General features: G+C 45.0%; 10 protein-coding genes and 4 long non-coding RNA genes across 23 annotated transcripts; 5 read left to right on the top strand and 9 right to left on the bottom strand.

The window, feature by feature from the left end:
* Positions 1 to 2016: 2016 nt before the first annotated feature.
* Positions 2017 to 5117, top strand: LOC118771502 (polymeric immunoglobulin receptor-like). Its single transcript, XM_036519510.1, has 4 exons — positions 2017 to 2125; positions 3905 to 4240; positions 4623 to 4704; positions 4826 to 5117. Exons 1-4 carry the CDS (start codon positions 2083 to 2085, stop codon positions 5115 to 5117), a joined length of 753 nt encoding a protein of 250 aa, XP_036375403.1. The 5' UTR covers positions 2017 to 2082.
* Positions 5118 to 5577: 460 nt separating this feature from the next.
* On the top strand, positions 5578 to 6736 carry LOC118770896. The gene is made up of 4 exons (XR_005004585.1): positions 5578 to 5642; positions 5926 to 6020; positions 6143 to 6192; positions 6578 to 6736. It is a non-coding gene; the product is annotated as an uncharacterized LOC118770896 (long non-coding RNA).
* A 4417-nt stretch (positions 6737 to 11153) lies between these two features.
* On the bottom strand, positions 11154 to 23184 carry LOC118771501 (polymeric immunoglobulin receptor-like). Its single transcript, XM_036519509.1, has 8 exons — positions 23148 to 23184; positions 21355 to 21678; positions 20857 to 21180; positions 20426 to 20462; positions 12729 to 12756; positions 12433 to 12625; positions 11719 to 12042; positions 11154 to 11218 (listed from the first exon to the last, which is right to left on the bottom strand). The coding sequence occupies exons 1-8, from the start codon at positions 23182 to 23184 to the stop codon at positions 11154 to 11156; spliced, it is 1332 nt and encodes a 443-aa protein (XP_036375402.1).
* Positions 16048 to 16967, bottom strand: LOC118770895. Its single transcript, XR_005004584.1, has 4 exons — positions 16896 to 16967; positions 16632 to 16691; positions 16436 to 16516; positions 16048 to 16199 (listed from the first exon to the last, which is right to left on the bottom strand). It is a non-coding gene; the product is annotated as an uncharacterized LOC118770895 (long non-coding RNA).
* Positions 23185 to 24807: 1623 nt separating the features above from the next.
* On the bottom strand, positions 24808 to 38989 carry lrrc24 (leucine rich repeat containing 24). Of its 2 annotated transcripts, none has more exons than XM_036518617.1 (5): positions 38860 to 38989; positions 28656 to 28836; positions 27690 to 27968; positions 27042 to 27210; positions 24808 to 26396 (listed from the first exon to the last, which is right to left on the bottom strand). In XM_036518617.1, the coding sequence occupies exons 2-5, from the start codon at positions 28815 to 28817 to the stop codon at positions 25252 to 25254; spliced, it is 1755 nt and encodes a 584-aa protein (XP_036374510.1). In that variant the 5' UTR covers positions 28818 to 28836; positions 38860 to 38989; the 3' UTR covers positions 24808 to 25251. The 2 variants fall into 2 exon arrangements, with proteins under 2 accessions (XP_036374510.1, XP_036374509.1); XM_036518616.1 differs by lacking the exon at positions 38860 to 38989 and adding an exon at positions 38172 to 38291.
* A 3860-nt stretch (positions 38990 to 42849) lies between these two features.
* On the top strand, positions 42850 to 49199 carry LOC118770887 (protein THEM6-like). 4 transcript variants are annotated; one of them, XM_036518650.1, is made up of 3 exons: positions 42850 to 42910; positions 48338 to 48842; positions 49065 to 49199. In XM_036518650.1, the coding sequence occupies exons 2-3, from the start codon at positions 48342 to 48344 to the stop codon at positions 49170 to 49172; spliced, it is 609 nt and encodes a 202-aa protein (XP_036374543.1). In that variant the 5' UTR covers positions 42850 to 42910; positions 48338 to 48341; the 3' UTR covers positions 49173 to 49199. The 4 variants fall into 4 exon arrangements, with proteins under 4 accessions (XP_036374543.1, XP_036374544.1, XP_036374541.1 ...); XM_036518651.1 differs by lacking the exon at positions 42850 to 42910 and adding an exon at positions 47596 to 47663 and having other exon boundaries at positions 48341 to 48842; XM_036518648.1 differs by lacking the exon at positions 42850 to 42910 and adding an exon at positions 47596 to 47663.
* Positions 42862 to 45831, top strand: them6 (thioesterase superfamily member 6). Its single transcript, XM_036518655.1, has 3 exons — positions 42862 to 42910; positions 44270 to 44771; positions 45698 to 45831. The coding sequence occupies exons 2-3, from the start codon at positions 44274 to 44276 to the stop codon at positions 45803 to 45805; spliced, it is 606 nt and encodes a 201-aa protein (XP_036374548.1). The 5' UTR covers positions 42862 to 42910; positions 44270 to 44273; the 3' UTR covers positions 45806 to 45831.
* A 3975-nt stretch (positions 49200 to 53174) lies between the features above and the next one.
* On the top strand, positions 53175 to 59815 carry LOC118771500 (tripartite motif-containing protein 65-like). Its single transcript, XM_036519508.1, has 5 exons — positions 53175 to 53469; positions 53704 to 53762; positions 54944 to 55039; positions 55282 to 55515; positions 59774 to 59815. The coding sequence occupies exons 1-5, from the start codon at positions 53175 to 53177 to the stop codon at positions 59813 to 59815; spliced, it is 726 nt and encodes a 241-aa protein (XP_036375401.1).
* Positions 59816 to 62466: 2651 nt separating this feature from the next.
* On the bottom strand, positions 62467 to 74665 carry LOC118770865 (elongation factor 1-delta-like). Of its 6 annotated transcripts, XM_036518618.1 has the most exons (11): positions 74590 to 74656; positions 72929 to 72970; positions 70922 to 71754; positions 69312 to 69429; positions 67266 to 67337; positions 65068 to 65130; positions 64432 to 64516; positions 64114 to 64202; positions 63686 to 63886; positions 63219 to 63413; positions 62467 to 62618 (listed from the first exon to the last, which is right to left on the bottom strand). In XM_036518618.1, exons 3-11 carry the CDS (start codon positions 71752 to 71754, stop codon positions 62580 to 62582), a joined length of 1695 nt encoding a protein of 564 aa, XP_036374511.1. In that variant the 5' UTR covers positions 72929 to 72970; positions 74590 to 74656; the 3' UTR covers positions 62467 to 62579. The 6 variants fall into 6 exon arrangements, with proteins under 6 accessions (XP_036374511.1, XP_036374512.1, XP_036374513.1 ...); XM_036518619.1 differs by lacking the exon at positions 65068 to 65130; XM_036518620.1 differs by lacking the exon at positions 67266 to 67337.
* Positions 74666 to 76582: 1917 nt separating this feature from the next.
* Positions 76583 to 93675, bottom strand: LOC118771499. The gene is made up of 14 exons (XM_036519507.1): positions 93018 to 93675; positions 85820 to 86151; positions 85322 to 85386; positions 84723 to 84937; positions 84086 to 84324; positions 83767 to 83877; positions 83216 to 83363; positions 82746 to 83097; positions 80156 to 80756; positions 79470 to 79565; positions 78993 to 79226; positions 78674 to 78833; positions 78423 to 78482; positions 76583 to 77517 (listed from the first exon to the last, which is right to left on the bottom strand). The coding sequence occupies exons 1-14, from the start codon at positions 93289 to 93291 to the stop codon at positions 76991 to 76993; spliced, it is 3414 nt and encodes a 1137-aa protein (XP_036375400.1). The 5' UTR covers positions 93292 to 93675; the 3' UTR covers positions 76583 to 76990.
* Positions 86727 to 87958, bottom strand: LOC118770892. The gene is made up of 3 exons (XR_005004582.1): positions 87912 to 87958; positions 87317 to 87344; positions 86727 to 86786 (listed from the first exon to the last, which is right to left on the bottom strand). It is a non-coding gene; the product is annotated as an uncharacterized LOC118770892 (long non-coding RNA).
* LOC118770893 lies at positions 88476 to 91353 on the bottom strand. Its single transcript, XR_005004583.1, has 3 exons — positions 91317 to 91353; positions 90922 to 90987; positions 88476 to 88512 (listed from the first exon to the last, which is right to left on the bottom strand). It is a non-coding gene; the product is annotated as an uncharacterized LOC118770893 (long non-coding RNA).
* A 1997-nt stretch (positions 93676 to 95672) lies between the features above and the next one.
* On the bottom strand, positions 95673 to 98232 carry LOC118771497 (E3 ubiquitin/ISG15 ligase TRIM25-like). The gene is made up of 6 exons (XM_036519506.1): positions 97645 to 98232; positions 97172 to 97267; positions 96699 to 96932; positions 96364 to 96523; positions 96066 to 96113; positions 95673 to 95833 (listed from the first exon to the last, which is right to left on the bottom strand). The coding sequence occupies exons 1-6, from the start codon at positions 98230 to 98232 to the stop codon at positions 95673 to 95675; spliced, it is 1287 nt and encodes a 428-aa protein (XP_036375399.1).
* A 2772-nt stretch (positions 98233 to 101004) lies between these two features.
* On the bottom strand, positions 101005 to 110759 carry LOC118771496 (E3 ubiquitin-protein ligase TRIM47-like). The gene is made up of 9 exons (XM_036519505.1): positions 110151 to 110759; positions 109597 to 109692; positions 109228 to 109461; positions 108977 to 109107; positions 103067 to 103281; positions 102425 to 102663; positions 102155 to 102265; positions 101435 to 101579; positions 101005 to 101051 (listed from the first exon to the last, which is right to left on the bottom strand). The coding sequence occupies exons 1-9, from the start codon at positions 110733 to 110735 to the stop codon at positions 101005 to 101007; spliced, it is 1803 nt and encodes a 600-aa protein (XP_036375398.1). The 5' UTR covers positions 110736 to 110759.
* Between the last annotated feature and the right edge of the window lie 7691 nt (positions 110760 to 118450).

The raw sequence follows: 118450 nt of genomic DNA, 5'->3' as shown, positions 1-118450 counted from the left end.
ATTCTGCCACTAGATGGCGCAAAATGCACCTGTCAGGGATTCACCAAAATTGTAATGGTTTACTAGCTCTGACCACAGCCTCCAAATTGTGCCTGTCCCTGTTTATGCTCTGGCTTTCAAAAGCTGGAAAAAGAAAAATGATTTTGTTCTGCACATATGCTTCAGTTTCAGACATTATCTTACTGTTTGTTTTGGATCCCTGTAAGCGCTGCCTGACTCAAGCCCCTCCCTTTGATTTCCTGCTTTTTCCAGGGACTCACAGTGATTTTAGACTGTATAAATGGATGTGGGGGGGGGGGGGGGGGGGGTATTTCACTGAAATCTTCCACAGTAAGAGTAAATAAAATAGGCCACAGAGAGGGTTTACTCTATCCTTCATTCATCAAGCGGACATTTTTATCCACCGTGACAGACTGAAATGTATGTAAATTCATGTGATATAAGCCCGCATGAATACGTTTGAACAGGTTCTCATGGCAGACTCGGAGGCCACTGGGTTGTATAAGGTATTTCTACACACAAGGTGGTTAACGCATGGAAGGACATGGTGGGATTGGTGGTGTAGTCTTCTAAACTCGGTGTGATAGATTTGCTCAAGCTTATGTGCATAGTGACGTGCTGAGGTAGATAGCCTGCTATCATTATTGTACTTCATGCTCATATACTTGTAATAAATGTGCTGTCGTCACTGTTCACTGTCAGTGCCAGTTTTGAACCCGGTGTTGACCGCTTGTTACTCTGGCACAGTAATTATCATTACTGAGAAACGAGCATAGTGTTATTGATCTGTACAGATTGTACTGATATGCTTTGACTGAGACAATGCATAGTGATTTGTGTATCCACAAATCTATCAGTTAAATGCAAATTCAGTTTATCATAAAAAATTTGAAGGAAACATTCATGCACAATAATAGTTATTTTGAAATTAGTGGGTGGTTGATATATGATGGCCAGCCTTCACTTGCAGCAAAGTACAATTGATAATAAAGAGGTACTTAATGCTACTTGAAAAAAGTGCCTTGGAACATTTGGGTGTGTTTAATTTTGATCACAGTTAAATGAAATTACTGGTAAGGGGTTCAAATGTTGTATGCAACAGAAAGGTTGCAGAAAACTTAATCGGATTGTAGAGGCTGGTCTGATCTTAGTGGATCTCCAATGAATTACCCTATGCTTGTAGGCTGGTCCATCTGGGAAGTGTCAGTCTAACAGCAAGTGGTTTAGCCCCATCTGCCAAAGCAGCCTTATTGTTTGCCTTTCCTGTGCATTCATGATTTATCCTGGCCTGGACCAACAAAGAAGTTGTGCAACTTTTATTTTGGGTAGGAAGTGACACAGCATTAAATTCATTTCTGAAAGCATGACATACGTTGTTTTTGTTTTTGCAAGTGATTTTTGTTTTTTTTTTCCTTTTTGCTGATCTCCAATTAACTTCTATTATATTAATGCCATAATGCCACGTGTAAGAACAGCTCCCTCTGATGGCCCAACGTGAAAACGATGTACCATTGACAGCTAGGATGTATAACCTCACGCAGTGGTATGAATAACCAGGATTTACCCGATCACTTTCTCTCTCTCAGTTCCTTCTCACTCTCTTCCCCTTTCTCTCTCTCACTCTCTCTCTCTCTCTCTCTCTCTCTCTCTCGTTCTAATACCAATATTCCTACTGATAACATAGATTGGATTCTGAGATGAGATGATTAGTTTAAAAAAAGTTTAAAGTGTCCTTGAATACTAAATTCCAGTTAAAATCCAATTAGGAAGAGGAGGGAGGAGGAGAGCGCTGGTGGGTTACGGTAATTAAGCCTGGAGCGGCTGATCCGTGCAGCGCCGCATTCGGTCAGTGGCATTCGGAGCATCTGGCCGACACATGGTGGCCGTGAGGAAGCGATGGTGACTGTGGGAGGGGACCCTCCTGGCCCCCCCCCCCCCCCTCTGCCCCCCCCCCCCCCCCCCAAAAAAAACTCCAAAGGAAGCGAGAGTCACAGAGACAAGAGAGCTGGTGCCTCTGCCAACACACGCACATACACACGCTAGCACACACACACTTGCACACACACGTATGCCCACACACTCATGGCTCCTGTTACCTGTATTCTTCTCCTGCTCCTGCTCCCAGGTAAGAGCTGCTCACTTCCCGCTTCTTGAGCGAATCACAGCCGTTCTGACATGTAAATCCTTTTTGGTGTGTGTGTGTGTGTGTTCGCGTGTGCTTTATTGTGTTAAGAATATCAATACGACTGGATGTGACTTGTGGCACACATTCCACTGGAAATGGAGTCAGAGGTAAGGGACTTTCACAAAGCAGTGAGCTCAGTCTGTTCCAGTGTGTGAGAAGTTTGCTTAGCTAAGACCCAATGCCCAGCTCAGATTCAGATTTAACCATGAGAAATGATAATTCTCACATATGAGAACTATTTGCCATTTTTGGTGAATGTATAGGTCTGTGCTATTTTTGTCCAAGTTAAGGCCTTTACTTATGTAGACTTCCCTGCAGTTTTTTTGTTGCTCTGTTAAGTTTTGCAAAAAATGTCACTGCACAAATAATAATGAATTTTGCTTTCATTTTGTAATGCCTGAAATGAAAACATGCTTAAAATTCATTTTCTGGTGTTGTTGCACAATGTCTTAGTGTCGAGTGTTGCAACTTTCTGCCCTGAGCAACTGATCCTGGATCAAATTCTAAATTATTCTTTTAACTCTGTGGGCTGAAAGTGGGCAATCTGGTCTTAGATCTGTCTTCAAGGGCACAAAAAGTATGCGGAACTCTCAGTGACGTGCATTTCAAACAAGCTTAGCCATTACATTTGATGGAGTTCATTTTGTGGCAATGACCCCGTCTCTAAGTTTCAGTTAAACAATTCAGAGGTGTATGTTGAAACATGAAATAAAAACGTGAATCTAATAAACACGATAAGATGTCTTACCGTCTATTTCCAATCCTGCTGCTTTTTTTCTGTCGTAGCACATATTTACATGACATTAAAGTATTGATTTGTATTTATTTTATATTATATTATTGTCTTTTAGGATTTGCGCTTATCCAGAGTAACTTACACACAGTATGTTACAATTTTATACATTTGTACAATGATACAACTGGATATATTTACTGAGGCAATTGTGGGTTAAGTATCCTGCCCAAGGGTACAACAGAAAATCAAACCAGCATCCATCAGGTTGCGAGCCCTAGTACTCCCCTGTATAGCTGCCTGTTTTGTTCAAGAAGGTTCCTGGATTGTTTAGCACAGAGAGTTTACGTCTGACAGGGGTTTGATGTGAAAGGGGTTGTGGTGATTTCTGGTGCTTTTTGACCATACAGTGGTTACCCTTGTAAAGTCCACATAACTCAACAACAACCCCCCGAAGCTAACCTGTCACCCCTCAACAGAATCACATGCAATCATGTTGCGAAAAACAGGACCTCCAAATTAAGAATGAGGAGCCAGGGAGAGAGGGGATGTGAAAGTGCTTCTAAGAAAAGCACACACGTGCAGGGGTTTACTGAGAATAAGAGGAACTTCTGCCAAACTTTGAATTTTCCACAGAGAGGCAAGTTATGGGCATCAATGAATCAAGTAATCCAGCAACCAACCAACCAGTTAATTAAGAAATCAGTCAGTCAGCCGAGCAACCAATTAAAAACGTCATTTCAATCATTCAAAACATATTTTTTGATGCACATTTTTAACAGTAAGCTGTTGCAGGACAGGCATTTTATCAAACCAGAAAACCTGATAACTCAGAAGGCAGGAAAATGGCTCCTTGTTTCCAGGAAAGGGAAACTGAGAGTGGAACAGGAAGCAGTGTGATGGACACATACGAAGGCCAGGGAATATAAAATATAAAAATATGAAAATGTCTGTAATTTCACTGTGTCTGACTCCTCGGGCTGCAGGAGCTCTGGGTGACGTGTCCACAGTGAAGGACCTGGTGGTGCTGGAGGGCCGCTCAGTCACCATTCCCTGCCACTACGACCCGCAGTACACGCGTCACGTCAAGTACTGGTGCCGGGGGACGCTGAAGGACTTCTGTTCCAGCCTGGCCCGCACGGACAGCCCCCCGGGGGCCAGCGGGAAGGTGGCGATCACTGACGACCTCGTGCAGAGAGTGTTCACCGTCACCATGAAGGACCTGCAGGAGGGAGACTCCGGCTGGTACTGGTGCGGGGTGGAGGTCGGAGGGATATGGAGAGCCGACGACACGGCGTCCGTGCACATCACGGTCACACACGGTGAGCGGGCCCGCGCCTGCGCCCGGTGCTCTGTTTTCGGCAATGACATCATCCCTCAGCACCAGTATTCTATTTCCCATTATGACATCAGCTATTGCACCAGCTGACCCGCTGGCATAGTCTACTTCCCATTATGACATCATTCAGGTTTCCAGTGCACCCGCACCAGATTAGATTCGTTTTTAGTTCATTGCTTATCTTATCTTATATCATTATGGCTTCATCTGTTTTCTCACGAGACTTCACCTGCCTGATGTGGAAAGCTAACGCTCCTGCTTCAGTTAGTTGCAAGAATCCACACCTCCACACTCTGTAGTTATAAACCCACAGCCCTCAGTGGTAGAGTGCTCCGTGAGCCCTCGTTTGCTTCCTGTTGCCACAGGGATGTCGGTGCTGAACAGCATGGTGGTGGGTGAGGAAGGGGGCAGCGTCAGCATCCAGTGTCTCTATGGCTACAGGCACAGGTGAGGCGTTCTCCGTCTCCGGAGCGATGACTCCGCGCCCCGTTCTGCCCCCCCCCCGTCTTGTCCCATACCGTCGCTATAAACGCCGTACGGAACTCCGCCCCCCCCCCCCCCCCCGCAGGGACAGCGTGAAGAAGTGGTGCCGCAGCGGGGACTGGGGCTCGTGCGTGTCGACCGATGCTAACGGCACCCTGGAGGGCGGGCCGGTCCGGATCCGGGACGACCGCAGGGGGGCGTTCACCGTGACCGTCCTGGCGCTGGAGACGAGTAACGCCGGCTGGTACTGGTGCGCCGCTGGTCAGCAGCAGGTTGCGGTTCACCTGACCGTCACCCCGCGGTCCACAACGCTGCTCAGCACTACCAGTACGCCTTTCATCTTCACCTTTCACAAAATACACCAGGAAACACAGTAATGGGGTCTTTTAAGCCACGGACACTCTGGGTACTTTCTGCTCTGACAACAGATTAAAGGTCAGCTTCCCCATGTCCAGTCCTAACGTCAATTATGATCCCTGATGAATTATGAAAGGTAAAAATGTACTGAAACAAACAGACGTAGTGGATTGACGTCATCACCAGTAATGAGCACCCCCTGCAGGTTATAAAGTGAACTTCATACAACTGGTGTAGAGGGGAACTGGTCCTTACCTCTTTGGCGGGAATGAAATCAAGTCCTTTTCTCGGGTGATAATCACTCCTTACATGCTTAACAACAGCTAGCAGGGCAAGTGAGAAAACATTCATAACACAATGGCACAGCACTATGAACATTTACAGATGAAAAGTTAAAAAAATGGGATGTCTGTCCTCTGTTGGTCTATTTCAGCAGGGGGAGCACCGATGACATCACTTCCTGCTACAGCTCCATCTAGACCCAAGGCTTCCTTTCTGTCCACTGTGGCTGTGGAACCAGACGAAGGAGGACAGGGCTTCTACAGGTTAGAAGCATTCTCTTCCTCACATGTGTATTTAGTTATCTCTCTGAAACATGAAACTAAAAACGTCCAAAGTGTTTATAAATCGCTATAAGTCTTGACATTAGGTGGGCATCATTTGGCACATCAGGTATTTCATATACACCTTTTTTATACAAGCCTGTTATGAGGAAAAAAAAATCTTTGGAATGTGATTTTCAGTTGAAACATTGTTTTTTTTCAAATTATTTCTACATTTTTAACAGATTAAGTGTGAATGTAACATGCTGTCATGTTTCTCTGTCAGTCACCCTGTATTGGGGTCACCCTTGATGATCTGTGGGACGCTGTTGCTACTGGCGGTTGTTGTCATGGTTCCCTGGAACATGTGGTACCAGTACAGTGAGTGATGTCTGTTTTATTCCTGCAGTCTGTCTGTGTATTCACAGGAATTTTGATCAGCTCCAACAAAACATGTTTCATATTTAGTTATGATTTTTTAAAATATTATTTTGCAATTTCAGAGAGGATCCAGAAAAGGAGGAACATGGATGAGCTCGCCACCTCCCTCAGCGTAAGTCTTACCCAACGACATGGCTGAACCAGCATCCTGCATGTCTCATTGAGTTAGGGCCTGCCAAACATAGTCAGCTTTTCTTATAGTTTATTAGGAGCTGCAAAACAAGCTTCATATCCTATCCATAATCAACTAAATGATATTCTATTTGGAAAGTAAAAAAGAGCGCCATGGTCACTGAAGTGCAGAGACCAATCAGAGTGATACAGGTTTTAGATACAGATCTCTCACTGTTTAAAGGTTGATCTCTCAGTATTTAAATGCAACTCTCACACTATTTGAATGTTAGTATCTGAATGTTGGCTTCTTCCTTGCTCTCACCGTTAAACGCAGATTTAACCCTTTAATCCCCTTAAATGCGGGTCCCTACTCTCTCCCACAGATGTACCCAGGCTGCGAGGGCGACCGGGCCAAAACCTCTGTCCTCTTCCTCAACACCGCCTCTCAGCAGGTGCACGTGCTCTGACTGCAGGTCACCCGCAGCTGAGTGGGCCGTGCCCCCGTACGCAGCGTGAGAGAGCGCACGTGCAACACAGCACACAGATCACACCGCATACTGATCACACAGATCACACAGCACACTGATCACACAGCACACTGATCACACCACACACTGATCACACCGCACACTGATCACACCGCATACAGATTGCACAGATCACACAGCACACTGATCACGCCACACACTGATCACACCGCATACACAACATACAACACGTGAAACACAGTACTCACAACACAACATGTTCTATATTGTGCACAGAACACATAACACACATAGTACATATCCCACATGACTTGATTTTTGATGACATGATTTTTGCTGAATATATATAGGTATATTAACATGTATCATATCAGGAGACCGGCACACCCATCCTTCTGGAGCATGAAACAAACCCATGACAACATGCTTATTGTATGTTTACCACCTATGTCTTACACAGCACACAGTACACAGAGTTTACCTCCGTGTCTCTATGCTGTGACACACTGCAAAGCCGGTATCAGTCGCGAGCTAACGGATGTGAAGCAAATTCAAGTTGTGCTTCCATTTAGATGGATAACGCTTATTAAAACATCACAACTAACATTATTTTTAAGCACTCCGTATTGATATACTGTTTACTGACCAGATGTGTTTATTTGAGGTTTGAGGTCACCGAAATGTGGTGCCCGAGTCGTTTCATTAAAACAAGTATTAAAATGGAAATGTTTCAGCTGTCATCACCGTAATTGCACGCCGCGCTTCTATCCCCGCAAAATGCGCCTGTGCCTGAGACAGTGCGGCTGCAACCTGGCTGCAATTCCAACTTTGTACACAGAGGGGCACTGTGGTGCTGTCAGTAAATGAGCAGGCGCCCCCAGATGCTGGAGACCAACGTGAGAGAGGGAGAGAGCTCACCACAAGGGGGGGGACATGTATAACAGGGCACTGAGATGCAAAAAGCCAGATCAAATTTGCCTGCTCTGTCGTCGCTCTCTTAACCTCAGAAACCTGTCAGTAATGTTAATTATATTAAAATGAAATAAAAGTAACTCATAGTCATCTTAAACCTTTAAATGTGCTTTACAGAATATTTCCAGAAGGATGTCTAATTACAATAATAATTAATGATCATCATCCATCAAGATGTAGGAATTAGGAGGCTCTTTCTAACAAAATTAGCAGCTTTCAAGCTTTATAAACCACATGCAGGTACTCGTCAGCAGGTACTTGACACACACACACACACACACACATACACACACTCACACACTCACACACACACATATCTCATATTCATCCTCTCCTCAGTCTCATTCATCTCATGGAATTAGAAAATTAACTGTTTATTTCGCACATTTTAGCAGCTTTGGAGACTACATTTATACACATATTGCAAGAAATGACAGGCTGATTATGGCATTGGCGATCGATGCAACTTTGTGCCCCATTTATGGCTTCACAGCAATCTGAGTGAAAGAGGAAGAGAGCAAGAGAAATCATTGCAATATTGCAATTCTGCAGTAAGAGTCTCGCTCCGTTCCAGACAAATTCCTGTTTCTCTATAAGTTGGCTTTCATTCAAACTGGTGTGAGAAAGTGAAATCTGTAGGTTGCTCTGGATATAAACATCTGCCGAATAAATAAACACATAAATAATAAAGTTGTTTAACAGGAAACTGTCTTTTCATTTCTGACAGAGCAAGTCAACCACATCGAACGGAGCAGAAGCATCAATATTGAGAAAATAAACATATTAGCATCTAATATGTGTACACTGCCCCACCCCCCCCATATATGTGACATGACATATCAAGCCATTACAATACTAACTTACACATGTCTGCACTGAGTACAAATGCAAGTATTTGAAAATACAATGTCACAAATACAAATTCAAATACAAGGCAATGCAGAGAAAATACAGCACAACTTTCTAATAGTGGCAAAGAGTGAAACGTGAGTTATGGAGCGATATAAGCATGCATATATTTTATCCTCTGTTCTGGACTTCACTCTTAAATGATGCACCAGAATTTGCACACTGTATAAAAAATTGTGAGCAGAGCTGCAATGTACTTTTCTTTTAAGACAGCTGCCCAACTGTCCTTTGGCCTGCAGTTGCCATGGTTACCCGGACGCCGTGGAAAAGACCAAGTAGGAATCATTTCCTGTCTTTTCCTCAGAAATGATATTTAATGAAAAAACACATGAAACGGGTAATGGTGGTGTGGCTGGCGCTGGGAGAAACAACAAATTGTGATGTCCTTTTCATATTATATTTCATCAAGAACTTGAAGCAGGCATTTTCAGATAGGGGGCCTTGTGTGTGTGTATGTTAAGAAGAGAAAGCAGAAGTTGAGTGTGTATGTAGCAGTGTTGCTCAAGGTTTCACCCTCGTTTCTCTTCCTTAGAGGAAACTCAGACTGACAGAGGACAAACCATGCTGGGTACACAGTAAGTGAGTTTCGTACAGTGGATTGCTGTAGAGTTTGCATCTGTTTGGAAGAGTAACAGCAGATGCATTCTACCACAGTTACTGAAGGTAATCAGGGAGATAACCAGTACAAGCAGATCTGTGAGAATACTGAATTACTTTTTACTCCTTCAAAGGCATCAAACTCATTTTAAGTTATGCTATTTTGCAGAACTGCTGATACTGACAGAACACACAGTGTTTCTCAGGAAAGGCCGTTCCTGTCTTTGTGCCGACTTTGTCTTGTGTCAGTAAAGACTCTGCCTCTGTGACAGTACTGATTGTTTCTGTCTCAGTACTGACAGAGCTTCACCACTGGAACTGACTGTATTGCTACCTCGGTACTGACAGAGTTTGTCTCTCAGTACTGACTGTATTCCTGTCTCAGTACTGACAGCGTATATCTCTCTGTCCTGACTGTATTCCTGTCTCAGTACTGACAGCGTATATCTCTCTGTCCTGACTGTATTGCTGTCTCAGTACTGACAGCGTATATCTCTCTGTACTGACTGTATTGCTGTCTAGGTACTGACAGAGTTTGTCTCAGTACTGACTGTATTGCTGTCTCAGTACTGACTGTATTGCTGTCTCAGTACTGACTGTATTCCTGTCTCAGTACTGACAGTGTATATCTCTCAGTACTGACTGTATTGCTGTCTCAGTACTGACAGTGCATATCTCTCAGTACTGACTGTATTGCTGTCTCAGTACTGACTGTATTGCTGTCTCAGTACTAACTGTATTCCTGTCTCAGTACTGACTGTATTGCTGTCTCAGTACTGACTGTATTGCTGTCTTGGTTCTGACAGTGTCTCTGTCTCTCTCCCAGTTTGCTACAGGTCTTGAAGATGAAGTGACATACAGCACAGTGGTGTCCAAGAATAGAACAGCTCAGAATGAAGTGAATCTTTTCGATTCTGTATTTTGAGAGTCATTAACTACTTTCCTTGGGAACGTAAACATTTGAACGTTCCTTTTAAACCACTGCATTAATTCAACAGCAGTGAGTTACATGTGTCTCAAATTGCACCAGAGCCTAAACACAATTCCCTCCATGCCAAGAGTTAAATAAATTGGATTTCTCATGCAAATTATTTCATGCATGGATATTAAAACTTGCAGACTCTGTTTTCAGTATGTTTGGTTACTTGACAATTGCTCTTATCCTCTTTTCCTGGCTTAGAAAGCAAATGATTCATGCATGGAATTTCTGAATGTGGAAATGTTGGAAAATACTGGGCTCTTCTGAAACAGAGTGGTTTTATGACTTCTCATGATACCATCTACTGGTCATGAAGTACATTACACAGTAAAAACATAATTCAGAGGCAATTTTTATTCAATCAGACAGATAAGGCACATTTGCATGATATGAACATCATACATAAAAAAAACCCCTGAAAGTCCTGACAGAGAAAATTAATGCAAATGGATATTGTATAAAGAAAAAGGAAAACGTTTTAATTTCAGTGTGGAAAATAAGGCATATCAGTATCAATATGGCATGGAAACCCTTAGGTAGCATTAGATTGACTAGTAGCTGGATCAGATTTATTCTGCTCCAGATCTTTTTTTAATGATGCCTTCCACCTGCGACTGAATGAAAAACAGAGAGAGAGAGAGAGAGAATTTCAGTAAGGAAAATGGTTGCTCTTTGACACTATGTCAAACTTCTCTGAGTTAATCAGATAAATCAATTAATCAACCTGTAATAATTTAGTCATTCAAGATAAATTTGTGGTGTGAGACATTAAGATGAAACAAAATCTTTATCTGACGAAAATCTTTATCTGTCTCACCGTCGACATTGAAACAGTTTGTTTGTTTAAAAAGCACCTGTGTCTCTTCTCTGCATCCATGTATAAAAATGATTATTTTTGTATTAATCACATCAGTTCTGACCAGGCCCACATTAACCATATTTCATTACTCCACCCAAGAAACTTAGAGAGATTGACTCTGCTGATCATAATATAAACTGTCGTGACTGAAATGCTTACTGGTCTCTGACGATCATGGCAGAGATGATGGTGCATGTGAGGAAGAGCAGGGAAATGGCAGCTTTCAGCAGCACGTCAAGAGTTATTACCCAGCAGGGAGTTTTGGAAGCTGGAGCTTCTGTTGTAAAAGTTTCAGTCAGGATTCATCGCAGATGCTTATTAATTGTGTTATTTTACCAGTGAACTCACTGGCCACAGGCACAAGGCCACTGTACTAAGCTCAGAATGACTCAGTCTACAGGTTTACATCTGAACATTGTTAAAGGTGGGAAATTACACATCAATACAGTGAAATGTTTAACCTCACGTTGCAATTAACTTCATATATCCTGCATAATGATAAACAAGAAACTCCCAGACCAAGGATCTTCCTCACTGGATATACCTTCATATAGAAAGCACAGCTTTTCAAATACACATAGAGAGGTTTGTGTCTTTCTCTCACATTGGCTACAGCAATATCTAACTGTCCAGAGAATGAGCAGCTGAGAGAAAGGAGGTGTCACTCTTCTGCTGCAAATGTACAACAAATCTCAAACTTTCCAAATATTAGCTGCTTACCTGTGGTGACAGTAGGTTTATTTGTAACGCTGATATGAACTGGGATCTGTAGGCCTCCTGCAGAACACCAGTACCAGCCTGTGTCCTTCCTCTCCAGTTCCCTCACTGTCACGGTTAGGAGCCGCTGTGTGTGGTTAACGTGCAGATTGACTCTGTCCTGGGACGTCCCACTCCCCCCTGCTGTCAGACAGGAGATCTGGTCCCCAATCCTGCACCACATTTTCTCTTTATCCTTGAGTCTGTCACCATAGCGACAAAATACTCTCACAATGCCGCCTACCTCACCTGTCACCATGTTCTTCACCACTGACAGGTCTGGGGTACCTGAACACAGACACGGTGTTAATAAGTCTGGGGCACCTGGACACAAACACAGTGTTAATAAGTCTGGGGTACCTGAACACAGACATGGTGTTAATAAGTCTGGGGCACCTGAACACAAACATGGTGTTAATAGGGCTGGGGTACCTGAACACAGACACAGTGTTAATAAATCTGGGGTACCTGAACACAAACACGGTGTTAATAAGTCTGGGGTACCTGAACACAGACACAGTAAATGGTATTGCATTAGATGCTATCAGGTTAGTGAGCTGAATGTGTTGTGTTTAACTGATCCTGTAGAAGGCTGTTAATTAATGTTTGTAAAAGCCATCCTCATGCTGGGCAGTTTGTAGGTTGCCCTAACTGTGGCCTGTAGCAAAGACAGCTCACCTTCAGTGACTGTGAGATGTAGACGCTCTCCATCATCTCGTCCCACATTGATGTCCACACCACACCAATAATAACCAGAGTCTTTAACCTGCAGGTCATTCAGGGTCACAGTGAAGACCTGCTGGGCGGGCCCATCTGTGACTGATACATTCTCTTTCCTCTGTGGAGTGTCAGTGTGCACTATGGTGGTGCACTGGTACCAGTGATACCCCCGACACCAGTATTTGACATGAGCTTTATAGTTCTGATCATAGTAACATGGAATAGTGACAGATGCCCCTTTCTGCACAGTTAACCTGCTCACTGTCCTCAAACCGTCTGCACCTGCAGGGAAAACCAAATACTGTCAGGGAGTGATTTTAGCTCCTTATTAGCAATTGTTTACATATAAACATAAATAACTAATTATTAACCATTATGACTATGTGTCCATTCATCATCTCATTTCAGCAGATATAATCATATAAGCACTCTTTATGAAAACATAATAATCAGTCAGTGCAGACTGCAGAAAAATCACCCTATATCAGAGTACTAATTTAGTTGAAGGATGACACTTCTGACCATATGATCACTGGTCTGTAGATCACTGCCTGAGCTCTTTGCATCATCCTTCTCGCAAACATGCACTGCAATCTGACCACAGTATCTCTCTCAGTGAAGTATCCCTCAGTGTCCCTTTCTGTGAAGTATCTTTCAGTGCTCCTCTCTGTGAAGCATCTCTCAGTGTTCCTCTCTGTGAAGTATCTCTCAGTGTTCCTCTCTGTGAAGTATCTCTCAGTATCCCTCTCTGTGAAGTATCTCTCAGTGTCCCTTTCTGTGAAGTATCTCTCAGTGTACCTCTCTGTGAAGTATCCCTCAGTGTCCCTTTCTGTGAGGCATCTCTCAGTATTACCCTCTGTGTGGTGCTCCTCAAACTGTTCCAACTGCTTGCTCACACCCTCAAAAGGCTTGAACATCATTCTTACGCAAGACTAGAATGACGTCTGACACAACTGTACTGAGAGCAGGTGCAAAAAGCCTCAGAAACTCATAAAGCACCGCAGCCCACTGCATCCCTGCAAATGTCTGTATTTCCAAACAAGTGAGGGTTTATTTCATAAAGCAATTTAAAAGCAGTTCTGAAACAATTCAAATATTGCATAAAATGTATCAGACTTATGTTATCTTCAGGAGACCTGATCCACAGGTCACCAATCCAGATGTTCACATGGGAATAATCATTCTTCCTGTATAGTTTCTTCCTCTTTCTGTTGTGTACATTTTTCTGTGATCACACTGAGCAAATTATAACCTGAGCAATTCAGAGATGGTTCACACCAATCAAGTACATTTGTTTGTATTTGTTTAATGTGCAGACTCACAGAGCACCGAAAGACCCAACATAAATACAACTCATCTTGTAGGCAACCAGTAATTCAGTTTAACTTTAAATATAATTGAAACATAATTGCTGCATTTTAATGCAGTCAGGAGCAGCAGGTGAAGTTCATTTTTTAATCTGCTCTCTGCTCTCTATCCTCTTCCTTTAGAATGATATGCATCTCGATCTCAACATTGATGGCTCATACATATTGCTGCAAAATTTTTCCAGAGATGAGATGAACGAGTCTTACCTGAGAGGAAGAGGATGATGACGATGAGAGGAGCCATGTGTGTATGTGATTGTGTGTGTGTGTGTGTGTGTGTGTGTGTATGTGTGTGAAAGAGAGAGAGAGAGAGAGGGAGAGAGAGAGAGAGAGAGCATGTGAGTGTGGGAGAGTCACAGATCTCTTCATCAGAGTGAGAGGTTGTGCTCTCTGGAAATGGAGCATCACCTCTGTGTAATCATAGCAATAACTGTTTCTCAACCTAGTTCCGCTTGTTATTGACACATTCACACACACGCAGTTGTGGCTACTAGAGGCAAAACAGAGGAGTCTGCTCTTGACCGATCATTCAGTGGGTTCTAAAGGAGTAGCACTTTTTTACTGTATATGCGAGATGTTTTACACATTTATTCAGTAGACAGAAAGTCATGGATCCATTTAAACACTGCCACTTGGACTGCCCTTGACAATGTGTGCACACGCAAACACGCACATCTGAACACGCGCGCACTCACACATGCATGCACACCTTATTTCAATTTCCAAATAAAAGCCACTGAGTCTAGCTGAGCAACGAGGCGAGCTGTTTGGTCCGGACACCTCTGCTCAGCAAGGCTTTACTGTGGTCTTTGTTCTCATGCCGAAGACATTTGATCTGAACACAGCTCTTGTGTCTCGTCACAAAACAGTGTGTCAGCACTTCGGCCCGCTAGCTGTTGTTTTGGTGTTGCTCCCTGCCTGGCAGTGTCGTCCATGTGCTTTTGTTTACAGTTCCCTTGTGTTCCGGCCCCGCCCCGCTCTCCGCCCTGTCCCCACCCACCTGATTTCCTGATCACCTCCACCTGCCTGCCTGCCCACCTGCATCCCATCTCCTCGTCAGCCCAGCGCTTTACCTACCCTGCTTGACTCCGTCTTGTTGCCAGTTTGTCTCGGTGTTTTCTCTGTTACATACCTGCCTTGTTACTTGTGTTATTGATCCTGTGCCGACTTCTGCCTGACCTCCTACCCTGCCTGCCGTCCTGCCCTGGTTGTCTGATCTGCCTGCCTGGTTTTGACCCAGCCTGTTCCTGTCTTTGATCCCTGCTTCTGGTTTGTTTCTGCCTCAGACTGCCTTCCTGGCTTTTGAGCCTGCCTGTTCTGCCAATATGACCTTGCCCTGTGATTTCCTAATAAACCTCTTGGAACCTGTACACGCCTGGTCTGCGTTTGAGTCCGTGCCTGTGCCCTGACACTGTAGTTGAGGAGACTCCATGAACCATTGAATTTATGGTTGCAAAAAAATCCTGAACAAACAAATGCCACAGCAACACACATTTTGTCAGAACAATCCTTTTTTAGTCTAACAACAAAGACACAGTATTTATTTTTCAGAGAGAACTACTTTGGAGACACTATTCACACATCTGTCCATTCTGACAAGGTATATTTACAACCTTTTTCACAATTTTGTGACAATATTTTATCTTGTCAGCAACATTTGAATTACATGTAAAACAATCTAGTTTGGCTATCACTCATGGCGGAAAAAAAATCCTAACAAACAAAATCCTATTAATAACTTTATGATTTACCTTCAAGAACCAACATGATCAAAAATCAGAACCGTTTTCACAGAATGGATTTTAAAATTCTCCATCATATACAGAATAAATGAATACTTCATCTGAGCACCGCCAAGCGGACGTGGGAACCTGTGTATATGATGTCTGGCTAGTACAGTGAATACAGGTGAGTGCAGGAGTTCTTCCAGTGCAAATGTGGTGCTGAAATATTATCAAAGGGAATTCCACCGTCTTGCTCTGGTCCACATTCTGCAGGAGGGCTAAAATGAGATGAAGGCAGTTCTCTGATTCACTCGTACGCAGCCAACAGCTATGCTTCACACTGTGAGTCTCACAGTGCCCAACAGGGAAGTGGGCACTGATTAGTGAATGGCCTCCCACCGCTGGTACACCCACACGCAGCCAGTGGCTTTTTTACTACAAATCCCACAATGCACCATAGTGAGGTGGGTGCCGATTGGAGGATAGGCGATACTCCACTGATGTCATCCTAGCAGCTGGCAGGCGTCTTGCAACTCGCAGCGTCTCTGAGGGCAGTGAGATGAGGAGACCCTCTGATACCCCCACCCGTACCCCCAAAGGCCAGTTCAGGGGGAGTCCTGGAGGGAGCAGGCAGCTAGGCGTGGATCAATAGGAGCGTTATACAGGGTAACACAGAGCTGCTGTTGAAATCACATGCTGGTCAACCAATAACATGTCTTGAAAGCAGTGTTTTACTGTGGCTTGCTTGTTTTAAAAATGCATTTTTAGAATCGTGTAAGTTTAGGCTCTGGTGCGTTTTAAATCTCTTATGTCTCGAGAGCATCATCCAGCTCCATGACACACAGAGACCCGGCAGCATGAGAAACTCACCTGCTAACACTGAGGAGCCATGGAGCTGTAGGTGACCTCATCCCCAGGGTCAAAGCGCCAAGGCTGGGACGGCTCTCCTGCCTGCCAGAGGTCAAAAGTCACAGAGACAATCTGATGCTGGTTTTCAGCAGGAGCCCTGAGATGTAAGGGGATGTTTGTTAGCTCCCCTGAAAAGTGGAATGGGAATCGATCCTACCTCTCTTTGCTGAAATACGATGGAGCTATAGGTGGCATCATCACCTGGGTCTACAGGAGGCTGGAGACACAAACACACACACACACAACACACACACACACACACACACACACACACACACACACACACACACAGCATAATGAGATTGGGTGCATTTGAGATACATGTAACTCACTGCTGTTGAACTAATGCATATGTTCAAATGTTTTCGTTCCCAAGGAAAGTAGTTAATAACTCTCAAAATACAGAATCGAAAAGATTCACTTCATTCTGAGCTGCTCTATTCTTGGACACCACTGTGCTGTATGTCACTTCATCTTCAAGACCTGTAGCAAACTGGGAGAGAGACAGAGACACTGTCAGTACCGAGACAGCAATACAGTCAGTACTGAGACAGCAATACAGTCAGTACTGAGACAGCAATACAGGCAGTACTGAGACAGGAATACAGTCAGTACTGAGGCAGCAATACAGTCAGTACTGAGACAGCAATACAGTCAGTAATGAGACAGGAATACAGTCAGTACTGAGAGATATACACTGTCAGAACCGAGACAGCAATACAGTCAGTACTGAGGCAGCAATACAGACAGTACAGAGAGATATACACTGTCAGTACTGAGACAGCAATACAGCAATACAACTCTGTCAGAACCGAGACAGCAATACAGTCAGTACTGAGACAGCAATACAGGCAGTACTGAGACAGCAATACAGTCAGTACTGAGGCAGCAATACAGTCAGTACTGAGACAGCAATACAGTCAGTACTGAGAGATATACACTGTCAGAACCGAGACAGCAATACAGCAATACAACTCTGTCAGTACTGAGACAGCAATACAGTCAGTACCGACAGATGTACACTGTCAGTACTGAGAGACTAACTACTTCGCACATTGCCCACACTGAAGCATCAACTATGGATCTCGCTTTATGCGTAAATAAGCAGGATGTCCAGCTGGTCTGGCCATCCTAATCTGTTGCAAGGTATGAGGCATGTGTATGAGTACGTCTGCTGGTGACCTAGTATGGTTGTGATGTTGTATGGGTATATGTATGAGTATGTCTCTTCGTCTACTGATAATTCTGTGGTGAAATGCCTTGTGACTGTGCTGCAAACCAATTTCCCCACGGGAACAAATAAAGTTTGTATTCTATTCTAACTCTGTCAGTATTGAGAGAAAAACAGTGTCAGTACTGAGACAGCAATACAATCATCATAATGACAGATATACCCTGTCAGTACTGAGACAAGAATAGTCAGCACTGAGACGGAAAATGTCAGTGCTGTCACAGGAGCAGAGTCAATACTGTGACAAGACAAATTGGCACAGACACAGAAAGAGTTTGTTCTCTGAAAGGCACGCAGCCACTGCTGACAAACAGTGTCAGTCCTGAGACAGCAGGCCCCTGGTGCGCATTACAGACATTCAAACTGAAGTCCACCTGATTTATACACATTTCTGCTGAATGTAAGAAATTAAAGCAGCAAGGAACCGTATACGTTTCCAAAGCAAGAAGAAGAAAGAGATTTACTTTTTTCCGAGCACTTTTTTTCTTGGACACCACTGTGCTGTATGTCACTTCACCTTCAAGACCTGTAGCAAACTGGGAGAGAGACAGAGACACTGTCAGAACCGAGACAGCAATACAGTCAGTACTGAGACAGCAATACAGTCAGTACTGAGAGATATACACTGTCAGAACCGAGACAGCAATACAGTCAGTACTGAGACAGCAATACAGTCAGTACTGAGACAGCAATGCAGTCAGTACTGAGAGATATACACTGTCAGTAGTAAAACAGTCAGTACTGAGGTGGAAACAGTGTCAGTGCCAAGAAGGCAGTAATATTGAACACGCCGAATACAGGAAACCAGGAATGGCTGTCAGCATCACTTGGCTTGCATGACAAAAATGAGTTTTGGTGCCATTCAGTATTCTCACAGATCTGCTTGTACTGGCTATCTCTCTGACTACCTACAGTAACTGTGGTAGAATGCATCTGCTGTTACTCTTCCAAACAGTTGCAGACTCTACAGCAATCCACTGTACGAAACTCGCTTACTGTGGACCCAGCATGGTTTGTGCCTCCTCTCTCAGTCTGAGTTTCCTCTAAGGAAGAGAATTGATTGTGAAACCTTGAGCAGCACTACCAACTTCTGCTTTCTTAAGAGATAGACACAAATAAAGCATGCATTCTGTAAATACCTCTGTCAACTTGCCAGTAAATCATTTAGGAAATTTAATAAAAAGCACAACAAGAACAAGAAGATCTCCTGTCCTTTCTGAAAACAACCACAACCGGACTGCCCATTTCGTGTTGTCATTACATCTTTGTTCAGATTAACTCAAATACATCAAGCATATTATACATTTAATTTATGAAAATCCATAAGCATATTGTGCTTACTGTGTCTTTTCCACAGCTTCCACGTAACCATGGCAACAATCACCAGCAGCAACAGCAGGCCAAAGGTTACCAGTAGGTGAGTTAGGGGAGAGGTACTGCCACAGCAAGAGAAGAACATTAAACCCACACTTATTTGTATATTGTTCTGATTCTGGAAGACCATTAAAGTGCCAAGTCATGGAAAGAAGATGAAAAAATATTATATTAACCACTACTGTAACATGTCTGAGCCTCTGTCTGGCTTCCACCTTGAAATCTGCTGTCACATACAAAGTGGTCTTCATGGTTTGTACCATTTACGTTTGGTTTACGTGTGGTTTTGAAGCCACGCCTGTTCTTCAGCGTGCAGTTTATTCATTTCTGTGTAATGAGGAAGAAAGCACTGCTGTGCTACTACTGGTTTGTGTTGCTGAAGGTCTACAAAGTTCTGCCGGTCTCAAGTAACGACAGCTTTCACTTACAGTCGTGCAAAGTGAGAACTATGCAACATTAGGGAACTCATTGGTGTGTTTTATATAGACTCATATAGCAGACTATAGTAAATAGATTCATATAGAAGAAATATTTTCAAACTTGCATACACTTGGGAAACACTGTATTTTATTTCATAGTTTATTTTTACGCGTTTCGTGTATTTATGTCACTGCTGAAAAAAAGTTATACATGCTCTGGGATGGATAATGTTGGATTGTACTGTATCTGCATTGAATTGTAAATATTTTATAATTTTACTTAAAATTATTTGAGCTGTAATACCCACAGGGTTCATAGTTAACACAAGATATTCAGTTATGACCGGTGCTCCTTTCTCCTCAGTTGGTTACAGTTCATAGCATGTTCTGGTACTGTTTTCACTCTAGGGACTATGGATGGTCTGTTTAAGACTGTTCCCCTTAATGAATATTCATAAGGAGGCAGTGAATCAGAGCACTTGTAGCTTTGACAAATGCAGAGAAAATGTTTTAATGTGATGGCCACTGAGCTTGCTATCTGATCCATATGATCTGTTGACTCATACATCCATGATCCATTAATAATCTGTGGTTTAACTGTCACGTGTCACTCTTGTAACTTGTGCCCTGTTACCTAGCAACCTGACATCACAGCTGGTATGAATAAACAACACGATAATACAGAGACCAATTTACAAAAATAAAGCATTTGGTGTAAAATAGTGACACCAGCTTTTCTAGTGGTACAGGCAAAACGACCCTGCTAACCGTCAGAATGTGTTCTGTACCATGGAGTGTTCTGCACTCCATACCCATGTTAATAATTGTATATGTAGAAAACATTTCCTCTTTTAATGTTGGCTCATGACGACTTCTGCAATAAAGTGCAGCTGAGAGCGTGCAAAAGCAAGAAGTACACATATTTACATTTTTGGGTCAGCCCTGTGTTTGGTTGGCGTCGAAGCTGTGGAAGGAGACACAGAGAGTCTGTTAAACGTGCTATCACAGACAAAACCACTGCTACTGCACTTTCACCGTTTAAACTCTACTATGAGGGTCAGTTTGAAAGAGCATGTATTAACGAGACCGTAGATGGAGGAGGATGCACACATGTCAATAGTTTTAATTGGCTATTCAAATCTGTGGTGGTAAACAAGATGATAGCTGACAAATTCTCCAACTCATTGCATGAAAATGCATATCCAAACAGGTGTATAGTTCCAGACTGACAACAGCTGAGATCTGACAGACCGGTGCTCCATACATAAGCAGGTGCGAGAACAGAGAGTAAATTCACCTGCAAATGTGTCACAACATCCCACACCTTGACCAAGGCTTTCCAAATATTAGCTGCTTACCTGTGGTGACAGTAGGTTTATTTGTAACGCTGATATGAACTGGGATCTGTAGGTCTCCTGCAGAACACCAGTACCAGCCTGTGTCCTTCCTCTCCAGTTCCCTCACTGCCACGGTGAGGAGCCGCTGTGTGTGGTTAACGTGCAGATTGACTTTGTCCTGGGACGTCCCACTCCCCCCTGCTGTCAGACAGGAGATCCACTCCCCAAACCTGCACCACATCTTCTCTTCATCCTTGAGTCTGTCACCATAGCGACAAAAGACTCTTACAATGCCGCCTACCTCACCTGTCACCATGTCCCTCACCACTGACAGGTCTGGGGTACCTGAACACAGACACAGTAAATGGTATTGCATTAGATGCTATCAGGTTAGTGAGCTGAATGTGTTGTGTTTAACTGATCCTGTAGAAGGCTGTTAATTAATGTTTGTAAAAGCCATCCTCATGCTGGGCAGTTTGTAGGTTGCCCTAACTGTGGCCTGTAGCAAAGACAGCTCACCTTCAGTGACTGTGAGATGTAGACGCTCTCCATCATCTCGTCCCACATTGATCTCCACACCACACCAATAATAACCAGAGTCTTTAACCTGCAGGTCATTCAGGGTCACAGTGAAGACCTGCTGGGCGGGGTCATCTGTGATTGACACTTTTCCTGTTGTCTGTGGAGAGTCAGTGCGCACTATGGTGGCACAGTTGTGCCAGTGATACCCCCGACACCAGTATTTGACATGAGCTTTATAGTTCTGATCATAGTAACATGGGATAGTGACGTATGCCCATTCCTGCACAGTTAACCTGCTCACTGTCCTCAAACCGTCAGCACCTGCAGGGAAAACCAGTCAACTGTCATTAGGAAGCTATTACTTTTTTCAACATATCTGCTATCATTGAGCTCAGTATTAACAATTACATTATTAGGCTATCACTACCTCACTATTAGCAGTTATAACCATATAACTATCATTGTATTATTTTCACCTTTATAATCACAGAACCATCCATTACATTACATTACTGTCATTTAGGAGATAATCCTATCCAAAGCAATGTACATAGGTTACAATTTTATCAATTTATACAGCTAGATATCTACTGAGATAACTGTGGGTTAACTACCTTACCCAAGGGTACAGCAGCAGTGCCCCAGCATGGAATCGAACGAGAAACCGTACAGTTATGACCTTTGCCCATTACCACTATGCCACACTGCTGCCCATCCAAATTATGTCACATTTTGTAAACAGGTATACTGCCATTAGTGCAGTACTATCCTTTATAAACATATATACCTTCACTGGGACATTATTACCCTTAAGAAACATATCACAAGCCCATTTTACTTGTCATAAACATATAGCCATCAATAGGGCATTGTTACCTAAACCATATGGAGTAACCATGTATTTTCAAAAAAAAATCTTTTTTGTCTACCTTAGAAAGCAAAGTACATCTGAAAGCTGATTTTTAGGAGTAATGTCAAAATTATTTTTAAACAATGGAAAAAAAATCTTACAGTCAAAGGTATGTTTTTCTCTGAACTTTATCAGAATAGAAAACAATGGGAGAATACTCAGTAAAGAAAGCTCCTGTCAATTGACTCATGGTCACTCTCTTTTGTAGTTTTTTCTTTGGCATGACCAAGGGAGACAGATATAGAGATGTTTATTTGAACCAAAATCAAATGGGGACAGTGGCTACATGGGTGACATTTGTGTGTCTGGCTGAAACAGACTGTTAATACTATTCGTTGTTAATGAAAAAGACCTGTAGATCAGATTCATGTCTGCTGTACCCTAACACAGGATCAAAAAAGTCCTGTTTTGATGAAATGAATGAATAAATGAATAAATGATTAAATAAATAACATTTCACTATTTCAACCATGCATTCCAAATAATCACAGCCCACAGCATAGGCGAAAAGTGTCTGTTTACATGGACCAAGTAAATGTCATCATCATTACTCAGCAGATACTTGTATCTATGAAAGCTTGCATAATGCTAAAAGACAATGGTGCAAGCAAAAACCAACTTGTATATGAAACAATAATTCAGTTTCACTTTAAAGAGAAGCTGCTTCATGTAACAGGTAGATTTCACACTGTAACTGCAACCTGCTTTCTTCTTTGCACCTCAGAAACTGGCCAGGTCATGATCATTAATATTACACAACAATGCATTCACAGTGTCATTTTGCTGCAAGGTTTCTCTAAACCGTATGGGCCAGCATTTAAAACAACTAAAGAAATCAACGCAATCAGTTTCATTTCTCCGTGAGATGAAAGAGTCTTACCTGTCAGGATGAAGAGGATGAAGATCAGAGGAGCCATGTGTGTGTGACGGAGAGAGAAAGCGGGAGATGGTGTGTGTGTGTGTGTGTGTGTGTGTGTGTGTGTGTGTGTGCGCGCGCGTGTGTGTGTGTGTGTGTGTGTGTGTGTCCGTGACCATCAGAGCGATATGTGGCTACAGCTGTGGGGACAGACTGTCATTTCCTGTTCCTCTGTGACATCACTATTTCTCAGTCTCGGCCCTCTTCTTCTTCCCTCTTTTTATTCCTCTCTCGCTCACTCATTCATAAACGGACATTGATACATTAACAGATGATGTGGAGATTATTGAGATTTCAAACAGGACTGACTTCAGTGGAATACAGAATCATTTTAACAGTTCAGTGACTGTCTCATTAGCACTTGGTTGTATAGTACTTATAATGTTTTAATCATTTAGCCTATTTCCTTTAGTTTGATGGGCCTCTCAGAGCCCCGACCACCTCCATTCTCAAGGTCATTATACCCCTGGGGAATTTCTGAAGTGCTGTTTTTAACTCACCATAGATGTGCAGACAGCACCCCCTTGTGGTGACCTGCTCTCTATGCTCATCTCTCCCTGTCAGGCTTCAGGGCTTGGGGGTCCAGCTCTTCTCTTTTCACATCCACTCCTGCCACCAAAGCTACTCTCATGACTGCCACCACAGCGCCCTCTTGTGTACAAATAAGGAGCCGCAAAGGCACCTCCTGTACCACAAGCTAGTGTGCTTTTGCAGGGACATAAGCATAAAAATGAAATGCTATCAGAGTACTTTAAGGCGTTTAAACAAAACACCTCAATCCATCCACATCAAAAATCCATCCTCCTCTCTGCTGGACAGAAGTCACTGAAGCGGACATGCATTCAGGAAGCGAATCAGAAATGACTGTGGTTCCCAGCTTCAAGGAAGTTGAACAACTTCATAAGCAAGAGGGGATGCATCTGCTGCACCAGCAGCTGTCTGTCAGAGAGACACAACGGCACACACAGAGACTGGAGCAGGAGTGACTTTTAATGAGTTAAAAACAGAGGACAGAAATAGGTGGAGATACAGCGGAGGGAATACCAAACAATAAATAATGCAGCGAGGCTCTTAGTGAACGTAAACCGGTTAAAACACGGACAGAGAGCTCTTTTTCAGACAGGACCTGAGACGGAGCTCTTATCTGTGCCTGATCTGGGCGCTGGCTACTGATACCTCCACAGACACATGGGGGTTAACGCAGTCAAAGTGCCACAGTGGGAACTTGAGCAGCGGGTACAGATATAAAGGGATTTTCGTGTTGAAATGAGTGGCACATCCAGAAACAAGAGAGCGTTAATTATGATTGAGATGCAGTACTTTCCATTGCAACTCCATACAGTCCATACAGTGCACACCAAAAGCAGGTACAGGAAATCAGAAAAACAGCAACACAATTTCTGTAAAAATGACAAAAGCATAACTCATACTATAATGCATTTCTTTATGCTATTTTATTCTATTTTGCTTCCTTTTTTTCTGCTTGCTCAAGAAGGCTGTGGATATTTACCATAGTCTAAATAGTCCACCTCCATACCCTTGCAGAGTTCATACTCTGTTAACTCTCATAACACAAGCTCTGAAGAACACTGTTTCAAAATGTCTGACCTACTCACGGGGCTTTCGGTGCTTGTCTTTCAGAGGCTTTTTGGAGTAAGACACAGAGGAGGAAAGACAGGCTGGTGATGGAGTCCACATGCCAATGTCTCACCGAGTTTGCCACCAGATGACGAGGGCCGTTTTTTGTCCTGCTTTTGTTGTTTGCTTCGACGGTCAGCGTCAGGATTGGACGGGTTCACAGCCAATCGCTGCACCGTCCGTCTGTCCATCCCTGCCTGGGAAGGCAGTTAAAACAGAGAGAGGCCTGTGTGAGTCCTGCAGTCTGAGAGGGGCTTCCGGAACGTAGGGCGGGGGGTCCTGCTACGCCCAGCTGTGATGGGCGCTGCCAGATCATCACCCGTAGGGAGGGAGGGGGATTTGAAGCCAGAGCTGGAAAACTGGGGAGCATGGGGGTGTCCTGTAGGTACTTGCCCCCCCCTCAACACACACACAAACACACACGCACGCCTCAGCAGTGGATCTCGTAGGCCATCTGCGTGTCGAACAGCAGGCTCTGTCCAAGGAACAGGGCCTCGGAGTCCACCGCCGGCGGCCCCTCCCTGCCCTCCCCCGCCCGCCTCGGCCCCGCCCCACCCGCCGCCAGCGTGGCCGGGTCCGGCGGGGGCTCGGGGGGCGATGGCGAGGGCGAGGGCGCCTCCCCCTGGGGGGTGGGTGGAAAGACGGGCTTGCTGCGGTTGAGCACGTACATCTCGTGGCCGCGGGCATCGCGGTACTCCTCCAGCTGGGCGAAGGTGGTGGGGCCGTCAGAGTAGTCGTTGACGTACAGGATGCTCTCCTCCTGCGGGCCCTTCTCGCGCCTCCGGCGGCGGCTGTAGATCATGGCCAGAAGCAGCAGGGCGGTGAGCGCCAGCAGCGAGATCCCCACGGCGATGGCCGTCTGCGTGGCCATGCTCAGCGCGTTGAAGTCCATGCTCTCGAGGTCGTACAGCGGCTCCCGGCTCACCTCCGCGCCCGGGGGGCGGGCTGGGGGGGGGCGGGGCCCAGAGGAGGAGGAGGAGCCGGGCAAGGAGGAGGAAGAGGAGGAGGACGAGGAGGACATGTTGACGGAGAGGTGAAAGGTCACCCTGGCCACGCCGCCGGGGTTCCAGGCCTCGCACTCGTAGCGGCCGGCGTGCGCCACCGTAACGTTGCTAAGGAACAGCATCCCGCTGCCCGTGTCGGGGTCGAAGCGGTCCGCCTCACCCTCCCCGCCCCCGCCCCCCTCCCCGCCGGGGCGGGCCGTCACCCCTCCACCCCGCCCCACCGCCGCCCCTCCCACCGCCCCGCCCTCTCGCACCAGGCCTTTTGGTGACGCGTGGGCGCGGCCCAGGCTGGTCTTCCTCCAGGTGACCTGGGGCTGGGGGTAGCCCGAGGCCTGGCAGGACACGCGCAGGTTCTCCCCGAGCCGCACCGCCAGGTGGCTGGGCTCCAGCTGCACCACGGGCGGGATGCACACCAGGCTGTTGGCGGGAACCTCCACCAGGCTGCGGTGGGCCAGCCGCGGCGGCTCCGCGCACACCAGTCGCCGCTCCGCCGAGCTCAGCAGCCGCTGGCCCTCCCCCCCGATCCACCCCCGCAGCCAGTGTAGAGCACAGTCGCAGCGCCACGGGTTGTCTGGGCAACGGTGGGCGGGGGGGCGGAGTGAAAAAAGAAAAGAAAAATGCGTTTTAAAATACACTTCGCTCTCAACCAACATTACATTACACTACACTATTTGAATTATTAGTATACAGCTCATTAGTAGCAACTGTTCGTATATAACTTAATTAACTACAGTAATTATCAACTAATTAGTAACCATTATAACTATGTGGCCATTCATTATCTTAATTATGAGCATGTGAACATTCTCAATGAAACCATACAATAATTATGCTACAGTAGGCTGAAGATGAATCAACCAATTACACTACATTACATTATTGGAATTTAGCAGACACTCTTATCCAGAGCGACTTCCAGAGCGACTTGCACATCAATTACAGATTTTAACATGTAATCCATTTATACAGCTGGATGTTTACTGAGGCAGCTCTGGGTTATGAACAGCATTCAGACTGTGTCATCTTTGGATCACCCCACATCACTGGGTGGGAGGACCTTGATTCGTCTCCCTTGGCAACAATGTTGATTTATTTGGAAGACCATTGACCCCTCCCTTGTCACACTGGCTCCTCTCACTTAAACCCCTCCCCCTCTAACAGGGGTGCCTCCCATTCCCCGCGTCCTGGCCCCTCCCCCTCTCCCCCCGCTACTCACCTGTGAGGCGCAGTACCTGCAGGCTCACCAGGGGGCGCAGTGAGGCCTGCTGCAGGGTTCGTAGGTTGTTTCGGCTGAGGTCCAGCAGTGCCAGGGAGGACAGCCCCGCCAGAGCCTGCTCCCCCAGCATCTCCACACTGTTCTCCTGCAAGTGCAGCTCCTGTAGACGCTGTGGGGGGGGGATATTATTACTGTTATTAATGCAATTATTATTACTAATACTATTATAATGTAATAACATCATATCATCATCATTTTCATCATCAGCCTCATGAACAGTGTAGCTATCATTACTGTTGTTACTGCTGAGGAATCAGGTCAAACAGCCTCCGATCTCCCAGCATTCTCCACAGTGACAGGACTGTGTGGTAAATGGTTCTCTCCTATTGGACGCTTTTGCTTAAGCCACGCCCCAACATCCATCCCATTTATTACATTACATGCATTTAGCAGACACTCTTAACCCAGAGTGACTTCCAGCAAAAGAGAACATAAGTGTATCCATTCAGTTTAAATGAGCAACAGTGTCAGACCAGGCTAACAACACTCCCAGACTAGTGAGTGTGAGCACAACACTACTCAAGCCCATTCGCCAGAGCTCCAGCTCTCAGCCCCGCCCCTGCCCCGCCCTCTGCCCCGCCCGCCGACCTGCAGGCCGCGGAAGGTGTGGTCCTGCAGCCGGGTGATCTGGTTCCCGGCCAGGTAGAGGATCCGCAGGTGTTCCAGGCCCTGGAAGACGTCAGCGGTGACCAGGTGGATGCGGTTCCCGTTGAGGGCCAGCTCCAGCAGCTGGGCCTGGCTGCGGAAGGCCCCGGGTTCGAGGGCGGAGATGCTGTTGTTCTGCAGGTAGAGGTAGTGCAGCTGGCCCAGGCGGGACAGGTCCTGCAGGCGGATCTGACCGATGGTGTTGTCCTGGAGGAACAGTGTCTGCATGGGATGGTCACAGAGAGCTCTGCCTCAGTGTCTCAGTGTGAGGAAGAGGGCGGAGCTAGAAAATGATCTATGTATTGGCCTCAAAAACTATTCATTATGAATGCCTAAATAACTGGAACAGCAGAGCAGTATCATGGGAAATTGCCAATGAACTGAATTCGTATTTGAATTTGATGGCATGTCAGAGGTCCAGCTGGAAGTTGATCTGATTGGATAACGATGCCACATCAGACATTTCGGAGACCTCTGACCTGATAGGATTATGGTATGTCAAGAATGTGACTTGGCAGCCATTTGATTGGATGCTGATAATGCCACATCACACAGGTGAGTGACCTCGGGTGATAGATGAGTGAGCTGAGACCTGATTAAATGATAGATGAGTGAGCTGAGACCTGATTAAATGATAGATGAGTGAGCTGAGACCTGATTGAATGATAGATGAGTGAGCTGAGGCCTGATTGGATGATAGATGAGTGAGCTGAGACCGGATTAGATGATAGATGAGTGAGCTGAGGCCTGATTGGATGATAGATGAGTGAGCTGAGACCTGATTGAATGATAGATGCGTGAGCTGAGGCCTGATTGGATGATAGATGAGTGAGCTGAGGCCTGATTGGATGATAGATGAGTGAGCTGAGGCCTGATTGGATGATGTGCGCAGCGTGACGGGGCACTGACCTGCACGGTGGGCGGAACGCCTGACGGTATCTCTCTGAGGCTGATGGAGCCGCACTCCACCGTCAGACTGTAGCAGCGACACCCGCCGGGGCAGGCCAGGGCCCTCAGGGCGAGGCGGGCGAGGAGGGCGAGGATAGGCACACACAGCTGGGGGAGGGCCATCACGCCAAGGGAGCCTGTCCTGGAGACGTGAACACACACACACACTGTTACACACACACACACACACACATACCGTCAATGTCACATACCATCAAACAGTGTCTGTGCACCGCCGGCCCTGTAGTGTGAAAACCTGCGGCGCTGCTGTTTGCAGAGTATCAGAGACCTGCATTTGTCCTGCTCTGCCCTGCCATACCAGAGATAAAAGGCAAAAACAGCAAAACAAAATTTCCACAGGAAAACCCCAGACCATTGAACGTTCAACAAGCTTCAACAGAAGGAAAATGATAGAGGAACACACTCCCCGACATAATTAATAATGAAAACAGCCGAGAACCGGAATCACAAAATAGTATTAACAGCTAGAGTCGCACCCTCTCCATCAAACGCAAGGCCTGGCTTGGGTCTGGCTTTGAAAGAAACTTTGTTTCTTCTGTGGAAAGTGCAGAGTATATCACGGAAACAGTGCGGTCCTTGCTGACAGCAGGTAATTCTGCTTTAAGACGCATTAGGCTGTAATGAGGCAGAGTTGGGCTCTGAATATTTCATGCTAGTTGCTTAATTTGACATGCATTTGCAAGGCTGGCACTAGATTAATGTAATGTGACCTACATAAGCTTTTTCCCTTTTATGCATGAAGCGGAGAAATGAAATTAGATCGAGCAGCAGAAGAATATTAGGTTATCCTCATGTCTGCTGACTACCAGAGTCTTTAGACGCTCTTGAGATGCTGTCCACTCATAACAAAGAAAGAAAGAAATTCTTTTTTTTATTGTTAATGACCTTAATTTTTGTTTGCCTGAAAAAAAAAGAAAAAAAAACCACTAGCATTTAAAAAAACCTTATCTGTAAAGAGTGTTCTATAACATGTGGCAGAGTTTCCTGATAACTTCTCCTATATTTCTCTCTGTGTGATATTTAGGGACCTTGATAAAAAAGTAGGCTGCCAGTTCAAGTCCCTGGTGTGACACAGCCAATGCAACCCTCGGGCAAAGTCTTTAACCGTGAATTGGTTCTGCAAACATCCAGCAGTATAAATGCATAATGCATGAGCTCTGTGGCTCTCACTGCATCAGGGGATATGTTAAGAAAATAAATAATGCAATGCAAGAATTATGCACGACGCACAAGTTTCACAAAAAAAAAAAAAAAAAAAAAAACACGGTGTGCTGGCTGACTGTTGCGCACAGAGCTCGAATGATGAGGTGATGTGAAGGAGGAAGATGTGAGGCAAGCCAAAGGGTCAGGGCTGCATGAACTCACAGGAACAGAGCTCCTTCACAGCGCTGACTGCTCAGGGAAATGAAAACATCATTACTGCTCATTTATGTAGCCATTGCCTTTTTTCCCACACGGACTTACATGGGTCACGTATTACTCATTGTTTAATGGTATAAATGCACTGCATTAACTGAGGAAGTGATAATATATCAAATGATTTACATAGATTAAAATTCATCCATTTACACAGCTGGATTTGTACTAAGGTAATTTGGGTCAAGGACCTTGTCCAAGGGTAATGCCCCATCAGGGAATGGAACTGGCAACCTTTGGGAATAGAACTGGCAACCTTTGGGTCATGAGCCTTGGTGCTACCCTGCTGCCCTCTAGTAACCCCTGCTGGAAACCGCGCCTGAAATCCCCTGGGTGTGAGCCAAACTGCCTACCCGCCGGACCGCACCGCTACCGCGGAGTATACAGCACCACGGAATGGATGGGCGGGCGTAGGGAGCGCTCCCGCAGAACTGTGCCCCGAGGGTGGGGGGGGCGGGGGGGGGGGGTGTGGAGGGGGCGGGGGGGTGCTGGCACTAATGAAGAGGGAGAGAGCAGATGGCGCTTCCTCCACACAAATGTGATTACAGCTCTCCCACAAATTATTAACGAGCAACTGTCAAGTGCTCCCGACAGACTGCTAACTGCACCGACACGGCTGGCACGGAAACACACACCGATACACACTCCACTGCACTAACACACCGATACACGCTCCACTGCACTAACACACCGATACACACTCCACTGCACTAACACACCGATACACACTCCACTGCACTAACACACCGATACACACTCCACTGCACTCACACACCCATACACACTCCACTGCACTCACACACCGATACACACTCCACTGCACTCACACACCGATACACACTCCACTGCACTAACACACCGATACACACTCCACTGCACTCACACACCAATACACACTGATACACACTCCACTGCACTAACACACCGATACACACTCCACTGCACTAACACACTGATACACACTGATACACACTCCACTGCACTAACACACCGATACACACTCCACTGCACTAACACACCGATACACACTCCACTGCACTAACACACTGATACACACTGATACACACTCCACTGCACTAACACACTGATACACACTGATACACACTCCACTGCACTAACACACCGATACACACTCCACTGCACTCACACACTGATACACACTGATACACACTCCACTGCACTAACACACCGATACACACTCCACTGCACTCACACACTTTATCCATTGCTATCCATTTATACAGCTGGATATTTACTGAGGCATTTCAAGTTGAGCACCAAAGATACAACAGTTTTCCACTAAGGAATCACACTGGCAACCTTTGGGTCACAAGCCCTGTTTGTTACCACTACTGCTGCCAACACTTCATTCACTGATGACCTCTACAGTATTAACACACTGTGCTAACACAAGGATACACTGTGCTAACACTCTGAAATACTGTAGTAACACGCTGTAACACTGTGCTAACACCATGATACACTGTGCTAAACTCTGTGCTAATGCTCTGATACACTGTGCTAACACAGTGCTCAGATGACAGTAGAATGAAAGCATGCTCTGATGCGGTCTTAACGGCCCTGGGCAGCGATGCCCGCTGGCCTGCCCTACCAAGAGGAGGGTCCTTTTTCCATGACGGTTTGGCTTTATAAAATCGCAGGGGATTTACTGATGGAAAAGGCCAGCGGCTTCACTTCAGAGCATGTAATCTGCCTGAAACACACGAATCCCTGTCAGGAAAAGCTGTCCGCAGAGCTTCCAACAACAGGGTATCCTGTGCCTCAGTACTTTTCCATTTAAAACGTGTGTGTGTGTGTGTGCGTGTGTGTGTGTGTGTGTGTGTGTGTGTGCGTGTGTGTGTGTGTGTGTGCGTGTGTGTGTGTGTGTGTGTGTGTGTGTGCGTGTGTGTGTGTGTGTGTGTGCGTGTGTGTGTGTGTGCGTGTGTGTGTGTGTGTGTGTGTGCGTGTGTGTGTGTGTGTGTGAGTGTGTGTGTGTGTGTGTGTGTGTGTATTATGTGTTTGGTTCAGGCTAATTTCAGACTCTGCGTTTCCATGGAAACTCCCAGGTCAGCCATGCACAGCCATCTGTAAGGGGTGTAACCTCTGGTCATCATTAGAGAGACAGAGAGAGAGAGAGAGAGACAGACAGAGATAGTACATACTCCACCACGAGATAACAACTTGCTAATGTGGTGGGAGCTCTCTGTGACCCTCGCCCTGGGAGAAATGGCCTGATGTATCTCTGAATCTGCCCCTCTCTCTTTCACTCTCTCACTCACACTTCACCATGAGCATTCCCTCCCCTCCTCTTTCCGTTTTCTCTCTGCATACGGTGAGTGATCTCTCTGGCGGGAGCTACATGATGCTTATTAGCCGGCCTCTCTGAAGTCTCACATCGCCCGAGGCGTCTAATCTCCACGCTGCTCTGCGCGGAGCCCAGCTGGATCCGCGGTCCCACACGTGTTCCTACAGACAGCTGTGCACACGCTCGCACACGCGTGCCCAGGAGCACGAGGGACCGCACCGCCGGGTGCACGTCCGCACCCCGCACAGCGACCAGCCCGTCTGCTCAATACGCCTGCATTGACCTCATGTTTCATTTTTCCACCGCAGGTCTCGTACACACACACACACACACATACACACACACACAGTTCTCTGAAGGATTGATTTCCATTCTCAAAGCGGATGCATGCTTTTGTCTGCGGACATCTGCCAACAGGCAATACAGATTCAAATTTCCGGCTACATTCCTGAGGTATTCTTTTTTCCAAATAACATATAAGCTGTCCCTCAAGCACAAAGTGGACATCATTACTGACACCATTTCAACCAATGTTATACATTCCTATTGAGTTCAAATGTTAACTTTTTTAAACTATTTATGTTGCATTTATTGTATGTAAAGACACTCAAAGCACTCACACACAAGCAGACACAAGCACACTTATGCACACACCAACAACCACATACATGTGTACACATACACATATGCACAGGCACAACACGGGTGTCTCATTCTTCAAAATGAAGGGCCTGAATTCAGAGCCATAATCCTAAATTCTCCTCTCCATCAGGAAATGATCCCACCCTTAAGCACGGCTGTAGTCCATCTTCTTACATCGATCAACAGCGTTTTATTAAGTACTGTGCACTTTCAAATCAAGCACCACAGAGCAGTCTGCTAATGGTTGCGCAGAAAAACTGATGAAAAATAATACTACAAAAGCAGATTAAGACTAAATACTGAGATGAATGAGATAAATGTACTGAATATGAAAAACAACAATAACAATAACAACAGACTTGCAGCAACAAGATAACACAGTACAACAATGATATTACGGAGGCAATTACATTTTAGTCTAAACTATATTTCAGTGGATATGATTTTTAATACATCAAGAGGCATTTCTGTCAATGTGAGTATAGTGGTACAGTTCATTGTCTTGGAGACAGAGAAAGGGGTCACATCTTGCCTTGGGCTGACGTTGTTCACCCCCACCCCTGTCTGAATAGCAAAACAGCTGACATGAAAAAGAAGTGGTGAGTGGGTTTTTTATACTTCGGGATGGGATGGGTTTGTTAATTGCATTAGGGATTGCCTAAAATTTTGATCCCGAACCTTCCGTTGGAACTTCACTAACTTTTGGCTGGTTCTCTTTGTATAATCAGCACTTTATGAGCAAAGAAAAGGGATATGCTACCAGGCAGATAGCCAGCAGATTACTTACAGCACAGAGAGTTGCTAGCCACTTACTGATCATTGTTGTACTCATTGGGTACGGAATGTGGAGTAAAGTACTTTGGGAGATGGAGAACTGATACAGTTCACCTCACTTCAGCTGAATCAGTGTCACGATTAACATAGCACCAAAATCCAGCAGTTTCAACACTCACGATTATAATATCACCGCTGGTACACTCGCGAGTATAATGTCCCCGCTAATACAGAGGTACAATCCTCTAATCCCTTTCAGACAGTGACAAATTGAACAAAGTGTCATTACAAGTCAGCCTAAAAGGGCTGCTGTGACATTAGGAATATCTAAGTGTGATGAAATCCGATTCCCAGTGCTGGTGCTGTGCTGTAGATGGGTAAAGCTGACAGATTGCGAAAGCCTAATAATCATATTCAATCATTCAGACTGTACGTGGTGAATGCCACAGAGCTTTTCAGGGGATCAAAGAACTGAAAGATCATATGATGGGAATGCACAATTTTAATATGGAGTTGAGTTTGATTTACATAGCATATTCTGTCCAGACATTTCTCTCACTTGCAAAAGTAACTCATAGTCTTTGTAAAAAAGGACAATATCCTTTTATATGACCACTTCCATGGTCCCTGACTGCTGTTTTCTCATTGACTGGTTTTCTGCCTCATGTGTTTTGGCTGTGTTATGCCAGTTCATAGACAGTGTCAGTCTGGGAACTGGACTCTCTCACAATAAACTGGCCTAAGCTGGCCTTCTGACAGACTGAAAAACAGAACTGAAAGGAAAAAAAAACCTGGTTCCCCTCAGGCCCGGTTACATAAGTGACCCTGGCCCGTGTGTCACTTTCACCAGCAGCGTTTGTTCCACTCTCCTCCCTCTCCTCCCCCCCCCCCCCCCCCCCCTTGATTCCCCGGTGTTTGACTGTGAGTCTGTGTCCTGATAATCATCTCCGTCCCTCATTTTCTCACACCCTCTCTCTCTGTTGTTTTCCATCATTTTCTGTGTCATCATCATCTGCTGGCATTTCTCTCTCTCCCTTGTCTTTCTGTCTCTGTCTCTTTTGTTCTCTTTCTCTCTCTCTCTCTCTCTCTCTCTCTCATTCCACCTCTCTCTTTCTCTTTCATTCTGTCTCTCTACCTCTCCCTCTCCCGTTCATCCCGTTTGTCATTCTCTCCTCCTTTTGATCCCACCTCTCTGTCATTCTCTTTCTCCCTCTTTTTCTCTCCAATTCACTCCCTTTTTCATTCTGTCTCCCTCTCTGTCACTCTGCCTGTCTTTCGTTGTCTCTCTACCCCTCTCTCCCCCTTTCCTTCTCTCTCTATCCCTTTCATTATATCTCTTTGTTATTCTCTTTCTCTCTTTCATTCCCTCTCTTTCTCTCTGTCACTCTGTATCTCTCTCCCTCCAGCAGCAGGGTAGCTGTACAGCTGGCTGTATCTGACGTCCCTCCTCCCTCTGTGGGCCGCCTACACGCAGACGGAGAGATGGACTGCTCGGTGCTGTTTGCACAGGGTCAGTCATGACTGCACTGCGTCTGCGTCTGCATCCGCGGCAGGGTCCTTACGAGAGCACGCAGACGGAGAGATGGACTGCTCGGTGCTGTTTGCACAGGGTCAGTCATGACTGCACTGCGTCTGCGTCTGCGTCTGCGTCTGCGTCTGCGTCTGCATCCGCGGCAGGGTCCTTACGAGAGCACGCAGACTGAGACAGACGGACTGCTCGGTGCTGTTTGCACAGGGTCAGTAATGACTGCACTGCGTCTGCGTCTGCGTCTGCGTCTGCGTCTGCGTCTGCGTCTGCGTCTGCATCCGCGGCAGGGTCCTTACGAGAGCACGCAGACTGAGAGATGGACTGCTCGGTGCTGTTTGCACAGGGTCAGTCATGACTGCACTGCGTCTGCGTCTGCGTCTGCGTCTGCGTCTGCGTCTGCGTCTGCGTCTGCGTCCGCGGCAGGGTCCTTACGAGAGCACGCAGACTCACATCCTCAGGGAGCTGCTCTGCAAAGGACGACGCCGGAGGCATTCTTCTGCTCCCTGGTATGTCAACGCACTCACCGATTAATGCAAACAAACAAGCAACTACTACAATTAGGGGTACATTACAGATGCTAGCTCTGAGAGACCAGCTCATTATGAGGAATGAGAAGTGGGTCAAACTTGAAACTCTGCTCTCCACATAACTGAGGCCATCTCTCCACATTGCTGCCCTCACTACTGCTCTAGCTGACCACTCCCCCACACAGCCACAAAACCCACAGTGGGGTTTACATAAACACTCTCCCTTTTACAGTATGAGCCTCTGTTGATCTTGTTACAGTGCCAGCCTCCATTCTCCCTGTTACAATGTCAGCCTCCATTCTCCCTGTTACAATGTCAGCCTCCGTTCTCCCTGTTACAATGCCAGCCTCCATTCTCCCTGTTACAATGCCAGCCTCCATTCTCCCTGTTACAGTGTCAGCCTCCATACACACTCTGTCACAACCACAGGGTGGGGACCACCTGCCTGCACAGTGTAGTCCTGCACAGTGTAGTCCCCACAGTGAGGCCCTTTTCTCCTCGGAGCAGAACTCCACACCGAGGCAGGTGTTTGATAGCTGTTCCCACCTGCAGGGGCTGCCTGCTAGGTCCTCTCCCAGTAACACATGAGGACAGGGAGGGGCGGACAGATTAAACCTCGGCAACCACTGTGCACCTGCTGGCGGGAACAGCCTCAAGGCTGGTGTTTTACAAGGTGTACTTTCCAATTAGTGGGCTTACCAAAAATAAACTAAATTTTAAAAATAATAAAACGCCCTGCCCTTCCGGGTGTTGCTTTTATTCTCCTATGTCTGACTGTCTGTCTGTAATACAAGGATTTTTACTACAGATGCAGGGCGTATCAACGGCGGAAGGCTCTACAATCGGCAGCTTTAAAAAGTGAGTGGCTGGTAGTGTAAACTAACGGGGGTACGAAAATCTTTAAATGGATTAGACTTCGGTTTATACAGTCACTTACCAGGTTATCTAACTTTGCCCGTCACAGATTCCTATTGCGCCGCTTCTCAATTTCGCTGCGCGTTTAAGCGCAAGAGGGAGTCACCGAAGTCTGAGAAACAATGATAAATGATTCCCTAAGACTCTCAAATGAACTCGATTGCAGAACAGTCCGCCTGCGAGCCCGGCTGATTGAAAACAGTTCGTCATTGTGCTGAGATTCACGTTCCGTCTGGCCGCAGCGTCCCCTGAATCTCCTGGCAGTGGATCGTGCGCTGTGACACTCCGAAGAAGCGCTTCCAGCGAGATGCACACGCACGGTTGGCGATTGCTTTGCATGAGTTTTTGACCGAAGCGACTGCAGAAACTCGGTCGTGTCTACACGAGCAAGTCTCCCTCTAAGGGGCTTTGATTGCTGTCTTGTCTTCCACGTTCCTGTCTCAGAAAGAGGACGGGGAGGTGCGGACAGATTCAGTCTGTTGGGGGAAATCGCTTCTATCCAAGAGGCAGTTTAGAATTTGAACGCAATCGTGTTAACTCCCTCAGTTTGGTCGGGTGAAGGACTGGTGGCACATAGTATTAACAGAAAGGGGAAAATGAGCTTTGAGTTTCTTCCTGTTGTTTCTTCTGTGTAATTTCATTCCACTACATTCTAGGCACACCGTGCTGGACTGCATGGATTTATTATTTCACGCATTACAAACAGCCAGACAAACAGTGAATATACATTAGTCTTCCTTTGCTTCCTGCTTTCTCCTTGATTTGATAAGGTTCTTCAATCATTGTTTATTTACAAATTTTCTGTGTTCTTAAAGCAATGGACAACAGAATTAAATAACGAACAAGGACGCGAACATATAGAATAAAACCGCACGGAAGCATATGAAAGTCAAATATAGAGATGTAATATAAAAAAGTAATATGAAAAGCATTTTCAGTGTGTCATTCCCCTGACACACACCCTTCCGATCAAAGTAATGCAAATAAGACCGGAGCCTGAGTTTTATATATCCCTTTACGTTCCAAAAACTCTTCCTTGAGACGCAACACAAAGATCAAACTATTGTTTAGCCATCAGCACGCACGTGTGTATGATCCCGCGAGTTCTCGTGATAGTGCGGAAATGAGTTATAGGCTACAGCCTACTTTTAATATAAGCTGACGTTAGTGTGTACGATTAAAGAGGGGGTCAGCAGCTAACTAATGAACAAGTAAAGTACGAGACCGAAGAACACTGCAGAGCATCTGCGAATCTATTCCACTAAGACTGTGTGCTCGTCTGCCAGGAACACAAACGTATTTAATTTAACATTACCGTGGAAACATCAGCGAGCGAACATGAAACCTACCAGTCCGGGAATCAGAGAAATGAGCTGATGCGGTGTTCTCCGGGAGCCTCCTGGCTGTGCGCGTCGCGAAACAGCCTGGGATCGCTCCTTTTCTGGCGGTTTTGCGTGGCGCTTTATCGCTTCGACATGAACACACTGGAATCAGGGAATCTCTCGCGTCTCATCAGCCACATCCCAGCCCGAGTGAAAAGACACACAGTGCTCTTCGCTAATTGCACATGTCCCAGACGTCTACAGCGCCGCCGCTCCATCCCTCAAAGCGGCACTAAACGCTGTCCGACGCTGCATCCGTGTCATAAATAACGCCAAGGCAGCGCCTTAAACAGGCAGGGCCGAGGCAACGTCGCGGCGAAAGTAACTGCGGAACAGAGGCGGAATCGCCCTCTTGTGTGAGCTGTCCGATCGCCCCTGTGCGGTGACACGCAACCTCTTCCTTCCACTGCGCTGCCCTCCTCCTTCTTTCACTCTGTTCTCTCTCTCTCTCTCTCTCTCTCTCTCTCTCTCTCTCTCTCTCTCTCTCTCCCGTCTCTCTCTCTCTCTCTCTCTCTCCCCTTTCGGAAATAAACTAGCAATAATAACACAGTAACGTAATATTGCGTTATCAATCAATGTGTATATAGGCTATAAGAAGAGGAAATATATAAGAGGAAATAATAAAAAGTAAGGAAAAAAAAGAAATATACTGCACCCAAAGTATTTAGATGCGAGTCACTTGCAGTTCTCCCGTGGCAGTTTAGAGTCACTCGCTGTTCCCGTGCCCGTGGCAGGCGGCCGTATAACGGGGTGTCTGTGCGGTACACCTCTGTCTCCAGCCTGTCTTTCTCCCTTCCCTCCGCGTTGATGTCTCTCTTTTTCCCCCTGTATGCTTCTCTCTCCCTCTTTCTCCCCACCCCGCGCTCCTTATCCTATTGCCATTGTTTATCATAAGCGGCAGCGCACTGCAAGCGTAGCACGAGCGAGCCACGTGCCAGCCCTGTCTCCCGAGAGCGTGACGGCTCCGAAGCGCTCTTTACTTCCGGCGGGAGACCGCACGCTAACCATCAAAACACACACACACACACACACACACACACACACACACACACGCACACACACACACACACGCACACACACACACACACACACACACACACACACACACACACACACGCACACATTCCAAAAACAGAAAATACAACGCCCCAGGACAGGGCTGTGGTGGTTCTGGTCACCCATCTGGTGCCTGGGCGAGTTCAGAACTGCAGAAAAACCACCGGCCTGCCTGTCCGTATTCTCAGATATGTCCATAGCGTTGGCAATATTAGCACCTTTATGTTGTGATATCGATATATAACGGAAGTTTTTAAACGATCCCCTATACGTTCAGCGCCAAGGTATGTGTCAGGACCATGGACAGCAACCGGGAGTCCGTTACTTGAGAGGCCATGTCAATACAGCTGTAATTTGGTAAACAGTGGCGTCGCATTTCTGCGTGTTCTGTCGGCTGCGTAGTTTCTGTGTATTACTGTAGCCTCTATAACTCATCTTCCCTCAGGCACTGTCTCATTATTTGTCTTACTCTCCCTCACTTTTTCTCTCTTTCTCTCCACGGAGAATTTCAGATGGTTTTGGGGCCTGTAGCTGGTGGGGTCTGATATAAAGAGAGTGGAGATTAATCTGGAAACCCGGTGATGGAGGTGGGAGATTACAGGGATTGCAGTGGCTCAGTGTAGATCAGAAATATTTTGTTACCCATAATCCCACTTGACTCAGTGCGGCATCCTTTCCTCATATCTAACTGAAATGCTGGCTAGTGATTGCGTCTGTCAGAGTCCTGGTCTTGGCCTCAGATTTATTCTCCATCTTGTTTTCGGCCCTCGTTCCTGTGTTTGGGATTCTGGGAAATGTGGGTGTGGATGGAGTGGGTTCCGGGTGACATGGGTGTGCATGAAGTTTATTTCAGGTCACATGAGTATTTCTGAAATGCCAGTTGATGGGGCTGTGTATTAGGTGTATTCAGGGCAATGTTGGTGTTTAGGGAAAAACACTTGAACAGAAGAAAAATTTCACAGCCACTCGATATGTCCAATCAAAACCTTTCTGTGGCTTTTCTGCTCCTGTCGATCTCTTCTTTGTGGCTTTTCAGTTGTCCTGCAGCGTGATCCTCACATGCTCATGCTGTGCTGAGCTGAAGCATGTGGACCAGCAGAGGCAGGGAGGAGTGTGTGTGTGTGTGACAGAGAGAGAGAGAGAGAGTGAGAGAGAGAGAGAGAGAGAGTGTGTGTGTGCTTGTGTTTGTTTGTTTTGGCTCTGGTTCTCCTCTCATCATTAATTAATTTTGAGCTCTTTTTCTTCGTTTCTTTATCTGAAAACTGTCGCACAGCCTGATCCCTCTGATGCACGGCGATTACACACTGACCCTCTGTCTGCACCGCTAATCTGGGAGCAGATGCAGGGCTGAGGACAGACATCCCCCCGACACACACACACACACACACACACACACACACACACACACAGACACACGTATACAAACAAGCAGAGTGGCAAATCTCTGCACCAGGGGGACATGTTTGATCAACTCCCAGATTTGGCGAGCCCTTCTCATCTAAAATAACCGACGTGTCATGCCAGTGTCAACATGGAGGAAACTGTTGTTTGTGTGCTTGTTCTGTTCCCCAGTTCAGTGGTGCACAAAACAGAGCCAACACAGATCATCTGCTTTGCGTCACCATGGCAATGGGAGTCCTCTCTCACCCGTGTGTTGTTTCAGAAAGCTTTATCTTTGTGTGTGTGTGTGTGTGTTTTTCCCCTAACCTGCCTATCACAAATCCCCCTGGATGCCTCTGATTTAAGTTCCCAATGTTATTATGGTTTATCTCAGAGTCACATTAACCTCTGTCAATGTGTGTGTGTGTGTGTGTGTGTGTGAGTGTGTGGGCAGGGGAAAAGCAGAAGACAGTCTTTTAATGACAGCTTGACCCACTTTTGAGGGGTTTTAAATTTGTTTTCCCCCTTGGCAGAATGAGGCAGTCTGTGCATGTGTCTGTTTTATGTGTGTGTGTGTGCGTGTATGTGTGTGTGTCTGTGTGTGTGTGCATACATTTTTGACACTCAAAAGTGTCATGTAGCAGAACCAGTGCAATCTCTCACTCTCTCTATCTCTGTTTCTATATCTTTCTGCTGTTCGACCCTCTCACACACACACCCCCCCCCCCCCCCAACACACACGCACACAGACACACACACACACACACACACAGACACACGCATACACACACACACAGCTCCAGGACAGTAAGTCAGCAGAGCTCCAGAGAGCCCCGCTCCTGCAGCCACACTCCCAGATGCTGATCACTGATGTGGACTGATGTCCACAGCCAGGGCCCCGGGAACTGAGACTGACAGAGCTCATTATCACACACACACACGCACACGCACACCCACACACACACAGACACACACACACACACACAGACACACACCCACAAGTGCACGCACACACATACACACACACACACACACACACACACATACACATACACATACAGACACACACATGCAGACACACACATGCACACACACACACAGACACACACATTCACACAACAGACACACACACACACACACACACTCACACTGTCTGATGTCTTGGCCTTTACACTCAAACATCTGTCTCTGTTCCAACCTAGACAAGGTCATTAAACAGCTTACTCTGATCGCTGGGACAAAAAAAAAATTTCATATGCTTGTGCATGTGTGTGTGTGTGTGTGTGTGTGTGTAGGCTCGCTGCTCTGCAAGTGCACCGATTTCAGAGCTGATTTATGATATGCTTTCACCCTTTGTTCACATTTTGTGTGGCGAAGTAAAAACAGAACCTTCTTTAGGGAATGTAGCCTAGCAGTGGTTTGTAAGGTATGCTGTTGAAGGCATTGCACGGTCGCATACGGGCCTGAGGTCTGTTCATTCCCTCCGTTCTCCAGAATTCCCATAACCCTGCCTCGTCGCTGCGTCCTCTGCGGAGGCATTATTACCGCGGTCACACTCCACCCTCTCACACCGGGATCGATATGGAACTATTAGCATGATAGATGGCCTTTCCTCCAACACTGCCCAGCAGTTTACTCCCAAAAGACAGGAGGCACACAGTCTCCATGAAGCAAGAGCACAGCAGGCGCTGTTCAGAGGCCGTGACTAAAGTGGCGAGTCCCCTGGTCGTGCATTTCCGCCATCTAGTGGTGAAGCCAAGTTACTGTCCTTGCCTTGAGGGAGCCGCTCATTCAGGGGATTAGCGGGTGACAGACCTGAGCAAAGAGAGTTAATGGGCAAATACAGCCCAAAAGATGGGGTGGTGTGCTGGGGCAGGCGCTGCGTGGTTTTTAATGTGATTGGGGTGACTACCTTTTGCCAGCCAGACACGTCGCCGCATGCGGTCAGTGTGTTGGAATTGACTGCCCGTGTACATACGTCCCTCTGCTGGAGAGATGTGGCATTGCGCTGGAATCTTTGGTACGTCTCTAAACGTGCGTTTACCGTCGGAAATGAGTTACAGCGCGTTTGCGTGTGCGTGTTTAAACAGAGAGCATGCCACCTCGTTTTCAAACTAGAAACCTGGCCGAAAAGCTTGCTTAACCTGCTCCTCGTCCTTTGAAAGAAAAGTGGGTGATCCCTTCTGCTTCCACGTGATACCAGCTGCTGCTGCGCCGTAACTTGAGAAGGAAGTGCGGTGTCAGGGGTGAAGCGCAGAGTGGAAATCTCAGTAAGTACTGAAATCAGTTTATTGAGCTTCAGCGGAGTGTGAGTGAGCTTACGCTTGTTTGCTTTCAGTCGTGAATTTGTTTTAAAGTGGGCAAACATTTAAAGGGTGTGCTTCATTGGAGTACCAGTACCAGTTTATGCGACCAAACGCGCTTTGCACTGCAGTTACAATCCGGATAATTCAAAACTCATGAAGTAGCCTAGATACGATTCAGCTTGGTGCGGTGTAAGTTTGCCAGACAGTGGAGAACCTCAAAAGGTCTAAGACCAAAGGCGTATGTCCAGTACGTTTTTTTTTGCGTGTGTAAAGCGGAAATCTTCACAATTTGGCAAACGAGACTGGATGACCGCTCTGCACCGGGGTTCTCTTACATACAAACCATCGCTCGAGCTCGCAGTTCTGCGAATAGTGTGGGAATCTCCAAACTGCACAGATCTCTACGTAAGATTTAAAGCATTTGGGGGTTATAATTTTTAAGGTAATCTAAGAATACTAGTTTAGAGAACAAGACAAATTTGGTGAACCAAATGACGGCTAAGTTTAAGGCAGTTAGTTGAAAAAACTATAGCCTATTCTATATAGTTATATATTCTATATAGTTCCTAAGCATTTGTCCTTAAATCATAACAGGCAAATCTCTTATTGCAGACAACTTCACAAAGGAATTAATGAATCTACACTTTCACCATTTAACAGTCGTCTTTTTTAAAAAAATGAGCTTTCAAGAAAAAAATGTAGACGGCCCTGGCGCAGTGGCGGCACTCCGTGCAGTCGCTATTCCTGCTCATCCTGTTTGCCCAGCACGTGGAACGATCCCGCGTTTGACTCCTGTTTTTGGCATGCCAGATTAGTCAGCCTGTCTCATTGTTGCAGCAACGATTGCATCACTATAAGGTGACCTGTAGAAAATTACTGACACCACGCTAATACGTTATAATTTAATATCATAACCCACTGTGCATCACAACAACTTAATCAGTGGCGTCTTTCAGCAAACCACGTGAATAGTACACATTTCTATTATACTTGTAAACAGTACACAATAAAAGTACCTTTTCTGTTATTCCAGGTCTGGTCCTTCATGTTCAGCTTTAGTATCCTTGTGCACTCTCGAGGCTTGGCGCCAGGAGAAGCTACAGCGTGGTGCAATTGCAATCCACGGGGTGCACAAAAAGTCACAACTACTATGTAGACATCGGGATATAAGGAGACAACTGGGGGTACACTGCCCCCCCATAGTCTGGCACTCTACCACTTGCTAGGCTGTCTCAGTGTCTGTACCGGGTTTTGTGTGTACTGTAAAAAGTACAGTTTTGTGGTGTGTCGCAGTGTAATTCTTCCCCTGGCTGTTTCCTGCAGGAGGATGTTGCTGTGGGTGCTGGCCGTGCTGCTCCTGCTCTTCAGCGGTCTGGACGTGTGGTACTTCCTGCGGGCGGCGGCCGTGGTGTTGCGGGCGTGGTTCCAGACCCCAGTCTGGGATGTCCTGGCGGAGCAGAGCGTGGGAGGGAGGGTGCTGCCCCACGACGTGGACATGGGCCACATGAACAATGCCCGGTACCTGCGGGAGTGTGACTTTGCCCGGTTTTCCCTCTACACCCGCAACGGGGTGTTCAAGGCCACGCGGGTGCTGGGGGCTACCTTAGTGGTGGGGGCGTCCACCATCCGTTACCGGCGCGCTCTGTCGTTGGGCGAGGCCTTCGAGCTGCGCAGCCGCATCGTCGCCTGGGACGACAAGTCCTTTTACCTGGAGCAGCGGTTCGTCTCCTGCGCAGACGGAGTTGTCTCCGCGGTGATGCTCTGCAGACAGAATGTTATTCGCAGCACGCCGGACAAGATCCTGCAGTTCCTCTGCAAGAGGAAGGTGAGAGGGAGAGGGAGAAGGAGGAAGAGAGAGAGAGAGAGGGAGAGAGAGAGTGAGTGAGAGAGGCAGAGAAAGGGAGAGAGGCAGGGAGAGAGAGAGAGAGAGAGAGAGAGAGGGAGAAGGAGAGGGAGAGGGAGAGAGAGAGAGAGAGAGGGAGAGGGAGGGAGAGAGACAGACACACAGAGAGAGAGAGAGAGAGAGAGAGAGAGAGAGAGAGGGAGAGAGGGAGAGAGGGAGAGGGAGAGAGGGAGAGAGTGAGTGAGAGAGGCAGGGAGAGAGGGGGAGGGAGTGGAGGGTATGGAGGGAAAGGAAGAGTGACTGTGATAGATGACAGTGAGGGGCAAGGTGGTGCTGGAACAGTACTGTCAGAACTGAGCCCTAACAATTAATATGACAAAGCTGAAAATAAGGTTTTAGAAAATATCTCAGTGGTATGAGTATGATTTTAGTTACATTGTGCAATCAGGAACAATGACAGTAGAATACTGCAAGCACATGCAGAAGTTAAGACCTAGGCAGGACCTTTAAATGTGACCATTCAACGTGGCTGAAAGTGAACTAAAGGAGAACAACTGGCCTCTATATAGAATAAAGAGAGGAAGAGAGGGTATATCCACTCAGTTGCCTAGACATATCCTCCATATTTCTTGTCACTGATGTCGGTGTCTGGTCTGTGTGTGCGTGCTTATGCCTGCTTGTGTGTGTGTGTGTGTGTGTGTGTGTGTGTGTGTGTGTGTGTGTGTGTGTGTGTGTATGTGTGTGTGTATGTGTGTGTGTATGTGTGTATGTATGTGTGTGTGTGTGTGTGTATGTGTGTGTGTGTGTATGTGTGTATGTGTGTATGTGTGTATGTGTGTGTGTGTGTGTGTGTGTGTGTGTGTCTGTGTCTGTGTCTGTGTCTGTGTCTGTGTGTGTGTGTGTTTCAGGTGGAGTCCCCAGAGTACCCAGAGGACCTCCAGCACTGGCTCAGCTTCATCACAGCCAGCAGCCAGGCCCTGAGAGCAGAGAGCAGCATGGAGGAGAAGAACAAGTGAGAGGAAAAACACACACACACACACGCACACACATACATATACACACACACATACACACACGCACATACACACACACACGGTTGAGCAGCAGATGCATTGTTTGAAAACACTCGTCTTTCGCACTGGAGTGGTGGTTCTCTGAGCTTTCTACGTGTCGGGGAGGAAGAGCTCCATCAGGAATGGAATCCTACACGCCCAGAGGTTGGTGAAGATCACTGCGTCATCTGCCAGCCTTAATGGCACATCATACATCTATATAACAGTGACTCTGCCCAGTACCCTGACTGATCGTTCCCAGTATTACTTGGCTTCAGGTCCTGACTACTGTCCAAGACTTTTACATCTGTTACAGGAACACATTTAAGTGCAGCACTAAGCCTTGCCTCCGTGTATGTCCCTGTGCGGAGTTGCTGGAACTGCTGTCTGTGTAAAATGGATCTAATGTCTTCCAACACGTCAGTCGATGTAACATGTTTTGTCAATGCGCTGGAAATAAAGCCGTTTAATAGAGAAAACGTTGACATGCTTGATTTACAAATTTTCAACTCCGGAGTTTCCATGAGATGTTTTTTGCCAAAATGCAGAGGAGTCTGGGAACCAGCAGAGGCCAGTCCCTTCAGTCTGAGAAGGGCATCCCCACTACTGATATGAATGGGTTGTTATGGAGCAAGGGGATTTCATCTGATGCCCACTGGTCTGGCTGCATTTTTTGGGTCACGGCTGCGTATGTACCTGTTCAGAGATTTTGTGGTTAGTGTTTCCAGCCAGACTTCAGAGGGCTTTGGTGGTTTATATCCATAGCAAAGTCATATTGTAGAAAAGAATTTTTTAAAAATCAAACCTGCTCCCTCTTTATTTGTTACTCTACGTGAAAGAGATGCATTGTGGGAAAGGACTGTTTGAAGGTCATGTGTTATGCCCAGGGCTTGTATGACTTGCATATCAGCCACTTTGTACCACAGAAATCAAGGTAAGTGTCAAACGGGCATATAAATGATCTAGTTAGGCTTGCACACCAACGACTGTCGTTTACAGTGGAATGGGATGTGGGTATGAAACGCGCCTCGGAATGCTGTAGAGTGAAGCATCCTCACAGAGTCACCGGGAGGAAAAAAACCACGAAGCTAATAACTGGTTTCCGTGCAATGTGCAGGCCCTGCGGATTTCACAGCGCTAAACTCCATGAGATATATAACCCGTTGCCAAATTAAAAAAAGCTTAGTATTAGCAGTGGGCTATATAATCGTACGCTGGTATACTGCAATATGGATATGTGACTGCATCTCACACTGTTGACAGCTAATCTTTTTAGCACCCAGTAACAAGCATTCGGGTATGCTTTCTGTTTTTGCGTGTCGCCCTGGATGATGTATTTTATTCGGATAAGAGCTCGCTAATTTAATAACATGATCATCCTCTGTAATTATCATCGTATTCAGGCTATAACTGGATGTCCGGGTATCACTTGAATCCCACAACCCACAAAGAAATCGTGCATAGCTGGTTTAAATGTTGCATTGGTAAAAACAAACAAAAATACGTAAATGTGCTGAACTTTCTAAAATTGACTTTCATTTTGGAAGAAACTGGCCAGCGTGTTTTCACGTCATGTTCCACGTCAGATCGTTCCCCACTAATACACTTTCACAATCATCATAAAACACCAGAAAAGCGCAGGTCGATTTTCCAAACCAATCAACGTGCAGGATCGCCGCCGGGCGATGGTCACATGACATGAGGTTGCGTTACGTCACGTCGGCAGGTGGAGCCGCGGCTGCGCAGCTTGAGCCGGAAGCTCAGCGTCTGGGCAGAAGTGAAGCCGGTTAGACGCGGTGAAAGGGAAGGACGCGAAGAGAGCGTGAGTGAGCACCGCGTTCATTTCCTAATGCTTCACACTTTAGCTAAGGCTTCAAATGTTAGCGAATTCTGTGCCGCGTTAACCACTGTGGAGCTGTTCAGAAATACGAGAACCCGAAACGCGCTCTGCTTCAGACAGATAAGGTTGTCAAAGTGTGACGTTTGCAGTTACCTGTTAGCTATTTCTCTTACATCTAGCTGGCTGGCTAACTACTTACCAGCGTTGCAACAAAGCGAGCTAGCTAGGTGTTTAATAATAGTTATCTCTGCGTGAGCTGTTGTTACCTAAAGCATTAAAGTATGCATGCAGCTTCACTTATTTGTAAGTCGCTCTGGGTCAGAGCGTCTGGTAAATGACGTAATGTAATGTAATGCACTGGTTCTCAATCCTGCTCCTGCCCCCCCACCCTGCTCCGCACGGTTCCATCTTTCCCTGCTCTGCCTACCTGACTGTGCTCATCACTGGTATTTTTGATTAGCTGAGCAAACCTGATTTAATCAAGAGCATGTTCATCACACTAATCAGGTGTGTTTGGAACAAGGATAGATAGAAGATATGCAGGACACTGGGCCTCCAGGAGTAGGACTGAGAAACACTGATGTAATGTAATGTAATGTAGCTGCTTCTTGGTGTGTGTGTCGCAGTGTAACTCTTCCCCTGGCTGTTTCCTGCAGCAGGATGTTGCTGTGGGTGCTGGCCGTGCTGCTCCTGCTCTTCAGCGGTCTGGACGTGTGGTACTTCCTGCGGGCGGCGGCCGTGGTGTTGCGGGCGTGGTTCCAGACCCCGGTGCGGGACGTCCTGGCGGAGCAGAGGTTCCGGTGCTGGGTGGTGCCCCACGACATCGACCACATGGGTCACGTGAACAACGCCCGCTACCTGCGGGAGTGCGACTTCGCCCGATTTTCCTTCTACACCCGCAACGGGGTGTTCCGGGCGCTGTGGGCGACGGGCGGGAGCATGGTGGTGGGCGCGTCCACCATCCGCTACCGGCGCTCGCTGTCGTTGGGCGAGGCCTTCGAGCTGCGCAGTCGCGTCGTCGCCTGGGACGACAGGGCCTTTTACCTGGAGCAGCGGTTCGTCTCCTGCGCAGACGGGTTTGTCTCCGCGGTGATGCTGTGCAAACAGACGCTGATTCGCAGCACGCCGGACAAGATCCTGCAGTTCCTCTGCAAGAGGAAGGTGAGGAGAGAGAGAGAGAGACTGAGAGAGGCAGAGAGAAAGAGAGTGAGAGAGGGGGAGAGAGAGAGAGAGAGTAGGAGGATTGCTAAATGGTGGTGTTGAAGAGGAATGGGAGGGCAGGGTTCACTCTGAACAGGGTCTAATCTGTATGCTGTGTGTGTGTGTGTGTGTGTGTGTGTGTGTGTGTGTGTGTGTGTGTGTGTGTGTGTGTGTGTGTTTCAGGTGGAGTCCCCAGAGTTCCCAGAGGACCTCCAGCACTGGCTCAGCTTCATCACAGCCAGCAGCCAGGCCCTGAGAGCAGAGAGCAGCACAGAGGAGAAGAACAAGTGAGAGGAAAAACACACGCACACACACTCACACACACACATATACACACACACACACACACACACACACACACATACACACACATATACACACACATATACACACACACACACACACACACAGACTTTAGCAGACACTACTCAGACTCTCCCATCCCGTGCTGTTGGGTTGTAGTGGCTATCAGATGCTTCTCCGGGTTCTGTGTGACGGTGTGTCTTGAGGCCCAGGCCACAGAAACACAGCGCTTGGTTTAACACAGAGAGGGCGGAACCTGCTCTCCACAGGCCCTCCTCAGCTCTGAGTGTGCTCGTCTGCTGGGACCCAGCAACCCCAGAAAAACTCTTGCTTGGAAAAGCTTGGAGATGAGCGCGGTCGTGCCCCCGCCGTGTGTGGGGCTGCTCTCTGGTCCTCGATGGAGGGAGAAATCCCCATGCTTGTACTCTGTCTTTTCGACTACAATGAAGGATGCAGATCATATGATGTCATGTACAGTTCCAGGGGGTCGCACTTTTATTGTCTAACATAGCATATATCACATATACTAATGCTGTGTGGACTCTGCTAACGAACTAGGAGTACCTAAGCACTGAAAATGACTTTCAGACTTTCAAAAAGATATTTCACCTTCGAAAAACTAGCCTACTTATGCTCGACTCGCCTGGACTCAAGGCCAACCTACTGAGACATCTGTGATTGGCTGACATGCCGTCGGCCCCGGTCAGTTTTCAGTGGCGCCACCTGCAGCCCGCCCCGGTACAGCACACTTACAGCTGAGGCGGGTGACTGGAGATGCAGCTGTTGGCTAAAATGCATGACACTATTAAATTACCACCCAAATGCATTCCCGCATGGCGCAATAATTCCAGCTGCACCATTCCCTCTGCGACCGCTGCAGAGACACGGAGCCCTCGCAACATTCTCAGCACTGCTGTGATGTCACAATGTCGTGATGATGTCACCAAAACACTGGGGGAACGTTGCGAGAACGCCGTGTGGCTCTTTGGGATCAAATTAAAGTACAACTAGAATGTGTGTTGCTCTTGATGTTTTTAGTTGATGGGGTATGCTAAACGGACACCATTTTTGCTGCTCTTTTGATTTTTTCATTTTACTTTTAAAGACCATTCTTATTTCAATGCACTAATGTTTTTAAAAACACCTACAAACTGAAATGATAAAAAAATGACCTTCCACAGCAGTAGAGGTCTGGGCCTACTCCAGCACTTCTGTCATTGGTCAGTCATTCAAAGACTGATTAACCTGTTAGAACCATCAGCAGCCAAGTGGTCCTGCCCACGGCTGAAAGAGGAAAAAAATGATGTTTTGTCACAGACAAAACCAGTGTAAAGCAATCAGACCAAATATGTTGCAATCGCTGACTTTTTTGAACCAGTCGTCTGCAGGGGACTTGTTATTAAACGGGATCGTCTGATACTGCAGCTACATTTCAGACCTTCAGCTCCACCGATTAGGGAGTTAGTTACTAGTTATTAGTTATTAATAGTTTATTCCCCCCGGTTAGAATTATTTGTTCCTTTGGCCAAAGATTTTTTGTTCATGTATATTTTGGGAATATATGAGGTATGTTTTCTGTTCCTGCAGTTAACATGGCATGTCCCCATATGGGATCTGAACCCACTGCCACCCCATGGGTACAGGTCAGAAATAATGGCCCTCTACTTTAGAAAAGAGAAATCTGTATTTTGGCAACCATATTCCAAACAAAACATTTTTATCGCTGTGTCTCTCAGTATTGGTTTAATTTTAATGGATACTTACTAATGAAGCTTATGAAGTCTGCTTGTAAATCTGTAATTGCACTGAAGTTTAAAACAGTTTGAACTGTGTCAGGTATCCATGTGATATATTGTTTATATTCATATATTGTTTGGGTATACTTGAAATCCAACAATATGTCTCTGCTAAAAGACTTTTAAACATCTACAGGGATATTTATTGAAAAGGGATTTGCTGTCCTGTAGTGTTGTGAATGCACTGAAAATAAAGTCAAAGTTTCATTCAAAGTGATGAATTGTGTTTGATTTAAAGTTCACAGAAATGTGTACGTGTTGCAGAAGAAGATTGCGAGGTTACTTCTGAGAGACTTGTTGTAGTTAGTCCAAATTTATCTTCTTAATTGAAGATTAAAGAATTATACATCATTAAGTCTCACTTAATGTAAACTTAGTGTGAAATGAAAAGTTAATATAAAGAATGTTAGTAGTATAGTAATTTAATGAAGAAGCCTATCATTTATTTGACAATATATAATAGTAACCATTGCCATTGCCAGTTACCATTATTCCAAAAGGTTGAAATACAGATCCATAACTGATAGTAAATTGGGCTTAGAATGAGTCACATATTGTCATTTGCAGGAAAACACTGCCATCTAGTGGTTATTGTGTCTTTAATAAACCATCAGTCATAGTATCACCTTGGCTCACTATCACAATTAGTTATTGTTAAAACAAACTAATTAAAAGCTCTTGGGAATTATGAGATTCATGACCCATTAATGAAAACCACAGAATCAAATTTTCTGAAATCTGGCCACTCCACAGTTGTTCAATTAATAACAAATTTGAGTTCTAAACACTATATTTAAAACTGGTTCCAGAAGGATATTACATCGTCCACAGTCTTGACATTGAGAGCAAACAGAGTTGTTCATATCTTGGTTTCCCCCTTTTTATTCAAACCCATTATTTATGGATTTATGGATATTGAATATTTACACATTTTAGCTGGGAGGTCAGAGTAAAGAGTCAGCAATGTGGCGTAGTGGTGAGGAGCATGGCTCCTGATTCGATAGTTTTAGGTTTGATTCTCAGTGGAGCCATGCAAGGTTAATGCAAGGTTCTCAATTGCCTAAATGGATAACCTGTAAAAACTGTAAACTATGTAATTCTCTATGGATGAAGTAATTTGCTTGGAAAGTGTCATGTAAAAGCACTGTTGGACAGAAACCCCTGGGTGGAATGTAAACCTGCTGTCAATACAACATCTAGTCTCTGTTCAGATGGTTAGCACTCAATTACTGCTTTAAACAACAACCTGCTCTTCGTAACCTGGCCTTAGTCCAACACCACGCCTCCTGAAGATCCAGATGGAACGAGGAAATCAATTCCTGAAAAAACTATCTGAACCAGGTGAAAGAGAACCCACACAGGTCTGTCTACCACTCTGTCTCTGTCCATTTGTTCAGTAAAATGGCAGCAGCTGGACATCTCCTCGATCAGCGCCAGATGAGTTGTACAATCTGTCAGGATCTACTGAAGGATCCAGTGGAAAGCAGTTAACTGTAGCAGTTAACATGTAGTATTGAATGTCCTAACCTGTACACTACATTGGTCTTTTTTGTTTTGTTTGTATCCATAAAGACTTGCATACATGTTGGTTAAATTCAAGACATTAAACTCACATGTAGATATGTAAAATAGTTTATCAAGCTGTGTAGACATCAGGAGGAAAGGCATAGGTGAAGACTGTTTTTGGTCACAATGAAAAATCGTGGAGTTTGTGCTGCTCTGCTTCCAGTTGCTCTTTCTGGCACAAAAGTAAGAAAACTAAAATCCCCGCCCCCCCTCCTCCAGAATAGGAGTGTACCTGGATCACAGGGCAGGAAAATAGAATAATTGAATAATAGAATAAATTCAGCTAGAAATACTGAAAGGCACAGAGGCAAAGATAAGCGTCATTTTATCAAGAGCTGGGTGTGTGTGTGTGTGTGTGAGAGAGAGAGAGAGAGAGAGAGAGAAGGGAGGGAGGGAGAGAGAGAGAGAGAGAGAGAGAGAGAGAGAGAGAGAGAGAGAGAAGGGAGGGAGGGAGGCTAGGCTGAGAAGAGCAAGCTGAGCACAGAGAAGAGTTTGGAGGGGGGGAGGGACTTCCTCTGACCAAAAAGCCCCTCCCTCCTCCTTTCACCCATACATACACCCTGCGAAAGTGAAACAAAACTTATCTCTGTCTCTCTGCCTTTCAACGTCGCTCAGTGAGTGCAGTAAAATGGCAACCAGTATCTCAGTGGAGCAGGACCAGTTCAGCTGTACAATCTGTCAGGATCTACTGAAGGATCCGGTGACTATTCCCTGCAGACACAGTTACTGTATGGACTGTATTAAGGGCTGCTGGGATCAGGATGATCAAACTGGTGTCTACAGCTGTCCCCAGTGCAGGCAGACCTTCACTCCAAGGCCGGTTCTGGGCAGAAACACCATACTGGCTGAAGTGGTGGAGAAGCTGAAGAGTACAGGACTCCAAGCTGCTCCTCCTGCTCACTGTTACGCTGGACCTGGAGACGTGGCGTGTGATTTCTGCACCGGGAGAAAGCGCAAAGCCGTCAAGTCCTGTCTGGAGTGCTTGGCTTCTTATTGTGAAAGTGATCTAATCCTTCATGATAAGCTCAATCGAGGAAAGTCTCACAAACTGATTGATGCCACAGAAAAACTACCGGAGAAGATCTGCTCCCATCATGACAAACTGCTGGAGGTTTACTGCCGTACTGACCAGCAGTGTGTCTGTCTGCTGTGTGTGATGGATGAACACAGAGGCCACGATACAGTCTCAGCTGCAGCAGAAAGGACTGAGAAACAGGTAAGACCAGGAAGTGTATGAATACCATAACTACACAGGCCATATTGAGAGAGTTATAGCAGACTGGAGCTATATGCAAATCATCAAGTTTCATAACAAGCAAAATGTATTGTGTATACTTTACAAAGTACTTTCTTGCAAGTTTGTGGCTTTGAGAAGCAACTGGCATGTTGACAGACTTGACCTTCAAGTTTAACTTGAACAGTGATAAAGCAGTAGGAACAGAAAGTAAAAACAAGCCAGCTCTCTTTCCACCCCCTTCACCTCCCCGCTCACTCTCTGCCTCAAACTCTGTGGCTGAGTGAGAATTAATTGTGTGGATTGTTAATGCTTGGAGCATCAAAGGAAACATGGCTGTATTCATGGCAGATATGTTTTCAGAAAGTGAATACGCACAAATTCTTCCAAATGATGGTTTTGTGTTTATTTCTTTTTCCTGAGATACTTATCTTGGTGGTTATTGTGACACAAGTATAACAAGTGATATAGTGTAACAGAGTGGAATGCTGACAATATATGAATCGTTGCATATCAAGACAGGGATGGTCACATTGTTAACTGCTAGCCTTGTTGTGCTTATATTGCTGCATTATCATTAGTGTAGTAACTTATTTAGTGAACTAGCAAGCTTTCGTGCACAACCAAAATTGAAATCACTTGCATTGATTTTCTACTCATGGCCCAGTTTCAAATGAAACAGGTGTAGACTGTGTTGTGTTTTTGAATAGATGTTATCTGGGTCAGCCTGCAATTTGCCCCTGCCTCTGTTGGAAATAACACTACCTGATCTGCTACCTACTACCCTACTGGCTTTATGCAGGACTCACATAAGCCACTAATTTCAGCTAATTTCAAGCAATAAATTAAGTTACGAAACGTCTGTGGTTGGGCATTTATTTTTTGGCTCTATGAGATTGTGTGTAAATTCTTCAGTTGGACAGCACCGAAAAATTTATGTTTATAATGAATCAAATCTCAGGGTCATTGTGGTTAATTCTGCAGGAAATGTCAAAGTCAGCCGACCTGCAACAACAGAGAATTTTATAATTTTGCAATATCGTAATTTTATTCCAGGTATAAATAGTGTTTCTTTTGATGCTATGTTGTAGCATGAAATCACTGCAGCCTTCACTCAGACGTAAATTCAGATACATTGAATTGGGAAATATCTTTGTCCACAGAAACACCTGGGGGCAACACAAAAGGAATCCCAGCAGAGCATCCAGGAGAGAGAGAAGGAGCTGCAGGATCTGAGACAGGCTGTGGAGTCACTCACGGTGGGTACTGACCAGAGGAGAAGACTACAGCTGGCTGCTGGAAGAGCCATTTCAGGGCTCGGTCAGGGCTCTCCTCCAGTCATCCAGGGAGGAGCCCAGTGTCGGGCCACTTTCCAGCCCTGTGGGGCTAAATCGCACTGAGACACACTGTGGGGGAAACAGGCTGTCTGGGGCCCCACTAAGAGCTGAGTGAAAGGCCTCGTTAAAATGTACAGCCCTCCTCTCTCTGTGTCTCCTAACAGCGCTCTGCACAGTCAGCAGTGGAGGACAGCGAGAGGATCTTGACTGAGCTGATCCGCTCCATTGAGAGAAGGCTCTCTGAGGTGAAAGAGCTGATCAGAGATCAGGAGAAGGCTGCAGTGAGTCAGGCTGAAGGAGTCATGGAGCAACTGGAGCAGGAGATTGCTGAGCTGAAGAGGAGAGATGCTGAGATGGAGCAGCTTTCACACACAGAGGATCACATCGATTTCCTCCAGGTGACATCACTGTCTTTCTGCCAATCTGCAGTACAGAAGGGGGTGTGTCTCACACAGAGCTGTCCAATGGAGATGCTCCTGATTTCCCCTAGGAATGTGTGTGCAGATCACTGCGGCTGACTGGATATTTACTCTGTCTGTCTGTCTGCAGAGCTGTCAGTCTCTCTGTGCCCCTCCTGGACGTAGAGACTTACCCAGTGTCTCTGCAGATCCACATGTCTCTTTTGGGTTTGTGGGGAAATGTGTCTCTCAACTAAAAGACCGACTGGAGTACGGCTGTATGGAAGAATTAGACAAGATCTCTAAAACAGGTTGGTGGCAACGCATTAAATACTCAAAGCCCAAATATTTATTTCTTTATAAGCAATTAATACCCTTCTGAGGCATCTTTCTCTGTATTGCTGTCTCCCTTCTCTCTCTTGCTCTTGCTCTCTCTCTTTCCTTCTATCTGAGTTCAGTTGAAAATGCTTCATTGATATGAAATACACCAGCACAGACAGTAAACATTGCCAAAGCATACAATTAGAACAATAAACCAGTCATTGCAGGTTTCAATCAGCTGCATTAAGCTCATAGGTTAAATAAGAACTATTTAAAAACTGAGAAGTGTGCCAGCTTCTTAGAGACCAGAAACGCTACACTGTACCTTGTTATTCCAGAATGGCTCCTGAACCCAGGAGCAGCACTATGCCTGTGTGTTGAATGTTTCATTTCCTCTCTCTCTTGACAGTGAAAGGACTCAATATCTTCAAGGCCCCAGAGCCTAGGCCCCGTAAGTCTCTATTTCATAAGATGCTTTTCCTTGAATGCCACTGAAACTCTGGGACAGAAAACCTTCTGGCTGAAGTGTTGTCAGAAAATCCAAGTGATCAGTCATTTCTGACTGTGCTACCCTATCCAATTTCATATCAAAGGTAAAGATTTCACTGGAATTGGATGCCACTGTCTCTCCTTCTATAATATCATCTTTAATAGCGGTAGCTTTGATTTTTTTTTCCCAGTCCTGTCTTCTGGACTTGAACCTGGGTCCTGATGACTTGGACTTGTCGTGGACTTGACTTGGAACTGGTGACTTCAGATTTGACTTGAAAAAGAGGTTATGTGACTTGGCTGTTTCCCACAATGCTCTTCCCCGAGTGTCCACAGATTGCATTGACAGTGCAGAACAACAGAAGCACACAGATGAAGCAAAGGAGAGCGAGAGGGAGAGACAGATCTCCAGACACCAAGGAGGACAACACGAGGTGTCTGTTAGAAGGTCCCCCAGCAGTGAGTGTGTCCATCCGAACAGTGAATGTGCACAGTAAACTAATGTGTCAATCAAGACTGTGCTGCAGGGAAGAAGCCTTTTCCTACATTAGTGTAATCCATGACAGACAGGACTCATACACCCCCCCAGTACACTTGCAGACAGCCAAGCCCGTTTCCCACACATCATATCCCACTGTGCACCACAGTGAAGCAGTAACCAATCAGAGGATAGGTGCTGCTCCACTGATGTCATCCTAGCAACTCGCAAGGATGACGCCTTACAAATTGCAGGGTGCCCGAGAGCGGTTAGATGATATAGCTGGCAGGGAACTCAGGCCATAGGGCTCAATTCCTTCATTGTTTTCAGCGGGAAAAAGAAAACATCTGCTATGTATTTTTTTGTTCCTATAAAATCAGAGGTATGAATAAAGATGGAGAGCAGTTCATATACCTTAACACTCCCTGTAAACAAAGTGCCATACTCAGTCTCCTCTTCTACAATGTGCCCTAGTGAAAGACGAAGAGACCTCTAAGGACCTGAGAGAAGAACCCCCAACACCATTCAGAAGAGCAAGAAGGCGATTTTATTCTTATACTTTACCACACAGTATGTATGTTATATGCACCTGTTCCAGTAATTCAAATAAAGGTTGTAAGGAAGAATTAGACAATATCTCTGAAACAGGCTGGTGGAACCACATTAAAAATAATTAAAGCCAAAATATTTATTATTAGTATTATTTTTTAAGAAATTAACAACTTTCTGATGGGTCTTTCTCTGCATTGCTTTCTCCCTTCCCCTCTCCCTCTCTCTCTCTTTCTCTCAGTTCAGGTGAAAATACTTCATTGGTGTGAAATACACCAACATATACAGTGAACATTGCCAAAGCATACAATTTTGCAACAAAAACATTGCAAATTTTGACTACAATGATACATTTAATTACTGTGAGCCTATAGCTTTTTTAATTGTGCCACTACTTGGAACCCAACAACAAACACGGGTTCTTTGCTTCACTGTTGAAGCTGGCATCTTGGAAAGAGATAAAAATACAGTACTGGAGCAGCAAAATGTTCTTTACTGACAATGTATAAAAAATCAAAGCTGATAAAACATGCAACAGTACAACTAAAAGAAGTACCAAAACCGAATGTGACCCCACATTCCGTGATTGATAAGGGACATAAGTCTTAAAAGAGAATTGGATACAAGTGCGTCCGAAAGAACAGAAAGGTGTTATGATGTTCATATGCTGCACAGATCTCATTTGCGGGTGGGGAATATCTAACATTAAGTGCTGGAAAGCAGAAACCAGTTGTTGCAGTTTTCAATCAGCTGCATTAAGCTAATAGGTCGAATAAACACTGTTTACATTTACATTTATTCATTTAGCAGACGCTTTTATCCAAAGCGACTTACATAGGTTACAGTTCTTTACAATGTTATCCATTTATACAGCTGGATATTTACTGAGGCAACTGTGAGTTAAGTACCTTGCCCAAGGGTACAGCAGCAGTGTTCCAGCAGGGATCGAACTGGCAACCTTTCAGTTACGAGTCCAGCTCCTTAACCACTATGCTACACTGCCACCCCAAAAACTGAGAAGTGTGCCAGCTTCTTAGAGACCAGAAACGCTCCACTGTACCTTGTTATTCCAGAATGGCTCCTGAGCCCAGGAGCAGCACTATGCCTGTTTGTTGAATGTTTCATTTCCTCTCTCTCTTGACAGTGAAAGGACTCAATATCTTCAAGGCCCCAGAGCCTAGGCCCCGTAAGTCTCTATTTCATAAGATGCTTTTCCTTGAATGCCACTGAAACTCTGGGACAGAAAACCTTCTGGCTGAAGTGTTGTCAGAAAATCCAAGTGATCAGTCATTTCTGACTGTGCTACCCTATCCAATTTCATATCAAAGATAAAGATTTCACCGGAATTGGATGCCACTGTCTCTCCTTCTATATTATCATCTTTAATAGCGGTAGCTTTGATTTTTTTTTCCCCAGTCCTGTCTTCTGGACTTGAACCTGGGTCCTGATGACTTGGACTTGTCGTGGACTTGACTTGGAACTGGTGACTTCAGATTTGACTTGAAAAAGAGGTTATGTGACTTGGCTGTTTCCCACAATGCTCTTCCCCGAGTGTCCACAGATTGCATTGACAGTGCAGAACAACAGAAGCACACAGATGAAGCAAAGGAGAGCGAGAGGGAGAGACAGATCTCCAGACACCAAGGAGGACAACACGAGGTGTCTGTTAGAAGGTCCCCCAGCAGTGAGTGTGTCCATCCGAACAGTGAATGTGCACAGTAAACTAATGTGTCAATCAAGACTGTGCTGCAGGGAAGAAGCCTTTTCCTACATTAGTGTAATCCATGACAGACAGGACTCATACACCCCCCCAGTACACTTGCAGACAGCCAAGCCCGTTTCCCACACATCATATCCCACTGTGCACCACAGTGAAGCAGTAACCAATCAGAGGATAGGTGCTGCTCCACTGATGTCATCCTAGCAACTCGCAAGGATGACGCCTTACAAATTGCAGGGTGCCTGAGAGCGGTTAGATGATATAGCTGGCAGGGAACTCAGGCCATAGGGCTCAATTACTTCATTGTTTTCAGCGGGAAAAATAAAACATCTACTATGTCTTTTTTTGTTCCTATAAAATCAGAGGTATGAATAAAGATGGAGAGCAGTTCATATACCTTAAAAACACTCCCTGTAAACAAAGTGCCATATTCAGTCTCCTCTTCTACAATGTGCCCTAGTGAAAGAGAAAGAGATCTCTAAGGACCTGAGAGAACCCCCAACACCATTCAGAAGAGCAAGAAGCAGATTTTATTCTTATACTTTACCACACAGTGTGTATGTTATATGTACCTGTTTCAATAATTGCATACAATTAAAATATGCCAAAGTTAGACTTATGACAGAAGTCATATTCGAAAATTTGGATTAGCTGGAATGCTTTAAATATGTCCTATGTTTTTTCTCCATATCTTTTCTTAGAGAGAACTGACAGACCAAGAGCAGAGGAACGTGCAGCTGTAGGAGCCATGGATGGAAAGGGACGGGAACAGACCTTAAACCCTTTAAGAAGGTCCAACAGCATGGAACATCTACCTCCAGACTGTGAGTGAGCATTTTATTTTTTTTAACACCTATAATATCCTATACACCTCATCTCTCTGTCTTGTTTGCCAACATTAACTTCAGTTTATTTGTACGCCTGGGTTCATGAGGTTTTAACACTGCATGAGCATCTTTGTCTTGATGTTCCTCACTGTCCTCCTGATTTAGCCTACATATGGCTTTTTTTCACTTATCCTCAGTCCTACCCTGTATACCCTGTGGCACTTAAGGCTGTGTTGCTTAGGCTTGAAGTTGTGCGGTAGCAATTTACCCTTCAACAGCATTTTAATTTATTTTGGCAATGTTTCTCACAATGACACATTTCAAGGATGGCACTACTGTTTTAGTGTATGTGCAGCTAACTGCTTAACCCTATTTGAATCCACTTTTAAACTTAGTTAAAAAATAAATGTGTGTCTCTCTCTTTAGTGTTGGATATGAATTATGAACAGACTCGGAGCACACAGATTAGGGGCAGCGCTGGGCTCTTAGGTAAGTGTTTATTCTGTTAACATAGCATCAGAGTATAGAGAGCAATCACACTCTCACACACACAACACGGAATCACACTCATGTATATGCATACCGTGAAAACTTTCCACCTATGATGTGTGGAAACATAAGGATATATTTTAAAAAGGAAAAAAATGGAAAATGAACTGAAAGGAAAAATAGTGATTTTTCATCAACTTTTGAAATAGCCAATAACCAAACCACTGAACTACATCAGAAACCATCCAAAATTCTTCCCTTGTGCAGCCATGTATCTCCTCCAAATAAACAAACATGACTTCCCAAGGGAATTTCAAGTAGTCACTTCACAGTTGATTAAAAAAATTAAAATATTTCAAATGTGTATATATAGTTCAACCACTTTTTAAGAGTCAGAATAGCTATTCATAAAGACTTGCATAAATGTTTGTTAAATTCAGGACATTATACTCACATGTAGTTATGTAAAATAGTTTATCAAGCTGTGTAGAGAATAAGAACAACTTTGATGAATCCGACACGAGTTATACACTCAATGTTCTCTTAAAAAACAGTACTTGTATACTTTTCATAAACAACACTTAAATGTATAAACAGAAGCTTAAATGAACAAAAAAAATGAATAACAAATAAACAAATGCATTTTTTTCTCCACCAGATCCCTGCCAGCTCATACTGGACCCAAACACAGCACACACATCCCTCCGTCTGTCTGAGAGGAACAGAGAGGTGATCTGGGAGACCATGGATCAGCCATATCCTGATCACCCAGAGAGATTTGATCATGTGACCCAAGTCCTGTGCCAAGACGATCTGCCTGGGCGCTGTTACTGGGAGGCTGAGTGGAGTGGGGATGAGGGGGTTCATGTAGCAGTCTCATATAAAGACATCAGGAGGAAAGGCACAGGTGAAGACTGTGTTTTTGGTCACAATGAAAAATCGTGGAGTTTGTGCTGCTCTGCTTCCACATGCACTTTCTGGCACAATAGCAGAAGCACTGAAATTCCTGTCCCCCCCTCATCTAAAATAAGAGTACACCTAGATCACCAGGCAGGAACTCTGTCCTTCTACAGCATCTCTGACACAATGACCCTCCTCCACAGAGTCCAGACCACATTCACCCAGCCCCTCTATGCCGGCTTTGGATTTGGGGTACACTGTCCTAAAAAACGAATAGGTAGAATGATTTTTCAATAAATAGAAACCGATGATGAAACCATAAAGAGTATAAGTAGGTATCTCAACTCTGAAGTTCTTTCAGTTATGAAAACATTGATTGTGTATGTGTAAATGTAAGTATGTATATAATGTATATACATGTTTCATATTATGTCCAGGGATGTAATGTATTTATCTGTGTTTAAAACACTGGCAACCTAACATAAAAAATGCTCCATGCGTCAAACAATTCAGGAGACCATCCTGAAATGGTGGAATACCCTTATTTTGTTCCAGGTATGTTTTGTTCCAGGTATGTTTTACATTTACATTTTTTCTATTACTTTTACTATTACTTTCAACATTTTGAAATGAATGTACAATAAAATAATCTCTCTCCAGCAAAATGCTTTCAATTTGTTACTCGTGAGCAAGAACAGGAATGTATGGTGTAGGTGCCACAGTTAGAATAGTTTACAGTAACTAATGTTTCCTTTTGTAACATTTACTGTACTGTTTTGTTTCTGGTATTCTGCTATCCTAATTGTTTTTAACAGAAATAAACAAGTTTTTGTTTTCAGGATTTAACATACATAATTAGCTCAGTTTTTGTGTGTGTGTTTACATGCTGAGACTGTGTGTATGCATGTGCCCATAATGTATGGTTTATAGCAGCGTTTCCCAACCCTGCTCCTGAAGGCACACCGTCCTGCATATCTTCTATCTATCCCTGCTCTACCTACCTGACTGAACTCATCAGTGGCACTTTTGATTAGCTGAGCACACCTGATTTAGTCAAGCAGGAAGGATACATGGAAGATATGCAGGACAGTGTGCCTCCAGGAGCAGGGTTGGGAAACACGGGTTTATAGAACAACTCAGTGTGAGTTTTTATAACACAGACAAGAGAGTTAGTTTGTGCTCAGAGCTCTTTATTTGTAACCGTGTTGTGGCAGTAATAACAGCTGGGTTGTGTGTGTGTGTGCGCGTGTGTGTGTGTGTGTGTGCGTGTGTGTGTGTGTGTTTGTAGGGGTCAGATCTTGTTGAAAGCAGCCACGTCCACACTCTGGACCTGAAACACAGAACAGAGAGATAATCACCACTGGGGTCACTGTAACTATCAAACATATTCAGCACATTCACACAGGTAATATGATTCTGTCTGTAGTGTATGATTGGATTCTGTGATCTAGTGACTGATGTATTAATAGTATACTTGGCATCCCTTGCCCTGTCAGATTGCACAAGTTAACTTGTGGTAGGGCTTGAACAGATTACATCTTGGTTAAAGAGGGCTTCTGCCAGATTATAGGTTGGTTAAAGAGCGCTTCTACCAGATTATAGGTTGGTTAAAGAGCGCTTCTGCCAGATTATAGGTTGGAGTGCAGAGAATTAGAAGGATCTGCTCTAACACATACTTTATAACTAACACAGCTGGATAAATGGCCTTCACCAATCCACAACCCACAACTCACTGTGGAGCTTTACAGGATACACATGGGGTGTAGGTGTATGTAGAACACAGTATGCACTGCAGATATACAAGCAGGTGGGATGTAGCTATAGAGATGTGTCGCACGTCGGTATAAGGGTGTTAGCGTGTTAGTTATATAGGCAGGACAGGTACCTACAGAGGCGGATGGGTGTGTAGACCGGCGAATGGGGTACTCACGTAGTCCTCGAACTTGGTGATCTCCTCCTCCAGCATGTCTGTGCCCACCTTGTCGTCCTCCACCACGCACTGGATCTGCAGCTTCTTAATGCCGTAGCCCACGGGGACCAGCTTAGAGGAGCCCCAGAGCAGCCCATCGGCCTGCACCGAGCGCACACACTCCTCCAGCTTCACCATGTCCGTCTCATCGTCCCACTGAGACACAGACAGCAGGGTTACTGTACAGCTGCACCTCTCTCTGTCCCACTGAGAGACAGAGACCTGAGTTTTTAATAGTCCTGCACTGAATGCACACATTCCATGCATGCGTGTTCACATGGGTGTGTGTACGTGTGTGTGTGTCTCTGCGTGTGTGTGTAGGATGTACTGGAGTGTGAGTGCGTGTGAGTGCGCGTGAGTGCGCGTGAGTGCGCGTGAACGTTTGCATGCACACGCGTGGGCAAATGAGTGTGTGCATGAGGGCGCACCGGTTTCACGTCCAGCAGGATGGAGGACTTGGCGATGATGGCGGGTTTCTTGGACTTCCTCTCGGAGTACTCCTTCACCCTCTCCTCGCGGATTCTCTCTGCCTCCTCGTCCTCTTCCTCGTCGCTGCCGAACAGGTCCAGGTCGTCATCGTCCTCCTCCTCCACCGGGGCGCGGACCTTTGGCTGCTGAGCAGAGGTGACCTGGGGGCGGGGGGGAAGGGCAATGATGTCATACAGGCAGGAGTATGACATCATAATCACACGCCTGGTATGCACAGAACGCTGGCACGATGGCAACTGGCACATAGGGAGCATTTTGCAGTGGGCTAGTTGCAGGGGCCCTCACAACACATCATTGATGTGTTCACCTGAACACTTTAAGCCCGGCTCTCACCTGGACACACAGAGGAATTAAGCCCCTCCCTCACCTGGACAGATGGAGCTGCTGCTGGTGTTCTCTCTAGGGCTGCCACCCTGGACTCCAGAAGAGAGAGCGCTGAGCGCAGATCCTCAACCACTGAGAGACACAGAGAGAGAGAGAGAGAGAGAGAGAGAGAGAGAGAGAGAGAGAGAGAGAGAGAGAGAGAGAGAGAGAGAGAGAGAGAGAGAGAGAGAGAGAGAGAGAGAGAAAAAGAGGTAGGGGGCAGGAGGGAGAGAGTAAGTAACAAAAGTAAAGAAGGCAGGTTTCCCCAGTACAGGTGAATACAGAGGGACACAGACACAGACACAGACACACAGACACACACCGTTGTGCAGGTTCTGGTTCTCCAGCTCCAGGCTCCTCATGCGGCTGACCAGCTCGCTCTGGTCCCCGGCGGCCTGCGACGCATTCTGCAAAAGCACAGGTCAAAGGTCAAGGGTCAAGAGTTCACAACGCTGCACTGGGACAGACATCCCGAGGAGGGCTCCATTCTGCACACAGATACAGACAGTGATTTCAGCTCTGCTCCTCAGTCCAACCACGGCCTTTCGGAGGGCTGGGACCTGCAGGGCAGTGATGCAGACAGAAGAACACAGGGGCTCAGAGAACACTCCATGCTGTGAGAGAACCTGCCACTGACCAGCCTGGGTCAGGGAGCTGCCAGGACCGAGCCCAGCTGAACAGCTCAGTAATCCTCAGGCTTCGGTGGAACCAAAACTGCATTCAGCCGTTCGAAAACCAAACACCCTTGGGCTGACTCAGCCGTTCTATAGTAGTTTGATTCCCAGGCATGTTTTTTTTTGTAGTGTTGACTGATTTATTTTAGTTCTTCAAACACAATTCATCATGTCAAGAGAAGCAGATGAGTAAGCAGCAGGAGAAAGGGGTTGTGGGTAGAGCAAGCAGGAGAAGGAAGCAGGCAGGTTCTGATGGGGGCGAGGGGGTTGGGGGGGGGACTTACAGGCCTGCTGTGGCGATTCCTGGGGTGGTGAGACCCTCTGCCCGACTGCAGTGCTGTCTTCAACTGGGGGGTTGGGGGTGGGGGGGCAGGACGCAGGGGGAGGAAGGACAGAGTCGCATGAAACCAAGGACGCAGGGAATGTGAGTGTGAGAGAGAGAGAGAGGCAGAAAGCCAAAGAGAGAGAGGGCGAGAGCAAGGGCAAGAGCACAGCATAGATGTTCAGTTAAGTTTCTGAGGGGTTTGAAATACCATCATGATCAGCACCTGTTCAGGGTTTTGGAGGCCGGAGAGGCCCCTGAGGAGTGACATGATGGTACAGTATCTTACACAGTATGATATATGATAACGCAGGTGCGCACACACACGCACACACACACACACAGACACACACACGCACACGCACACGCGCACACACACGCGCGCACACACACGCACGCACACGCACACACAGACACGCGCACACACACAGACACGCGCACACAAAATGAAAATGACACGGTGGAGACAGGGCTCTATGCAAACACACCAACCGAATACTTCATTTCTGCCGATGCCAATAGTGCACTCCTAAACTCCCCTATAGACCACCTTCTCTCAGATGCCTACAGTGGGCAAAGACCCTCATGTGGAGATCACCCAGAGACCCAATGGCAACAATGCAGCAGTCTGCTAAATAACCACTACATGACAGAAATACATACAACAGACACACAGAGCTGTGGTACATGTGTCAACATGCACGACAACATTTTAAGCACGCACAAGGGCATGCGCATGCAGACACACGCTCGCACACGCACACACGCACACACACACACGCGCACGCACACACGCACACACGCACACACACGCACACACGCACACACGCACACACACACACACACACACACGCACACACGCACACACGCACACACGCACACACGCACACACGCACACGCACACACGCACACACACACGCACACGCAACGATGGCTCGCTTGGTGCCAAAAGCGTGGTGCATTTTACAGCACATTCCAGGAGTCCTCTCTCTGCGTCGAAGCGTCTGAACCAGCGTTACATAAGCCGCCACGGCAACAGGGAAACCTGAGAGCAGAGTTTAGCCTGCACCATGAGGTCACAAAATATCACAGCAACAAGGGCAACAGCACTGAAGTGCTGCACACAGAGCCGAAATGGCTTCCGATTCAAAATATCAAAACAATAAGGACTCGTGCACACAGAGCCAAAATGGCTCCCCATACAAAGTAACAAAGCTACCAGGAGTCTGGCGCAAGGAGCCGAAATGGCTTCCGATCCAAAATAAGAAGGCTACAAGGACTCTTGCACAAAGAGCTGAAATAGCTTCCAATCCAAAATATCAAAACTAGAAGGAGAACGGATCAAGACGGCTCCCTCGGCTACATGGAGCCACGCAGCTCGTCAATAAAATGCAGATCAGAGACTCTGGGCTTGCAGTTTTAAACCGGCCAAGCTTCACATATACTTCAGGTACAAAAGTTCCCCCAACACAAGCGGTAGGTTCTGAATTCACATTAACTGCATCTTTGTGCTTGGTTGATTGCTTTTGCTCTGTAGTGGATGGTGCTGAACTGCTCTGACAGGTTTTGTTCTGCATAGGGTACTGCAGCCCTGTCTGAGAACGTACATCAGCAACCAACAGAGGGGTGAGGCGAACATGTCTGAACCAAAGCACAATGGCACAATAACTAATGTTGGGCAGCACATTGGGCCTGGTTATTCTCAGATTTACCAACATACTGTCTTAACATACTGAGATATTGTTTTAGGTTTGGCCTACATATGGATCGGCACAGCAAAGGTCTTAATGTCAGCATCGCCATCTTGGACTGATCCTCAGAGCGCGGCAACCAATGAAAACCCAGCGGGATTTCAGACAGCCAATGAGGATCTCGGGCGCAGCATCCAGTCTGAAACTGGAGCCCGCTGGGAACGGGACTGGAGAGACCTGCCCGATTCAAAAATCAAATCAAAAAACAAACTGAAAAGCGTAAAATGGGGTTTTACAGGTGTGCCGGAGAGAAGTGGACACGGCGAGCCGGGGAGAGGAGGAGGATGGGCGCGGCGACTCGGTCCACGGGGGATGGAGGAGGGCGGAGGAGGGGGAGGGGGATGGAGGCGGCGGGTGGGTGATTGGGAGGGCGATGGGGGGCGGCTGGGTGACAGAGTGCAGTACTCACTCCGGCTAGAGATTTCTGGATATTCTCACGGGCTCTGGCAATGTCCTGCAGGATGGTATTAGCTCCAGACTCCTGCAGTGAGGGGGGGCAGAGAGGCAGGTCAAACACACACAGTCGCACTCACACTCACACACGATCGCGCGTGCACAGAGACACACAGACACACACGCACGCATGCATGCACGCACACAAAAAGGCATGCAAACACTAGCAGATGGTCACGCAAGTCAAAAATCAAAAAAGAGAATGACATGCATACCACAGCTTGCTCTCTCCCTCTCTCTCTCACGCTGACACGGACACAGACACGGCCAGACACACAAACTAATCTCAGATGATCATGCACACCGAAGCTCCGACTGCCCACAAACTGCACGGGCTTCGGAGTGTTCCCTGCGGCAGAGAACACAAAAAAAACAGGGACAACATCATCGACTGCACAAACGCAACTCGAACCTGCCGGGTGGCACCGCAGCCTCGCCACCATGCCAACTGCTACAGCTCAGGTGAACCTCGACATGCTGCACCAGCAGTGCCCCGTCTGCGCGACACACGCTTTAACAACGCTGTGTATGCCAGGGGAATTCCATACTTCAGGCCTATAGAGTTATATTTTCACTCTAGCACTGGACTTCATTTCCCATCAGCACCTCTGAACCGCGGCTCTGTTTGCTGAACACATCCCTGGTGTCCAGGATAAGAACTGTACCACCGTGATTAAACTGACATGCTGGCTTAGGTTCTATCAACCCCTTTCACCTAAAATGCAGCAATAAGGGACCAGTCCCAATGCACCAGGAAGGCCAAACTTCTTAGCAGGGCCTCCCTTCTACCCCATCCTTTGCGCCTCATGTCCTGGGACAGATAGAGGCATAGTACCTCCAGGTACCAGCCTCGTACTGATCCTCTCCCTCTCCCCCACACCAATCCTGAGAAACTCACTCTCCCCGACACCAGCACTAACTCACTCTCCCCGACACCAGCACTAACTCACTCTCCCCCACACCAGCACTAACTCACTCTCCCCCACACCAGCACTAACTCACTCTCCCCCACACCAGCACTAACTCACTCTCCCCCACACCAGCACTAACTCACTCTCCCCCACACCAGCACTAACTCACTCTCTCCGACACCAGCACTAACTCACTCTCTCCGACACCAGCACTAACTCACTCTCTCCGACACCAGCACTAACTCACTCTCCCCGACACCAGCACTAACTCACTCTCCCCGACACCAGCACTAACTCACTCTCCCCGACACCAATCCTGAGAAACTCACTCTCCCCGACACCAGCACTAACTCACTCTCCCCCACACCAGCACTAACTCACTCTCCCCCACACCAGCACTAACTCACTCTCCCCCACACCAGTACAACTGCTACTCTCCATCTCAGTGCCTTAAAACCACGCCATCCCCCAGTTTCCTTCATGGCAAGATAAAACCTCATCGAGAAAATCTGGCCATACAGACTGTATTTTAATTAACTTGCTGAATGCAACCTTCAAACACATATAGAACTCCTGTACGTATAACAGGATCCAGCCTGCTGGTGAGCAGGACTGTTGCACATTGCAGACTCTGAGGCCGATAACCAGAGGAGAGTTCTCTAAAACTCAAGCTCCAACCCACTCTTGTGGAATTCTGTCTGGCCAATGAGAGACCTCCGACTGCCGCGTGCAGGATGAGACGCCCCCTTGTGGACAGCCCAAACAGGCGGGGATGTAAAGGGGTGCTGCTGCTGGCCCAAGGCCCGGGAACGTAACCATCCGAACGCAGCGGCGGCCGGGTTTAAGCCGAGCGCGTACAACTCTCAACCGCTCAGAGGAGAGCCAATTCTCAGGCGCGAACCCACCCTGTGCTGGGCCGGGCGGGGCAGGGGAAGGAAGGTGGGAACAGGACATGAGCTGATTCAGGCCCAGGATTCCAGAACCCCCCCTCCTGCAGCGATAGTGACCGTGAACAAGAGCCCAGACACGGCCCCGGAATGCCCCCTCCGGCGCAGTCAGTCCCCCCTCCGGGCCACTAGGGGGTGCAGTACCTGTGTTCCATGCGTGGGGCCGTTCACTCCCTCGTAGAAGCGACGCTCGGCTTCATCGTAGCGGGACTTGTCGAACCAGATCTTCTCCTGGGCCAGGCACTGCGCTGCACTCATGGTGCTGAAGAGACAGACGGGGGGAGAGAGGAGGCTACGATAAGCATACGCATATGCTCAACATATGGGGCACATTTCACACATACTAGTTGCAATATCTCTCTTTAACATTATCTTTTTATTTTATTTTTTTTTTAAGAATACACAATGTCTCCTTTTACAATGATGGCCACAGGTAAAATGAGGTGGAGGGTCTGGGAGAAAGTTAAAATGACATCACTAACCTTCCAACCGAGGGTCAGTTATTGCGACGATAAAAATAACCTTTTTCTGAATTTCTCTCAGAACCCCACATTTCAACTGTCCACCAACACAAGAGAGGGATTCTCTTATGCTCTCTCATTATTCATAGCCTATGAACTTGTGAACTTGTGTGTGTGTGTGTGTGTGTGTGCGCGTGTGTGTGTGTGTGTCTTCCCCGTTAAATGCTCACCACATTACATTCTGAGACAGCCCCCCGGAACACTGTCACCTCTTGTGCTAAAAGCCATTCTAGAACAGTCAGAACAGCTGACAGAACCCTCACCGGCGTCCTGAAGTGTGTCACTCGCCACACCGCAACGTCACAGCAGGGCTTACAGATTCGTGTCCCCAAAATGCCCCCTGCCAGTTTGAATTTAGCTCACATCCTTGCACTATTTGCACGGTAGGTCAGCTTCACCAAACTTGCACCCAAAATCACACCTGCGCTAATCTAAACTCCAGCTCCACCTGCACTCGCTAACCGAGTCAGTGGAGGCAGCTCTTCCATCAGGGCCACAAAGGCAGTGTCCTGCATGAGGATTTGAACCCGTGTCCCTCCTGCTCCCCACACTACCCGTGATCAGACAGCTTTGTGAGTGGGGGGTGGGGTGGGGGGTGGGGGGTGGGGGTCGGCATCACCCTCCCTTTCCGCTGTGAAAGAGCCGGCTCAGCACAGGCGGCATGGCGCCTGTCCACTACTCTCAATGCTCCCTGTAATCCCAGAGAAAAGCCACCTAAAGCTGTCTCTCCTTTTCTGCAGAATCTGCACAACTAACGCTCACATGCACCACACCCTCCCCAGTGCATCTGCACTGCACGGAACTTTAAACTCTGCCACCAAAAACGCCAGGAGCCTTTTAAAACCACACAGCTGTTGAATAAACTGCACACCAAAGCCCCCAAACATCCCTACGATAGATACACACATGTACGTCAATGCAAAGAGAACCAAAAGGAGAGAATATACTGTAGCAACTTCTGAGTCGACTTCAGAGAAGGACGAAGCCTCCAAAACTACACAAGTTTCTCAGAATCCTCAGAATTTCCACTGACACATGTAGGCACTTTCACATATGAACCGAAAAAAAAAAAAAAATTACTGCTGGCAATGATGAGCTGTTTGAAAAGGGTACAATCCCCTGAGGTGACAACGCGTAAATGCAGAGCCAATCCAGCACTTCCCCCGAGTGAGTGAGTGTAAATGGCCCAGGTTGGAGACATGCGTATGGGAGGTTCAGAGCGGAGAGACAGACCCAGGCCGGATCGCTCCCGGGCCCAGCCGGTACTGCTGCCTTGGAGAGTCGGCGTCAGCCTCCGAGTTCCACCTCTTTCGGCGCACCCCCTGACCCCTCGGCCCCCTCCTCCACTGGTTAGGGGCGCGGGTGTGGCCGTGGTTGTGGGCGTGGCCATGGCCGTGGGCGTGGCCAGCGACGGGCAGCCTGGGCTGGCTGTGTGGCCTCTGGCGGTAGGTGGGCACTGCCAGGTGGGGGTGTGGCTTCTCCGTGGACGCGTCCCTTGGCGGCGCAGTGGAGCCACGCGGGGGGGCGTGGCTGGGCCTCTGCTGAGGGGGTCCGGGGGAGGGGCCGAGCGAGAGGTACTCCTCATCAGGGGTGCCGAGGGTGGGCATAAGGGTGAGGGAGCTGGGGGTTGAGGGGGCCGGGAGGTTCGGGTGGGAGCGCTGCTCGGCCGGGTCGGAGGACGGAGTGTTCATCCACATCACCCTCACCTGCCGGTGGCAGGACGTCTGGCTGGCCAATGGGAGGGAGGGGCCCTCGGCCTGCTCGCGGGGGCCGCGGCCGAACCACACTGGCTCCGCCCATAGGCCCAGCAGGCCCGGGCTCGGCTCGGGGGACCAATCCTCCTCGGCGGGGTAGTGGCCCTCCGAGTGAGACGAGCGTTTGCGCCACCTCAGCCCCTTGCCCCCGCGCTGGGGCTCTCCGCTCGCGTGGCTGCCAGCCCCCTTCTCCACCCCACGGCCCGCCCCCGGACACCCCTCCAAAGCCATGCCAGTGGTGCTGTCCACCTGAAGCTGATCTGGCTTGGTCCGGTCCATTGCGTGGAACGGGGGGTCCCTCTGAGAACTCATCTTGTGTCCCAGTGCAGCGGAGGAGGGGAGGAGAGAGGGAGAGGCAATAGGGAAAGGCTGGGAGATTAGTCTCTCACACAGGGGAGGGGTTAAGTACGGTGGGGTTGATCCAGATTCAACTGGAAGATGAAGGACATCAGAACCTTTTTTTCATTTTTTAGCCCTTTGTGACTGAAATGTGTCCTTCGGATCCAGACCTTAAGTGTCCCCGACCAAAAACATGAAAGCCCAATAATCACGCTCCACAGTCCAAATTACATACAGGAACACTCCCAAGGTACTAGTGGTTATGGGGGAGGGGCCCTGGATCAATCCCACAATCCATCTTTTTTTAAAGCGTGCAGTGAGGGATGCATGAAATGGAACTTTCTGAAAGGGCAAAAACACAGAAGCATTCTGACTAAAGCCACTGTGACATCATCTCTTCTCTGGGGTTCTCTGCCCCGAGGGGAGGGCCGGGTTGCTTCACCCCTTTCCAGAGACAGGCACTTAAGCCTAAAACTCCATCACGGTTTCATGACCATGAAACTGAGTATCCACATCAGCTACAAAAGATCCCACTCTCCTTTGTCAACGTTTGACGAACGTCCATCAAAACAAAATAGGGACCAAACATTGACCTGGTCAGAAGAAAAAACTGTGCTGAAATGAGGACAAGCACTTTTTCTTGATTTTAAGTTCTGAGTTCTGATTAACCCAACACTGGAAGCACTGGGCACAGAGTGAAGGTACCCTGTTCTACAGCGAACAGAACACCAGGAGTTTTTCCTCTCAACAGAGAGCAACTGCTCAGTTTCTCCAGCCAAACCAATACCCCTAACCCTTAACTTCAAAACCTACCATGACCCTGGACCAGCAGAGAAGAGATCGGGATACACCCAGTGCATATTCTCCCATTTCAAGTGTAAAGAGAAGAACGATTAATAAATAAATAAATAAAAAACACAGCAACGGAATCTCACACCAGCCAGAGCACACAGCCAGGCCAGAGCGTGGAGACGGGGCCACGGATCACCGTTAAAAACACTGGAGGCACAGCTGCAACGCACACTGCACAGTTCGCAGCACGGGTGTAGGCAGAAGCAGGGCGCAGGCACGGGTTAGAGGGAAACACGCTGCGCACTGCACCACACTGTTCTGACGCCGTGCGGCATCCTGACGCCACCTTACTCACCTTCCGCGGCGATCACGGCAAAAAACGCACAATTTACAGGCTCTTTCCAATCCGTGAGCAACGAGGGGGGAAAAAACAACACAATGGTTACAATGCTGGCTGGCTCGCGAGCATGCATACCTGTATGTGTATTATTATGTTTATATTATCGCGTCATGCACAATTTTCCAGTAGAGCGCCTGGAACAGCCCGAGGTTCTTTCTTTGTACCCCTGACTACCTTTTCCTAAATGCTCTGTGCATTAAACGTGTTGAGGCTTGTAGGGAAAAGGCTGAGAGAACGGGCCTACACAATGCTTGTAATCGACCCTTAAACAATATAAACTATTTTTAAAACATTTTGCTACCGACAGTGTATCTCCTGTGTGTAAGCTGAAATGCATAAGAACCCTTCTTCCAGTGTGCTCCGGAAGGCCAAAAAAATTACACAGCATGGTACCGCAACAAAATCAGCAATTAAGGAAAGAACGTGAATTTCTCACTCAAAGTATAAATTAAAACCAGCGAAGCCTGAACCTAACGCGTCTTAGACACGGGAAACCGACCCAAAACAAGGTGCTCTTACAGTGACACGCGTATTCATACGACGGGTCCGGTACGTTAAAGGGTGCGCTGTTGTTCACCCGACTCCGCCGGTTTCAAATGGCAGCGCAGCCAATTTAAGTCTGCCGGAATCTGCGTGCAGCACGGAGGGGCTTCCCTTTACTTTCATTTGATGAATTGCTTAGCCGAGGTTTTACAGCTCTTTACATAACCGACTGCTGCACCAAACTTAGTACGAGGGGGAGAGGGAGACCAGCAACAGGCGGAATCTAGAGCAAACGACCAAGTGAAAAATAACTTCAGCGGAAAACACTTCACCGGATCCTGCACATGGCATGGATGAATCAGAACTTCTCCGGATTTATTCACGACCCCGAGTCCAAAAATTTGGGAGCAGCCTGTCATTTTCAGAGTGATCACTCCCACGATCTAACGTTACCCTTTAGCGAACAGGTGGCGGTGCGTTCGCCTCTTTTTTTGACCGATCTCAACTTCAAGAGTTGTTACTCTCACATAACTACACTACGTAAACTGAAGTAAATTTTACATGATACTTACTTCTCCATCCTTGACAGCATTGAGGGAGACAAAACAGATTTACGTTTGGGAAATACAGCAAACGGGAATTTTATTTTATTAGAGATTAAATTTCGTGAAAGCTGTGACTACATCCCGCAGTTGCAGTGTGCCTTGGGTGTTACGATTTGCTGATGTAGCTAGTCTGCTAACCAGTTATCTAGCTAACTAAAACTGCTGACAAACTAACTCGAAAAGTTTGATAATTCAGCACATGGCAACTTCAAAAATTGTAAAACAAACCACGTACTCTGGCTCGTCTACTTTTAAATATTGTTGGCGTTTCTGGTGTCAAAACACATCTCCCGAAGCAAAACTTTACGTTAGCTAGCGGTAATGTTTTAGCTGTTGTTAAATCCACCTTCGCGGCACGTTTTGACACATGCATTCAGCTTTGCTGTCAGGAGCGCTAATTTGCGAAGTCCAATGAAGAGACAACCAAGGAAAGACCAAGCAAGCAAAACACGACTTTCAATAGATATTACAAAAATAAATAAATTAAAAACTGATCCATGTCCCAAACAACTCCGCTATTTGACTCACTCTTTGATATGTATAGTGATTTAAGGGGCCGGTGGTCCGCGTGTTGCTCCGCAGCCGCGATCCGGAGAACGGAAAGAGAGAGGGTAAAGGGAAGCACGTCATCTCATTCATAATCGGGAGTGGGATAGTTCATTTCGCGCACTTAGCATGGCAAAGTCTCGATTTGATATGTCCATGCAAGTAGAAACGGGCTGACTTTTCGCTGATTTTACGGTTTATACACGTGTCGGCTGGTCTGTGTATATTTTCATAGGGTTTTTGGTAATTTTTCCACTGTATATGGTCTTTTGAATTTGGTACGTTCTGACATACCACGCCACACGCTCGCTGAGCGGATATGTGTGTTATGATGACATCATAGGGGGCGCTGATTTTAAAATGTGTGCGAATTAAACGCAACGTGGTGCTCTTTTCCAACTTGTTACGCATGCTTGTGTTTATCTTGGAGTTCATACGTGCAAATGTCGACGTTTTCTGGGTTTGAAAACGCACCATTTGGGAACATCCGGCTTATGATCGATGTCGGAACGGTTTGCTTTTACAATACGCTGATTTAAAGAAACTGATGGGAAACATTAATATGTGGGGTAATCATAGAAATAGTTACTAATTTGTAGGTAACCTGTAGCCGGTGACAGCTATGGCTTTGTCATGATTTGTCGAGCGCTATTGTGTGCTAGTTTGTTTAGGAGCGGCGAGTAAACTTAGGTGTTATCTTTAATAACTCTGTCCTCCTTTATGAACAATTGAGTCTTTTTTATTATTATTTTGGAAAAACAGCCTGTTGGGCGATATTGCCGGTATACATTGGTGAGTGCATTCGGTGCTGCGTATCACGTTCGCACTTTTAACAGTAAATTAAATAACGTTGAACTCTTTCTAACCGTGGTAATGTTATTCAGAGTGCTTAAAAATAATGGATTACCTGGATGTCGAAGTGTGCTGTGACGTCGCACTGGTTACTATTAATTATGCTGACCTGAGATTTGGTGTATTGTAGGGAGCCGCTCTTGCCGTTTAGATTTTCATGTTAGTAGTTACGTTGTCAGTTCTAGCCCGCTTAGCCTGCGTACCGATGTGGAGGAAAAAAGACCCAGGGTTGCCTCTGTGGGTGAACTAGTACCTATTCTTTATTTCTTATTTATTTATTTATTTATTTTTTATTGGTTCATTTTGCATTGTCCGTGAGCACTGACCCATAGCCTTACAGGACTAGCTGTGGGCAAGGGAGCAAGCCTGGTAAGACGCAAGCAGCCTTCTATGGTGAAACATGCATGTACCTATACTTTTAATGTCACTGGTGTGATTTTTTTCCCCTCTTCAAGCGAGAATGAGCTTGACCCAATGTGTGCTCTGATGTGGAGTTATGAATGACTCACAGTTTTGAAAAATTAATGGAGCGCACTTCTAAGTACTTTGCTGACAACCAGGTCTAGTGAGGATTGTGGAATACTCAGCTGACTTGTGCATGAATTGTATGTATTGCTCTGATGTAATAAACTTTGCCACTTCCTTTTACGCCATTGTGGTGTTCCTTTATGATTGATAACTGATGTCCCAAATTATAGTGGTTATCCTTTTACCATAAAAAGAAATTGTAATGTAGTCAGAGACCAGTCTCCAGTGCCACATACCAAAATAAAGGAAACATTTGAGCAAATGAGGTATATAAATTCAAATTCATCAGAGGAGATGCAGCAAATTGAATTTCTGAGATGTTTTATTTGATACAACTTTAACAAACTGAGATTTTAATGAGAACCCACATTCAAACTCACATTATAGTGAATGCATTTCTGCTGAACAAATATAATTTATTCCACAGCTTCTGTGATTGCAGGTGCAAGGAAACGTAAATGTAATTATCTCATCTTACATGGTACAAACTGAGTCTCACTACCTGTATGAACAGCATATACATGTAAAACAGCAATGTATATATGCTCATACGTACATTTATACATGTAAAAGAGCAAAGGAAATGGCAGTAGTTTTCACAAATGGATAATAGTTTGATAATAGTGTCAGTCGGTGTGCTTCTCTGCACTGGAACAAAGTCTGTGATGAAGCGGATGTCACATGCATTTGATAACGGTATGGAGGAAAGTCCATCCTCTCTGCAGGCCATAACACAACCTCCACAGGGCCAGTCCTCTAGGTGTTCATGGAACCATATGATCAGGTGGGATCACAAGGTGTGGGAGACGCTTCACTGTTAAAACTATCGCTTAGAACTGTACACAGAACGTACATCAAATTCAACAGCTTTAGCATTTTGTAATTACGTAGGTTTCAAATTTGAACAGTTTCAGAAAGGTTTGTATTTGTAATTATTATGTTTCTGTTTTATTGTTTTAAGATGCTTCCTCCATTAGTTTACTCAGCTGATCTGTATTTTTTATCACAGAAGACGCAGTTTTACCGATGATTTTGAGCTGAGAAGAAACCCAGGATAGAGGGGCTGAGTGAATGTGGTCTGGACTCTGTGGAGGAGGGTCATTGTGTCAGAGACGCTGTAGAAGGACAGAGTTCCTGCCCTGTGATCCAGGTACACTCCTACTCTGGAGGAGGAGGGGACGGGGATTTCAGTTTTCTTATTATTGTGCCAGAAAGAGCAACTGGAGGCAGAGCAGAACAACCTCCAGGACTTCTCATTGCGCCCAAAGTGACAGTCATTACCACTTCCTTTCCTGCTGATCCCTTTATATGAGAGCGCAATGCAAACCCAGTCACCCCCACTCCATTCAGCCTCCCAGTAACAGCGCTCAGCCAGACCCTCTCTGCACAGCACCTGGGCCCTGAGGTCAAATCTTTCCGGAAGATCAGGGTATGGCTGGTCCTTTGCACCATATACCACCTTTCTGTGCCCCTCGGACAGGTGGAGAAGTCTATGTGCTGTGTTTGGATCCAGTGTAAGCTCACAGGAATCTGGAGGAGGACAGCATGTATGGAGGGGTACATACAGTCATGCCCAGTTATTCTCAGTATTATACTGATTATATAATATTATACAATCTTATACATAATATAAGACTGTATAACAATATAATATTATACAATCTTATTATAATAAACCATTATACAATCTTATATTATATATATGTTCATACTCACTGGTCCTACTGTTGTTAACCTGTTCTGACACTGTTGCTCATTTAACTTGAACAGATGCACTTATGTTCTATTGTGGTGGAAGTCACTCTGGATAGGAGTGTTTGCTAAATGCATGTAATGTAATGTATACATTTTTAGTGAACATTCGTATAATGAAACAGATGAACAATGAATACAGGCATACTCCTTGGTAGGTATCGAAGGAAGTAAAAGGTTGAAGAAGGTACGATAAAGACATTAGATACATTGACTTTAAATACATATTTTGTTACCAGAAACATAAATGATATGTTATACACAGAGACACAGACACACACACACACACACACACACACACACACACACACACGCCTAAATAATTATTTAGGAGATATATAATTATCAAGGAGCTTCTTTCTCTGAGGGTTATACGAACATGCACACACACACACACACACACACACACACACACACACACACACACACACACACACACACACACACACACAATTACTTTATGGTGTATCACTGTTTAAAGCTGTTTAAAGCCTTTTCCGAGTTGTGTGCTGTTGTATGTTGAACATGTGTGTAATGTGTAAGTATATCCTCCCCCCTGTGCTTGTGTGTGTGTGTGTGTGTGTGTGTGTGTGTGTGTGTCTGTGTCTCTGTGTATAACATATCATTTATGTGTGTGTATAGTGGTATTAAATACTGGACATATGAAGTGTAAAACAACTCACATTTTAGGAAGTCTGCTCTGGTACTGGGCTCTGGAGGCTGTACGATATGGACCACTTTCACTGCGGGCACATGATAAACTTTTTCACCTACATTTTCAGACCAATTATGTGCACTATATTAGTCCCCATCTGGATTATATTTAATAAACAGTATTTTATTTCCATCTTATGGACATCTGCTGCTGTGCTACATGGAGTCTGGAATATATTTAATGTTTAAAAGTATACAAAATGCTATTTTCTTCACCAACCTTTTTGAGATATCAGCAGCGATGCCTGCTTGCAAGTCTCCTCCACTGCGTCTTTCAGTTCACTGAAAGATTTCTTCATAAACTCAAAAGAGACGTTTGGACTGATAGCGATGCTGGGAAAGTCTCCACATCCAGCAGGGACACAGAGAGACTGAAAGTTCTACAGTTGAAGAGACAGACAGATTTAGCTTCCATTTAGACATATTTACGCTTAAATGTACACATTCCTGTTAAAAGTCACGAGCATCTCCATTGGACAGCTCTGTGTGAGACACACCCCCTTCAGTACTGCAGATTGTCAGAGAGACAGTGATGTTACCTGGAGGAAATGGATGTGATCCTCTGTGTGTGAAAGCTGCTCCAGCTCAGCGTCTCTCCTCCTCAGCTCAGCAATCTCCAGCTCCAGTCGCTTAATGACTCCTTCAGCCTGACTCACTGCAGCCTTCTCCTGATCTCTGATCAGCTCTTTCACCTCAGAGCGCCTTCTCTCAATGGAGCGGACCAGCTCAGTAAAGATCCTCTCACTGTCCTCCACTGCTGCCTGTGCAGAGCGCTGTTAGGAGACACAGAGAGAGGAGGGCTGTACATTTTAACTAGGCCTTTCACTCAGCTCTTAGTGGGACCCCAGACAGCCTGTTCCTCATGGTCTCATGTCTCAGTGGTATTGAGCCCCACAGAGCCGGAAAGTGGCCCGACACTGGGCTTCTCATAGACTGACTGGAGGAGAGCCCTGACTGAGCCCTGAAATGGCTCTTCCAGCAGCCAGCTGTAGTCTTCTCCTCTGGTCAGTACCCACCGTGAGCGACTCCACAGCCTGTCTCAGATCCTGCAGCTCCTTCTCTCTCTCCTGGATCTTCTGCTGGGATTCCTTTTGTGTCGCCCCCAGGTGTTTCTGTGAACAAACAGGTACTTCTCCGTTACATAACTGAATTGACATTAATAAATAACACGAAAATGTTACAAAGTGTACCCCATTTCAAGCACATTCGTTTTTATTCAGCCAGATGAAGTGACAGTTTGGTGTATGAACAGAACTGTCAAAAAGGAGTTGGGTTCACCTGTTGCTCTCTATAACTGTGGGCATGAAAACTAACTTCATTGCTCACGTACTTTTCAAAGACGTGATTAAAACATACTTTTGTTAAATGGCAGCAAAAATCAAAAGTGAAAGTAGACAATTACTTCCCCAGTGTAGGCTGCACCTCCCACTGCCCTATCCCTGTGGACTTTAGACCTGAGATTGCTTCATTCTTTTCTTGATTTTCAAAGACAGAATAAACACTCACTTAATCTTGATGAATGACTACTGTACAGACAGTAAAACGTATTTGAGCTGTTGAAAGAGAATCCTTCGTTTTCACACTGAACCAGTGTCAATTTACATGATCCATTAATAAGATTTCGCACTAATGACAACACTTCACAGTAACTTCCTGAACGTAGCCAGTGTAAAATTGTACCTGTACAGCTCCAGCTCTTTACCTGTTTCTCAGTCCTTTCTGCTGCAGCTGAGACTGTATCATGGCCTCTGTGTTCATCCATTGTACACAGATAACAGATACACCGCTGATCAGTGCGGCAGTAAATCTCCAGCAGTTTGTCATGACGAGGACAAATTTTGTCTTGCAGTTTTCCTGTGGCATCAACCAGTTTATGTACCTTTCCTCTGCTGACTTTATCGTGAAGCATTAGATCAGTTTCACAGTAAGAGGCCAAACAGACAAGACAGAACTTGACGGCTTTGCGCTTTCTCTCGGTGCAGACATCACACGCCACGTCTCCAGGTCCAGCGTAACAGTGAGCAGGAGGAGCAGCTTGGAGTCCTGTCTTCTTCAGCTTCTCCACCACTTCAGCCAGTATGGTGTTTCTGCCCAGAACAGGCCTTGGGGCAAAGGTTTGCCTGCACTGGGGACAGCTGTAGACACCAGTTTGATCATCCTGATCCCAGCAGCCCTTAATACAATCCATACAGTAACTGTGTCCACAGGGAATAGCCACCGGATCCTTCAGCAGATCCAGACAGATTGAACAGCTAAACTGGTCCTGCTCCACTGAGATACTGGCAGCCATTTTACTGCACTCACTGAGCGACGTTGAAAGGCAGAGAGACAGAGATAAGTTTTGTTTCACTTTCGCAGGGTGTATGTATGGGTGAAAGGAGGAGGGAGGGGCTTTTTGGTCAGAGGAAGTCCCTCCCCCCCCTCCAAACTCTTCTCTGTACTCAGCTTGCTCTTCTCAGCCTAGCCTCCCTCCCTCCCTTCTCTCTCTCTCTCTCTCTCTCTCTCTCTCTCTCTCTCTCTCCCTCCCTCCCTTCTCTCTCTCTCTCTCTCTCTCCCTCCCTCCCTTCTCTCTCTCTCTCTCTCTCTCTCTCTCACACACACACACACACACCCAGCTCTTGATAAAATGACGCTTATCTTTGCCTCTGTGCCTGTCAGTGTTTCTAGCTGTATATGTGATAGAGTGTGTGTGTGTGTGTGTGTGTGTGGGGGGGGGGGGGGTTTTCCTGGCTCAGAGCTGCAGGGGGTGTGGTTAAAATATTGTAGGAAGACTGCAGGCGTGGACTGAACCACATAATAGTGTGAAGTACAATAAATCAGACACAAAACCTTGCAGCTGTGGTATTTGTTGGGGCAAGGTACAGAATGAGGGGGAAGGGACTGACTAAAATAAACCCACACACTTCAATCCAACAGCCGCACAGTTCATCCATAAGAGAGAGCTTGTAGTCCAAGTCCAGATTTGAGGTTCAGTTTTCCATAGGAGGTTGTCTGTACAAAAAAAAAAAAAGAAAAAATTTTGGGAGGGCCTGTGGTGTCTCCAAACTCCATACACCTTATGCAGGAATCCACATATGGCTGTAGGAACTTCTGTGGCTAGGGGGTGGAGCCAGAGGTCTGTCATGTAGTGTCCCTCATTTGTTACGCTTATCATGCACTTATAAAGACAGATACTGAACATCAAGATTTAAAAAATTTTAAATTTATTTTAAAAAACAAGTCCTCCTGTCAGGTATATTGTACTGCACTTGTGCACGTAATGGGGGGGGGGGGGGGGGGGGGGGTAAACACTTGTGGTCTCATCAATGAACCAGACACTGGTCTTTGTTTGTGGGTGGTTGGTGCTGTCCTTCTGTTCATGTGAGGTTTTGTGCCATTTTGTTAAATGCACTTTGTGATATTATTAGGAGTCTCTCTGGAAAAATGTGTCTGCTAAAGGACACAAATTTAAAAGTACAGTAAGATTTTCACTGGTTTTCTCCAAAGCAAACATTATTTAATACAATAATGTTTTTATACCAAAAAACACATGACAGTTGACTTGTAGCAAGTATATGTTTGGACCTTAAAGTGAAAAAAATACAAATTGTCCAACATTTTAATCCAATGAATGCAAAATGCCTGCTACAAGACTTTTTATTGCTCAGAGAAGTAGGTTTGGTAAATAAATCTAAGTACAAGATCTGAACTTCAAAAAAGTAGTTTATTCCAATTGATTCAGCAGTGAGATATAGTTAAAGTCCAGCAAGATACAGGTGAGATAGAAATAAAAACTCATCAATGATAACATAAGCTGAAAATTAGTGGGACTATCTTCTTGGCAGTGTTAAAAGCATAAAGGAAAATAAAAACACGCTGCTCAAAATTAGTCATGTTATAAAGCAGGTAAAAACACAGCACCGGAAAGCAGGCTGTGTTATTAACCACCACCGAGTGCTCACTCCAGCTGTCGGGCAGTTGGAGTAACTATGAATGCTTGGCTAGCCATCCCTGTGGAGTGAGGAAATCCAAGGTTATAGGTGGGCCTCTGAGTTGTCACCTCTTGGACTGTCTGTAATAGAGGAGAGGAAAGGGGGGAGACAGAAAGGGAGGGGAGAGGGGGAGAGATGGGGGAGAAGCGTGGAAGTCTCAGTGACACGAAACTCCCTCCCTCACGATATCACTCTCCGCTCTGAGGCTGCACCTGGCAGAAGAGAGAGGAGAGAGAACGAGCAACATGTTCCATTATTTAAAGGACAGGGAGTCACAAGAACCTAGTGGCCTCCCGTAATGCATGAGCAATTGTGTGTTAGTGTGCTGCAGTGTCTGCAGTGAGGTTTAAGAATGCTCTGTTGGTAGAGCAGGGACTAAGAGAACAGCAGTCTGTCTTACCCAGGTGTTTGACCAGATAAGATTCCTTCTCTTTGAGTAAAGTGTAGAAGGTAGACTTTAATTCTGGTGCTCCTGCCCGCACGAAATTTAAGAGCTCTCTCATCTTCCCCTGTCTGGGCTGTGCAGCGCGGATTTTGGAGTACGCTTCTTCCTGGATGAGGCCCTTTGAGAGCAGGGTGTCAGCTATGGGCTCCACCTGAGTCACCCTCTGAATGAGCTCATCCATATGCTGGTCGATAAACGAATCAGCAGGGAGAGGCGGGGCTGGTGGAGCTGGCATGAACCAATCAGCAAGGGTGAAAAGAAACAGAGAACCAGGTTATTGCCTCAAAAACTGTATCTCATACAGACCAGGAGAAGGCCTCTTGGAGGTGTGATGGGGGGGGCTCACCTGGCAGTCTAATCAAACGTGCCCACACCTCTGACCACCAAAAACCCCACTCCAGCAGTCTCAGGTTCATCTCCCAAACTGGCATGTCCAGAAACACCTCAAAGGTTGGGTGGTAGTTTGGGCTGTACTCGCAGTCAAAGGGGGCATCCTGAGAGAGAGAGGGAGAGCTGTCGTCAGAGTGATGCTAACTGCTCTGCTTCAAGCCAATGTGTTTTGTAATGGTTAGAGCACAGGGCATTCAAATCCCACTGCTCTGGAATGATGTTCAGAATATACATCGTCTCTTACAAGGTTTACACAAGGCAAATGAATCAGCACAAACTTCACATTACTCAGCATATTTGACATGCACAGTGCAGTGAGATCATTCTGAAAGGAACAAACACCTTCCCACAGAAAAACTGTTTTTAATGAGATCTAGTTAGCTGCAGTTCAACACCTCTACTAATCAAGCAAGTTAATTACGGCAAGGAATGCAATGTGTTGATGGACACTGATACCCACCACTGCTGCCAGCCAACAGTCTGTAGTTTTGTACAAAGTTGTTTTACCTTTGGCTGTGTCCTATGGTTATCACAGGACAGCTTGTATGTTCTGTCAGGGGTGAGAGTGCAGTTGGAGCTGACCTGGATGTGCAGACCTCCTCTCTGCTGTGGCTCTACCTGCAGGAATGAGGGGTAGATACCAGAAGTGAAGCACTCATTACAACACTGAATTTACACACCTTGCGCAGAGTTAACGTCTAACCTCATCAGTGAGTGTTTTGTAGTGCAAGACAAGTCAGCCTATCATAGCACCACCTCTGAACACAAACATATGAACGAACGGAAAGGTATGGACTGGTGGATAGTGTGTGTCGGCTGTATCTACCTCACTGATTGGAATATTCCTGGGCAGCAGCAGCACGTTCAGAATGTCGCCACCTGGTTGCCGGAGGAACAGCAGCACCTGCCCTTTGATAGAAGAGTGGCTGGGGCTCTTGATGAGGCCAAAGAGGGAGAAGCTGCTGATTTTGACCTTCACATGAGTATCTGTCACCTCGAGGGGCTGCAGCACCTCTATACTGTCTCCAACAACATGGGCCACTGACAAAAAGTCACACCTCTTCCCTACAAACAGAGAATCATATGGGGTCATTGACAGAAAATCAGAATAAGGACTTCTCCCCCGCCTCTCTGAGTAGACTGAAGGATGTTGTCACTGTCGCAGTGGCAAGGCTGAGCTTGGTTTATTTAAGCCATCAGCCCAAGGGGGGCATCGTGTTACCTAACGTATCGTAGTGGTAACGAACAGGGCTCTTAATCGAAAGGTTGCTGGTTTGTTTCCTGGCTAGGGCACTGCTGCTGGACACTTGGGCAAGGTACTTAACACAAAATTGCCTCAGTAAATATCCAAAAAATTATCCAGCTGTTTAAATGTATAACATGTCAAAGCTGTAACCTATGTAAGAATTTCTGGTGAATAAGAATGACTTGAACTGTAAATGTGTGCGCAGTGTGCTACTCACCGGACAGCACCTCACAGTGAGGGAGGTGCAGCTCACGCATTGACCCCTGGGGGCAGGTGATGTTGAACAGAGGCCCCGCAGGCTGCTGGCCAGTGGGTGTCAGGAGGTTGCTATCCCAGAGGGCTGTGCTGTACTGCACTTCCACCACCATCTCCATCACAAACACCAGGCCAGTTACACTACACTGGAAGTGAACTGCATGAGCGCTATGGTATCTGCAGGGCAGAGAGAAAAGACACTAAACACACCATGAACACACCACACAGCACTAACACAGCAAAAGTGCACTTCAGTTCTGAAACTAACACAGCAAAAACACACTACACATCATACAGTTCTAAAACTAACACAGCAAAAACACAGTAGACATTGTACAGTTCTAAAACTAACACAGCAAAAGTGCACTACACATCGTACAGTTCTAAAACTAACACAAGATTAGCATTTATACACAGCTCGGAATTAGAAAGGTATTATGGCACGTAGTTCTTGTTCTGACATTTCACTTGATGTAAATTTGGAGATGATTATTTGAATGTAGAGTAAATATGCATACAGCATTGCATATGCCAGTCATAGGCATAATAATGAGGGCTTACCTGTATGTAATCTTGCCTTTACTGTGGTCTATTTCTGGAGTGAATGTGATTTTATGTGTTGGGTCCTTGAGCCAAGAGAGACACGTGTTATACATAATGAACTGTATGATAGAAGAGTGTTAATTCACTCAGAGCTTGATCCAGAACTTGATGCCATGTTCACCTCTGATTCAGTACTTGAAGCAGTCTCAGTGTTCAGTGTTGATTCAGTGTTTGATGCAATCTCAGTGTTCAGTGTTTATTTCGTGTTCAATGTTGATGTGTGTTTGATGTGTGTTCAGTGTTTGATGCCGTCTCTGGTTTCAGTATTGATTCAGTCTTGATTCAGTGCTTGATGCAGTCTCACGTTGTCATTGGTTTTTAATGACATTTTAAAATTAAGGTTCACAGCCAATTCCTCAGTTAGGAATCATAAAAATGTGAACATGTCTACTGGCTACTGTGGGTGTAACAGCTGGAATAAGGAGAATTATATACTGTTTCAGTTATAGCTCTTACCTGTTTCTCAGTCATTTCTGCTGCAGCTGAGACTGTCTCATTGCCTCTGTGTTCATCCATCGCACACAGCAGACAGATACACTTCTTATTTGTTGGACAGTAAGCCTCCAGCAGCTTAGCATGATGAGAGCAGATCTTCTCCTGTAGTTTTTCTGTGACCTCAATCATTTTGTGAGATTTCCCTTGATTGAGTTTATCATGAAGGATTAGATCAGTTTCACAGTAAGAAGCCAAGCACTGCAGACAAGACTTGACGGCTTTGCGCTTTTTCCCAGTGCAGACATCACACGCCACGTCTCCAGGTCCAGCGTAACAGTGAGCAAGAGGAACAGCTTTAAGTCTTGTCTTCTTCAGCATGCGTTTTACTCGAGACACTGCAATAAAAAGGTGGGATTCAAATCAGTCTTCGCAGTAACACTACAATGTAAGAAAGTCAAAACTTAAACAATGTCATCAAGCAACTGAGCTCAGAGCTCAGAGAAGTGCTAGTTACACATACTTAGTTTTCCTTCTGGAAATGATACATGTTGAGAAAATCTTCTTCTATTTGCTCCTTTTAGGAATAATATCTATTGTCACAGTTTCCACATGCAACTGTCATTTGATTCTGATCTTGGTTAGGGAACTAGTTACTGAGCTAGAGTTTTCATGTTTTTCAGACCTGCTTTTGAGAGTCTTATTTCTATTTGTTCGCAGGAATCAGAGAAACTGCAGCGAGGATGGAAAGAGCTGCGGTGATGTGGTAATAAGGGTTGGTGGTGCAGGGCAAATACAAGTGGTAGGGTTGGTTTTGTTTTTTTGTTTTTTTTTTTCCACTGAAAGGTGGAACATCAGCTATCGCATTTCAAATTGCAAAATTGAGCTCTACATGTGGATCTACATGTTTTATCTCGGAGTGAGTGTGTGTGTGTGTGTGAACGGCGGTGTACCTCTTAAGCGAGTAGGAGACAGGGGTGAATTCCAGTCCCTGAGGTGAGCAGAGAAGAGCAGAAGGTTAGACGGCAGCAGCACTGGTGAGCGGAACTGTGCCAATGGTGGAGCATATTGACATGATGTGGGAGAATTCTCCCGTAGAGTAAGCGGTGTGTGTGTGTGTGTGTGTGGCGGTGTGCTGGCTCCCCTGGTGCAGCACCTATACCCCACCTGCAGAGGGCGGTGTGAGAGGGGGGAGCTGTGTGGCAGTGTGGAAGGGGGCTGAATGGGGGGAGGAGCTTTGAGCTGTAGGATATTCAGTTAGGAGTACTGAATAGTTGTACATGCGCTTAGCAGCGCCAGAGTGTAAAGGAGGAAGACACTTGAAGTGTGGTGTGCAGCGTGAGTGTGCGGGGATTGTGTGCACGATTAGCCCAGGTTGTTCAACTGGAGGGCACTGTAGCTCCTAGGATGGTGGATGGATACATAGAAGAAAGTGGTGGAGCAGGTTACCATCGAGGAAGTCATTGGCTGCAACTTAATGTTTTTAATGAATTGTTAAATAAAGTAGTGTAACCCACTTACTCTGATGAGTCTGTGCTGGATGAATCTCCTGGATAAAGTACAGAAAAGAACCTGTTTAGTGTCTGGGGCTGGCAAGTAGTCCATTCTTGGTGACATTCATATTGAAATGGAGATAAAACATGGAAATTAACAGATTGGGAATTGAATCTGCATCTTTGTGATGACACCATAATCAAAAGTACACGGCAGCACTTCAGCTATTGAACCTCCTTCCAGGTTATTGTGAGAAATGCTATTTCTGGACAAAGCGTTGGGACTTCTGAATATGGTGTTCATTCATACAGTCATTTCCTATTTGACTACTCCTGTCTAGATAGGTATTTTTGAAAACCAGATTTAAATCTTAAATCTGGTTTTCAAAAATATTTCCATTTAAAAATATTTAGTGTATATCTGAAATAGGTGTTGCTAAAATAAATATATATTTTTGAAATGCAGTTTTAAAAGCACCTATCTTTGGCACTCCAGTCTTAAGTGCATGCATATTTTCAGGCATGCTTAAGGATGGGACATGTACATGCAATTATGTGCTTTTTTTTGCATGTCTTTGTTTTAGTTTTTCTTGGGGAGAGTGTAAGTGTGAACGGTGGCGTACCTGGGAAGCCGTAAAAAGGCCTGGGACGATAAATGTACCTGCAATGAGCAGAGAAGAGCAGAAGGTTAGACGGCAGCAGCACTGGTGAGCGGAACTGTGCCAGTGGTGGAGCATATTGACATGATGTGGGAGAATTCTCCCGTACAGTAATGGGTGTGTGTGTGTGTGTGTGTGTGTGTGTGTGTGGCGGTGTGCTGGCTCCCCTGGTGCAGCACCTATACCCCACCTGCAGAGGGCGGTGTGAGAGGGGGGAGCTGTGTGGCAGTGTGGAAGGGGGCTGAATGGGGGGAGGAGCTTTGAGCTGTAGGATATTTAGTTAGGAGTACTGAATTGTTGTATATGCACTTAGCAGCACCAGAGTATAAAAAGAGGAAGTATGACGTGTGGGTGTGCAGTGACTGTGTGCAGGCTTAGCCTGGGTCGCTTAACCGGGGGGCACTGTAGCTCCTAAGATGGGGGGAGGTAGATGGAAGAATGTGGTGGAGCAGGTTACCATCGGGGAAGTCAGTGCCTGGAACTTATAGTTTTTTTAACAAATTGTTAAGTAAAGGATTGTGACCTACTTACCATGTGTCTGGGCTTACAGAGCTGGTTGTAAATCCTGTGTAAAGTACAGAAAAGAACTTGTTTAGTGTCTGGGGCTGGTGAGTAGTCCATTCTTGGTGACATTCATATTGAAATGGGGATAAAACATGGAAATTAACAGATTGGGAATTGAATCTGCATCTTTGTGATGACACCATAATCAAAAGTACATGGCAGCACTTCAGCTATTGAACCTCCTTCCAGTTTAAAGTTATGGTGAGAAGTGCTATTTCCAGACAACGCTTCAGCAGTTCTGGAAATGGGATCCATTCATACATTATATTACATTACATTGCTTGCATTCAGCAGACAATCTCATCCAGAGAAACTTCCAGCACGATAGAACATAAGCGTATCGATTCAAGTTAAATGAGCAACAGTGTCAGACCAGGTTAACAACACTCCCAGACCAGTGAGTGTGAGCATAACACCATTCAAGCCCTACCACAAGTTTACTTGTGTAATCTGACTAGGCAACAGAAGCCATGAATACTATGATACATCAGTCAATGGAACACAGAATCCAACACACATCACAATACTACACATAAAATAAAAATCAAATACTAGAGCTAGCTGGTGTTAAGGGGCAGGGATTGAGGTGGAACTGAGATGCATTTTGAAGAGTTGGGTCACCAGTCTGCGCCAGAATATGGGCAGTGATTCTGCTGTCCTAATCTCCGTGGGGAGTTCACGCCACTACTGAGGGACCAGTACAGACAGGAATTGTGTCTGAGAGGAGCGACCCTGTCGGGACAGTACAGTCAGTTGCCCCACAGTTGTAGAGCGTACTGATCTCGATGGAACCCAGGGTTTGAAGACTGATCGTAGGTATGAGGGGGCTTTTCCATTCTCTGTCCTGTATGCCAGCACCAAGGTTTTGAACTTGATGTGAGCAATAACAGGAAGCCAATGAAGTGAGGTGAGGAGGGGAGTAACTTGACTATGTTTGAAGTCATACAGTCATTTCTTATTTGACTAAATATTTATTTTGGAAAACTAGATTTAAATTTTAACTCTGGTTTTCAAAAATATTTAGTTTTACAATATTTAGCTTATATCTGAAATCTGTGTTAATAAAATAAATATTTATTTTTGGAATCCAGTTTAAAAAGCACTTATACTTGGCACCCCAGTCTCAGGTGCGTGTGCGTTTTGATGCAAGCTTTAATTAAATTGTAATTAATGAATTCAATCTTAAATCTGGTCATCAAAAACATTTCTTTTTTAAAATATTAAGCATACATCTGAAATCAGTATCAATATTTTTGGAATTTAGGTCAATCAGCACTTACATTTGGCATTCCAATTGCAGGTGCATATGTGTTTTCATACATGCTTATTTTAGGTAAATTTATTTTCAAATGTATGCTTTTGCGTGCATGTGTATTAGTTGGTTTCCATTAATCTGTGTATGTGTGTATGTATTCCAGCACTGCATTAGAGAAGATTGTTTATACCATTACATTACCATACGGTAATCTTTGAGTCAGAACTAATACATGCAAAAATAGGTAAAATAACCACTAAACACATTAATTTAAAAACAAAGCCATGTAATATCGACCATTACATGTTTTTGTGACACTTTAAAAATTTGTATTGAAAAACATTGTAACATTTCAGTTTAAATTCATCAAGTGATGATATCAAATCATAAGCACAAGCTAAAAGAAAAGAGTATTTAAATACAGTTTGAATTTTTGTTTCTTTAATATGGTAAGAAGTCTATTGCTTAAAATGTGAGAGTAAGGATGGAATGGTGATCTTCTGTTTGGCCTTTTTATGCTGATCTATAATTGATTAGTTATGCCCATGTCCATTCAGTAGGGGGAGATCGCGGTGCTTTCCTCATTGAAGATAAAGCTATTGTTAGGGGAGCACTACAAGCTGTAGCTCCATGATTCTCTCCCCTTTTCAGGGGTACAACATTTTCCTCCCGCAGTAAGTTACTACTGTCTGACTTACATAACGATGTCAAGGTAGAATTGAAGCAATTGTGGAATTGTATTGTAAAGTTGGGAAAAGACACAGCTGCTGGCAAGCTGTTTTATCTACAAATTTCTCCATCTTCAGGACATGGTTTGTAAATGAATGTCCAATATTGATCCCCTTTTTCCACTTGTTAAACATTATGCAAAACCAAGTTGCTTCTCTTCGACAAAATTGACTAATAGTGAAACGCTGCCCATATGCTTTGGGATGAGGAGCTGCATCTTGCTGCCAATGATGTACACAGGTGCCTGTTACAACCTGAGAGGCAGTGACCAACAGGTTGTGAAGAAAGAGGAAAGAGATTTCCATACAATACTCTGTAAAGTGTGTGTGTGTGTGTGTGTGTGTGTGTGTGTGTGTGTGTGTGTGTGTGTGTGTGTGTGTGTGTTGCAAGACAGTCTTAGAGTGTAGAATAAGTGAACTGATTCACCTTTCATGATTTCTCTAGGGGGAAAGCGCTCTGAGAATAGGTCATACTTCCAACGTAGTTCATTAGCTGTGGAGGGAGAGAGAGAAACTTTTAACTCCATTTTATTGGATCATCACATTGTGTCACATAACATTCATTAGCAGAGAAGACACTAATCATTCTGAAAAATGCAAAAACAAAAAAAAACAGCCCTCTATACCACAACCCCATCAAAACAGAAACCCCTTTCTTCAAAAAAGCAAAGAAACACAAACAGTACTGTAGAGACATGACAGAGAACTTTCAGAGACATGTCTGCTAGGAGAGAATGAAAAACTACGGACTGCATCAGTATCTGAATAATTTGTTTTTTTGTTTAACATATAAGCTGTAAAAATAGAAATGTATTCACCAACCTTTTCTAGAGATATTGCGTAACACTGTTTTACAGAAAATGGCTTGATCTTCTAGTTCAGTGACCAATGTCCTTGCAAATCCAAATGAATGATGTAGTTTGTAACTGATGCTGGGTAAGTCTCCACATCCAGGAGGGACACAGAGAGATTGACAGCTCTATAGACAGACAAACAGATGAACACAGTGAGCTATAATTATTCTGGATGGTGTCATCTCCAGTAGGCAGCTCTGTGCGACACACATTCCACCCTGTACTGCAGATTGGCAGAGAGACAGTGATGTTACCTGGAGGAAATGGATGTGATCCTCTGTGTGTGAAAGCTGCTCCAGCTCAGCATCTCTCCTCCTCAGCTCAGCAATCTCCTGCTCCAGTCGCTCCATGACTCCTTCAGCCTGACTCACTGCAGCCTTCTCCTGATCTCTGATCAGCTGTTTCACCTCAGAACGCATTCTCTCAAAGGAGTGGATCAGCTCAGTAAAGATCCTCTTGCTGTCCTCCACTGCTGCCTGTGCAGAGCGCTGTTAGGAGACACAGAGAGAGGAGGGCTGTACAATTTAACTAGGCCTTTCACTCAGCTCTTACTGGGACCCAGACAGCCTGTTCCCCACAGTGTGGCTCAGTGGGATTGAGCCCCACAGGGCTGGAAAGTGGCCCGACACTGGGCCCCTTCACTGGATGACTGGAGGAGAGCCCTGACTGAGCCCTGAAATGGCTCTTCCAGCAGCCAGCTGTTGTCTTCTCCTCTGGTCAGTACCCACCGTGATTGACTCCACAGCCTGTCTCAGATCTTCCATCTCCTTCTCTCTCTCCTGGATCTTCTGCTGGAACTCCTTTTGTGTCGCCCCCAGCTGCTTCTGTGGAGAAAAAATAATTTCACAATTACATAAAACTAAATTCATATTTGTAAAGTTAAAAAACAATAACATAATAAGACAAATATATAGATTTGTGAAGTTATAAAATAGTATCATAGAAACTTAGCATATCTAATGGACATTTTTTCATTCATCCACAGGTGGTGAATTGAGAGATGTGGGAGGGAGCAAAGCTGTCACAGAGAGCTGGATTGTGTTCACTGCCTGCTCCTGACACTTTATCTCCATGGATATCAGACACAAAAATCATTTCAATTTGTAACTGTTTTTCAGAGACACAACAGGATCTAGGGAAATCTTTTTTAAATCATTCTGAATAGTAGAATCAATTAGCAGAAAATTCATGTATTACACGTGCTGTTAAGATGCATTTATGAACTAATGATTCACTCTGAACGTACAGAAGATAAAGGATATACAGTTTAAATATATACTGTTGATTTCAGAGATAATGTGCATTATAATGTTGTCAGCAGATAGCTTCTGTATGTATTGAACTGTGGCTCTGACCTGTTTCTCAGTCCTTTCTGCTGCAGCTGAGACTGTATCGTGGCCTCTGTGTTCATCCATCACACTCAGCAGACAGATACACTGCTGATCAGTGCGACAGTAAACATCCAGGAGCTTAGCATGACGAGGACAGATCTTCCCCTGTAGTTTTTCTGTGGCCTCTATCGCCGTATGAGACTTCCCTTTGTTGAGTTCATTGTGACTCATGAGGTGAGTTTCACAGTAAGAGGTCGAGCACTCCAGACAGAACTTGACGGCTTTGCGCTTTCTCCCGGTGCAGACATCACACGCCACGTCTCCAGGTCCAGCGTAACAGTGAGCAGGAGGAGCAGCTTGGAGTCCTGTCTTCTTCAGCTTCTCCACCACTTCAGCCAGCACGGTGTTTCTGCCCAGAACCGGCCTTGGAGTGAAGGTCTGCCTGCACTGGGGACAGCTGTAGACACCAGTTTGATCATCCTGATCCCAGCAGCCCTTAATACAGTCCATACAGTAACTGTGTCCGCAGGGAATAGTCACCGGATCCTTCAGTAGATCCAGACACACTGGGCAGCTGACCTGGTCCTGTTCCTCTGCGATACTTTCTGCCATTTTGCTGCAATCACCGATAAACGGAAGACTGTTCAACACAGCGACGGAGATCAGTTTCGTTTTCCTCGAACAGGGCGTGTACCATAGACGGCGATTCACATCCTGCTTCTAAACTGAAGGTTTATCAGTCACATAAGAAAATGAGGAAGTGTTTTTTACTGACCGCCCCGCAAAACGCCGAACAGATGGGGCACAACGAAACACAAGTAGACGTGTCCAGAGCCCGATATAAATATTACCGGGAAATCCAACCACCGAAATGAAAATGGACACGTTTTCGTTTGTTTTGTCAATATCCTTTTGCGAGGTAATTTGTTTTCTGCCTTTGTACCCCTGCTTAGGTTGTTACAACGTACCTATGGAGCTGTTCGCTCTCTAACCAACGCCACGTATGATCTCGCTTTGGTAATTGACTGTTGTTTGTAATTGTCGTTTGTGGGAAAAAATGAATAAACAAATAAGCCGGACTGCTCGCATTTGCAGTAACTGAATCTTCTTGGAAAAGTAGGGATGATAAGAGAAACTGCTACACTCCTCAGCATGAAACTAAAATCTGTTCCAAAGCGAGCTTCTCTCACGGGCAGCGTTATCGAGTTACATCGTTACATTTCAGGCTGATCATAATGGTAAAATGGTCTTTTTAATTCTTTGCATCACATTGTCATTAAAAGCATGTTTTTCATATTGAAATAATTTGTTTTTGTGTGTGCTGGTTACATATGTTATACAAAAGCCAATATTGTGTGAACAATGAAAAAAGTATCATTTTGTCTTTCTTTAAAGATTGATGTGGTTCACCCCCAAGCATTCATCTCATTTTGGTTTCCATATGTCATTTTACGTATTTACTGAGATTAGAAAAGAGCGGAAAAATACAGTAGATTCTACTGGAAGATTGCAGTAATAACACAGAGAATAAACAATGAAACCGCATCTGAGACGTTTCTACAGGGCAGTTGCCTTCAGACTTTAATAAAAAAGAGTTAGCGCCCATTCTTTCGGTAGATCTCCCTTAATTAGCGGTTACCATGTGGAAATTGAGCCAACCGGTAATCACTAACAATCAAACTGGGCGGCAGTGTAGCATAGAAGTAAGGAGTATATCTTGTAACCCTAAGGTTGCTGGCTCAATACCCTGCTGGGACATTGCTGCTGTACTCTTGGGCAAGGTACTTAACCCTAAACTGCCTCAGAAAATGTCCACCTGTATAAATGGATGCAATGTAAAAAAAAAAAATCAAATAGTAACCTTTCTAATTCACTCTGGATAAGAATGTCTGTTAAATGCCAATAACGTAATGTAACTGGGTGAGTGACACCTCAGTGTTGCTACAAAGTGTTGTCCAAGCCGCCGCAAGAGACACTTGCACAGGGTTGGAGTCCAGGAACGAGACTCCTCCCCCTGGGTCCCCTGTCACATGACCTGGGTGAACGTAACAGGACAAGCCAGCCAGCGTTGACCCAGTCACAGTATTCTTCCAAGTCTAGTTTTGTTCTGAAGGTTGCAGGCTAAATGCCTGCTATAAGAGTTTCTACTGGTCACAGGTATAGGTTTGGGTAATAAATCAGAGTACAAGATTTACAAGATTTACATTTACAAGTTAACTTCAAGCAAAGCAATTTATTCCTTTTGATTCAGCATTGAGATATCCTTAACAAAATCCAGCAGGCTACAGGTCAGAGAGATCAAGAGAAATACTCAGCAATGACATGATAACATGATAACAATTCATACCCAAAAATCAGCACCTGTCCATCTCAGCAGTAACCCAATGGAAAGTCATTACACTTACATTATTGTTGTTTAACAAAACAAGACTTAAACTGCTACTTCAATGATGTTGTTATGAAAGTAAGGCAATGCTGCAGTTCCCTGCTCTAAAAATCAAAGATGTCCGAACAAAAACAGCAAAGAATGATCAAGTGAGACCAATCACCCAGAAAAATGTTTCTTTTTTCAAGTTTTCACAAAATTTTCTCCCAAAAATTCTTCATTGTTAAATGCTGTTACAAGCTTCTTAAATGCTTGTTCCTTTACACTAATCATTCATCTGACCCTGGGCCCATGCATATAATCATTATAGAAGCATATACATATTTTCAAATATTCTTCTCAGGAGATGAGACAACTTCAGTGGGATTACAGATGAGGTGATGTGGGTCAGTGTTTCAAGGAATTTAGTTTCAAAGGGATGGAAAAAAGGGTTAAGACCACAAGGAGCATTTTCAGTCTAGCACACAGAGGGGTTTCTGATAATGAACTACCTCTCCTTTTCTCCCTATCTTTTCTCAGTTTTCATCCCTTAAACCTTTGCTTATCTGTCAACTTTCATTGCATGTCTTGAGTGGCGTTTGCTGTAATGAGAGGATTCAGCTGTCTGTCATTTTATGCGCACAAGCTTTGGAGCCACAAGCTTTGGAGCCACAAACTTTGGAACCACAGGTGGACTCTTCTTCTGTTCTCCCAGGCATGGTGTTTTTATGTTGGCTCGTACCGGGGAAGGTGGGGAATCACAATCTATTTCTTCTGAGTCATAATATTCTGGCACAAAGAAACAAAGACATTACATAACATTAATTAGGAAGGGCAAACAAATTCTCCATAATTAATCTCATAAAACCCATGAGTAGGACTTTGGTAAGTTTGTGTGTGTGTGAGCGTGCATGTGTGTGTGTGTGTCTGTGTGTGTGTGTGCACATGTGTGTGTGTGCGTGCGTGTGTGGTATAACACACAATAAGGCCTATAGGGCAGAGGTGTTCATAAGAGGCTCACCAGTCATGTCTTCACCCTCTGGAGGCAGCTCAATAGAGATCTTATGCACTGTGAAGAGAGAAGGAGAGAGAATGTATTAGTGGGTGCGTTTATAAATGAGTATGTTTCTTATTGAATACCTGTGTTTCAGTGTGTATGATTGTATTGTGTTTGTGTATACATGCACATTCATCGGTATGTGTATGTATTACAAGACTCATGTATGGTTTCAAAATATTAATACCTACTGCTGTGCAGCATCTGGAAAATATTTAAAATATTTAACCTGCAAAATCATATTAAAGCATTTTTCTCCAACCTGTTTCAGAGATGTTGTCTAATTTCTCCTTGCAGATGTCTTCGAGTTGCTCTTTCAGGTCAGACACAGAGTTCCTCACAAACCCAAAGGAGACGTCAAGATTCACAGAGATGCTGGGTAAGTCTCCACTTTCAGGAGGGCCACAGAGAGACTTACAGCTCTATAGACACACAGATAGTGAGACAAATAGATTGATGGAAAGAGAGTAATTATCCAGTCACACACAATGAGCTGCACACATTCCTGGGAGAACTCAGGAGCATCTCCATTGGACAGCTCTGTGTGAGACGCACCCCCTTCAGTACTGCAGATTGTCAGAGAGACAGTGATGTTACCTGGAGGTAATGGATGTGATCATCTGTGTGTGAAAGCTGCTCCAGCTCAGCATCTCTCCTCCTCAGCTCAGCAATCTCCTGCTCCAGTCGCTCCATGACTCCTTCAGCCTGACTCACTGCAGCCTTCTCCTGATCTCTGATCAGCTCTTTCACCTCAGAACGCCTTCTCTCAATGGAGCAGATCAGCTCAGTAAAGATCCTCTCACTGTCCTCCACTGCTGCCTGTGCAGAGCGCTGTTAGGAGACACAGAGGTAGGAGGGCTGTACATTTTAACTAAGCCTTTCACTCAGCTCTTACTGGGACCCCAGACACCTGTTCCCCACAGTGTGGATCAGTGGGATTGAGCCCCACAGGGCTGGAAAGTGGCCCGACACTGGGCTTCTCATAGACTGACTGGAGGAGAGCCCTGACTGAGCCCTGAAATGGCTCTTCCAGCAGCCAGCTGTTGTCTTCTCCTCTGGTCAGTACCCACCGTGAGTGACTCCACAGCCTGTCTCAGATCCTGCAGCTCCTTCTCTCTCTCCTGGATCTTCTGCTGGGATTCCTTTTGTGTCGCCCCCAGGTGTTTCTGTGAACAAACAGGTAATTCTCCGTTACATAACTGAATTGACATTAATAAATAACACGAAAATGTTACAAAGTGTACCCCATTTCAAGCACATTAGTTTTTATTCAGCCAGATGAAGTGACAGTTTGGTGTATGAACAGAACTGTCAAAAAGGAGTTGTGTTCACTTGTTGCTCTCTATAACTGTGGGCATGAAAACTAACTTCATTGCTCACGTACTTTTCAAAGACGTGATTAAAACATACTTTTGTTAAATGGCAGCAATGACAGAAGAGCAAAAAAGGTTTTAATAAGATTTCGCACTAATGACAACACTTCACAGTAACTTCCTGAACGTAGCCAGTGTAAAATTGTACCTGTACAGCTCCAGCTCTTTACCTGTTTCTCAGTCCTTTCTGCTGCAGCTGAGACTGTATCATGGCCTCTGTGTTCATCCATTGTACACAGATAACAGATACACCGCTGATCAGTGCGGCAGTAAATCTCCAGCAGTTTGTCATGACGAGGACAAATTTTGTCTTGCAGTTTTCCTGTGGCGTCAACCAGTTTATGTACCTTTCCTCTGCTGACTTTATCGTGAAGCATTAGATCAGTTTCACAGTAAGAGGCCAAACAGACAAGACAGAACTTGACGGCTTTGCGCTTTCTCTCGGTGCAGACATCACACGCCACGTCTCCAGGTCCAGCGTAACAGTGAGCAGGAGGAGCAGCTTGGAGTCCTGTCTTCTTCAGTTTCTCCACCACTTCAGCCAGCATGGTGTTTCTGCCCAGAACCGGCCTTGGAGTGAAGGTCTGCCTGCACTGGGGACAGCTGTAGACACCAATTTGATCATCCTGATCCCAGCAGCCCTTAATACAGTCCATACAGTAACTGTGTCCACAGGGAATAGCCACCGGATCCTTCAGCAGATCCAGACAGATTGAACAGCTAAACTGGTCCTGCTCCACTGAGATACTGGTTGCCATTTTACTGCACTCACTGAGCGACGTTGAAAGGCAGAGAGACAGAGATAAGTTTTGTTTCACTTTCGCAGGGCGTATGTATGGGTGAAAGGAGGAGGGAGGGGCTTTCTGGTCAGAGGAAGTCCCTCCCCCCCTCCAAACTCTTCTCTGTGCTCAGCTTGCTCTTCTCAGCCTAGCCTCCTTCCCTCCCTTCTCTCTCTCCCTCTCCCTCTCTCTCTCTCTCTCTCTCTCTCTCTCTCTCTGTGTCTCTCTCTCACACACACACACACACACACCCAGCTCTTGATAAAATGACGCTTATCTTTGCCTCTGTGCCTTTCAGTATTTCTAGCTGAATATGTGATAGAGAGTGTGTGTGTGTGTGTGTGTGTGGGGGGGGGGGGGATTTCCTGGCTCAGAGCTGCAGGGGGTGTGGTTAAAATATTGTAGCAAGACTGCAGGCGTGGACTGAACCACATAATAGTGTGAAGTACAATAAATCAGACACAAAACCTTGCAGCTGTGGTATTTATTGGGGCAAGGTACAGAATGAGGGGGAAGGGACTGACTAAAATAAACCCACACACTTCAATCCAACAGCCGCACAGTTCATTCATAAGAGAGAGCTTGTAGTCCAAGTCCAGATTTGAGGTTCAGTTTTCCATAGGAGGTTGTCTGTCAAAAAAAAAAAAAGAAAAAATTTTGGGAGGGCCTGTGGTGTCTCCAAACTCCATACACCTTATGCAGGAATCCACATATGGCTGTAGGAACTTCTGTGGCTAGGGGGTGGAGCCAGAGGTCTGTCATGTAGTGTCCCTCATTTGTTACGCTTATCATGCACTTATAAAGACAGATACTGAACATCAAGATTTAAAAAATTTTAAATTTATTTTAAAAAACAAGTCCTCCTGTCAGGTATATTGTGCTGCACTTGTGCACGTAATGTGGGGGGGGGGGGGGGGGGGGGGGTAAACACTTGTGGTCTCATCAATGAACCAGACACTGGTCTTTGTTTGTGGGTGGTTGGTGGTGTCCTTCTGTTCATGTGAGGTTTTGTGCCATTTTGTTAGATGCACTTTGTGATATTATTAGGAGTCTCTCTGGAAAAATGTGTCTGCTAAAGGACACAAATTTAAAAGTACAGTAAGATTTTCACTGGTTTTCTCCAAAGCAAACATTATTTAATACAATAATGTTTTTATACCAAAAAACACATGACAGTTGACTTGTAGCAAGTATATGTTTGGACCTTAAAGTGAAAAAAATACAAATTGTCCAACATTTTAATCCAATGAATGCAAAATGCCTGCTACAAGACTTTTTATTGCTCAGAGAAGTAGGTTTGGTAAATAAATCTAAGTACAAGATCTGAACTTCAAAAAAGTAGTTTATTCCAATTGATTCAGCAGTGAGATATAGTTAAAGTCCAGCAAGATACAGGTGAGATAGAAATAAAAACTCATCAATGATAACATAAGCTGAAAATTAGTGAGACTATCTTCTTGGCAGTGTTAAAAGCATAAAGGAAAATAAAAACATGCTGCTCAAAATTAGTCATGTTAGAAAGGAAATGTACAGTTCTCGGTTACTACATCAGAGATGGGAGACGACAGAGCAACGTGAGAAATAGTTTAAAAATAGGACATCTTTGATACAATGAAAAGTAAGAAAAACAGGAAAAACTTATAACAGGGAGGAGGTATGACATTATAAGCTGACATTTTCCATTGAGCTAACTGGGTTGCATACTGCTGAGAAGAGATGCAGGTAAAAACATAGCACTGGAAAGCAGGCTGTGTTATTAACCACCACCGAGTGCTCACTCCAGCTGTCAGGCAGTTGGAGTAACTATGAATGCTTGGCTAGCCATCCCTGTGGAGTGAGGAAATCCAAGGTTATAGGTGGGCCTCTGAGATGTCACCTCTTGGACTGTCTGTAATAGAGGAGAGGAAAGGGGGGAGACAGAAAGGGAGGGGAGAGGGGGAGAGATGGGGGAGAAGCGTGGAAGTCTCAGTGACACGAAACTCCCTCCCTCACGATATCACTCTCCGCTCTGAGGCTGCACCTGGCAGAAGAGAGAGGAGAGAGAATGAGCAACATGTTCCATTATTTAAAGGACAGGGAGTCACAAGAACCTAATGGCCTCCCGTAATGCATGAGCAATTGTGTGTTAGTGTGCTGCAGTGTCTGCAGTGAGGTTTAAGAATGCTCTGTTGGTAGAGCAGGGACTAAGAGAACAGCAGTCTGTCTTACCCAGGTGTTTGACCAGATAAGATTCCTTCTCTTTGAGTAAAGTGTAGAAGGTAGACTTTAATTCTGGTGCTCCTGCCCGCACGAAATTTAAGAGCTCTCTCATCTTCTCCTGTCTGGTCTGTGCAGCGCGGATTTTGGAGTACGCTTCGTCCTGGATTAGGCCCTTTGAGAGCAGGGCGTCAGCTATGGGCTCCACCTCAGTCACCCTCTGAACGAGCTCATCCGTATGCTGGTCGATAAACGAATCAGCAGGGAGAGGCGGGGCTGGTGGGGCTGGCATTATCCAATCAGCATGGGTGAAAAGAAAGTGGAGAGTCAAGTTATTGCCTCAGAAACTGTATCTCACACAGAGCAGAAGAAGGAGCACCTTGTGTGCACCAGGGATACGTTCTATTATCAGATGCTCCTGTTGTTGTTGTGTATGGAACAAAATCTGAAACAGCTGTGGGGAACTAAGCCTCCTGCACAGATGCAGTGAGAGTTAAAGCATTTTGTTTGGAGTTGTAAACATCAAGATCTTTTGAAAAGCAAGTCCTATTTTAACTAGCTCTTCTCAAAACCTCCCACACTTGCTATGACACAAGTTGCTCCTGGAAAAAAAACAAAATCCAGGGAAAGTGTTTGGTCACATTATGTTATAGTTAGGCAAAAGAGTTATTTCTGAATAATGTCAATGGACACTGTGCAAGTTAAAATGTGATGATGCAGAATATTCTGAAACAGGGAAATAGGTAACGCTTTATCTTTTCGGTTTGAGTGAATGTTGTTTCATAGTGTTGCAACTGAAGTTGTGTACTTTTAAATCAAACTCCTTGCATGCCATGGACCATGTTATTGCAGATGCTGTTGCCACTTTCTCATCACTGATGCCACTACTGCTACACTTCAGTGACCCCTCTGTGAACACTTTCTTTGGAGAGAGGTGGTCTCTCAGGGGTATGGTGATGGGGGAGGGGGGGGGGGGGGTTCTCACCTGGTAGTCTGACCCGACGCATCCACACCTCAATCTCAGAGTTCCAAACAAACAGCCGCAGGTTCACCTCCTCAACCAGCCTTTCCAGGAACACCTCAAAGGTTGGGTGGTAGTTTGGGCCGTACTCACAGTCAAATGGGGCATTCTGAGAGAGAGGAAGAGCCATAAAATGAGTTCACGCTAACTGCTCTGGTCTGGGTGAATTTTTTCTGTAATGATTAAAGGATAGGGCACTGGTTGTGTGGTGTCAAAGGTTCAACTCCCAAGTGAAACACCACAGTAATGATATAGCCTTCTGCAAGGTACTGAGTGTGACCTGATCTGGGCGAAAACTCCAGATGTAAAGATGAGTGAATCATGTGTGAAATGACGGTTGGCTCTAGCAAGATTTACACACACCTAATGAGTCAGTATATAGTTCACATTACTCAGCATTTTTGACACATTGCTTAAGCCATAGTTTTGATCTGTAGTGAGTAGTCCACATTAGTCAGCATGTTTGACATGTGTGGTGATGTGATTGTACATAAGTCATAATCAGCATTCCACTCACTCTCTACTCTACTCTCACTAATACTGTCTTTTTAATGAGACATCATCATCTGCAGTTAAGTACTTCCGCTAATTAAGTAAAACTAGCTTTAGCAGGGCTATAGCTACTTTTTTGCTGAACACTGGTAAGGATCACTGCTATCAGCTGTTTGTACTAAGTCGTTTCACCTTTGGCTGTGTCTCGAACTGTTGGCAGGACAAGCAGTATGTTTCTCCACGTTTCAGAGTGCAGTTGGGGGTGGTCTGGACAGGCAGGTTTCCCTGTTGCTGCTGCTGCACCTGTCAGGATGATGGACAGGTTTCAGAACTGCAGCTCTCGTTCCAACACTGAGTTTACACAGAGTTAGCGCCTAACCCTGGTGGCTCATATAGAAAGGGTACGCAAGGCATGTGAGGTACTGTATGGACTGGTGGACAGGGTGTGTCGGCTGTGTCTACCTCACTGAATGGAATATTCCTGGGCAGCAGCAGCACGTTCAGAATGTCGCCACCTGGTTGCCGGAGGAACAGCAGCACCTGCCCTTGGACAGTAGAGGTGAACAGTCTCGTGAGGAGGCCAAAGAAAGAGAGGTTCTCGGCTTTGACCCTCACATGAGTATCTGTCACCTCGAGGGGCTGCAGCACCTCTGTACTGTCTCCAACCACATGGGCCACTGACAAAAAGTCACACCTCTTCCCTACAAACAGAGAATCATATGGGGTCATTGACAGAAAATCAGAATAAGAACTTCTCCCCCGCCTCTCTGGGTAGACTGAAGGATGTTGTCACTGTTGCATTGGCAAGGCTGAGCTTGGTTTATTTAAGCCATCAGCCCAAGAGGGGCATCGTGTTACCTAACGTATCATAGTGGTAACGAACAGGGCTCTTAACCGCAAGGTTGCTGGTTTGATTCCTGGCTAGGGCATTGCTGCTGGACACTTGGGAAAGGTACTTAACACAAAATTGCCTCAGTAAACATCCAGACATTTATACAGCTGTTTAAATTTATAACATTTAAAAACTGTAACCTTTGTAAGAGTTTTTGGTGAATAAGAATGAGTGAAATTGACTTGTAAATGTGTGTGCAGTGTGCTACTCACCGGACAGCACCTCACAGTGAGGGAGGTGCAGCTCATGCATTGACCCCTGGGGGCAGGTGATGTTGAACAGAGGCCCCGCAGGCTGCTGGCCAGTGGGTGTCAGGAGGCTGGTATCCCAGAGGGCCGTGCTGTACTGCACCTCCCCCACCATCTCCATCACAAACACCAAGCCTGTTATGTTGCACTGGAACTGAACTTCACGAGGGCACTGGAATCTGCAGGGTAGAGAGAAAAGGCACTAAACACACCATAAACACACCACACAGCGCTAACACGAGCACTAACAAAAACGCACTACACATCATAGAGCATTATTTTTGTATGTAGAGTAAATACTCAAATAGCATTGAAATGCAGAACATCCAGACTAAGGAACAGCTTCTATCCAATAGCCATCAGACTCTTGAATGGGTCAAATACACAAATACACGCCTCCCCGGCCTAGCCCATGCATACATTTCCACATACACACCCACACTGCAACCAACTACACACAATATGCATTTTGCACAGAACTGTTAATGGGACTATAAACCTGCACCACTGGTGATTACACTACTACTCTTGCTGTACATTGTATACTTGGAACTGATATTGCACATTATTAATGTATATGGAACTGACACTGCACACTTGGCATCAACATTGCAGATCCTACACTGCACTGATGTCCTTTTTGCACATATAATGCATGTATCCTTAGTTTATTTATTTTTCTTACACTCTCTGACCTTTTTATATATTTTCCTTCTTAAATTCTTGTATTTTCTTACTTAATTGTACTTCTAACTCTTAACGGCATTCATAAGTGGAAGGCAAAGGAAGAATTTCATTGTACAGGGAACTTGTTTCTTTACTGTGCATATGACAATAAACTTTGAACTTTGAAACTTTGAACTTTGTATATGCCAGTCATAGGTATAGTAATAAAGGATTACCTGTATGTAATCTTGCCATTACAGTGTTGCATTTCTGGAGTAAATTTGATTTTATAGGTTGGGTCCTGAAGCAAGGAGGGGACACACTTGTTATGCTGTAGGCAAACATAACCTACCAGAGTTAACATAACCAGTATAATGCAGAGCAGTTATGGTTCCTTTGTCCCCTACAGATTTTTAATGTCTGTAATCTTTAATGTCTTTCTTGTTTTTTCTTCAGCACACTGAGAGGAAGATATAGTTCCCATTATTTGCTGAAAACATGATACTGGCTCCCACAGTTTGTGGCATGCTTGTGTTTAAATAAAAAAACATAACATGATTTAAATACGCCTTTGTCAATTCATTCAAAATGATGGGATCATGCACCAAAATAAAAATATATAAAAAAACACACAGAAGTATTGAAACAATGAAACATGAAATTAATTATTTTCAGGTGACGTTGCTTTTACATATATTTTTTTTGAGAAATAAAAAACTGAAATATGGTGTTTGCATAACTATTCAACCCCTGTACTCGGGAAGCTTCAAGTTTACACAGATGGAAAAAAAATGCCCCAACCAGGACATTATTGCCTTACCATTAGCCTCTGCCTGTTAAACATTAAAGTAACTGTCACATCTTCTAGATTAAAAGCCTCCATTCTGTTTAAGGATCATTGCTTAAGCTGTGAATTTGAAGGAAATGTGTGAAAATAAAGACTAAAAGGTATTCTAAGGAAGTTAGAAATAAAGAAATACAAATGCATTAATTAGGAAAAGGGTACAATATAATATCCATGTGTTTTGATATCCCAGTGAATGCTGTTAGATCATCAAGCAGGAAGTGGAAGCTAAATTACACCAACCAGGAATTGCCTAGAAAAGGCTGTCCCTCAAAACTCAGCATCCCAGCAAGAAGGACACTTGGAGAGGCCAACAATCACTTTCAAGGAGTTACAGAACTCGGTGGCTGAGGGTGGAGTAAAGGTTCATTGGTCAACAATATCAAGAGCTCTACATCAAACTGGTCTGTATGGGAGGGTGGCAAGAAAGAAGCCATTACTGAAAATACCCTCCCTACAGAGAAGTATGGTGGTGGCAGCATCATGCTGTAGGGATGCCTTTCATTCGCAGGGATTGGGCATCTTGTTAAAATGAAATGAAAGAAGAATGGATGGAGCAAAATACAGGGAATACTGGAAGAGAACTTGCTTCAGTCTGCTAAAAAAACTGAAGCTTCGGAGAAAGTTCACATTTCAGTACGATAATGATCAAAAGGCCAAAGCAACATTGTAGTGGTTCAAGAACAAAAAGGTGAATGTCCTATATTTGGCCTACCAAATATTAATAGAGGATGGAATGTAAGGATTGAATACATATGCAAACAGCTTATTTGTTTTTTATTTTTCTTAAAAAAATATTTTCTTCCAAAAAAAGAATTTCAGTGTCTTTAAATAAAATATCAGACAGAACAAAATTCTAATGTATCATTTGTAATTAGATAAAATGTGATAATTGTTTAAGGGTCTGAATACTTTTGCAAGGTGCTGTATTTTTAATGCAGATACAATAGATTTCACATCAAAGTATTATTATCTCAAAAAATAACAAAAGTAACTTTCTAAGTACAGTCAATGTATTCATTGTCCCAGTAGAATCCCAGCTCTTACCTGTTTCTCAGTCCTCTCTACTGTAGCTGAGACTGTATCTCTGTGTTCATCCATCACACACAGCAGACAGATACACTGCTGATCAGAACCACAGTAAATCTCCAGCAGCTTAACATGACGAGAGCAGATCCTTTCTTGGAGCTTCCCTGTGGCTTCGATCATCTTATGAGACTTCCCTATGTGGAGTTCATTGTGAAGAATTAAATCAGTTTCACAGTAAGAGGCCAAGCACTGCAGACAGGACTTGACGGCTTTGCGCTTTTTCCCGGTGCAAACATCACATGCCACGTCTCCAGGTCCAGCGTAACAGTGAGCAGGAGGAGCAGCTTGGAGTTCTGCCTTCTTCAGTTTCTCTTCTACTCTACGCAGCTTGGTGCTTCTTTTTCGTTGATACCTATGTTCTGTAGACATTGATTTTTCTGCTGGTTCTTCTGCTGCAATTAAAAAGTGAATAAAACAGAAGTTATCAGAGTACGATTCAAATCAGAGTTTTTGCAGCAACATTCAAGTCAAAAAAGACAACTGTTCAACACTGTGATTAAGCAGCTGAGCCACAACCTGTTTTTCAGAAAACATGAGAGAAGTGCTATTTGTGCATACACAAATATTGAGTTCTGGAAGCAGTTTCTTCTTACAAACTCTTATTCTAATTGACTGTTTTAGGAATATCATTTTCATGGTTTTCACATAGACTCTTTGCCAAGCCTCATCCCTTGAATATTGCTTGTCCAGTCCTAACTTAGCAACCACTACTACCCACCATTTTTTAAACAAACAATACAAGCATTTCTGGGTGTAACACTCATCGTAAGGATCCAGGAGATCAGTGGAGGAATTACCCACAACTTCACGTCTGTACCCTATTTAAAAGCACATTAAAAAGAAGAAACAAAACTACTTTGCAAAATCATTCAATTAAGTCGTAGAATAAACTGATCAAATGAATTCTGGGATATGTGGAATAAATTAAAGGGGACCTAGAATGGAAATCCGTTTTTGCCTTAGCTTTGTTGAATAAGGAGAGTTTGGTGCATGGGCACAACACTACATGAACCTGAAACAATGTTGCTTCCTCCTTCATATGAAAATTTCGTACTTTGAAACGAGGGATAAAACACGGGTGAGTTGACACATCAACAGGACTGTGACGCAGACTACTCGCTCTCATCACCGCCCCTTCTACACCTCCACCTCCTAAGTAATTTGCATATGCCTGCCTACTTTCACGCACGGAATTAAAGAGAGGAGCAAGTCTCCGAAGTAGCAGTTTCGTTATTTTGCAGGTGAAATGGCGGATCTCGCTCCTCCTCGATGTGCTGTGCAAGGGTGTGCAAGCGGTGACCATACGGTTCACACCCTTCCAAGGGAACTGTAAGAAGACATCAAACCCCCCCATATATTTTTTTCTGGCGATGTGTAGATCTTACGTTTTCTTAATATTGTATATATTTTTTTCGCAAGAGTTGTACTGTAGGGGTGAGCGTCCGAAGGGGTAGACATGTAGCCTATGCTTATGCTAACTTTGTGGCTAGGCAAGTGTTACGATTATGACAGTAGCGAAAACAAAATAACTATACTTACCACTCAGAAACATGTAATTGAAATCTTTGAGGGACCGGTTCTTCTTCAGCCTCCGATTCCTCCTTTGACTCTGGCTCAAACTTGTATGTATCAATGCGTGCGCGCTCTATGCTTCTATCGCTCCAGTATAGCAAAAATTATCCTACGTTACCACTTGGAGTTGGAGATTCACGTCGAAGTTGCATGAGCGTGTTGTGAGCGGTCATTGGCCGCTAGTCAGTTAATCAGCGTAAAGGTAGCTTAATTATTCATATGGATGCCAGATACTGGAGAAAATGGGCCGTTTATTCCAAGGCCAAATTATAAATAATAGGGTTGTAAATGGCCTTGTAAATTATCACCCGAGCTGTTTTGTGACAAACCAAAGTTGCATACTTTCTGTGTTAACATCAGAGAACAAGGTAAAATACTCTGTTCATCCATTCTGTGTCATCTTTAAGCACATCTTCCTCACAAGAATTGTCTATACAAGATGCAGGAATCTGGAAAAATATTTTGTTAATTTATACAAGAAGTCCCTTAAAATGAAAAATCCAAACCAACAGGTAACTATGAAAAAATTGTTCAGTCATTGATCGTTGATCATAAGAAATAACCAAAATCCTGTTGCCTACCTTTAAGGTAACAATGAAGCCTGTGGCCCTAAGAACATCAGGATGCTTTAATTATTCAGTTATTCAATTTAAAACTATCCATTTCCTGATTGCTGGAACAGTGGGCTCATATCCCCAATCTACAAATTACAGTGTAAACAATAATCTGTGGATTATGCAGTATTATAAGTGCCTGAAATACTGGCCTTCCTTATCCTACACACCCTTGAATAGAATGGCCCTTTCTCATGGACCTAAGCATACCTTACCAGCTCTGGCTGTGGATGTGTGGTGTTTTTCTATGGGGTGTCAGGTGAATTTAATCATGACTCATGATGATTTAGAGGTTTTAATAGCTTTTCCCCTTTGCAGGTATTTTATTTAGCTTGATTGGTTTTTATTTTATTTTATTTTTTCTTATCTTTTACTTTAAATATACTGTGTGTATATGTGTATTTGTTTATGTCTGTATATGTAGACAATATATATATATGTTTTAAATATGAAGGAAAGGTATATTAACTATACTTTAATTAAATAATTAATTAACTCTGTCCATTATTTTTCCCGTTTTAGTAATCTATCTTTTTTAGGAGGATAGTAGTCGTTTTATACAATTTGTTATATTTATGTGAAAATTCTTTTCTCAATGATGTACATCTGTATAATCAAGTGCAATAGAGCTTGTTTGAATTTGAAAGAGAAAGCATTTATGCATGTATTTAAATACTTGTGTGTCTTAATGCATGCCTGTATAGTGTATGTTCATGTGTATGTGTGTTTATGGGTGAGTGTATTTGTATGTATGTGCATCTCTGTGTGTGCTCTTGGAATATATTAGAGCATATTGCAGAGATATTCAGTGCAATCAGACTCACATTTCAGAGGCTTTTTTCTGGTACTGGGATCTGGAATTTCAATGTTGACTTCTTTCACTGTAGAGACATAGCTTTCAGATATATTACTCTTGGGAGAGAATGAAGGACTGTAGACTGCATCAGTATCAATCTGAATTATATTCATTACCTAGCATTTTATTTCCATTAGCTGCTCCTGTGTTGCATAATCTCTATAATTATTTAAGATATAAAATTGTATAAAAGCATTTTTGTTCACCAACCTGTTTTAGAGAACTTCGCTAACTCTGTCTTGCAGAAATCACGCACTTGCTGTTTTAGTTCAGAGACTGATGTCCTTACAAATCCAAAAGGCATATGTAGTTTGACATCGATGCTGTCACCACATCCAGGAGGGACGCAGAGAGATTGACAGCTCTATACACAGACAGACAGACGAACACAATGAGCTATAATAATTCTAGACTATGTCATCTCCAGTAGACAGCTCTGTGTGACACACATTCCACCCTGTACTGCAGAAAACAGTGATGTTACCTTAAGGAAGTAAATGTCATCTTTTGCATGTGAAAGCTTCTCCTGCTCAGCTTCTCTCTTCCTCAGTTTAGCAACCTCCCTCTCTACTCGCTTAATGACTCCTTTAGCTTGTTGCACTGCAGCCTTCTCCTGATCCCTGATCAGCTTTTTCATCTCAGAGCAACTTTTCTTAATCGAGCTGATCAGCTCAGTAAAGATCCTCTCGCTGTCCTCCACTGCTGCCTGTGCAGAGTGCTGTTAGGAGACACAGAGAGAGGAGGGCTGTACATTTTAACTAGGCCTTTCACTCAGCTCTTACTGGGACCCCAGACAGCCTGAAATTAGTGTTCCAGCAGCCAGCTGTTGTCTTCTCCTCTGGTCAGTACCCACCGTGAGTGACTCCACAGTCTGTCTCAGATCCTGCAGCTCCTTCTCTCTCTCCTGGATTCTCTGCTGGAATTTCCTCTGTGCCTCCCTCAGCTCTTTCTGATGACAAACATTTAAATCTCCATTAAATGCTTAATTCACGTAGATACGTAATGCATGAATACAACAAATCTGGCACAGGAAGTGAATCTGGAAGTGAAAGTTAGGAATTAACAGTCACAAAGAGATGATTTGTATTCACTTCCTGTTCACACTTCTCTATGATTGAAACAAACCTTTGCCAATTCATTCTTCGTTATACAATAAACAATCAGTGAATGCCTTTGTCAATATGGATTATTAAAATCTTTTCACCCTAGTTTCCCTCCTCTTCTATTAAAATGTACAAAGCTGTAACATGACTGAAATACATCTTTGTTAAGTCTTTCTGAATGACAAGAGCAGAGATTAGCAGAGACATAAAAACTGTTAAAAACAGTATACTTAAAAAGACAATGAGAGCAAATAGCAGCTTCCCCTACATGAAGTTATTGTACGTTGAGAGTTCCAGCTCTTACCTGTTTCTGAGTCCTTCCTACTGCAGCTGAGACTGTATCATGCTCTCTGTGTTTATATACCTGACATAGAGAACAGATACACTGCTGATCATAAAGACAATATCTCCTGAACAGTTTTTTGTGACGAGAGCAGACCTTCTTCTGTAGGTTTTCTGTGGCATTGATCAGCTTATGAGACTTCCTGTAATTCAATCTATGATGACGAATTAGATCCGTGTCACAGTAAGAACGCAAGCACTGCAGACAGGATTTGACGGCTTTGCGTTTTCTCCCAGTGCAGACATCACACGCCACGTCTCCAGGTCCAGCATAACAGTGAGCAGGAGGTGGAGGATGGAGTCGTGTCTTGAGTTCCTCTGCCATTTTGTCTGGCTCGGTACTTTTTAAAACAGGTCTTCGGTTAAATGTCTGTCTGCACTGGGGACAGCTGTAGACACCAGTTTTATCATCCTTATCCCAGCGGTTGTTAATACAGTCCACACAGTAACTGTGTCCACAGGGAATAGTCACTGGGTCCTTCAGTTGATCCTGACAGATAGCACAGCTGAATGGCTCCTGCTTCACTGAGACACTGGCTGCTGCCATTTTACTGCACACACAAAAAGAAACTGATAAGTAGAGAGATGGATGTAGGTTTCGTTTTCTCAGAACTGGGTGTGTGAATAAAAGAGGGTTGGATTTTCTTGTTCAAACCTGCAGGAGGTGTGGTGTTGAGCAGGTTGAGGAACTTTATCTACATATATTTCCATAATCCCTTACTTTGTAGTACTACTGTACAAATATCTCCCAGAATCCCTCACACTGCAGTGCTGCTGTATGGAACTCAGATTCATTGTGAGCATGTTCTGTCACAGTCTTTCCTACTGTTGTGGTAAGCAGTCCAATTTATGTGACAAGAAGAATATCATTCATGTGGAACTAATCAGTCATTTTACTAAAACACTGCCATTTGAAGTGCAACATTCATTTTCCCTACTCATAAACCCATATGTATGCATGTATGTATGTATCCAGCTTGCAATATCATTAATTTGGACACAGAAGATACCACTAATTCACCATCATGGTAAATAAACCAATGTTTATTTACCATGGTGCCAATGTTTATTTACCATGGTGTTTATGGTGCTGTGCAAGAGCCATTGTGAGACTGTTTTAATCCCCATAGGATTTACTTCATAGTGTTGCCACTGAAGTTGTGTACAAACTCCTTGTATACCATGAACTATTATTTTAATGCAGATGCCATTTTCCCATCATTGACACACCATCTGACATCTGCTTACAGTTCAGTGACCTTTGACCCCTCTGTGATATTCTTATTTGACTGGAGAGAGTTTCTCGGAGGTGCGTGATGGGGGGCTCACCTGGCAGTCTGACACGACGTACCCACACCTCCCTGTCAGAACCAAAAAATCGCCGCTTTAGTAGAGTCAGGTTCATGTCCTCCACCGACGTGTCCAGGAACACCTCAAAGGTTGGGTGGTAGTTTGGGCCGTACTCACAGTCAAACGGGGCACTCTGAGTGAGAGGGAGAGCCATAAAATGAGTTCATGCTAACTGCTCTGGTCTGGGTGAATTTTTTCTACAATGATTAAAATACAGGGCACTGGATGTGTGGTTCAACTCCCAAGTGGAACACGACAGCACAGATATAACCTTTTAATGAGAAAGACCAGCTCTGGGTGAAAATTGTCGAGCTGTAATGATGAGTGAATGATGTGTGAAATGGCTTTAAGAAGGTTTACACACATCTGATGAGTCAGGATATAGTTCAAAGTACTCTTCATTTTTGACACACTGCTTAAGACATAGTTTTGACATGCATTGAATAAGTCACATTACTCATTATGTTTGATGCAGTGACATTTTTCTAAAACAAATCACCACTTCACTCACCCTACCAAAAAAAAACTAAAGAACTACTGTATTATAATGAGACCTTATCATCTACATTTAAATATTTCTTATAATTGTGGAAAGCTAGCTATAACTGTGTTGCTGAATACTGGTGAATGTCACAGCTGATAGTCCATACTAAGTTGTTTCACCTTTGGCTGTGTCTCAAACTGTTGGCAGGACAAGCAGTATGTTTCTCCACGTTTCAGAGTGCAGTTGGGGGTGGTCTGGACAGGCAGGTTTCCCTGTTGCTGCTGCTGCACCTGTCAGGATGATGGACAGATTTCAGAACTGAAGCTCTCGTTCCAACACTGAGTGTAATTACTGAATTGCTGTCATTTTAGCAGATGTTCTTACCCAGAATGACTTACATAGGTTACAGTTCTTTTACACATCATTCATTTATACAGCTGGACATTTACTGAGGCAATTCTAGGTTTAGTACCTTACCCAAGGGTACAGTGGCAGAGCCCCAGTAGGGAATCAAGCCAGCAACCTTTCAGTTACGAGCTCTGCTCCTTATCGCTATGCTACATTGCTGCCCTGTACACAGTGTACACAGAGTTAACCACATTAAAACACTACATTTACACATAGTGAACATTTAAGCTCATACCAACACTGAGGTTACACAGAATTAACATCTTAACATATGAATGAACAAAAACGGATGGACCAGTGGACAGGGTGTGTCGGCTGTATCTACCTCACTGAATGGAATATTCCTGGGCAGCAGCAGCACGTTCAGAATGTCGCCACCTGGTTGCCGGAGGAACAGCAGCACCTGCCCTTGGACAGTAGAGCTGAACAGTCTCGTGATGAGGCCGAAGAGGGAGAGGTTCTTGACTTTGACCCTCACATGCGTATCTGTCACCTCCAGGGGCTGCAGCATCTCCATACTGTCTCCATCCACATGGGCCACTGAGAGAAAGTCACACTTGTCCCCTAGAAACAAAGAATCGTATGGAGTCATTGATTGAAAATCACAACAAAACCTCTCCACTGCCTCTCTGGGTAGACTGAAGGATGTTGTCACTGTTGCAGTGGCAAGGCTGAGCCTAGTTTATTTAAGCCATCAGACCAAGAGGGGCATCATGTTACCTAATGTATTGTAGTGGACCAGGACTCTTAACTGAAAGGTTGCTGGTTTGTTTCCTGGCTAGTGCACTGCTGCTGTAACTTTGGGCACGGTACTAAACACAAAATTGTCAGTAAATATCCAGAAATGTATCCAGCTGTTTAAATGTATAACATGTAAAAACTGTATCCTCTGTGAGCTGTAATCTTGTACTCTTATGTAAGAATTTTTGGTGAATAAGAATGAGTGAAAATAACTTATAAATGTGTGCACAGTGTGCTACTCACCGGACAGCACCTCACAGTGAGGGAGGTGCAGCTCACGCATTGACCCCTGGGGGCAGGTGATGTTGAACAGAGGCCCCGCAGGCTGCTGGCCAGTGGGTGTCAGGAGGGCGCTATCCCAGAGGGCTGTGCTGTACTACACTTCCACCACCATCTCCATCACAAACACCAGGCCAGTTACACTACACTGGAAGTGAACTGCATGAGCGCTATGGTATCTGCAGGGCAGAGAGAAAAGACACTAAACACACCATGAACACACCACACAGCACTAACACTAACACAGCAAGAACACACTACACGTCATACAGTTTCAAAGCTAACACAGCAAAAATGCACTACACATCGAACAGTTGTCAAACTGAGGAAGCATTTACACACAGATCAACATTAGCAAGGCATTATGGCACATATTTCTTGTTCAGGTTTTTCACTTGATGTAAATGTGGAGATGATTATTTGAACGTAGAGTAAATATACATATAGCATTGCATATGCCAGTCATAGCCATAATAATAAGGGCTTACCTGTATGCAATCTTGCCATTACAGTGGTGCATTTCTGGAGTAAACCTGATTTTATGTGTTGGGTCCTGGAGCAGAGAGGGACACTCTTGTTATACATAAAGAACTGTATGATAGAAGAGTGCTAACAAGTCTAATTCACTCATAGCTTGATCCAGTAATTGATGTTTTCTCAGTGTTCACTCTTTATTCTGTGTTCATTATTAATTCTATTAATAATAATATCTAATGCAGTTTCAGTATTAAGTATTTATGCAGTGTTAAGTATTGATTCAGTGTTTGATGCAGTCTCAGTGTTGATTCAGTGCTTGACGCAGTCTTAAGTTGGCACTGGTCAAAGTGCTCTGATGGCATAGCTGGTCAGGGTCAGCCCTTTGATAAAGACACACAGGTACACACAGTCCAGACTATATTGCACCTTAGCTAAGTCTGTAATGACTCAGTTAGTTGCAGGCAATGTTGTCATTAATTATGCATTCACCAAAAGTATCAGAGCTGTTTGCACTTGTATAATAGGCCCTTCCCCCCTGCATGACCTCTCCATCACCGTCGATGGCACCACAATACCATCCTCTCAGTCAGCAAAGAGCTTGGGCATCACCCTCGACAGTAACCTGGACTTCAAGGAGTACATTGCTCGCACGTCACGGGCCTGCCGATTCCTCCTCCACAACATCAGGAGGATTCGTCCGTTCCTGACAACATACGCGACGCAGCTCCTTATCCAGGCCACAGTTCTCCCTTGACTGGACTACTGCAACGCTCTCCTTGCAGGCCTCCCAGCATGCACCACCCAGCCTCTCCAGCTCATCCAGAATGCAGCTGCCCGACTGATCTTCAACCTCCCCAAATTCTCCCATGTTACTCCCCTGCTGAAATCCCTCCACTGGCTTCCTGTCGCTGCCAGGATCAGATTCAAGACCCTGACCCTCGCCTTCTCTGCAGTCAACAGGACAGCCCCTGCCTACCTCCAAGAACTCATCCAGCCCTACACACCAGCCCGACCCCTGCGCTCAGCAGCAACTGGACACCTCGCTCCTTGCATGGTCAAGGCAGGAGGTGCTCGTTCTGCCAGACATCGGCGTTTCACCTACATCGCTCCCCAGTGGTGGAACGAACTCCCGGTCTCGCTACGGACAGCTTCTTCACCCCAGTCCTTCAGACGGGGCCTGAAGACGCACCTCTTCAGACTCTACCTGGACTGACCCAGCACACAATTTCTGCCCCCCCACGCCCATCAGTGCTGTCGTAAATTGCTGTGCTTTTTAAATTGTGCTTTTAAATTTGTGTCTTGTTGCCGCCTTACCCTGACGCTCATTGCGCCGTTTGAAGTTGTCGAAGTCCGCCGTTTGAAAGTGTATCGTATTAGTTGCCCTATAGGCTGTAATTGTACAAATCTAATAGTACTGTGTCCTCAAACAGACGCTGCTCTCAGCTGAGAACTGTCTCATTGTGGAACTGTACACATCCTGTCCCCGTACTGTCGCTATACTTGCTGTATGCACTTTTGTAAGTCGCTTTGGATAAAAACGTCTGCTAAATAAATAAATGTAAATGTATTATTAAAACTACATCTTTATGATCACTGAATGAATTGCAAACAAAAAAATCTGTTCATGTTCGCACTAGGACACAATCCCAAGATTTAGGCCTAACCTTTTAGTGCTGATCTAGGATCAGATTTCCCAACCCCAATCCCAACCTAACTGACCCCTTTTTCCCACAAATTATGGTCAATAAAGACTAAATTGAATGATTATGCATATATGGATATTTGCAATTTGTACTATGCAAATTATATTTACTGCACCTATGCTGTTGGACCTACAGCCAATATTGTTAAACTTCATTACAGCAAAATTCTCTTATTTTGAATGCTTAGACACTTTTGTTTCATTATTTTGCCATAGTATTGAAGAGGTAGGGCTCGGCGATATGGCAAAAAAATATGATCACGATATTTTTTTCCATATTGATCAATATCGATATTTATCACGATATACATGGGTTAAAGATCTCCGGCCCCACGCCTGCATTTAGATTCGATTGGATTGAACTTTATTGGCATTGTGTAGCGTACAGGTACAGAGCCAATGAAATACAGTTAGCATCTAACCAGAAGTGCAAAAAGCATAAATAAATAGCAATGGTGTATAAAACTGGTATGTACAAAAAAATCCGGCATGCAGAGATTTTAGATCAGGTAAAAAATTATTACTATTACTAATTATTACTACTATCCAATCGGCAACTACATTCAACTTTCTGTGAGGTGGTGTCAGGAAGTATTTGCGGGGACTGTATCAGTTGATTACTGCTCAATAGACTAGCATGCATTCAAATAGATGGAGCATGGCAGAAAAACTTGTGAAGGTTGGCGCAGAGGGCAGACACAAGCACAACAGAACGGGGGTGAAAAATAAATGGCGATAGGCTTGGTTAGATGAAAACGGTAACGACGCACAAACGTTCAGTGTATGCTGTCACAAATTAAACGAGTCCGGGAGCTGCTTTGCACCGTGTGCTCTAAAAAAATACAGTATGGGACAAGCGGCAGATCCCTCACACAAAGCAGCTGTTCGGACTCTTTGTTATACGTTAACATTTCCAGAGCTGTCGCCACTGTAACTGCTGCCGCTTCATCCAACCAAGACCGCGTGTGCAATCATAAAAAGTCCGCATTTATCGCTGAGCATGACCTCTCTTTCAGGATAGCGCCAGCGTTGACCTGTGCAAAACATCACAGGACACAACTGCACTCTCCAAACTTAGCGTGTCAAATACACAGGCCAGCTACCTATCCAGTCACTACATTGCCTGTCACATTAGGCAATGTTTAGCGAGTTCACTTTCACTGTCGCTTTTGTGGCCCTAGCCGGTTCCACTTAATGTTTTCCTCGTTTCCAGAGCTTTCTTCAGCGCCGGTAGTTCGAACAGTGCTTTGGGGTAGGAAATGGGCGTGTACTTTGACGTGCAAGCCACAGACTGCAGACTGACTGGCTGTTGTCGCTGTTTTATTTCTGCTGTGTGATAGGCTGTTAGATTTATCCATATCGAGTCAAAATGTCCAAAGCTTATCATCGTTATCGACATAAATTTTTATCGCGATCCCGTTTCGAGATCATTTATCGCCCAGCCCTATGAAGAGGTATCAAATATCATGAAACTAACTTGATATCATATCAAAGTGGTATTGTAAGTACCTGTAGCTAGCTAACGTGGGACAAATATCATAGTTGGTCTCAATGCTAGCTAGGCAGTCTACAGACCTCACTAGGAGTTAGCAGGTCTTAAATACCCAACTGGGACGCCTTTAACTTTAATCCATGGGCTGGCTATGTTAGCTAATAGTCTTTGTAGTAACAATAAACTGTAACTTCCTGTTCTTACCACAGGAAGTTACACATTTATCAGTTGCATCAGAGAGGATTTTTTTTCCTGTGAGCAGTAAAAGATACAACCTTTGCCTCACTTATACAAAATGGCTAATGGTTGGCTATAGAGATCAACTGCCTGTTTTTGCTTTCATATTTTAATATATTGATGCATGTTCTAGATTGAGTTACTAGTCAAATGGCTTCCAATCTGGTGATTTATCAATCTGATTCAGCACCACAACTCCCGATAAGAGCTTCCTTTTGATTGCAATCGTATCCTTTTTGCTTACTAGCTAAAATGATAATGCTCAGCTTTTGCGTCTGCATTCTTTTCCCCTCCAAAATGACAGGCATCGCAAAGGCAATGAAGTTTGAATCTCTAAGTTATATTAATTCAAGATTTCACGTAAACATAATAAACATGTAGGAATACCCAACCCAAGCCTGAATGTCAGAACTAAATTATCCACCCATACTAACACAACCTCATGTATCCTGTCTCAGTGAGCCTGGATCAGGTATCAGAACTCAACTGTTGAATATATAAATAAATGTGGTTTGGAATTGAGATGGGATGAAGCAGGAGGAAAGACTGAAATGCAGAAGGATCCTGTTATTTTTATGTGGTATGAAAACATGTCTTCCACATTTCTCTTTAACCTACTTGGCTTCCTCTAGAGTTAGGTGCGCAAAGTTTATTTATTGACTTAAGAAGCAGTGTCTCTTTGACTGTGGCAAGTGTTTATTCAGATTTACAAAGCCACAGAGGGCATGACTTAAAAACCTTTGTCAATTCACTTTGAATGATAGAATGGAGCTATTGTAATGGAAGTGTTGAGATGTCTTGTGTTACACCATTATCATCTTTTATATTATTATTTTCCAAGAGTCTTTTGATTGTCTTTTCCTGGGGTCAGGGAATAATTTTCCATTTTTTCCCCAGTTAGCCTGGATTTTCTGATTTTTAATTAACTATGGAAAATAAAATATGTACAGTACTTTGTGACAAAAAATTAAAAATATATATTTTAAATTATGCATTATATACAATATCAGTTTGCAGCATTATGATGTAAAAAATTAACCATAAATGTGAATGATTAAATGATCACTTTCTAAATACAGCCGAAGTAGTTAT

Source organism: Megalops cyprinoides, chromosome 24, assembly GCF_013368585.1.
Source record: "Megalops cyprinoides isolate fMegCyp1 chromosome 24, fMegCyp1.pri, whole genome shotgun sequence".
Lineage (NCBI taxonomy): Eukaryota > Metazoa > Chordata > Actinopteri > Elopiformes > Megalopidae > Megalops > Megalops cyprinoides.
This window is presented reverse-complemented; position numbering and strand designations above follow the sequence as displayed.

Excerpts from the sequence above, each read along its gene's own strand:
- LOC118771502 (XM_036519510.1), top strand. The coding sequence starts at position 2,083 with ATGGCTCCTGTTACCTGTATTCTTCTCCTGCTCCTGCTCCCAG. Across the intron at positions 4,241-4,622 it reads GCACATCACGGTCACACACG|GGATGTCGGTGCTGAACAGC; the intron begins GTGAGCGGGCCC and ends CTGTTGCCACAG. Across the intron at positions 4,705-4,825 it reads CTCTATGGCTACAGGCACAG|GGACAGCGTGAAGAAGTGGT; the intron begins GTGAGGCGTTCT and ends CCCCCCCCGCAG.
- LOC118771501 (XM_036519509.1), bottom strand. The coding sequence starts at position 23,184 with ATGGCTCCTCTGATCTTCATCCTCTTCATCCTGACAG. Across the intron at positions 21,679-23,147 it reads CATCCTCTTCATCCTGACAG|GTGCTGACGGTTTGAGGACA; the intron begins GTAAGACTCTTT and ends TTTTCCCTGCAG. Across the intron at positions 21,181-21,354 it reads ACATCTCACAGTCACTGAAG|GTACCCCAGACCTGTCAGTG; the intron begins GTGAGCTGTCTT and ends GTCTGTGTTCAG.
- lrrc24 (XM_036518617.1), bottom strand. The coding sequence starts at position 28,817 with ATGGCCCTCCCCCAGCTGTGTGTGCCTATCCTCGCCCTCCTCGCCCGC. Across the intron at positions 27,211-27,689 it reads ACACCTTCCGCGGCCTGCAG|CGTCTACAGGAGCTGCACTT; the intron begins GTCGGCGGGCGG and ends CCCCCCCCACAG. Across the intron at positions 26,397-27,041 it reads GCAGGTACTGCGCCTCACAG|ACAACCCGTGGCGCTGCGAC; the intron begins GTGAGTAGCGGG and ends ACCGTTGCCCAG.
- them6 (XM_036518655.1), top strand. The coding sequence starts at position 44,274 with ATGTTGCTGTGGGTGCTGGCCGTGCTGCTCCTGCTCTTCAGCGGTCTG. Across the intron at positions 44,772-45,697 it reads AGTTCCTCTGCAAGAGGAAG|GTGGAGTCCCCAGAGTACCC; the intron begins GTGAGAGGGAGA and ends TGTGTGTTTCAG.
- LOC118770887 (XM_036518650.1), top strand. The coding sequence starts at position 48,342 with ATGTTGCTGTGGGTGCTGGCCGTGCTGCTCCTGCTCTTCAGCGGTCTG. Across the intron at positions 48,843-49,064 it reads AGTTCCTCTGCAAGAGGAAG|GTGGAGTCCCCAGAGTTCCC; the intron begins GTGAGGAGAGAG and ends TGTGTGTTTCAG.
- LOC118771500 (XM_036519508.1), top strand. The coding sequence starts at position 53,175 with ATGGCAACCAGTATCTCAGTGGAGCAGGACCAGTTCAGCTGTACAATC. Across the intron at positions 53,470-53,703 it reads TTACGCTGGACCTGGAGACG|TGGATGAACACAGAGGCCAC; the intron begins TGGCGTGTGATT and ends TGCTGTGTGTGA. Across the intron at positions 55,040-55,281 it reads AGGCTGTGGAGTCACTCACG|CGCTCTGCACAGTCAGCAGT; the intron begins GTGGGTACTGAC and ends GTCTCCTAACAG.
- LOC118770865 (XM_036518618.1), bottom strand. The coding sequence starts at position 71,754 with ATGAGTTCTCAGAGGGACCCCCCGTTCCACGCAATGGACCGGACCAAG. Across the intron at positions 63,414-63,685 it reads TCCTGCTGGACGTGAAACCG|TGGGACGATGAGACGGACAT; the intron begins GTGCGCCCTCAT and ends TCTGTGTCTCAG. Across the intron at positions 62,619-63,218 it reads TCACCAAGTTCGAGGACTAC|GTCCAGAGTGTGGACGTGGC; the intron begins GTGAGTACCCCA and ends TCTGTGTTTCAG.
- LOC118771499 (XM_036519507.1), bottom strand. The coding sequence starts at position 93,291 with ATGGCAGAAAGTATCGCAGAGGAACAGGACCAGGTCAGCTGCCCAGTG. Across the intron at positions 80,757-82,745 it reads ACTGCAGACACTGCAGCACA|TGAGTGCAGTAAAATGGCTG; the intron begins CTAACACACAAT and ends AACGTCGCTCAG. Across the intron at positions 78,483-78,673 it reads GCTGCTGATATCTCAAAAAG|TGAAAGTGGTCCATATCGTA; the intron begins GTTGGTGAAGAA and ends ATGTGCCCGCAG.
- LOC118771497 (XM_036519506.1), bottom strand. The coding sequence starts at position 98,232 with ATGGCAACCAGTATCTCAGTGGAGCAGGACCAGTTTAGCTGTTCAATC. Across the intron at positions 96,524-96,698 it reads ATCACATCCATTACCTCCAG|AGCTGTAAGTCTCTCTGTGG; the intron begins GTAACATCACTG and ends GTGTGTCTATAG. Across the intron at positions 96,114-96,363 it reads AGACAACATCTCTGAAACAG|TGCATAAGATCTCTATTGAG; the intron begins GTTGGAGAAAAA and ends CTCTCTTCACAG.
- LOC118771496 (XM_036519505.1), bottom strand. The coding sequence starts at position 110,735 with ATGGCAGCAGCCAGTGTCTCAGTGAAGCAGGAGCCATTCAGCTGTGCT. Across the intron at positions 109,462-109,596 it reads AGACTGTGGAGTCACTCACG|CACTCTGCACAGGCAGCAGT; the intron begins GTGGGTACTGAC and ends GTCTCCTAACAG. Across the intron at positions 103,282-108,976 it reads CGTGATTTCTGCAAGACAGA|ATTCCAGTGCCCTCGTGAAG; the intron begins GTTAGCGAAGTT and ends TCTACCCTGCAG.